Genomic DNA, 144,179 nt, shown 5'->3' with positions numbered 1-144,179 from the left:
TATCTGCAGTGCTAACACTGGATCCTAAGCTATTTGGTCCAGGAAAAGCATCTTCCCCTCTGTAGAGCTGAGGTAAAAAAGCTACAACTTCGAAATGTGACAAAAACTGTCTATGATAAATTATGCATTAGCTTTCTGTGCAAAGTCTTTCAGGTGACAAAGAAGCAAATGGTTTTTGAGCCATGTGTACATATGTTTCTCAGCAGAAGAGGTTCCTATGGAAGTTTCTAGGCACAAAAACACAGAGAAGATCAGATAAAATTCTTTCAAAGAGCAAGAGGAAAAGATGTCATTCCAGTGACAACTAAAAATAAATTAATCAAATACTGGAAAAGTTGCTTCAGCATATATTTAAAGCTGAGTAGAAGTTTCCTGGATTGAGACACAAATGAATATGTGAGGCATTGTGCCTTTTTTTTCTTTTTAGGAGTTTTTAGGCAAGTTGTCACAGGGGTCTCCAAGAATACACTCACAGAGTTACAGCAGAGCCCTTGAAAGCACAGGCACAGGATGACTCCAGAGGTAAAAGTACAAATATGAATGGTCAAGGATGGTCAGTAAAGGATTGCAACCCTGAGAGCTGGGCAGGGCTTGCTTTGGGGCATAACAAAGAAGACACATAAAAGGGAACAAGGAATTGATATTAAATAGGTATAAAAAAATCTCCTATACAGTGAAAACACAAAGGAGGAAAAGAGAAGGAATTAAAAAAAAGAAACCTGTGCAAGACTGGGGTCACAGGAAGAGAAGGGTAAGAGGAGGTGCCCCTGCACTGTGCTATCTCCTCTCTCCAACAGTAACAGCATTGTGCCCAGTCAACACTTATCCAAAGCTGATCCTCATTCCCCCTCTGTGGACAAAGAGCGCTGTCCTACTGAAACTCAGCAACTATCTCCCAAGTCTTGTCTTTTTGTCCATGAGTTAAATATACTAGAATTAGAGAGGTGTGTACACATGCATGTGTGTGTTTTCTGCTCTAGCTTTCCAATGCAAGGTGGTTAAGACCACAGCATCAAGTCAGACTAAAGGTGAACACAACCCAGTTGGGTTTTTAAAATTAATTAAAAACATGGAATAGTAAAAAACAATTAAAAAAAATTAAAACCTCTAAGTACTTGAAGGTTTATAAAATGTTGTGCAAGTTCAGATAATGAATAAATAATTCATTACACAAATACTTCCTAAGGGTGCATTTCCTTGCTCTAGGAATTCCTGAAATGAAGCTTGGCAAATGCAAAGAACCCATGAAAAGGATGGCATTAATTCTAGAAGGTTCTGCATTTAACAAGTTTCTACCTTAACATGAGAGGAGAGTTATTATTCTGTCACTCCTTCTGGAATGATATTAAGATTCAGACGCCGAGCGCGGCAATGGAGTGCGAAGGTTTGCTGTGCACTGAGCGGCTCCTCGCCTGCACCTGTTTACGATCGATTGCCTCATTATCATTTCGCACAGCGGGAGAGAACACAGCTGAACCCACACCCAGAGAAAACTGAAAATTCGCCGGTTTTATTAATGTCCCTTCCATCTGCAGCCCTGCATGCTGCTTCCTGAGCGCTGGGCAGCACCACACGGCCATGACATGGAGCTTTATTGTCCGGTCCTGCACGGCAAAGTATTGCACCAGAGAATTCTCCAAGCTCTGGGGATGGCAACTGAGCATGGCAGAGCACAGAAATAAGACGCCATGCCCATATGATGTGTTGGTGTCTTGGTTTTTTATTCTGTCCCCCTCTACCCCCCAAAAAGGATACTTCTAACCAGGACCAAGGATAGAATAATGGAGAGGAAGAAAGCAGGGGGAAAAAAAAAAACAATGCCTTTTTCACATTTTCATAAACCATGATAAACCACCACCCCTGACTATTTTCATTCCTGCAGCCAGGCAGGCTCTGTGCTGCAGTGCAGAGAACCAGTGTTCAGGTTTCACAGCATGGCTTTCTTTTCCCTGGGCTGATGAGGGCTAGAGCACTAGCCCAGTGCTGCTGGGTTGCTCCCCGGAAATACTCAAGATTGGATTGGAGGGCGCTCTGAGCAACCTGATCTAGTTGAAGACTAATACAGGGGTTTGGACTAAATGACCTTTAAAGGTCCCTTCCACCCCAACTATTCTATGAGTTTATGAGTCAGAGCTGCCAGGAGGGCTCCAGGTACCCCGCAAATTGACTCGGGGAGTAGCTTTTAGGGGTAGCTTCCTATCCTCTTGGAAATACACTTTTTACAACTGGAACATCATAATACCAGAAATTGCTGTAGCAATGCACTTCGTTGGTACTGACATTCCTCCTGACAATATTTGCAACCCTTATCTGTATTTGGTTTTCATGTGCATACTGGTGAAAGCAAAGTGTGTTTACACATAAGGAAAGCTCAGCAAATAGTTAAATATATTCACCCAAAAGAGCCACATGTAAGAATCACACATGCAGAAACTGGTGACTGACACATGGAAATAGCTGACCAACTACAAGACCCAAAATAGCAAATACCCAGCGAAACAGTTGTACCACTGGAATATGTTTGCATAAATTATTCACGGAATAATTCTGAATATTGAATATGTAGAATGTTAAGGCAGTCTGGGAAAGTCTGCACACAGGCGTTTTTCTTTTTTGTATAGATTTTTACCACTTGTCCTGCTGGTCTGCTCAATGCCCTCTCTCCTCACAGTCTTTTAGACAGAGGTGTAACTAAGTGTCAGCATCCCGCAGCAGCCCTTGTAAGTCAGAGTCTGGCCAGCTCTGAACACTAAGAGCATTAAGGTTAATATGAGCAAAATGGCTTTCAGGATTCCTTCATTACAACAACATCCTGTTATTACCAGATCCTACTTTCTTGATACTGAAAATGCTTACGGAAAATGAACACAGAGTTACTTCTTTTATTTGCTACCAGTGGATTACACTTGGTTGCCTGGATCCTGTCCTGACCAGTTCATAGCAGTCTGTCACTTGCTCAAAAACTGCTCATGTCTGTAAGGTGAGATAAAGTACCAATGGTCCTTTAAGAGGCAGTTTGACACCACTATTTATTTCCTGCGATTGATTCAGCACAATGCAGAGGAGCAATTTCAGTTCTTTCCTAGACTGAAGGTACGCGAGAAAAATAAATATTCCTTTCTTAAAATTCACAGAAGGCGAGGTTGAGAATTCTCTTGGTTCATCATGACCAAGGCATTTAATTCTATTCTGACAAGTGCATTAATGTAAGTCAATACATCTTGGGTGGAAGAAGTATGAATCAACCAATGTATTTATTGTTTTATAAATAAATTCAGTAGAAAAAGGTAAAAAAAAGAGCAGGGGAAAAAAAATCCTATACCAGTTTTCCTTTACTGATTCTCCAGCAGCAAGTAAAGAATAAGAAGTGTTTTGCACAGGGTGATAAATTCTCCTACTAATGAAGTTCCCTGTATTACTTGTGCACTGTGAAATGAAAAGGAAACAATACAGGTTTGTGACAGAAAATTAACATCTGACAGGTAGAAGAGGACAACCACAGAAGGAGAAGGCAGCAAACAGCAGAGGTCAAATGAAAGGACTAAAACAGCCAACAACTTCTGAGGTGTTTCAGGGCAGAAACCAGTAAAGCTCTAAGTGGAAAGTGATTAGCTTGTGACCGTGTGCAATCTTTATTTACACCTCTGAACTCTGTCCAGTGTCTCAGGGTACATCTTCATGGCACAATATCAGGCTACACAGGGACCCTGAATGAACTTGCTCAAAGAGCTAAAGCAACTAAAGCTCTTCTGAGAAGTGCATTAAGAACATCACTTTATCCTGGCTAGTCTGTGCCTAGTCCTGAGAGGATGATTGAATATAAATCTCTCAAGCTCTAGAGAAAAATGTAGCCTTCGGGTTCTTGTGCACCATCTGCAAGGTACACTATTTTTCCATCTAGACAAACTTACCATTGCCTTGACTGATGCCAAATGTTTTTTTTGTATGGCTAATTTACAGGCCTAGGGATGGAGATATTATTTCAATTATTATGGGAAAAAAATATAAATCAGAATAAAATCCCTTAAAGAGTCAGTGGATCCATGGAAGACAATGATAAAATTTACCACTGATCTCAATATTTCAAGAAGCTCATCTTTACAGCAAAAGATATCCTTTCAAACAAGATGGAAAGATGGATGTAGAACTATATGGTTCTATCTGCAGTAAGAGTATGACTTCCAAACCTATTAGGTATAACAGCTTCACAATTTTTAGTACATTTATCAAGTATATGAATCATCCCATCTCCATATTTCGGGTACAAATTCAAATACACCTCAGAGAATGTCGAGATAGTTAGCATCTAACCTTAACCAATTTCCATGGAAGAAAAATAGGTGTTATAACTTGAAGAATCTGACATGAAATTATTTCCCTGAGGTCTTACAAGTAACCAACTGCAGAAGAGAAAACTGAATCCAATTTTCCAAGTTCAAGGCTGGCAACCTAATCTCTGGACAGATTCCCTCTCCTGTATGTTAAAGCAGCAGCCTGGAAAAGAAATCATGTGCTGTCCCTCAGTCAAGTCTTTGACCTTGCCATGACAGGTCCATAGGACTTTTTGGGATGAGCTATGGGAAGAGGGTTTTCTATATGGAGTAAATGTTTATTGTAGGATCTTATTGTCCAGAGTCACTTATGCAGGTATTTATTGCTACAACAATTGCAACAAATATCACAAATTCACCTGGGGTTTTAGTTGCTGTTGGGGGGTGGTGGTGGTGGTGTTTATTTTAGTTTGGGGGATTTTTTTGTTTGTTTGTTTTAATCTTTCTCACCATAGAATTTTAGGGATCTCAGTACTAGCACAGCCCTGCCAGTTGTGACTCCACAATGGGAAGCAGAGCAAGTCTTTCACATTGCGAGCACATGTTGGTGTATTACCGGCAGTCTCACATGCTTTACCCTGTTGCTGCTAAGAAAAACTGTTGAGGATCTCAAGGGAGAGGGGCCTGCACAAGAGCAGCAGCCTTCTTGAGCAGACAAGACCTGCAAGCTCAGGGGCAGATTTAACGTAACCTCTCTGGAACGTCTGTTGTCTCAAGAATTTCATGTTTTCCTCTCCTTGGGCCCCAGAAGACTTTCATTCCCCACCTCTAACCCACAACCAAGTCATAAGTAGGAAAAAAAACTTCGAGTGTTGAAATGTTTTCTAGGTCTCCTGCCCCACTTTTGTAGGCTTTACTTGGAAGAGTGATGACACAGAGTCAGGAAGGGCTCTTGTAATCCCTGGGATTTACATGTAAAAATCCAATCCTGGTTAGCTTTACCCTCCTCATCTCTAAAGAAAATATATAAGACTTTAGATTTGTAGGATCTAGGAATAAATTCTTTAAATTATTAAAGCCTGATTATTCAGTGTGTAAAAGAAATCTGTTCCTCAGTGAGTTTATAGGACTACTGAATAAATTCCACAGTCAAACACAATCCTTAATCTTTAATTTCCTGTTCCTCATCACAACAGCAGATTTAAATCTAATTAGTTTCTTTCCAATTGAATTGTTCTCTTATGAAAGATGTAAAATCTGAACGATTGCTTGACAGTGGGTTCAGAAATTTCTTAAACAAGGTCTTGATCCCAAGACTACCAAAATCAATGTTTTCAATGAGTTTTGGATCAGTCACTGTGTAACTTAAATTTTGTCCTAATATCTAAACACGTTCTGTTGTACAGGAAGAGTCTAGAAAACCTCCCATCCCCATATGCAATCATTACCTTAAGATCACCCATTGCTTCTTCAAAAAGATTTGAAAGATATTTTATTTGGAAACAATTTTATCAACATATCTGGTACATAGTATAGTTTCCCTACCTCTGTTTCAATTACTAGTATTATTATTAATAAATCACAATTAGTTGCTATGGAGATAAGCCTGCAAATAAAATATTATGACTGAGTTTCCAAAGCAAATAAACAGTATCAGGAACAGAGTAACCCTAAACTAGCAATGACTTCATTTCAATGCAAGTTGTGTAATCAGAAAAAACCAATAATAAAAAACCAAAACACACCAAAAACCCCCCAAACCAAACTCATTAAATCACTCTGTATCCAGCACTTTCTGACAGCTACTGGGAGACACCATGCTTGCTATAATATTTTACTTAAACTGGAATATTTATTAAATCACAACAACTATCCCAAGGGCTGGGCACTAACATGTTATCACACCAACATGTTTCCTACTGGCAGCTATGGCAGTCAAAAGCAAGCACTAAATGTGTTGCATGCACATATAACTTTGTGTATCAGCTTATCTGAAATAGGGTTGCAGAGTTAGAGGCAAACTTTAAAATGTATGCAAATGTAAGTTTCAGCATGTGAGAAAAGCTTTTAGCCTTGAGCCATGAATGCCACTGTACCAAACCAACAAGAGTATTTTGCTTAGAGTAAATCTGGGGTTTCTTTACAGTGAAGAAGGTCTGCTAGCAGAGAGTGTTTATCATCTAAGCAGTAGATATGTTTTTCGGGCATGGCTACGTGAAACTAAGTATTTCTGAAAGTGGGGTGGCAGATGGAAGGCAAACCCTTGGGAAAAGATTGAAATCAACATTTTGATTAAACTACATTTAAATGGAACCACAGAGAATAAATTAGGTGTAAACATTATACCCAGAAAGGATCCCAGGCAACAAATTTGGTTAAACGTTTTTCACTGCATAGAGAAAGACCTCTTTGAGTTCATTAAAGCATGGGTGGATAAAAGAACATTTTTCTTCTTAGTTCTGTCTCTAAATTCATTGTAATTACCGTTGCCAACATTTGTGCTATGTAAACAAATTCTCATTTACATTTGCTTTCATCTTTACTGCTAAGTGTGATTTCAGAAGAGTTAGAAAGCAACTTGGGTGTATGAAGCCTTAAAACTCTGTGCTGACTGCTATGATGCCATTCCCAGGGCTTACAGAAGGAAAAAGCTGTGCTCTTCTGGAAACCAGAGAGGTCAGGGCCGATGGCAGGCCCTCACAGTGTTTGCACTGTAATGTCCTCCCCAGCCTGGACTAGGAGAGGCTTTCCTTGGTAAGGACTGCCAGCATCCTACAGTCTTAGAGTGAGTTTGTGTCAGTGGCCAGCACAGTCTCTCTCACAAAGCTGACTGCAGGTGGTCACAGTCAAGTCTTGGGTACTAGTGCTTCAAGAGCAATCCCTGTTCTGCTAATTAAATGATGTTCTCAGCTCTTCATGAAAACAGAAAGAGGAGTTTTACAGTAAAAAAATCAACAGCTGAGATACAATAGCGAAAACTGCTAATCAAACCTGAGATTTTGAATTCCAAAGTAATAGAGAAGACCTTTACAGACAAAGCTTGAAGACATCTGAGGAAAGAGAGCCCTTTTCTTTCTCCATAGTCTGACCGATGCATCACTTCAAGCTAAAGATTGTTTTGACATTCCAGTTCATGCACACAATGTATGACTGTCACAGCCCTGATTTTTCAAGTGTTCAATACCCACAGTTTCAGCTAAAACTCAGAGACACCTGGATTTGCCTAGCTCCTCTGAAAAGCCAACCCAGTATTTCTTCTCTTCTCTGAGCAACATTTGAGGCACAAACTAGATTGAACAAATATATATTTACAGCAGTCCTACTTTCAGAAATGCCAAACAAGGCATCAAAGTATATTTTTGTCATCAGCCAGGACAACACACCTTCTCTAAAGCAAACAAAGAGTCCACATCTGACCTTTTACTCCAAAATGGATTTTTTTTTTTTTTAATCATGGAACTTCCTGAGAAAAATGAAACTTGTGGTTTCTCCCCAGCTCCTCTCTCTCCAGCCTTCTTCCTGTTCGAACATGAAACCCAGGAAACTCAGTCATTACCACACTCTCCCTTTGCATCTCATGGTCTTGCCAGGTGGCTCCAGTCGTGTTTTGTGCTACAGAAAAAGAGGCTTAGCTGCTTCTACTGCTGAGCACAGACTGATAGTTTAGCATATTCAGATGCATCAGAGATTTACAACTGCCTTGGTATGGGAGCTCTATTTATGGGCCATTAATCTACCTCTTTTATATGTAGAGTAGACAAAGAGTTTCGTATGACAAAAAAATTTGCCACTGAAAAAGTCAGTTTGAAAGTTTCCCAAATGGGTATTATCTGGGCAGGAGTGGGGGGAAGAGGAAGAGAGGAAGAATCCAACACCTTTACATTTTGGTGTATCCTCAGAAGATTAAATTCCTTCTCCCCCAACGCTGCCATCTAGCTCTTCTTAGCAAGTCGTGCTTTTTACTGAGTTTTTCTTTCATCAGTTCATTTCAAACCATACACCAGACAGGTTCGGTGGATGTTGGATAGCATCTGTTTAGAACCTCCAGCACCATAAGCACGCTCCTATTATCTTTACTAAAATGGTTTCAAAATCTCATTCAAGACAGAGCTTTCTTTGGTACGCTAGCAAGCCATGTTTTACCCAGATTTACCTGGAAACCCCCTGAAGAGTAACTTCTGAGACTTTTACAAGCCTATCTGGAGCACAGGCAACCACATCAGTGAACAAAAAAAACTCTACCGTGCCCTAACACGAGCAAGAAGCAACCATGGTTTGCATCCAGGTAGTTTGAAGATAAGACTTCGAGACTTGAAGCTGAGGAAGAAATTTCTAAATTGAAGTGAAACTCAGCATAAACATTTGTTTTCTACTACAAGGGTGCAAGAGTACCATCTGATGGTATGATCCCATCTGAATTGTCATCTCATTTGAATTTAACTGCCTACATGCTGAACCTCAATTTAGTGTCTGTCTCTCCCCTGATATCTGCAGGCAGACATAAGTATTTCAGAGGATGATTCAATCTACCTCTTTGGGACATCCAGAAAGGATACCTTGAATTTTGGTAGCTAAAGGTGAGTCTAGACTGATAGTGAATCTTCATCAAGTTTACTTTAAATTAATGTAGGACAGTCCAACCCTCAGGTTCCCAGTGGCACTGACAGGCTTAAATCACCCTGAGCAGTTGGTAACATCTTTATCTGTCATCTCTGACACATGTGGCCGTTGTGGTTTAGCTGTGAGTCCATGAGATGGACATGAATAACCAGGTACCAAGCTGTATTAGCAAGAGTCTAGCCAGCAGCTGAAACAAAATTTATCCTCTTCCCTTCTATTTGGCACCCGTGAGACCACATGCAGAGTACCACATCTAGTTTTGGAATCTCTAGTAGAATACAGACATTGACAAACTGGAATGAGACCAGTAGAGGGCCAGTAACACAGGCCTGGCTCACACAAGAATAAGAGTCTGAGGAACTGGTCTTGTTCAGCCATAAGAGGAGGAAAACCCTGAGGAGAGATCTTATAGCTGTTTTCAACAATCTAATGATATTTTTGCAGAGCAGACAGAGAAACTTGAGGTACATACACAGCAAAATTGTGCAACAGGCAACAGACAAGTTGTAACAAGAGAAATTCCAGCTGGATCTTAACAAAAACTTTTCCCCATTAGATGTGGTCAGTTGTTGGCAAAGACACTCAGAGAAGCTGCAAAGTCTATGTCTTTGAGCTCAAAACTCAACTGTATGAAACCATGACAACCTGACCCATCCCACCATGCCATTAGCAGAAGGCAGGGCTGTGTGAAAACAGAAGGTCCCCTCCACAAGTCTCTGTGCAACTCAGGGTTCACTCAGCTTTCACTTAGCCCATTTTAGACCTCCACCAACTTCAGTGCAGACTTTTTACGCATTCTATTTCACTACACCTGGAAAATGAAGTTAAAATTTATGCTTAAAACGGAAAACAAATTTGATATATTTACTAAAAACAAAATATTCAGAAAGGAAGAAACATTTTATTTAAAAATTTCCCAACCAAAACATTTTATTTTTGTTCGTTAGTCAAATTCTAGAGGTGTTGAAATCCCCAGTTTTTCTAATCTCTACTAGCACATGCATGTGTGGGAATAAAGTTATTAATATTTAAGGTTGAGAGGTCTAAGTCATCTTTACTAAAAGAATGTTCCTTTTGACAAAAGCTGACAGTCTGTGATTGTTTCCAATTCCGCATTTCTGACCTATGATATTGGGTGTGCCACTCCTATAGGCTCCATCAAAAGCCACCTCTCCCTAATGTCCTATTGATTCCTTCAAATTGTAGCAGTTAGCAAGATACTTAAGGAGCCCATCGCTGGGAGGGATGGATACCTGGCTTTGTTAGCACTGAATTGACTTTCACCACTTTCTTGTGTTTCTGAAACAAAAAATTGGTTTTCTGCAATCATTTGGAGGGGAACAGAGGAGCAGAGGAGCAGGTGCTCTCACTAGGGTCATAGTTAATAAGTCTTCTGTCTGACCTGTCCTAAATTGTACTTTGTATAGTTGCATGCTTGGAGTCCCCAGATTCTCTGACACATAAAAAATGAAAATTGAAGTGCTTAAAGCTGTGCAACTTTTGTAATTTATAAAGGCTTTCACAGCTCACCAATATAGAAAATGAAAAAAACTCAAAGGTGCAAAAAACAACTGGTCATCCATAATCACAGGGCTGAAACAAGATTAAGAACTTAAAGGCAGATTTCCTCTCTACAGCAGTTCCCAGTAAAGGCAGTCAGGAGAGGGGAGAAAATCTGATAGAATCTATTTGGCATTCAAAAAAGGCATAAAGCAGAATTACTGAACGAGTGAGCAGAGAGACAGTGAAGTGAAAAGGCTGGACAGTGTTCAAGGCAGTAATGGTTGTGAATGCTAATGTCCCTACTGCAATTCCCAACTAAGCCAACTTAATGTGATGACAAACAGCAATAAAACACAACGCTGCATCACACTCCTACCATAATATCATGACATTACACACTACCATTTCAAGATAATTAACTTACTTCATCATAAAATTTTGCCATTGCATCTGGCATTAAAGTATGCCAAGAAGATAAGGAAATTCTGCACCAAAGTGGAACTGGAGATTCACAGACATTTGCCTCTAAGGGTGTGACAAAATTATACTTCTACAGAAGTACATGTTTCCAGGTTTAGCACCAATGAATGCATTGCTTTCTCTATGTTCTTTATTGCAGCACCCCTTTCATTAATTGAAGAAGAATATTTATCTAGTCTGTCTGGTTGTTGTTTAGGTTATTGAATATATCTCATATAGAATCTGAATCCCATCATCACAAAGGGTGAAGGTTTATGTTGCAAAGGTTTTTGTCCCAATTTTCCTTGCTTTGCAGAGAAACAGTACATCCCACTCACTAGTGGGATAAATGCTTCTTTGGTCAGAACGTGGGGCTGTCCTACGGCATCTGAGCAACTCGTAGGGCTTGTTCAAATTCTTCCCACTTAAATAGGACAGCGTGATCAGTTCCTGAAATTTGCAGAGCTTAGATAAGGCTGAAAGCTCTCTGAGTTTCTTAAGAAATATTCTTTCCTAAGCAAGTTTGATTAAAATCTGGCTGTTTCATACAAGATTCTATGAAGAGCTCAGCTAAAGAAATTGCTTTGTATCCCCATGGATAAGATGCTTGTTTCCTAGAACTACATGAATGGGAAAAAGAATATAGGTTCTGAATTGGGATCAAGACTCTGGTAGGGTTGTTTAACTTCTAGTTTGCTTGAATCTATCAGCTTGTTTTTTTTCTTTTATACGTAATTTTCCAGCTCAGATGGATTGATGGTTTTGATATATTTTCTTGGGAATGAAAAAAATACTACCTTGGAAGAAGCTCCTGACATTAATTCTTCTATCACTGTGCCAAACATTTTGAAGATGAACCTCTCAGTGATCAATTCATCACTTGCACGACTGTCAAAAATAGATAATGTATCTCAGGTGACTAACACAGGTTGAAATCTCTGTTGTCCTCTCTTTGCTTTTATGGCTTAGCCATGCCAGAGTGAAAACTAATTGCAGATTTTTCTAAATCTGCTGTGGCTATGCTTTCACACTCTCCTGGTTTTGTCTGAAATAAAGTTAATTTTCTTCATAGTAGTTTGTATGGAGTCATGTTTAGATTTGTTGCTGAAAACAGTGTTGAATATACAGGGATGTTTTAGTTATTTGTCACTCTCCACAACTACCTGAAATGAGATTGTAGTGAGGTGGGGGTCAGTCTCTTCTACCAAGTAACAGGTGAGAGAAAAGGGGAAACGGCCTCAGGTTGCACCAGGAGAAGTTTAGATTCGATATTAGAAAAAATTTCTTCATTGAAGGGGTTGTGGAATATTGGAACAGGCTGCCCAAGGAAGTGGTGAGTCACCATCCCAGGAGACATTTAAAAGATGTGTAGACATGGCACTTAGGGGTATAGTTTAGTGGTGGACTTGGCAGCGTTAGGTTAAGGGTTGGGCTTGATAATCTTAGATGTATTTCCAACCTAAATGATTCTATGATTACTGAGCAGCACTTACAAAGAGCCAAGGCCTTTTCTGCTTCTCACAGTGCCCCACCAGGTGCACAAGAAGCTGGGAGAGAGCACAGCTGGGACAGATAACTCCAACTGACCAAAGGGATATTCTACACCATATGGCATCATGCTCAGCATATAAAGCTGGGGGAAGAAAATGGATGGCAGGAACATTCAGAGTTATGGCTTTTGTCTTCCCAAGTCACCTTTACGCGTGCTGGAGCCCTGCTTTCCTGGGAGTTGTTGAACACCTGCCTGCCTATAGGAAGTGGTGAATGAATTCCTTGTTTTGCTTTGCTTGCATGCATGGCTTTTGCTTTACCTATTAAGCTGTCTTTATCTCAGCCTGTGAATTCTCACTTTTACTCTTCTGATTCGCTCTCCCTTACCACTGTGGTGAGAAGCGAGTGAGTGGATGCATGGGGCTCAGCTGCTGGCTGGAGGTAAATCACAACATAAGCACAGAGTACCTATTCTGCCTGAAAGCTCTGCAATCTTTGCCTTTCTCATCACATAGCTGAAGGAACACAATTAATGCTGCAACACAATATTGTCAACATAGTAAATCTCATTTCAAGACTGTATTGGAGGAGTCATAAGGCAAGGCATCCACTTCAAAACCGAACAGATTTCACCCACTGACACTCATACCTACAAGGACTAAGATGCACAGGCCTGATGCCTTTGACCATCAGGCTCACAGGTTTTCAAGACACCTGGTCATGATTACTTGCTGTGGAGGAGGACAAGGTGTACAGTTAACAAATCCTCACCACCTCTTCAGGGCTCTTCTCAAGTTATTTTTGCATGTATGTACCCTTCAGGAACAGCAACTGTGATTCTCTCTCTTTTCACTCTATCTCACCTCTGCCAGTCATTACTGCCTAGTAACCACAGCGGTAGTGGATCAAGGGTTGGACTTGATCTCGGAGGTCCCTTCCAACCCAGCTGATTCTATGATTTCCACACTGTTTCTTCTTCTCTTTATAGGGCTGTCTTATCTCCAGTCCTGTTACCTTCCCATTATATCTCTAAATGGCTACAAGCTGGCCTTTATTTTGGCTGGCCTTTATTTTCTTCCTTGGAGTGCCCTGAGAAAGAGAATGTAGGTGGGCTGGGATCTTTACAACCTGCTAATCTAGGTGCTATCAGCACACTTCTTGTACAACCTGCATTTGCTTTTCTCTGGATGATTCCATACCCAGACATCCCCATTTGGTCTAGGGTGGCCCTTGGCTCACCAACAGGCCCTGTTGCCTTTTCTTCTAGGTAAGCCCTGATAAAAGGCACCTGTAATCTTGAATCAGACTGGGTGGAAACAGCTAAATTGTGAGAAGCTGTGAGAAACCTCAGTATGGACTTTCATTCCTATGCCTTGGTCCTTGCCTAAACTGCACCTGTGTCATGGAAAGCCTCCTGCCCAGCCCAGAGCCTTGCCTGCCCAGGAATCTCTCACCTCACCCATGGGATGCTTCAGCACCACCATCTGCCCAGACACTCGACTGAGTGTAGTCACTGTGGCCATGAGCCCACTGGCCCTCACCCTTCCCAGGTCATTAATATTTGCTACATGTCTCCACACCCTGGTTGCATTAATTAAAAATAAACTGTTAACAAAATTATTGCAGGTGTTCCAGCACCACTTTTTATTCTCAACTCCGCTCATAACATCCAGCAATCACCATTACTTCTTGTCTGACCTTGCTTTCCACATTCAAAACTCTCAAAGTTAATTTGATTATGAGTTTTTAAATTCACTTTTCATATATAATATTAAATGATTTTTGTTTCAAAGAAATTTAATCTACTCTAGCCTCAAGCACTGGAAAGTGTATCCCAGATCTTTTTCTACACCAAATTACTAAATTATTTCCATTAATGTAACAGATTACACTTAAAAATATTTCCAGTACTAAAATATAACTTTTTTTACTGTTAAAACACATTCCCACTTCTTTAAGAACTGTAGAATTATCTAACTAATATGGCTTAAGGCATTGTAGGAAGGTTGCTCTAAGTAGATAATGCCAACTGAAGTCACTTTTTAACATAATGAATAAAGCTTTACATACTACTTTTCACTGAACATTTTAAACCTCAAAAATTATCTATTGCTATCCTGAATCTCACTAAGTCCCCTATACTCACTTTTCAATCATTAAGGTTCTATAAAACAATGGAAATTTTAGGCAGTTATTCTTTATCACAAAGCTTGAGGAAAACCCCTCAGCGATTAATTTCTTACTACATATTGTTTTCATTGTTGTTGCTGTTCATTTTACAAGGATATCCATCCCATGTTGAATTTAATGCTATAGGTTTGGTCTGAAGAAAGAAAAAAGTTTTGGTTTTATCCTGTGTTGTAGGTAGTTTCTTCATGTGCTGGGACTAGAATTTGATTATTAACACATATAGGGAACGACTCTTTGCCATACAGAAGTCTTTTAAGCTATGGCATTCCTGTCACTTCTAAAATAAAATACATTCAAGATCTCTGATAAGTATTAACTTTGTGGTTGACATACTTCTCCTTGCACTGATTTATCATTACAGTTTGAGACCCTGTAAAATGTGCAGGCCCTTTGAATTCTCTAGATTGGGATCCACAATATGTGACAAAAAAACAAACAAACAAAAAAACCCCAACACAAAAGAGCAAGACATGCTGTTCTTTACCAGTTGTAAACTTCTTTAGTTGTAAACAACTAAAAGTTGAGTGATCAGACATAGCTTATTTCCTCTTCTCTTTTTATATAATTTACTCTTTTCTCAAAATAACATCTAAAAAATCCAAGCTGGTAAGTAAAAATGTAAACTAAGTACTAGAAAAGAGAAAATATACTAATTTAAACCTTGAGTTATACTGACAGTATATAACATAGAACTTGAGTGTGATTCTCATATCAAACTTGCTATTGACTTCTTCTCAGAGATGTCATCTCTAAGTAAATAAAACAGTATTCTGCAGCCACAATTAACCATCTCAGTTTATCACACTATGTACTAGGTGCACAAACCAAAACTCTATCCGCTAAGTTTGATTTCACTGCTATAGTTTCTACTCAAAAAGTGATTAAAAGATGGTAAACCATTGACAGATATACCTCTGAATACTGAGGAACTGATGAAAGAAAACACCTGAAGTAACTCAGAGATGTTTGAATAAAATTAACATACAAGGGTATGGAAAAATGCTTGTTCATCCAACTTAGTTCTATGATGAAACAATATATTCACATCTCTTGTGAAATTCAATCATTGTTGGCTTAGAACAACTATAAAAATAAGCAAAAAAAAAGCTCAAAGGTACTTTATATGCTCCCAAAAAGAGAATATGATGATGAGCACACAGCTATTTTCATTTTAAATATGCACATATAGTCGTATACTAATGGTGTCTAAACAGGATTTGCACAGTACTTTTTCCTTTCTGTGAAATATATCCTCAGATGTCTCTGAAAGCAGTTTTACCTTGTGCTAATTTCTCCTGAACTGTGTTAATTTATATAAAATATTTTTTGTGTGTCCATCAACAATTCTGGGTGTTCAAATATGTCATATTATTGTGTTAAGCTTTTTAGTACTTTTTTCTAAGCAATATTTCTGCTTTATGCATTAGCTCATTCATATTAATTATAGGTTGATTTTCTCCCTGCTTAACTTGAAAAACTTGTATGCTTTCTTCACCTGTTCATTTACTATATTTTTATGAACTTATGCTGCTTTTCTTTTCATTTTAGATACTCCTCAGTGGTTTTATTTAAGGTGATGACTTCAATGGTATTATATACACTGTGAAACTAAGCAAATACAGGCCTGAGCCCTTTGTTCCTAAGTTATTTAGAGTTTGCATATTTCATTACCTGTGAAAAATTTTCCTGAATCTTGAATTGTTTTTGTTATTAAATAAATGACTACTGAATGCTTCTGAAGTGTTGTCTCCTTTCTGTGGACAAATCCCAAAGAACCAGTTCTCAATTATTCATTGGAACATGATTCTTTTAGGAAAAGAGTATGATAAATCTGAGTATGTGTGTTTACTTCCTGTTGTTGCTTTCTGATGGATTTATTCATATAGTTATGTTACATGCAAAACATTCTTTATATTGCATGTCATCCAACTATTATTTATTCTATTTGAGCTTCTCTTGTCATAGGCAGTGATGAAGACCAAGAACAGACACAGGAAATGACTATATTTATATCACAGCACTAAATTTATTTGCTTTTCAATTGATCATCCTTTAGAAAGAAAGGAGTTTAATCAAAGGAGATGTCTTTAAAGTGATTTTGTTGTTGTTTTTACCTTATCTCTGTTAATACATTTTCCCCAAAAAGGCCATCCCAATGCCACAAGATACAAATCTTCTCTTTGTTGCCTCTCATTCCTCTAACTGTGCTAAATAATTAAGAATTATCAAGAGGTTCTGTCTAATCTCTCCCTCTTTCTGCTCCAGGAAAAGATGAGAGAGAAAAAAACCAGAGCATTGAAAAGAAGCAAAATTTCTTTTAAAAATATACTTCAGAACATGCTAAAGGTTAAGTCCACACGTGACTCATCTTCTCTACACACAAGAATTATTGGATAAAATGCTGTAGTTTCTGCTACACACTTGTTCCTCATACCTTACCACCTGCAAAGTTTTCCCTTGATCCTTGTCAGCAGCATCCATAATTTTTATATGTGAGCATCGTGACCTACTTTTCCAGATCTTTAGACACCACCATTGGCTATTTTTAGCACTCTACTGACTCATTTGATGTCTCTGCATGTAGAGGGCTACCTACTGAGGAGATTCACCTCTCCTCAATTTTATTATCTTGTTTCCACCAGCTTGAGACCACAGATGTGGAAAGTGTCCTACAAGTCTGGACTGAGACATAAATTTCTCACATGACCTACTACAAACCACAATGTTGACCCTCTGGAAAGGGGGTCAAGTTGCCAGCAGTAATGGCTAAACCTCTGCATGCTCACAGAGCCGCTTACACACACGTGGAAATAAAATATTTCTTTTCTTTTTTTGTTAGCAACTTCTCCCAATAACTTTTATTTAGAAAAATTTTTTTGAGCAGAAATTAAGACACCAGATTCTTGACTCTACCAAGACAAGTCTGTGCATGACAGGAGGTCCTCTGCTGATTCCCTCCAAAGGCAGATGCTCTGGGCATGATTCATAGCGGAAAACAAGAGCAACAGTGCAGTTACTCCAAAGTACAGATGGATGTTAGCAATGAATGCAGTACAACAAACCTTAGAAATGGCCATTTAGGGGGTAAAGAGCAAGAAATACATTACTCTTCAGAGTCACATAGGAAATGCAAGGCAATTATGCTGTATGACTTACTTAAAACAAACACCACCCAGCACTATGAACTTAAAACCTCAGGGCCAACATGACTTGAAGACTCAACCTAAACTCTCTCACTGGCTGAGAACACCATATGCAGTCAATAACACAACAGGATGTTTGTCTAAGGAGACCTTGGCACTAGATCAGTCACACACCTCACTCCATTATAAGGCTCCTTCATGCTTTGGGCTGTGACACCACTTTGCATATAGATAGCATGAGAAAATAAATTCTCTGATTAGTTTCATGCTGAGCATCCTTGTCTCTCTTCTCAAAGAGGTGACTCTGACACAAGATATAACTCGTGAGAACAAGGTTTCAAAGAAAGGGAGAAACAGGCCAACCACCCTCTCCAGTAGCAGCTCCACCTCTGCAGTACCAGAGTTGTCTCTGGTCACTACCAAAGAAAGCTGCCCTGCCAGAACTAAAGGATGAATATCAATCTATCAGCATGTGGAGGAGGGCTGTTACCCACTTTACAACTTCCTGTATGAAGATATGCTGTCTAGTCCTTATTTTCTCATAAATAAAAAAAAGTCAATTACACCTTCATCAATAGAAGTAATTGCAGAAACCATTGTTTTTCAGTAGAAATCGTAAAGTCCAGGATCATGGTACTCAATATAATAAGTATTTCTACTTTATTACCCATGAGAAGTCCACATTTCCACTGCAGGACTGCTACAGATTTGTGGATACCTATCTTTCAAATGTATAAGTGTTAAAGGTGTCTGTGGCATGCAGTGTGGCAACCCATCCTCCACCATCAAAATGCCTTTTCTCTATCAAATTTAGGTGCCCTTGCAGGATTTCTTATGACTTATTTCCTGTATATTCTGTACCATTGGTCTTGGATTGGGAACTGGGCAGTGTAGGAAACAGCTTAAATGAAAAGAGAGATTTTTCAGGTGTACTGAGAAGATCAACTGAACAATTTAGCTGTTTAAAAAAAAAACATTTTTTGTAGGCTTTTCAAATGTGAGCCTAGAAAACTGAAATTATTCATAAATACAAAGAGTGTTCCCAGGCTTTAAAGAAAGACTGCAAAACATACCTAATAATTATTAGATTGAAGAAATTAATTATGAGAAGTCAGAGATTCTGTAGAAGTCTTTCCCAAGACACTACCCACTCCAGCTGTTTCGCATGCTGATTTTAAATACTATTTATTTCCCAAGAAGGAAAAAGCCTTAATCATGCTTCTCATGCCTACTGCTAGAAGTTTTGAAAGGTATAATACAGAAAAAACCAGAAAAAATTCTCATTCACACAGCAACTAGGATAGTTATTTTTACATTTAGTTCATGGTAGCATCCTCTAAAGTGAAAAAGAATTAAGGCAGAGAGATTTATTAACATGGTTAGGTAGAGCTGCTTTTCTCACAAAAAAGGTTGCCAAAATAAAATATGTCACAGTATCGGTTTGGCTTACATACCTGCTGGCACTTCTGATCTCTGATCAGCAAAGGTAAGTTTGTACATTATTCTGAAATAATTATTTCAAACTCAAAGCATAGATAATATCTGTGAAGCTTTGGAGAGTGGAATAAGCAAGTCAATGCCTTTCCTAGCAATAATAGAAGGGCCATGAGTCACATCTCTTCAGAAAATCCTTGTGCCAGTCTAGTGTTCACCTAAGGATATAAACTGAATTAATATTCTCCATCTACAAGCTCAGGTTTGTGACCTTAGTCAGTTATTGCCAAAATTAGAATAGGACAAAAACATCGCAGATCAACACCATCAGAAACTCTGCAGCATATGCAAAAACCCCATACTTCTAATGACACTGTTTTGAAAGAACAGGACACCAATGACCCTGACAAAGACCAAGAGAGAAATTTCCAAGAAGTCACCATGCTCCAAGTGCGATAATATATTATATTATTAGGCAGAATACATCTTTTACTGGGAGAAAAACAAGTACCTTAAAGAAAAAAATCCAAAGGATTCACGAAATACTGGATAAGTAAAAGATGCCACATGCAGAGGGGTAGTACCAAGTCCTGCAGTGCTGAAGACGGGCAGCAAAACCTCTGGTTTTGCCAGTAAAGGGATTGTGGCTCTACCAGATGGCTGACCCATTCTCAGAAGATGGGAAGTTTTCCTTCAGGCTTCTTCTCCATGAAGTTGGGAAGCAGGATGTGAAATCAAATGAAGTACCTAGTTTGGCTTTAATTACAACCCTGCAAACAGCTGCTTCTTTACTTACCTAATTACTCCTCAACTTTTCTGTTATGTTTGCTAATTATATGAACAAGCATAAGGTGCAGCACCTCAGCCAGAAAGGGAAGATTCACTATTCAAAATTTTTGCAGAAAAAATCCCAGCATTTACCCATATGTGTATGTTACCTTTCAGCAAGTTTTCGTTTGTTATCCACAGGCAACCATTTATGACAGCAAAACAAGACTAAGACTACATTATACCACAGAGTTTGCAGTACTACAAGCAAATCTCTCTGCTTTGAGTTAACCAAGCACCCAGTCAAGGAAACTGAGCTTCTCAAATAATCTAAAATTGCTGTATAACAGAAAAAAAAGTACAGTTAGGGTGAATTCAGATACTGTTGTCAGCAGAAACCTACTAATTGCTAGGAAGTTACTGTGCAGCTCAGTGCTTCCAAGGATTCATCCATGCATCCAGCAAGTCACAACCATTAATAAAGTCTTAGAGCTGTGCTAGGTGTTAGGCTATGTGATAAGAGGCTCATTACCAAGAAGAGCACAGAGGAAACCTCAATCACCTGATAACAGAGAGAAAAGCCCCAGCCCTGGGCCCTCTCAGGGCTGCTTCAAGGGATCCTCATCCGCTGGGGCAGGGTATCACCTACAGGAGCATGAGACTCATTATGGGACAGAGGAAGAGCATTCCAGGATTGCACAAGACTTACAACAGAACAGAGGAACTGTAGGTGGGAGAAGGGAGGATGCAAGACGTTTTGTAGAAAAACCTGCTCTGTATACTAGAAGGATAAGAGGGAAAAAGAAGGCCAGTCACATGTAGAGCAGGGCTGGCATCTTGTCTAGCATCAGATCACCACAGTCTTCATCACAGTTGCACAGGCAACTGCAGCAAGCAAGGGTGCACGTGTCAGTCCGTGACCACTAGCGAATATCAGGCCAGACAGCCACTGAGGAAGATAAGTGGGCTTGGAGCCAAGATGCACACAGATGTGCTTCTGAGGCAAAAACAGTGGGAGCAGGATACCCAGAGCTAATGCTGGAGAGACCATTGGGTGAACTGAATGATGCCTTTGAATGTACGTGCACATCTATGTGTGATAACATATGTGTTTCCATGCATGAGGCAGCTGGAGATTATATGATCCAAGAGCCATTTGCAGAGTAGGAGTGTCTAAGATCATCACCTGGATGGACCCACATTGCATATTTGTATTTCCCACTAACAGACCTTCAACCTGATCAGCCAGAAATGGGAACAGTATGAGTCTGTTGGTGTTGTTTGCCTTTGCATGAGCAATGAATGTTTCTGCCTGTGTTCACCTGTCAGTCTTTCTGTGTGTACACAGGTTTGTGCACACATTTATTGGGAATACATGCTCGCCCCCACAGCTAGTTGGACCTGTGAGCATGGAGCTTTGGCAGCCTCTCTCCTATCAGACAGCTGGATTTAGGAACCCCTAGCAATAGGTTCAGCAATCATATATCTTGCAGTATATCCAAAAAGTTGGAAGGTAAACCAAAGAAGATTTACTCATGTTGACAAAGTAACTGATTGCCTTGGAATTAATTTGTGCAGAACAGCATTTAGCTTGTCCAAGGTTTTGTTCTGCAATGCTACTACAACTTCTACAGGGAAAGAGTAACTGGAAGATGTGAAGCTTCAGCAAAGGGAATGAAATTATCAGCAAATCTTTCCCAAGAGAATAAACAAGTGAGCTTTTAGCAGATCTTTCAGAAATCTCAGGAATTCAGACTCCATCTTGGATTCCTGCAAAAGTAAAATTGAGAGCAATTAATGCCCTTATCAAATCTTCCAAAGAGCTCAGTTATTAGCTGTCATAGAAACTTTTTAATCCAGTCTGAGTTTATGCAAAATATCAAGCAAGAATTTAGAGCTGAACCTGAAATGTGAATCCAGTGGACTTGGAATGCACAGCTGGAAAGCAATGCCAAAGGGAACTTGGACAACTGGTGAATGATTTAACCATCACCAACTACAGCAGTCCTGATAACTGTGAAATATAAACATGTCCATTCCTGCCAGGTCAGCTAATGCATACTAAACAAGTGAATTCTCCCTACAGAGTTATAGAAAAGTAGAAACGTCTCCTACAGATCAGTTACAAAAAAATTTTGTGGTGGGTAATGAAGACTTGGACAAAGAAGAAAAAATTCCAGTAGTGGCTCATGTTATCTGGTTAGTGCTGGTCCTCCCTCTCACACACAAACAGTTTGCTATTGCATAGCCTCAAAGTACTTCCATTTCTGATGTAACACCAGCCTTGTTGATCAGGCATCCAACATTCACATTTAGTATAAGATGAATAGACTTAGGCAGATTTCTACAGCTCTGGTGAGCATGGACCACAGCATCCATATGGTAAGAGCTACACCTGTGCAATTCTAACAGTGAACATAATGGTGTTGTTAGCTCTATTCTGATTTTAAAAAAACTGACCCCCTTTTAATCAATAAATAACAATATTTAAGGTGTAATGAAAAAAAATCCACAAAACCAACAACAGCAATAACAAAAACCCAAACACCCAACATAAACCAACCAACTGAACCACCTAAAACTCCAACCAAAACAACAGTTCTCTGTGTGTCTTTTAAGAAGACACTCAAGATAACAACCCCTTGCAGTATTTTCTTGCCTAAGTACAGTAAACAAAGGTTGAATTATTTGAACTGGAGGTAGAGGAAAACTGACAAGATTTATTGAGTTTTTGTCAAACAGTGAGTGACAATTTTGTATTTTTTTTTTTTTTAAGTGTAACTTCCCACGAAAGATATCTAATCCAAGTCAGCTGAAATTAAGTTCGGGTTGTCATACAAATAAAAAGTAACCATGACAAGGGGGAGTGAGGAACTGTGTTGCAGACAACTTTCCAGAGACAGGATGGGATCTGGAGAGGGCAGGACACTAGAGGTGGCAAATGCTGAGGAGACAGGACAGAAATGTGCAGATGTTGCTTCCTGCACAATACTTTCATGAAAAAGTAAAATATAAAAAAAAAATATAGAAAAAATAGATGTGTGGAAAAAATAGAGAAAGAGTAGAGAGACCTCTCATATTCATGCTCACTCAATAACAGACCCACCAGCACATGATATGAAAAACTGCACAGGGAGAAGAACTTGCTGCCTGGAAATGACAACTCAAGATATTCTTGCCTCTCTGTTAAAGTACAGAAGTCCCTGGCCCCTCCTAGCAGGGGGCTGCACAGCTGCACCCCTTCATACCTGCCACACCATCCACTGATAACTGAGAAAGTGAGAAACAAGCTCTCTAAGACTGCTCTTGGAAAGATGATTCCTGTATAGAGCAGAAAAAAATGTAGCAAGAAGTAAATTACCCAGTGCTTTGCTATGTATTAAATGCATATACAATTTGATTTCTGAATTACAGATTATCAAACGCTGGCCAGTTCTGGTAGGAACTTAAAGTCCAGATACCCTTTGTAAGGAACATAGGCCCTCTTCATGCTTATATATTGACTGAGCAGACCTATAGACAAAATGTGCCTGGTAACAATTTAATATACCCCATCTTTTTCCATCAATCATCAGCAGGTGCACACTGCAGTACACAGCTAACCTAGGAATGAGTACATTTAAAGCAAGTTTCAGAAATTAGTTGTGGAAAATAATTTTTACCATGTTACACAAGACAGTAGATCTCAGCCTCCTGCCTGCCCTTCATTTGGACCTGTCCAAGTTACTCTTACACTACCAAGTTGGACTCTGAAAGCAATTTAACCACAGAAATCGGGGACATTACCACCAGCATCCCAGATATCAACCTGTCTCCTTTGGTAAATTCTACAGATTGTGTTGAACTGGCTGCTACAAATACCCAAGCAAGTTTCAAGTTAAATCAGCTTTCGATGTGCCTAAAAAACCACCCTTTCTCTCTGTACTGGTCCAAGTCGTGAAGCTGCTGACTACCCAGATTATACCCCATGTTGGACGTGGAGACATTGCTACAAGTGCTCAGTGAGGAACCCAGAAGTGCCACCAAGCATTTTCCCCTATGCTTACTAGGAAAAAAATTCCGGTTGATGCCCTTAATAGTTATGTGCAGGAATAGAAAATGGCGATCACGTACACACCTTTCTGGATAGCAGGAGATGTTAAGCAGCACTATTTTTGTCTGTAGACAAGCTCAAGGAGAAAAGCAGATAACTGTGACATTTTTCAGAGGGTCATCCCTGCAGTTACAGAGCAGATCTGCATTTGGAAGGTGTAGGAGAGCTGCTTTCAAGTTGCAGAATCTTTGTTTTGGGAGACTTGCGCACTATACCGACAAATGCCCAACTTCCCTGCCTTTAGCCTCATGTCCAGTGACATTATCAAGAACAAACAGGTGCTGAGAACTCTGCTTTAGGCTTAAGGAAAAAGAGATGATGAACTGGTTATCTGAGGAGTGCTAGAAGCTATTTTATGCTGGGGAGAATGATAAGGCATGTTAATATTGTCCAACATATTAAAAGAGCTGCTTAGTTGAGAATGCATTCCCTCAGGGAAAGAAAAAAATAAGGTCAAAATGGGATTTACTTGACTAGACATTGTGGTGACTGTTGTGGTAATTAAGAAGTCTGAGATAAAAAGTGACTGGAAAATTTATTGACATTAAACCCTTTAATCAAAGAAACAAACACATCATTAACAAGCAATAACTCAGAGTGATGGATAATAACTATAGTTAGAAGGAATGGAGATCTAAATCACAGGACAAAGTGGGAATTTTGCTTGACATAAATATTTTGCATTTTGGATGACTGTGGTTTCACACTATCAGTAAGATCTGGGAAGTGAATTACACCAGATTTTATTTTATGAATGTTTTAGGTAGAAGACAGTCATAAGGCATGTGAGTCACTGAAAGCCTCAAACCAGTGTATTATACCTTTATAAAATCTATTACTTGTGCCATTTTATAGAGTACAAATATTCTTAAGTGTCCCCAAAAGTGATTCAGTCCAAGTGTGGTGGAAATAAATTGGTCTAGGATGAAACTAAACTTATTTTCTCAGTGACTTACCACTGGAATTGGAGTACAAACCTCTTCATCAGCCAGCATAATAATTCACCCAGGCTTCAGCAGTGGGAGCATTTCTGCATCTCTTTGTGTTAACAGAGGCAAGAACATTAGTTCTGTTTCCATGCTGTAGGATAAATGGTTCTGACCACTGCACCACTAAAGCTAAGCCCTCTTTGCATGCATGAGTTAAGGCTGTAGCTTGATCATTACTTTCCTTTTCAGTGGCAATATCAGATTCAGCAGCTCCCAGCACACTTATTCCCCCTGAACACACTGTTCCTCAGCAATTCCAGTGCTTTTCTTCCACCAGTGCCCTGCACTGGACAGAATTCCCAAACAGACAAGGGACAGAACACAGATGGAGCAACAGGGCTGCTTGCACTGGTGGTGCTGGTCAACAAGATCAATACCAGCCAGGCCATGACTGGGGTCTGGTCACATGTTTTAATAGCTCAGCAATGTTTTATTGATACCAGAAAGAGTATAAAGCTAATATGAGAAATTCAATTAACTGTACTTGGAAAAAAAAAAATCACAAACAAAAAGGCAAAAATATTTTTAACTCTTTTAAAAACTGCATCATTTACAAAGGGCTCCTCTGGTTCAAGAAAACAAACCATTTGTCACATATGAGCAAAGTTGGTAGATATCGGATGTAAGAACCAGATATTTGGAGAGATTTTTCCATGCTTTTTCTCTGCTTCAGCAGTTCCAGAGAGCAGGGCAATAGAGGTAAATTCCTATGGAACAAAAACTTAGTGACCTTTAATGTGAATTGCCCTAGGGCTCCTAATCCTTAGAAGAGACACCAAAAGTTGGATTGGAAAATAGCCTTCAGCTGGGAGGTCTGCTGCTTGCCAAGCCTATGATGAACCACAGAGGAAGAGGAAAAACCATGTGCCCTTGAAACATCACAGTTCACATGCAATCACACTTTTGTCACTGTTAGCAGCTAAATTATCTGCACAGTCCTTGAGTTTCTGCGGTGAGCTCATCTTACACCATCTTCTGGGTGTACTTTCTTCCCCCCCACTCTGAGAGTACCCCATCAGCCCTCAGCACACCCCTTTCCCTCACAATACCAACAGGAGCTACCACACACATCATCTCGAGGGTCACCAAGTGCATTGCAGGTTAAGGCTGATGCACACACAAAAAAATTCAACCCCAGTTCCTTGGACAGCTGTGAAATGCACACTCTATGTGGCTTGGACAAACAGCCCCACAAGACATGGGGTCAAATCATGAAGCACTTTTTGCCAGGAAAGCTTCTTTCACCAGATCCCCACAGAACTGATTCATTTTCCACCAAAACAAAACCATGCAAAAAGAGCATTTGTGTTCACCAGTTAAGGCCCGAGACAGAGCCTCACATTTCCAGCAAGTACCACATCCAACAGACTACAGCAATCTCACTCCAGAACTGTCTCTCTCCTGGAGTGCTGAACAAGCCCAAGTTTGCAGAATAATTTGTGGACATATGTCAAGCCAACAAAACCATCTTCCTAAGCATTGTACCTTCAGTCAAGGAAGTTATGCAAACTACACAGGTTTGCTTGGTCCTGCCAAGAACCTCTGGCAATCCCTCCTTTATTTTGCTGTGGCCTTCTATAAAAAAGGTGATTGTTTTGATTTTTTTGTTTGTATTTTTTTGTGTGTTTGAGTTTTTTTAAGTGTAAACAGGAATGTTTGGCATGAAAAACTATTTATTCTCGTGTGTCTTGTGACTGTTGAGATCAAAAACTCCCATTATAGGCTCACAGTAATATTTTCCAGCAAAATAAAACCTAGAATTTGAGTTAAATTACAGAATATTTTTTGAAACTAAAGTTAAACATAGAATTTGGTTTTGAAGTCTGCAATTTTAGAGCTACAAAAGATCAAATAAGCTTTAGTTAAAATGAATTAGAACCCTCAATTTAAAGTCTTTTAGATGGTACAGAGCTAACTTAGTTAATACCCATCACAACTGGATGAAAATTTTCATGTCAACAAAGGAAGCAGCAAATAACAACAAAATACAGCAAAACACACAAGTTATGATAAACAAGAGGACTGGTAGTGCTGTCCATTGACAGCCTACAGCATAGCAAAGGATGAGCCAGGAGCCACCTAGGAGGGAAAACAGGAGACCACAGCCCCACAGAAACTTAAGAGAGGACCAGCACCTCCAGACTGAAGTGAAATGACCCCCCCTGCCCATGGTGTGGTTGGAGGGTCCAGGTGAGACTGGCCAATGGAGTTGTTAGGTCCATTAATGCTCATTAGGCATTTCCACAGGTTGTTCTTGAGGCTGTGAAAGACCCTGATTACACAGCCATGACTTACACTGCCTGCAAAACTCTGTAGAAGTAACTGAGTACAAGACAGCTAAGGGACATGTCTCAAGAGTCTGGACCTATGAACTTCTGTAACCTTCCCAGGTACCTGGGAATCAATAAAATTGATTTGGCAAAACAAGGTCAAAAAGTCTGAACTGAAAGTGGAATAGGCCAACTTTTAAGAAAGCTTGGAATGAAGCAGATCAAAGACCACTTGGTATTTTATGTTTAGAATTTCCTTTCCTTTTATTGTTTGTTTATTTTTTTTTTTTTAGGTTGCAATTTCTCTTTTCTTCACACATACTGTATTTTCAAACACCATTACCAAAAGTTCTCTCAGCTATTTCCCTTACCCTGGCACGACAACAGCTTTTGAAGAATGATAATTCCAAAGGTTACTCCCGGCCTTAGTTATTCTGATTTGAAGCCATTTTTGTACTCAGCTCACAACACCTTAAAGCAACTAGTTTTTAAAGAGTGAATATTTAGAAAAATTAATTATTCTTTGGATTTTTTGAGTTGGAGGCACACAAAAGTATTATCTGCATTGGAATGCACCAGGAAAGAATATTTAACTGGTGTCAATCAAAAACATTATGGAGCTTGTTTCCTTGACTCAGAACCTTCAAATCCCATGGGCCCCAAAATAACTATGCTTTAAAGTTCAGCAAATACAGTTCTGACTAATTTGATGACCCATAAGAGAACCGTGAACTTAGGTCAAATTATTGACCAACGTATTTTTTCCTGAACAGAACATTAATACAATGGCCATATGTCTAACGTGTACATTCAAACAGCAGTAATTTCCCTGAGGGATTTGCAGCACAGAAATGAGTAATTACATTATGCAACATTTTCCAAACACGCTCCACTCGTTCACGATTAACCACACATCTATGTGCATGTGCCTATAATTCTGCTCTCTGAACTGCAGTTCTTTGTGGGAACCGCTGTTCTTGCATCAGTGCTCTTCGCCCACAGCGAGGTGAGAGGAATCTGAGTCATGAGAGGAATTTTGGTCAGGAGCTGTTTTCAGTGCCCTAGTTTTCACCTTGGATTTCCACAGTCTCGGAGTTTACCATCTGGAAGAGGACAATCCCAAATAAGAAGCCAATTAAGATGAAAGCAATGGCTGCAGAGTCTTCCAAAACTGTGGCCCCAAACCCTGTGCTTAACTTAATCCAGAGCACCTTCCCACTGACAATCTTCCCATGCACAGCTGCTACTGCTTCGTCATGACAGCAAATTACTCCTGTTCATCAACACCAGCAAGAAACCCCTTGTGTTTAATCTTTCAGCATGACCTTTAAACAGCCATGGTAAGGCACATAAACTCAACAATCAGTGAGATTTGGATGTCTACAGTCATTATAGAATTGGAAATCTCATTATAGAATTGGAAATCTCTTGGCTTCCTCACAGCACCATTAGGTTCTCAGGTTTGTTAGATATTTTACTATGTTCTTGCATTCTCAGGATTTTCAGTAAGACACACAGAGTTGGATATCTCTAAACCTCAGTTTTGAAAATAGGATTTAGTTGCTTCTGACGCCTAACTTATTCTGGTAGCAAACCACAAAGCTGTTTGTTTCTTTCTTCCAAATAATCCAGAAGAATAAATTGGCAGAATTAGTTCATCTGGCATCTACCTGGTGTTTCCCACAAGACAAATGCATATCTTTTTTGAAAAGCTAATAGACTGCAAAATTGCCAGGGTTAATTAAACACAAGAGTTACTGGGAAAACCTCTGATATTAGGTGCACAATTTACTGTTATGCATAAGTACATGAACCTCAGATAGAAAATGAAAAGTAAAGAAGATTGTAGGTGGGGAACACTGAAAAAACACTGACACTGAAGCTGTTAAATACCTGGCCTAGGTCACTCCAGGGTCTTGAACATGCAGGTAGTGAGTATGTCCATGTCCTCCCAGGGTTTTTGGGAAGGGAACAGTGTGTTTCCCCCACAGGAAATATCAGAAAGTGTGGTGGCATTTTTGGGACACCACCAGGTGTGCTGGCAGAGCAATGCACATGCAGCAAAGATGGAGAACTGAGACATTCTCAAAGCAATGCCTGATCCGAGGATGGATTTCCACCAGGATTTGCAGGGGTGAGGAAGAAGGAGGGCACAGAAGTGCTGTGGCACAGACCTCTGGGTCTGGGACGTCCTCCCAGGATGGACACATGGCTGCAGTTGCAGTGATTCCAAACTGGTGCCTGGAGTTGCCATGATGAGAAGGGCTTAACACTTGTGAAGGGCTTAACACCTGTGATGGAGCCAAAGTGTTCAAGAATCATTGGATTTTCAAGGCTTTACCATGTTAAGTGCAGAGTGATTTGAGAGATGAGACCATAACAGAGCCCTGACTGCTTTTAATAGTCTGGCTTTTCACATATTTTAGGAAGCCCACCTCAGATCCCCACTATCACAAGTCCTGGCTTGCCCTTGGCTGCATACACACACTTGGCAGGAGTTACTCCATTGCACAGACAAACATGGTCCACAGGAACTTCTCAAATCTTTAAAGAGCCCAAGAACAAAACTGAAAGGAAACTATTGATAGTAACCACGGTAGGCAAATAAACAACCCAACTGTGTGAAAAAGCTGCCTTGTCAAGGGAATTAATATTCTGTTCTCATATTTGTATGAAAGCTTTAGGAGGTGAATGTAAACATTGCAATGCATGACTCCTGCAAGCAGGAATCTATCTGCGTTGTTGCTCATAGAAGAACCTCATGATCAGGAAACTGCATTCCCAGGGGATGATATGTACATGTGTTAATGAGGTCTGCAATGGGGAAGGCAAATATTTCAGTTCCTGCCTGGTCTTCCAGCAGCGTTCAAGACTGAATTTTGCCGACCACTGTTATCCCATGTGCTGTATACAAGTCAGAACAGCTGCAGTTCTGGAGATTACTGTGTGGAACAGCAGTTTTGTGAAAATTCATCCAGCAAGTTGTAAGCTATCACTTCAGAGCACCGAAACGAGGGCGCTGGCGGTACTACTCAGTCAACACATATGGCGCTTTGCTGTGATTTCCATTTCAGAGTGTACTGTCACTTATTCTCTGTTTTTCTCACAGCTGCTCACTCTCAGTGTTAGCACTCCCAGAATAGCCTACTGGTGTATAAATAGGGTTCTCCCTCTCCTGCACATGGCAGTGCTCCAGACTGTACCGTTCTACACTTAATTTTAAGGCACTGTTAATGCCGCTAATACTGTGTCTTCCTGTTCCCAAGAGGCCTAGGCACTGCAGGTTCCTGGGGTTGCCCATTCTTGGGCGTTAGACAAATAGCAATCCAAAGAGTTCCATCCCAATTTAATCAGCAGGGAAAGCAATATCAAGGGAAAAAAATCTCAGTAACTAGAAGACCTTACTACCTCAAAGTATCTCATGCATGATTCTCTTGAGGTTCAAAATGAACACTCATTAAAGCAGCTCCACCTATAAAGGAGAAACACTGTCCTCAAAGAAATCCTGGTCTTCGGGCAGCACAGTTCTGCAAAGTCAAGCTTGTGGTATGTCACCACCAGACCCTGACTACGTGACCATTTTGGGCATTGTCACATTTCCCAGCCAAGAGGGATGCTCAGCCCTGAACCTTCATCAAGTCTCACTTAGGTTGCTGCAGCCAGGTCCTGGTGTCTTCTACTCATTTAATAGTTCTAAAGCGTTGCATAGCCTCCCTTGTCACTCAGTTGGGTACCTGACTCCGACCTGTTGAGACACTGCAAAGAGCAGCAATTGCTTTACATCTGATGCTGACAATAGAGAAGTATTTTAGAGTGCAGTTACAGTAGTTAAAAGTAACAATACCCCAAAATCTTAAGATCAAAGATTAGGATAGAACACAGGGTGCAAAACATTATTATTATTATTATTATCATCATCATCATCATCATCATCATCATCCACATTCTGATAGTGAACGTATCACCATCATCATCATTATTATTATTCGCATTCTAATAGTGAACACATAAAAGAGGTACCAAGAAATACCTAGTCTTCCGCTTTTTTTTCCTCTAGTTGATATGTAATTGCTGGTTTTGGTATGCCTTGAAGAAGTTTAAAAATTGTGGTAGCTCTCAAAGTGATTTTCCTTTTTCCATTTGGCAGATTCCCTACCGTGATGAACAAAGATGAAACAAACAAAAAAAAAAAGTGAACAAGTCAATAGATTTTTTCTCTCTCTGCCCTCACACAAGCACTAGCATCAGGGCATTACTGTAACAAAACTATTTACATTCTGTGTTTTTATAGGCTCTTGTATGATGGATCTTGGAGTCTGGGTAGTACTCCTAAATGCCACTGTAATAAAAGGCAAATATAAATTAGAGGAGTTTGAGCTGTTTTTCTCAATGTATTTTTAACCAGCAATTACCTATTAATCAAAGTAATAAATACTCTGTGGTCTAAAACTTCTAGATTTACAAGCAATAAACCCAACAATTTAAAATAGCTACTTGCATTGTCAGCAGAAGTTAAGACTGGACTTTTTTAAAACTAAAACACTCTGAACTAAGACATTTTAATGGTCAAGAAATCCTCTAATTTTACGCAATAAACATGTTGTCCAAAAATAATGGGAGAAATGATGGTCAGGTTTCCAACTACTTGGTTAAATTAATAATAACACAAAAATGCTCCCTCTGTTGGTTGATTTTCAAATGGTATTCCGAATATCACAGTAATATCCATTAAGAGAGTATATACTTTTTGGGAGGAAAAAATCCAAACCCAAACCAAACAAAAACCAAATGAAACAAAAACCCCAACAAAACTCCATAACCCAAACTGAGGCACACAAGAATAATCTTCATTATAAAATCAATTACAATTTAACAGCCATTAAACCAAATTATTTGGATCCAGAAATAAGTAATATACACACATCAGAACTCCTAAAATTTAATTTTGGAAGGTTTGCAGGCTAATTGTCTCTGGACCAGGAGAAGTACTCTCTTGCAATGGAAAGAATACTACTGTTATTCTATTTTCTTGTGGAGTGAAAAGGCACCACTGTGTGTCATTAAGAAAACAGTTCTCTATTAGCATTGACAACAATAACACTAAGGAGGAATTTGGGAGTTTTGTTTATGCACATTAAATTTCCAACAAGTGGTTCTTTAGGAGCTTGATGGTTTTGTGCAATGAGGAGCTTTCCTGAGCCTAACAGTTTCCATCAAGGAAAAAAATTCTGTTTCCATGGAAACATCCGAGATGGACCAAGCATGGATTAATCAAAATACAATGATGCCTTTTTGCAAGGTACTAGGAAAAAAAATTCAGTTTTAAGTGAGCACCGCTGCTCTTTCCTTCCATTCTCACTAGAAAGCATGGGAAATTCTCCCCAAATGTCTATGTGACATACAGGTTAATTAGCACAATAAAAAGTTAGGTTTTCTTACATTTGTAATTAGCATGTCATTGTGAACTAGGAGCCAAGGATATATTAACATGAAAAAAGAGAGAGAATGAAATAAATAATTTAAAATTACATTTACATTCCTCTTTGGTTTTTTTTGTTTTTTCTTTTTTTGCTACTGGTTATATCAAGTGAATCTTCTTGGGTTTGGAAAATTTTAGTAGTTTTTTTCTGTATTCTTAGTACTGCAGGCTCATTTCTTAGTACTGAAAGCTCATTCTGATATTCAAAATCTGAGCTATGAGTTAGGAATTTTTTGTTGTTGTTACTGTGAGAATACATGATACTATATCATTCTCAGCTACCATCCGAGAATTTTCTGACGCCACAATTTAGCTGCGAATTCTGCCATTGCCCAGGAATGAACAAAAGACTAAATAAAAGCCAGCCTGCCTTCATCCATGTTCTCAACAAAGCAAAATGAAACACAGCTCCATTTTTATCAGACCACTTCTACTGAAGTACTTCTTTTGTCAGTTGTTCGCCTTAACAAAATAGGCACCATTTTTTTCATGATTGATGAAGTTATTTTCTAATTATTCTATTATCAGAAGGTGTTCAAAAATACTCTGAAGGTGTTAAGACTGGCACACAATAATTAAAATAGAGACCAGTAAATGCCAAATGACTGTAAGCCCTCCATTTGTACACGATAACATGACATTAATGTTAGAGACACAAAATGCACTTCCACTTCTAATCCTACCTCAGAATGAGGCTCCATTCTGAAAAATTGCCAGCAATTGCATTGGCAGGGTTCCACTTTTGTGTTTTTCAAAGGTTTGGTAGCAAGTACAAGCACAGATTTTGTTCCTCTTTATTTTATTACTTTCCAGTAGGGATCTGAGAATCGAGCTGGGTTTTCCACCTCCAATATCACCATTAGTAATAAAGGCTATGTTGGTGAAATTATGATCACAATAATCTGTGTGTAGTCCCTCTGTTATTAAGAGATTTGCTCAGATGTTACTTGGTGAAGAAGTCCCTGATTGACAAGTGGCACACATGGACACCTTGGTGCACGAGGAGGATGCGCCCTATGGGGTCCCGCAGGTTTAAATGAAGTAGCAAGCAGCAAATGCTTCATTTCTGTAATCCAGGCAGGCAGACATGACTCTGAATACACAACAGCTTGGTTTGTGCAGTCACGCACCACAGCAGCTCATTCTGAGAAACAGGTGACAGTCAATCAGTTATTACCTACATTGGAGAAAAGTCCATAACATGGGAGACATTGGCTGGTCAGGTGAGCCATGTCGTTGCTTTCAGGGCAGTTTAGGGGCATGCACACCCCACTGTGCAGCCGTGGTATGTGCAGAGGGCACACGGGGCACTGTAGGAGACCAGGAGTGGGAGGATTTGCCCAGCACAAGTTCAGGTGAGTCTTTGCAAGGGCACAGCCATGCGGAGTGGCACAGATGCCCACGCCAAGGTGCCAGCTATGGAAGCTAGGGACATATGGAAACACAGCTTCCACTGTGGTGAAAACATGGGCACAGGGAGGCATTAACTCTTACAGGACTACTGAGGGGCTGGCACACTCCTGCTGTTGGAGGCTGCCCTTCAAACCCAGCTGTCACACTGGTCTGGAGGGGCAAGAGCACCACTAGCATGGCAGCACCAGCACAGCTGGCTGGAGAGAGGATCAAGCCACAAGGCAAACACAAACCATGTGGCTGAGCAGCATGGGCTCCACATGGATCTGTGCACACTGAGTGACACAAGTGCTGGGAAGCATAAGGAAAGGTTTTGGAAGGCCAGGTGGAAGCAGGTTTGGGAAGTTTCCTTGTGCCCCCTTTAGACACTGCCTCCAAGAGCTTGCAGCCTCTTGCCCTTAGCTCTGCCTGCTCCATACCATATACCTACACCAGTCCACCTCCCTCAGCAGCTGTTCCCTCTTCCACCAGCCTTTTCCCCACTCTGTAGGGGCACATTGAGCCTTTGGGGCTACAGCTGCACCAGTGAGGTGGAGGGGCTGAGTTCTTCACAGAAGTGACCTTTTTTCTGGCCTTTTTCGACATAAACATGCCTAAAATGGCAAAATCATTAAGCAGGTGCAAGGAAAGCCTGTAGGTCCTTTTCCCCCCAAACCCCCCCACCAGCTCAGCTGATGCAGGATACCAGGACCCCACCTTGCACCAGACAGGCCTGTGTCAGCAGGGGAAAGGTAGCTGAAATCATGGTGTTAGGCTCACCAAATCAGCATTTCCTAGCATGATTTCTTTTCCACCAGGAAATATTGAATTGCCCTGGTGTAAATAAGCCTTCAAAATGAAATCCTCCCTATGGTGGAGTGTGTTCCACCAAAAATTAAAGTGGCTAAAGAAGTACCCTTTTCCTTGGTACCTATGTTACCTCACAGGCTGACACAAGACTTTTTTTTTAATACAGACACAACTTTTCTCGATATTTAATACTTAAACCACAGGCTTCTTTATAACACTACATCGTATATGCCTGAAGCTCAGGGGTGGGGATGAGCCGCCTACCTCACTCGGGTGACAAGGGACATCTAGCGGCATTGCAGCTCCCAGCACCACTGCCACTGCTCAGGATGCAGGGACAGCAGACACAGGCACCTCACCTGTCCCCATGGCATCCCACCCCACCGCAGGAAAAACCTATGGCTGGTACAGGGAGTAACAGCTCTCTGCCTTCTCCAGCCTCTCATCCTACCTTTATGTGCGCTTTCTCTCCGGTGAGTATGCTCAGTTCTGCTCCACCATTAAGTTTCCTTAATAATACAATAATATATTATACATATAAATATATTTTCAGTAAGAGGTTGGGTATCTCAGTGACAAAGGCCTGCCATGGATAGGAAAGCATGTAGCCTGCTCCCTTTATTTGGAGAAACATACAGTGTAGGAGGAATGCCTGTGTGTGCGAAAGTAAAATAAATCAGTGCGTGATTAGAACAAGACTCTTGAAAATTGCAACCACGTGTCCTGGCAAAATTTTCATTTTGCTTAATTAAAAGAAATAACAAATAATGGCATGACATCCGGCTTAATTATTCACATCACTAATAAAAATTCAACACACTGTCATTAGAAACAGAGCAGTACATACTGAAAGAGGGTGGTTTTAGATTAGGTATAAGGAAGAAATTCTTTGACGTGAGGGTGGTGAGGCACTGGAACAGATTGCCCAGGGAAGTTGTAGATGCCCCATTCCTAGAAGTGTTTATGCTGAATGGGGCTCTAAGCAACCTGGTCTCCTGGAAGGTGTCTCTGCGCATGGCAGGGGTGTTGGAATTAGATGATCTTTAAAGTCCTTTCTAACCCAAAACCTGTGATTTATGATACTTAAGAAATCAGTTTCACAGAATGTCAATTTCTTTCACAAGAAATATTTTGTTGCATGGCTTGTAAAACTGACTGAGATTGTCCCCTAATTGCTCCAGTTTCCCACTCCTGACATTTAGCATAACACCTGACTGGCATGGAACCCACTACACAAGCAGAACTGCGCTTGCACACAATTTCTCCGCTGCTGAGTGTTGTGGCCCTCCCGTCCCCAATGGCGCCCAGAGCCAGCTTGGGGCTCCCAGTTGGGGCTACAGTGACAGACTGCCTGAGGGCTACTTTTTTCATAGGGTTTATAAGCTTCTCCTGAAAACAAACTCCCTAAAACCTAAGGTTTCAGGTCCACAGGAGGAGTTTTGATGTTCCTGTCTTTCAAGTTAGCATCAAAATACTGCTCTTTTTTGAGGGGGTTAGTTTTATTTTTTTCTCCTTTCTGCCTCATTTAGATTTCCCTATGAAGACATTGGGGCTGGAGGGGGAACACAACACCACGTGAGTGAAAGAGTAACAGAGGGCTGGAAGCAGCGCTAAACCTGCGGTGGTGGCCAAAGTTCTCCAACTTCAGTTTAAGGGACCTCACATGGTTGTGGTTCACCTGCACCTCAGCCTGGGCTTGTCACATATGTTTAAGAATAGCTGATTTATTAGTTTTCCTCTTGTGTTCTGTTCCAAAAATTATGAAGAACATTTGTGGCTGGGAGCAAGTAAAAAATGGCCCTTTGGGAGGTGCCAGAAACACACAGAAACACTGACTCATTAAACTCACTTTCAGTTTGTTTGGCTGCCTGTCTTTTCCTGTCCCTACCCTTTTTTTTCTCTACAAACTTCCCCTGATCATCTCTCCCAGGTTTATTGCTTTACCCATTCACCGTCTTTCCCCTTTCTCTGCAAAGCTCTCTAAATTTCTTTTTTTAATACTTTTTTCCTTCCCATTTCCTACTCCACATCCATGTGTCCTCTCTACTGCCACCTCCTGCAAACACTGTAACCCTCCCAGAATAAGAACACAGGTCAGAAAGGAAAGGAGACAGGGAACATACAGAGCCTTATAGAGAAAAAAAATAACGTGAGCACTTTTTCACGGGAAACATTTAAAGAAACAGACCTGTCTTTCCCATTTGATATTCTTCTTAGTGAAAAAAACAAACAAACAAACAAAACAAAACAAAAAACAACAATCCAAACAAACTACTTTTTCTATTAAAGCATTTCACTGAAATTCAAACAAAATGACACTTACATGTACACCTGCATATTGTCTTCTTTTCCTTATCCTCACTGTTTTCTTTCCCTTTTTTCCCTGAACAAAACCACTGTGTAGTATCCTGTGCAGAAATACATAAACCACCATCTCATATTCCCCAGAGTTCATTGTAGCTATAACACGTATGTGTATCTCAAATTTGTAGATGGCAAATTGCTACCACAACTCCACGATTAAAATCTTCCAGGGAGCATACAACACCTTTCATGGCCCTTCCACTGCTCAGAGCAGAAACCTTCTCCTTCCTCTGAGCAGCCAGCCCTGGGAGATGAGGAGAAACACAGAGTTTTAAAACATCATTAACAATTAGTTTTGAAATGAATGTGAGAAATGTCACAAGGAAAGGTAACCGGCCCAGGCTCACCTGAGCTCAGTAGAATATTATTTTGGTATGGAAACAAGGACCACCAAACCGAGATATTTCTGCGAAGTATCCAAACCATCAGCAAAGGGATGCTTTGTTTTAGGTAGTGGTGACCCTAAAATTAAGCTTAGAGGACCAGTTCCACCCGCAGGCACAGCCGGTTCCTGGCAGGGGAGGCTCGGCAGCCAGCAGTTGGCACTGTTGTTCCACGGAAGAAGGGACGGGCAGCACCAGCCAGGGATGCAGCAGCAGCAGCAGAGTGCAAGCCCAGGGACTGGTCTTCTGAGCATCACTTGTAAACACAGTCCTGATACACACGCATTGCCTGTACCTGAGCACACCCACTCTTCATACACACTCTGCCCAGTCATGTCATGAGGAAGGAGAAAATATTTCCATCATTGGTACAAATACTTTGCTTGCTTAGACTTTACAAGTGCAAATCTAATCTGTCTGGCAAGACAGGTGGAACACAGAGTGATGTGCTGCAGAGAGCTGGGAAATTCAAATTGATTTGCCACATGTCACAAAGTAGCAAATGACAAAATCCTTCACAAAAGCAACAAGATAATTCCAAACTCACTCCAAGAATATCTAAAGGGAAGCTTTCTTCCAAATAAGAGGGCCCCTCCTCTCCTTCAGTGGTTTGCTATTTGCAGCGCAGCTCAAAGTAATGGTAGTTGGTGTAGATGAGCAAAGCAAGGCCAAAAGAGGGGATATCACAATGGAAAGGCAACCCTTGCAGAACATGTTGTTACAAAGGAAGAGGCATTTGTTGATTTTTCCCATCGCAGACCCCTTCAGTACTTCACAAGCCTTGGAAAAGTCAGAGCACAGCAAAAGGAAAACTCAGATCCTGTTTTTTTTACAACTACCTTACCTGCTCCTCACTCAAAAAAAAAAAAAAAAAAAAATAAGGCAGTTAAAACTACTCACACTTGTGTAGCAGGGGCAGAAAGAATCTCATTGGGAAAAAAGTACTGCCTCCACACGCAGCCCTTCTCCTCTTAGACCTTAGTAGTACAAGTCTTGGCAAAAATGTTAAGTAAATTAAATAGAATTAAATAGAAACAAGTTAAATTTAAAGAAAAGGTAATCAATTGGAAACATCTGGGCAGGAACTTTAAAAAAGAAAACAGAACAAACCCACCACATTTCATTGTGAATCCATGGAAAAGGAAACCAGTACATCAGTACTTCAGTACATAACATGGGGAATTTTATCAATCTCTAAGCATAGGAGCATGAAAACTTGTCTGAAGAAAGGGTAGGTGTCTGAGCTTTGCCTGTGCTCCTGCTCAGCACCAGAGCTATTTCATCATGAAGGGATGCTCTGTAATCAAGGTAATAACTGGTTTCAGCACACAAAAGACAGAATGGTGGAGAAAAGTCTGAGCTGAAAAAATTAGATGGTTAAGGGTGAGAGATTGTTACTCAAGGTCTTTCTGTTGGTCACTGGTTTGAGGAGGGGAAAAAGACCTCATGATATGAGAAGGAGAAAGGACAAAAAAAAAGAAGACTTACTGAGAAATAACAAAGAAACATTCAAAGAAATTAATTTGGGGATTTGGCAAAGTAAACTGGCCAAGGAGTGAGAGCAGAAGTTTCCCAGTGCATTAAAAAAAAATCCAAAAACAAGACACAGCTTTGTCTAAAAACGTGCCACAAGAAAAATATGGCAACAGCAGCAGCAAAATCCTTTACTGCTGTGATTGCAGCAGCAGCAATGCCAGAGCACACTGGGGGGGGATGTATATATTGCATTTGGTTTAACAGCCTGAAAAATAAGTAATTAGTTTCTTTACATTGAGAAAACTTTGCATTTCTCAGACTAGGGAGAAAGAGAAGGCAGTTTAGCACTACATTACCATGTCTACCTGTTGCAATGGTCCTCATAAGGGGGGAGCAGCCTTTTTGGAGCTGCACCTGAGTTCCTCTAGCTGTTATTGGCACAGCCTCAAAGATAATTTTGTCAAAGAGTTGTCCTTCTGCGAGCACGTTCCCTCAGAGCAAGCTTACCACCAAGCACATAATGCCAAGGAAATTTTTCATAAATCCTAAAAGAAAATAGGATGATATTAGTGAACCTCTTTTAATCTGTGTTCAATATTTATTTACTGCATTGCCTTGCATGGATATCTATATTTACATACATTCTCCTTAGTCAGAGCAGTATATAAGCGTATGGATAAAGGGGATACAGTGTTATCTCTTTTAGTTTTACCCCACGCTAAGTCCCCAGTTATTGTCCAAGGGGAGATGAAATACGACTGCAAAAATCAGTGCACTGTATTGAGAAATCAGCAACTGACTTTTGAAGGTCTGTGTCATACAGCAGGGTCCTACTGCATTGTCTAAGTCATGAATGTCTTACATATTCTGTAAAGTCACATTAAAAAATCAAATTACAAAGTTTAAATTATTTTTTATTGTGGTCTGGGGTCTCCACTTGCAGAGGCAGAGGTAATATAAAACCCATCAGGCTATTTCAGGAAGACAGCATCAGTTCTACACCAGTTATGCCCATTCTGCATTCGGAAGCCCCACCACCATCACAGGGTTTGCAGAAGAGAGACTAAGAGCTGAGCTTTGCCTGTATCCAGTAATTCAATTTGCCGGTTTCTCTCACAGGGGAAATTTGACACAAGACACCTTTAATCTCACTGCTGCCTCTGCCCATCACTTTCAAGGAAGCTGCAGCAACAGTGGAAAAACTAGATGCCTCTAGTTAAACAGAAATCTGGATTTTAAAATGTCACCACTAGACGTCCCCTTAGCTCTAGCCAACTAAGCCGAGGTGCTTCTGTAGCCGTGATGGCTTCTTCCAGCCACCCTGTGCAACACCAGCGGCCACGGAAGGAGCAAGGACTCTCTAGGGACTCTACCTACCACCTCGCAGTTTTTCGACCATGTTAGCTGCACCCATGATTTATGTGCTACTGTCACACCCCGTGCTTGCCAAGCAGAAACATACCTTAAGTGTTAGCGGTTGGCTGAGAAGAACGGGTCCATTCAGGCCTGGTTGCAGCCTGTCTTTGACTTTCTGACTGCCTGGGGAAAGCCACTGAGGTGGATCTGCACCAATTCTGATCCCAGCAGGTCTAGAAATTTCCTCTGATACCCTAATGAAAAAGTAGAGGTTCAGCGGGTGTAAGGCAAAGCAGCTGTCAAGGGAGCCAGTCTACACTCTCTGTGAATGGCCCTTACCTTTCAGAAGAGATGATCTTACATTCCCCACATCCTGCCTGTGACATGAGGTTAGATAAAATATGTTTAGGAGGCATGACCTGGCCTGTAGCCCAGCTGTCCGACCACAGTAACCACACTCTTTCCTTATAAACAAGACACTGTTCCTTCTGGGTATCTGCAATTTGCCAGTTCAGCTTTATTCAGGTCACTAGAGTGATTTTTGTTGTTGTTGTTGTTAATGGATTTTCCAAAATCAAAACAACGGCTGTGGAACACTGTTAAAAAACACTGCTTTTCCTGAAGTTTTGGTGAAACATGGAAAAATCATCTGTTGCACAGCCACTTGAAGTGGGTTGTTTAGCTGCTTGAAAAAATTCTCAAGGAAACTTCTCTGAGAGATGTGGTCACCTGCAGAGACTGACACTCACACCTTATGTCATAGCTCAAAAGAATGAGATCATCATCAGGCATTTCAAGCTGGGATAGAAGGACCAGTTGAGAGTTAAGTTCTGCTCTGTCAGAGTGTCAAGAGAATAGAGTAAATGACCCAAGGGAGGATTTTCTTTCTGCTCCTCAATTAAAGCCACAACCACTAACCTTTTCCCTAATAATTTTCACTCCTCATTAATATAAATTCAATAATCTCTCTGCCAACAGGGAGTATTGTGAATAACTCATCAAATAAATTGCTTGGACATAGTTACAAATATTCCCGTAATAATCACCACAAGATCTCCTGCTGTCTTGCTGCGCTCAGGTATTTCACTGTTGACTCTGGTACACACCTGTAATTGTCACTCTAATCAGAATGAGGTTCCAGAATCACTGCTGCTCCTGCTCCTGAGGATGGCAGATTGCAAATGCATACCAAGAAAACACAATCTCTTTGTAACACACCTTCTCATATTCCTTTCACAGTATCCAAGCCTTGCCACTCACTAAATACTATCAGTCAGGACACATGTAGGTGATTTAAATCTGTACTGGAATGGTAAGAGCGGAGTTTTCTGTCTTCCAGTCAAGACCCTGCTCAGCCAGACAGGCCCCTAAGTCACTTTCTGAAATGTGAGTTGGCTTTCTTCTCTGTTCTCTCAGAAATTCAGACATTCTATGTTAAAGCAGGCAGAGCATACATAATGTATACACATTGGAGTTTTTGGGGGGTTAGGGCAAGAAGTAAGTCTTTAAATCACAGGAAGGGAGGTTCAGGTGAGGTGTAAGGACCTGTTTTCCAGCAGTAGGGATGATGAAATAGTGGAGCGGAGCACTTGGGGATGGTGTGGGACCTTGAACACTGGACATCCTTGAGGACAGGTCATGAACGCAACCCCAGGAGACATTTGCCTGAAGTTGATTCTCCTTTTGAACATGTCCCCAGCCCCATCACCTCTCTGGTACCATAGTAACACAGTGGGAACAGTCTTTTCCTCTAATTTAAAATGAGATATACTCCTCTGGGTTCTGTGACAGTAGCAGTCACAGAAGATGCAGAAACTCTTTCTCTTTCAGGCACCAGCTGGGGTTATTTTACAGGGACAACTTTCCAATCAAAAAGGAGGTAGAGCTAAACCATTTCTTTGCCAACTCCACCCTCTGTAAGTATATGCCAATCTTTCTTTGGACTTTGCCCGTGAATTTGAAAGGTAACTAGAAAGCATCAGATAAGAAACTGGACACATCAAAATAGTCAAACAAAACCTGAAGGACTTTGACAATAAACACGCATGGAGCGAAGACACTTTCACACAGATTCCTCACTTCAGCATGCAGGAAGACCTACAGCAGGAATTTCATTTAGAGCAGAAAAATACAACATTGAGATCTTTATAGCAATCTCTAGCTACTCTCTCTGGTCCTTTTTGTCCCCCACACAGATCACAAGCTCACAGAGGTGCCATCTTTTGGGCACCATACAAGCACGGGACAAGTGCGGGAACACCCTGAATGGTAACGTAATACAAACAGAGATAAGGGAAGAGGAACAACAGTGAACAAATGCAATGCACTCTGATTACCAGAAAAATCCTGGCTTGCTTCCTAGAGAAGCTGCGGTGGCAGAAGCTGTGGTGGCACCTGAATCAAAGAGGCCTCCTAGAGCAGAGGACAACATAGTGTTAGCCAAAATACGTTGGGGCTAAATAGATCAAATAAGCACGTCATCACCATGACAAAGCAAAAGATATCCATAGAAGGACAACTAAAAGATTCGGTGTGCTCACGCCACTCTAAAAGGCTTAAACAAACTAAACTTAAAACAGTTCAGTTGGTTTATCTTTTTAGATCATTTATAGAGCAGTATCATACCAGCACAGCGGGGCCCACTCAGGACATGGGGATCAGCCCAGCTCTGTCCCCTCACCAGAATACCTCTCCTGGCAGAAGCTGGGTGGGACGCGTGGTGCTGCTGGTGGAAGCAGGCTCAGGTGACTCAGCCTGTGTCCCTTGGAGGTGGCGCAGATTTGATGGCCAAAGGGACCCTCAGCATGGCAGCAGCCCACAGCCATTTACACCAGGTTCCTTCAACAGACTCAAATGCACTCCTAAATCAGTCTGAAACTACGGCCTCCTCTGCATTCACTCCTAAACTTAATACAGTTTGTGTCAGATTCATCCTTGCTCTCCCTCTCTCAATCACATCCACGCACACAGACACACTAAAAAGATAGGCAATTCACTGTTCAGTGTGATTTCATGAGTTCCACTTTCTAATGACACTCCCCAAAGCTGCTACCTCTTCTTAAGGTTAAAATACAGACTTTCACTCTGGTAATTTCAGAAAGGGTAGAGTTATTGCTTTGCTTGCAGCTAAGCCAACTAACTGAATTTGTGAATCACAGCTACCTTCACAATTGTAGCACTAACACAGGGAAAATGGCACCTCAGTTGGAAAGTCTTTCAGCTCCTGATGTCTGAGAATAAACTGTCTTGGACCTATGAAAGTAAATTATTTTTCTATTTGAACAGAACTCCTTCCTACCACTTTGATACCAGGCTGCTATCACTATTCAAGTATGCAAATCTGACCAAGCCACCAACATAAATGTTAAAAATCTCCCTGGGAATAAAAGTACTGTTTGGACAAACTTTAAGATCCTTCTCCCACCTTCCAAGCAAAGGCTACTCTAGCAGCTGGTAGAATGAGGCTCTCACAGTGAGGTGGGAGCGGAAACACAACAGCTTATCCTTATGCACTGTCTTCAGTGTTTTGCTGAGTTAGGAAAGGACAGGACACCAAATACATTCCATGGCACTCTGCCAAGCTGGGGCCCAAAGGGTAAACAGAAAGTAATACACAGGATGCAAAAGCGTCTTTAAAGAAAAGAAAAAGAAGAAAGGGGCACCAGGTGGTCACTGAAATGATCCAGAACAGCGGAATGCAAATGAACATTTCAAGGTCTGCTCTTAACACCTTATTAAACATATAAAGATCTGTGTTTTAGGAGCAGGGTGTTCTGGGAGAGCCATGTCAGGCTGAGATTTTGCAAATAATCCATCTCCTCCCCAGTCACCGGTGAAGTCACCGCCTCAGCGCCCAAGCGTCCCTCACTTTCCAGCACTACAGTTAAACATAATCACCCCAAACATTTTTTCCCTGATTAAACTGACTTCCAGTGCCATTACAGTAAATTACCACAAGCAGGTTTTGTTCATTTGCTTTTTAACTGCGGACTCATATAACACAGCGTGCAAACCCTAACGAAGGGCATTTGTACGCCAATGAGGGTCGATACCACAGTTTAACAGAGAGCAGCTTTGTAAAGGGAGAACAAGGCTACTGCAGTGTGCTCTAGGGCTTTTACTTCCTATGGCCAGTGCCGGATCTCTGTTCCGTGTTAATGAACAGCTGCTGTTCATTCAGCCATCGAGGTGGTCCGCTGGGACGGGCCGCTGTGGGACAATTCGGAGGGGACACGCCACATGCAAAGTCCCTCCGCCTATCTGAGCACTTGGCATGAACAATGCTGGCCAAACCATCCGTGCGTATCACAAAACTTGGGAAGTCACACAGCATCATTTAGGTCTCATGCTCTTTGGTTCAAAGCCAGAGTGGTGCAGAAAAGGGCTCTGCTGCTCAGAGAAATAAGCTCTCTTAGAGCCAAGAGGTGGCCATTACAAAAGCTGTGTTCCTTCAGCCAGGTATTCCAGAAGAGCTTTTGGGCTGTGATGAGGCCTTCTCGTCTGGTGGGACACTCTCCCATACAAGCTAATGTTCCAGTGATTTTCATTCAATCTCAGGTGACCCTTTTTTTTTTGAGGAGGAGGTGTGAAGATGGTGTATTAATTGCAGTCTGCTCTTAATTGTTTTTCCTAAGCTAAAATAACTCAAAAGTCAATTATTTAAAAACAAAAAAAAAAAACCAAAACCAAACAAACAATAAACAAACAAAACCCCAAACCCACACAGCAACAACAAAAAAACCCACAAAACACACCTTCATGCTGAAATAAGAGTCCAGGCACTTGCAGTAGTTTACTGGAAACCTGCTTAAATACACAGCTTTAATTAAAAGGGTGTAGCTTCTTTTTTTTTTTTACACAAGCCTCGAGAGAGAGCCTTGCCCAGGAAAGGTGATGGGGACGGGGTGAAGGCCAGCCCAAATAAAACCTGGCCATGTGACCATAGAATATTTTTGTGCTATCCTTTCCTTCCCAGCTAGCTGTCCATCCTGTCTGGGAACCTGGCTGCCTCCCTAAGCACATGTGAAGGGTGAGCCATGCTCCCAGCCTATGTGCTGCAGCTTCACTGGTCTCACGACAGCCTCAGTCAACCTTCCCTTATCTTTATTCTCCCTCCCTCGAAAAAGCAAATAAAACCCCCTGAACCTCTTCAAAGCCAGTTGCCAAGCAGAAATGAAGCAGAAATCCCAAACAGAAACATTGCCACTAGATTATTTACAGGAAAATACATACATGGCAATTGCTGTATCCCTTTATATCTATTTTCTCACCTTTTTGTTTTGGCACAAGAAATAGGCAGCATGTGACAGTAAGGTCAGGGTATCTCTGGTTACAGCAGTGCCTAAGAAGCGTTGTTCTAGTAAAACGACACCGTGTACAAGCCACATTATATAAAAAGCAAAGGAGGCACAGGCATGGGATACGAAGCACTCCAGACACAGAGATATCCACACTAGCCTTAAATGATGAGGCTACTGCTACAGGTCCTGCCCAAAAAGCAGAATACAGCCTACTCTAAACTTGGCACTGCTGTGGCAAAACAATTAGGGATAGCTGGAGAGGCAGTCCCACTGCTGCAGCTGCCCAGCTCACACAGCCTAGGTCCCTACGCAGAGCTACTCTTTCCCACTGTGTTGCAGGGGGTTCACGTGCCTGATAGATCTCTAGTTTGGACAGATAATGTGAACAGAACTAGGCAGCACTGCCAACATCAGCCACAGGATAGGTGGAGAGCAAGTAGGATGTCATCACCCAAAAGTTCGTGAGGCAACCACTACCCTTGCTCGGCACAGCATTCCTGCCAGTGCAACATAACAAACAGCTGCTTGATTTTTGCAGATGTCTGTACAAGATTTCCCATCCTCAGAGTGTCCCTTTTCTCCTGTTTTCTGTTTGGTTTGACACCTCAAACTACTGTTTTTCAGCTGGTTTCAAAAAAGCAGCAAAAAATCAGTATAGGTTGGGTAAACATAGTGGACACTCCCCAGAAGGTTCATAAACCTTCCACTAAGCTATCCAGAGCTTCAGTTTTCTACCAAAGTGCCTGAAAACAATTTTTCTGCTTTCCCATTTCATTAGGAGGCTGTTGCACAGCTCTAACACTGATATTGCAGTAAAGACTTTTCGAAGCTACTGATTGGCACGTCTTTTCCATTTATTTTCTAATAAAAAAGAATCATACACACTAAGCTTTCTAAAAAGCAACTGTACTGGCACTTAGCCACAGCGGAAAGCACGGCAAAAGCCCCTGATGCTTTTACTTTACAATAAATTCAGACAGCTTTGTTTACAAACGGGACTGACCTTTCATTTAACTAATTTTTTAAAGAAAATCCAAGAAAATTTATTAGTCCACTGTGTCAAATACATTCTCTGAGCAACAAACAGACCTCTGATCCCTTTTACTTGCGTCCAGACATTTCAAAACTGGTTCAGTAGGTGTTTTCCCATTTCCAGTTAATGGGAGCTTATCATGGTTTATACACTGATCCTGTTCCCTTTAAAATTAACCACATCTCCAAGGTGCAAGATTAAAAAGGAGTGCTCAAAACCATTAGTTTTTTTCACAAAGTCTCCCCTTGGCCCCACAAATCACATTTCCGTAGCATCACCGCAGCAACAAAGTGCAAGACTTTACCAAAATCCCTCCAAAATTCCCAATTTACCTTTTTCCACCTTTTAATTCAAGCTTCTAACTATATTTGTGCAAAAGACCAGAAGATGTTGCATACAGGTATAACCAAATGACAGCTGTCTTCATCAAATCCCTTTTGCAGTCCTGGAAGCATTGGGAAGCACTTTATGGCAACTTATTCCCTGAAGAAGTGCTTGAATGGCTGCAAGTTCCCAGCCCCAGGGAAAACCTGACTGGTGAGAAGCAGGACGAACTTCAGCAACCACAGGGATTACGGTGCTGGAGGAGAACACGAAGGAGAAAGTTTAATTCCTTGTTGTGAGAGATTTCACCAAAGGCTTGAACTTCTATCTCCTGCATCACACTCAGGTGCTCTCCTCTCACAATTAAGTTAATTGCCATTTGTTTTTTCACTTTTCTTCTCACTTTCTACATCTTTAAATGTTGGTCAAGAGGGGAACAGCCCCACCCAGCAAGCTCAAAGAGGCAGGGGCTTCCAGGTCTAACTGAGCTGTGGCTTGAAGCCAGTTGCCCCTTTACCTCCCTGCCCAGCAGGCAGGGTTTCATCTCCTGAAATCTCCCCTCCTCATGTTTCTTCACAACATCATTTATAAAACTCTCCTTTTGCTTTGATGAAGAATGAAAACCAGACGTGCTAATCCTCACTTTTTCATGAGGAAATCTTCCATTACCATTTCCTGCCAACCCCAACTGTTGCCTTATTAACATGCATATATTTCAAGGGTACAGACTGCCTCACTGGTAGTGGAAATTTAGATAGGAATTTTGGAGCAAGGACACAACATGCAACACAATGAAGATCTAGATAGGGAGAAAATTTGGGCTATCAATATTTGTACAAATGTGTTTCTATATTATACATGATTTCTGCAAAACAGGGAGTATTTCAAAAAATTAAATTGTCCTGAAAGAAAAAAAATGGAAAATATAAAAACAGGAGGAGACAAAATGAAGATATTTCTAAAAGAAAGGGACCTTTAAAAGTACAACGACGGGGCAGGCTATAGTGAACTTAAATACCAGCCTGCAATAAACTCCATGTAACAGGATCCCTCAACCTAGTCCAGCTCTTAGGGAGGTTTCAGCTCCACTTTCCAGGCATATCTCTTCGACCTTGTCTCTGTCACATAAACAAACTGAAATGAACATATGTTTTTAAGTTTGTTTCTGAAATAACCAGACTGAAGCAGAAATACTGCACTGCCTACACTACTCTCCCCCCACCTTCCTCAGGGGAGAGAGCAGAGAAAAACCATGCGTGTTAGTCATATCAGATGAAGTGCTACAGCGACGAGGATTTATACAAAACAGAGACAAAAAAAGTCTGTTGGTCCCAGCTGCGGGTGAACAATGAGCTGTGAGACCAGGCAGTGACTGAGTGCCAAGGCTCACTCACCTCCAGCCCCGACGGACTCCCCAAAGTACACATCAGCCCTGCGAGTGTGCGAGAAATCACCAGGCGCGTTGCAGGGACTTGTCTGCCCTCTGCAACGTGCAGAGCTGAGGATGTGCACCAAGAGAACCCTGTAAATGAATTGGGCAGGAGGGGCAAGGTATTGCTGCCCCAGACTCTGCTGCCCTTTCACAACAGAGGTGGACCACACTCAAGGGACTGACTACACGTACAGAGGAGGTGTTTTTGTCCATCAGAGGAGGTTATAGCAGCCCAAGAGGTGCCCTGACAGCCTCATATGTAAAGATCAAGGATCCTGCAGTTCTGATCATAGTAACAACTTCAAAAGGAATTACCTCTAATATCAATAAAGGCTGGGGGATCAAGGGATCGAGACCAGCCCTGACGAGGACTTCAAGGTAGTGGAGGATGAAAGACTGGACATGACTCGACAATGTGGGCTTGTGGCCCAGAAAGCCAACCATGTCCTGGGCTGCATCAAGAGACGAGCATTCTCACACTACTGCAACTACATCATTACCTATGAAAACAAACTGACTGCGTCTACATCCAGCCCTTTCTTTTCTACCCTAGACACTGAGCCCTGCAGATCCTTTTCCTGTCATAGGCCTGCTTGTTCCTTGAAATATAGGCTGCATGCTCTCCATGGATTAGAAAGACATTTTATACCTGTGCCTACAATAAGTGGAACTATATACCTGAAATGGAAGCTTGGTTTTTCAGGAAAGTCAAAAATTCAGACGCATGGAATTTCTAATAATCATTATTATACTCACAAATGGATTTTCTCATTTCTCAGTTTGGAGACTCAAAAGTTTTAAGGAAGTCTTATCCGAAAGACATATCGAATTGGTAGGAGAACCCAAACCTTCCTGTCAAAACTGTCATTTAATGAGCCTACAAGTAAGATATAAAATACTTCTGTAAATGAAGGAAGATAAAAAAACTGAATTTCCACTTTGGAGAATTTTACTTGTTGTCTGCCTATAACAACAGTACTGTGCATAACTAGTGGAATTGCTGTCACAGTGTCAGGTCTGCAGAGAATATATAGCTATTTATTTTTTAAATGACTAAAAATTTCAGGATCTAGCACTTCAAAGGCACTGTGCCAACAATGGAAAAAATTTACTTTGCAAAATTTTAGAAAGCTCAAATTGGCTTTAAAACATTTAATAAAATTTTATGATACAATCCTACCCTACAGCGACCATTAATCCCATATGTCTATGGGAGATACCACGTAACCTATGAAAGCTGGAAGAAAACCTTTTGTTTTGTTTCCAGTCTATAGTGTTTACTGAAGCAATTACAGGAGATTTAACAAATCATCTCAAAAAAAGAAGTTGCTGCAAGCTCCCCTTTCTTGTTATGACAGGCAGCCCCATGACTTATTCTGGGTTCTAGCCCCAGCTCTACCCCAGCTGTTTTTCCAGTCTTATGCAAACAAGGAATAGTTCATTTATTTCTGTTTCCTAATCCCAAATTTTATCACTACCATTTGATTTGCAGAGATGCCACACAATGCCCCGGAGAGAGCAGGTTTAACATCATGCTGCCTCATTGCACAAGATGACACAAGGCATGGAAAAGTGGTAGGGTAGAAGGTCAAGATTTTTATAAAAGATAGCTATTTGGGCATAAGTTTGAATAAGGCTGCCAATGAAGTTCCAGCAGGCAAGGTGGTATGGAAGACAAGCGATAGGCTCATAGAGCTTGGCAGAATGTGATAAGTGGGTTTCACAATACATCAGGAGATTTCTCAATTTGCCAATGTACATGTGAACACCAAAAATTCAGTGGCAATGTGGGAAAAGAAAAGCAGAAGATGAATTTATTTTTTTTTTACCTGGGCTGCAAAGCAGACAAAAGGAATGGCCATTGCAAATTGAGAGTGTACTGAAAGTAAAAAACCATCTTTGTGGTCTGCATGCAGCACCTTGGTACTAAACGTGGAATGAAGTGTTGAACACAGCCGTAAATTCCACCAGCCCTGATAAAACCTCTGTTCATAAAGCACAAGCACTCAGGTGGGCTTCACCTCCTTTGGCAGCACCATTCTGCTCCCACCAGCACTGCCCTACTCCTGGGCTGCTGTGATGGTCCCCTTCTGGCATGACAGCTCCAGGACAAGGACTAACTCATGAAAAGATGAGCTTATCTGTTCTTTTAAATTATTCTGGCACACCTTGAAAAGTGTGCAGGTAGGGTAAAGAGCATCAATGGGATGCTTTAAAGTCTAATCTTCTAAATCCCTGTTCGTTCTGACACAGAGTACTGCCCACTAGCAGGTGGCACCAGCAAAACCCAAAATACCATCTGTTTTTAAAGCATCCACGGGAAATACCTGCAAGCAAAGAAATCAGTAGGCTGTTAGATTTTACCTGTGGGGTTCTCTTTACAAGCTATTAGTTTCCTCCTCGTGACATTGGCTCCTGCCCAAGTGAGATGTACTTCAAAGGAAGAGCTTCCCCAGTAGAGCTGGAAGTGCAGTCACCAACAGGGACAGGCCACTATGGGACCCTCATCTCCAAGCCTATGTTGCTTTCACTCTTTTGAAGAGTAAAAGATAAGAAAAAGAAACTGCAAGTGCTTGTTCCCTGCTATGTTTTCTTGTGGCTATTTGCCATGTGGTGCACTGAGGAAAAATGTTGTGCGATTTTCGTGCAGTCCCGACTGCAAGAAGGTGCTGGTGTAGCCCTGTTGCAATTAGTCAGATATGTCTGCTTGTTGCTGGAGGCAAGGAAAGAAACAACATGCCAGTGAGGCTCCTAAAGAAGGTAACATGGAAAACAGCTGCTTATCCAGTGCAAGGAAGCAAAATGATCATTCATCAGAGCTGAACTAAGAACTCCTGTACAGCCCTGAGATGGACCCAAGGGAGCCGTGTGAAGTTACACATAAGGTAAACACAGGAGTTGGCTGGAATAGGAGTCATGTACTGAGGTGAACCCCTGACCAAGCTCTGCATTAAAAGGAGACAAGGGAAATCTCGCATTTTTGGAAGGCACTAAGATCTGTCCCAAGAGCTTGATTTGAATTAAAGGACTCTCGGTGAGTCCCTCCCCCTGAATCATGAGTTAAAAACCCCAAACCTCAAATTCTCAAAACGCCTTAGTTGCATGATACAGACAGTAACCTCCCATGGTGTCTATCCCTCTTCTGGGCGAGGAAGAAATGCTACACAGAGGGAGCCACCACCACTGCTCTCTCTGGAAGTAAAAGAGGCTGTGAATGTATGATCACCTCTTCTCAGGCTGCCCCTTCTACCACTACTTACTTAGCCCTGGGTGCAACACACAGGGTATTTCCCACCGGCATCAGGGGATGGCATGCTGGAAAACATCAAGACAGGTCTTAGATTTGCAGGATGCCAAAGGAAAGGGCTTTATATTGAACAGGATCAAACAGCAGGACAGACTAACTGAAGTGAGATATGAGGACACTTACTCAGGGCCAAAGGTTAATGCCTCCCCACATGATGAGGGTCGGTATCTGAAGAATCCAGAGGCCACTATGCAGCTACTGACCTTTGCCCCGAGATCTGAGAGGCATTGCTCACCAGCTCCCAGGTCGGGCATGTGCCATAGCAAAGATAGTCTGGAGCAGAAACTGAGATACTATAGCTAGAAGAAAGAGATAACATCAGTAAACAGATCGTGATGGGGGAAAATAAGCTGGCTTCTGGCTTGGTTTGTTGTAAGCCCTGCTAACACCAAATTGGAGCATGAGGACAGCGCCCAAAGGACAGCAGGCTTGTGAGACAGTGCCTATGTAAATGACACCCATAAAGAAATAGGGGATTACCTTTCCAGAGATTACCTTTCCAAAGGATTACTTTTTCAAATTGAGTCTCTCTTTTGCTCTCCCCACAGTTCCTGATCCTCCAAAGGAGCTCCTGGTCCTCCATGGGGCTTTTCAGGCCATAAGTAACACTCCTTGGAAGGTAATGGATCAACTCAGCTCCTGAATCATAGAATCAGTTGGGTTGGAAAAGACCTCTGAGATCATCAAGTCCAACCCTTGATCCACTACCACCGCGGTTATTAGACCATGGCACTAAGTGCCACATCCAGTCACAGAAGAGGACCCCAACAGGAAAAAGGATACATTTTACAGGCTGTACTGCTAGTGCTGGCTGCCCTTCTGCTGTGCCATAGGTAATGTGTGGTGGTGTATAAACAGCCTGGCTACTTTTGACCCTGGTGTTGTGAAGTTTTGCTTCCTCTACTCCCATCAAATGTGGGAGCTCTCCCATGTGGCTGCTGCTTCTGGTACAGCATCCTCCACAAATGCATTCAGCTACTACCATCCAAACAAGAGGGGGATTAAAGTGCTGAGCAGACTCTTACTATTTGCACAGCCACCCGCCATGGCACCCCACAGCACCCAGCACCAGGGCTGTCGCAGTGTTCATTCCAGCTGATGCCACAGCCTGGGGCTCTGCACCTGTTCCAAGGTGTCATGGGAAGAAGAACAGACCAGGATGGCCACTGCCAGGCTGGCCTATGGGGAAGCCCCTGTGCCTTGATGCAGTGCGAGCGCATTTCCACAGCCACTGGAGTGGTGGCACAATAATCTGGAGCAGCTGCAACATTCCTCTTGTATCCCAGGAGTGATCAAAGGCCTGCAATAGCTTCACTTTTTCAGTGTTACTAGAAGAATGGAACAGTGTCAAGGATACATAGGAATTTCCCTTTTATCACAGCTGGAGCCACAGAGCATTTATAGGAAGCAGAAGGGATAAGTGATCCAGTCATCAAGTATTTTCCGAAATCTCTCTACAGACACAGGTAGTAGGCACAATTTTCTCCCTGTCCTCATACTCTCCTTAGGGATCCAGCAGAAGTGTTGTACCAGTTCTGGAAAAGTTGGGCCAGATGAGGTCTTTGGAGGTCAGGTACTGCTTTGTGGGACTTGCAGTGAAGAGTTTCACTAAAAGTATAAATATATTATACTCCAATCACTGCTAAGCTGTAAGTCTTTAAAGTATTAAAGCAAACTTTGGTCTTTCAAAGAAGAACTTACCAAGAACAAGTCCTTAGCAGACATAAAAATAATCAAAATAAAACAAGAACACATTATTTAAGCGTTTCATTGTTTGCCAGGTATCTTACATGCACCATGGGAGCTAGGGAAAAAAGGTCTTTGCACAGAAACTGCTAAGAACACCTATTATATCACACTTCCCACAAAGCCCAGGCTGTTATCATGACAGGGATCACCCTCGTGCAACAAGCATGATCAAAAAGATCATGAATGCTTCCATATGAAAAACTCCTTGGTCACTAAAAGAAGGAATCGTGCAGACAATGCAAGATTAAGGTGAGATGTAACCCTCATCTCACTGGGTGTGCTTAAGAACTATACTGTGACACGTGATGATGTGAATATAGAACAAAAAGATGCTACAACAACTAGTAGAAGTGTTGTCCAGTTCAGCTTACATAATTTGTTACCACACTGGAAAACATAGCAAGAAGAAAAAAAGCAACTTCACTTCATGTATAGCCACCTACTAAACACGACATAGACCTTATTTCTGAGAGCTTAAAAGTGAAACTAGAGCTTTTCCTTGATGCATTGGTTTATCATATTTAATGGCAAAAATGCAAAAGAAATATTAGTCTTAACACATGCTACCAAAATCTCTAAGCTAAATAGTTGAAAATATGCAAGTAGATATTCCACGTGCAGGACAGACACATGCTATTTTATGTGAGTTATTAAAGGACTAGGCTGAAAATATGCAGACTTTAAGACCATGTTTTAAGAAATTTTAACTAAAAACACATGCAGAGTATGCATGCTAGCAGATAATTGCACAGAGTGGAGCACGATGCATACAGAAAATAGAAACTGTAGCAACATGCACTTTTTATCTAATAAATACATGTATTATAGAAGTACTTCCAATTTTCCTTTTTAAAAAAGCAAATTTTTAGGCGCTACAGGTCAGCCACCTCTAGAATCTCTCTAATCTAATCTACAATGTGTAAACACACCCAGATTGAGAAAATTCAGAATACTATTTTTAACACATTCCCTTGTCCAAACCTAAAGTTTGGAAAAAAATAAAAAGACAACCTACAAATGTCCAAGAAAATATGAAACCTAGAAGATGGCAAGGCCAGTCCTTCTCCGTCCATGGCTCCTTCTTCCAAGAACTAGGGAGTCTATATTTAAAGGCCTCGCACATTTTCCCATGTTCCCAGGATACTCAACAATTTGAGATAAAATGAGTAAAAGGGTCACCTCTTTACCTGAAAAGATCGCTGACAAGGTTTGTTCAGGTAAGGAGGCCGTTAAGTACTTTCTTTACCTGGGATTTCTGCAAGTTCTTAAAGTAAGAATCCTCAGACGTCTGACCCACTTTTCCTCCAAAACTTAGATCTAACGTTCTATATTTTCAATTTATATTATTTGTGTCTGGATACAGAGGACAGGGAACAAAACACATGCAAGCATAAGACACTGTTTCTCTTTACTTGCCTGAGAGGACTAATGGAACTATAAAACTCTGCACCATCAATACAGGAATCACAAACCTCCCTTAGTTGCTTTTGAAGGTGTTCTTGTGTGCTTTACGAGCTTTGCTAGAGAAGGCAAACTTGGGTTGATAGGATGGCAATACTCACTACTTGTTAATAAGATCAGGCTGAGACTTCGTTGTTTTTATTTCCTAGAGAAAGAACTGAGATCACATCTGCATTTTATAAAAGCTCCTGAATAGTTACTGATCAACACAACCAGCAGCCAATGCTTTGCCTCTAGAAACTTGCATTGTTTTGCATTTGGAATTGCTAGATACTATGTCCTCATAAAAAGTCTGGCTAAGTCATTTAAGCTCTGAAACTGAGAGCTGCATGCACTCCCCTGAACAGCTAACAGAAATTGTTACTAACAAGAAGTGTATGTGATAAGGCTCTGGGCTGTATTATTTGGCTTCCTTTGTTCTTTAAAGGATACTCATTGTCAGCTCAAAACCTGCTAGTATTTCTAGCTTCTGTGAAATAAAGCTCTTTTGAGTTAGTAACTCAGATGTAAATGAGAAAAAAATGCATTTTCCTATCTGTTTTCTGGGGTTTAATATAAAATCTGCAAATGCATTAGAACAGCAGGGTAGGGAGCCAGAGGTGCTATGGGACTTAAAAAGTCTTATATGTAAAAAGTCTTCACACTATTTGCTGTCAGTTAAGGTGCAGGGGAGGGGGGAGTAAAACCCTCTGCCTCTCTCCAATTTCTCTGACAAACACATTGGCTGAATTTTATAAGGACTAGTCTAGCAGTGAAGCTACAAGTAAGGTGACTTTTGCCTGTTACCCCAAGGCTGTTTGTTATCCGCACCCTGACGGGTGCTGTAGCAGAGAAGGGTGCCTGTCTTGCCTCGTGGGTGACAGACCGCTTCGCCTGCCTGTTCCTAGAAACACAAGTCCTTTTCCTGTTGAAGCTCCCTGTTCTCTGAATTATGGTAGGTCCATCAATCCTTTTTCCACAGTTGCTGTTGAAGGCTATCACGTATCAGACTAGTGTACTCCTGCCAGAGAGGCTCACTTGCTTGTTTGCCCAGGACAGGCACCACCGAGGCAGTCGTTCTTTGCTTAGCTCAGGATCATGCACAGCTTAGGGCACACACATCACTCTGTTCCCAGAGCACGTGAGCAAACTGGATGTGTTCTGATCCCAAAGCAAATGAGCAAACTGTGCCTTAAAAACTCCCCACAAGGTGTTGGATTGAGAGGAATTATGGAAAAGTGGGTTCTGGGGTGGACTGGAAATAAGGAGGTCTCTAAATGCCCTCTGCCACTTCAGACTCTTCTCTACTCACCCCATTTTCACCTCTCTCCATGCTTTTGCTCCTCTATTGGAAACACACGAGGATGAGGGCTGTAGCTCAGACATACAGCTAGAATCAACTTGTCCTCCAACAAACACAGAGTATGTTTAAGCATGATTGGCATGCGGAGAGGAGATAGGAGCTTCTCCTGTAGCAAGAAAACAGCAATCGGTTACAGGGGAACAGTGAGGCATAGGGGTGGTCATTGGATTTCCTTCCTCCACATCACACCTGCAGGTACCCACAGCTTGCAGTAACATACAGACAGGGTCTAGCAGGATGAGTGTGCCCACAGTAGTTTGCCCCAGCTTCCCCTCCTTGAGATGGAACCTAGTCACCTTACAGATAGCTCTTTGCATTGTGTTATTCAGGGAAAGCACAGACTGTCAGGAAAGCCTCAGTCACACTCAGTCCACCTTCCAAGGAGCATTTTACAACATCCTTTGTCCTGCAGGGCATCCTAGTTAGCTAGAAATTTTTGGGCTGGGATCAAGTTGGTTTGCACTTAGTCTTGAGCTTCTTGACACATTACTACCCATGAAAGTGGCAATTTTTCCATCTTCACTGGATACCCTATCTAACCAGTAACACTAAAAGGGTCTCTTGGTAGGGTATTCTTCAAGTTAGGTTCCCAGCCCTAGCAGCCACTAACCCTTTCCCTAAATGCAAACTAGTGTACACCTGTTGATTTCAAGAACCCTGCAAAGATAACTTATCACGATGGATCCATTAACCCCTCTTTGAATTGCATAATCCGCTGAACTATTACCATGCACAGAAAGCCAAGTGGGGTATTAGAAGAGATAAAATAATCTGCCAGGCTAAGCCACATCATTTTGGCTAAGAAATAATGCTCTCTGAGGGCTTAATTTCAGGCTGATCTGGGAAGACATAGAAGACCATACACTTCAAAATCAAATGGGGAGAACTCAGCATAGATACAGGACACAAAGCAGGTGGGTTAGGACAGGGTACATCTTGCAGAGTGGTGTAAAAGCATGGATGACCCTGAGTGTTTTACGAGGATCAGAGAAGAGTAAAAGCCATGTGTTGAATTTCATAAAGGACATTGTCCCTTTCTGGGCTATCAGCATTTGGAAATATATACACTTTTTTCTACAGTGGAGCAGAACCTGGTAGTGAGGAACTTGAGCCCATTCACCATAATCTGGGACTCACACTGAGGTAGAGGAACTACTCAGCAATCTGGAATTTCCTTCATTCTCTCCTTGCCTCTACAGTAGTGGGTTTCAGCCACTGGAAAGGAGGGGTGGAAACTGTCCCGGGTTTTACACCTCTGTGGGAAAAGTTCCAAGACCGAACACCCCAAACCGTGTGAAGTCGGTGCCCTGCTGCCGGTAGCTCCGGGCACGGTGGGCCGGGGGGGGGGTCCCTGGCAATGGGCAGCAGCACCACCCCAAGCTCCTCAGGGTGCAGATCACCCACCGGCTCGCCTTGAGGTTCACGTGGAGCAGCTTTCATCCCGCACTCAGCCCGTGCCTGACCTCGGGGGTCGCGCTGGGGCCGTCCCGGTGCGGGGCGGTGCGCGGGGCCGCGGTGGCCGGGGCGGGGCGGGGCGCGGGGCGGTGCGCGGCGGGGTGCGGTGGAGGGCAGCCGCGGGCACACGTGGCTCAGCCCCCCAAAAAGGCGCTCCCCGGCGGCGGGAGTGGGCAGTCCGTACCTCGGCCCCTGCAGAGCCGCTGCCGGTCCGCTCCGTCCAGCCATCGGTGGGTGCCGGAGCGCAGGGGCCGCGGTTGGCTGTGAAGCGGCGGCTCCCGCCCCCCTGCGGAGTCAGCCCCGGGTCCGGGGCGGCCCTACCTGCAGGCACGATGAACCTTACAGCCGAGAGCCACCGCATCCCGCTGAGCGACGGGAACAGCATCCCGCTTTTGGGGCTGGGCACCTACGCCGACCCCCAGAAAGTAAGTCCGGGGGCGCCGGGACGCCCCGCGCCGCTGGCGGGGGCAAGTGGCGGCCGCCCTCACTGCGGACCCCCCAACCGGGGCTACCTTCCTCCTTTCCTCCCGTCCCGGCTGCTTCTCTTTTTGCTCCTTTCCCCGTGCAAAGTTAAAGCCCCAGCTCTCCCGTGAGCAGAGCGGGCAGTGCGCGGCGCGCAGATGAGGAAAAGATCGGAAGAAATAAAAAAATCCCGCCCAGCCTGCGGTGTTGTGCAGCTGCCCCTGCCGCCCACCGCCCCGCATCGGTCCTGGGGTACCTGGGGTCGGGACGGTGCAGAGCAACTCCTGGGTTGGGAAGGGATGTGATCCCCAGCGAGCGCCGGCTCCCCGGCAAGCCGGCCGGGAGGGTCTCCCGGAGCCGGGAGGGACGGTACCCGCCGGGTCCCCCGGGTAGCTCCCTGCGCCGACCGTAGATAAGATGAGGGATTTCGGACCGTCTTGCAGCTGGCCTCGACACTTTCCAAGGAATGTTCCTGAAACAAAGACCCAAATTCCTGCATTCTGATTCCTGCGGCTCCCACAGCTGACTGCCAGCGGCCAAACCACTTTCAAATATTCAGCATCCTTCGGTTTTGCGTGTCCTGGGCAGGCATCCCGTCTAACCGTAGCTGGTCGGCTGTGTGGAGGCTATGGAAGCACACCTGATGCTTCTTCCCTCTGCGCACCTGGGAGCGCAAACGCAATTCGCTAGCCGCTGCCCTATAAAGCTCTCCTAAACTGACTGATTTTTGTTTGTTTGAAGGGGTGGAAAAGGGACATCGTGGCCAGACCCCGCTTGTGTAATAGTATCAGTTGAGATGCAATATTGTGTGTATGACTCCATATACCACAGGTATTTACAATTACCTTTTTAAAGAAAACTCTTGATTAAAACCATTTGCCAACTGCTAAATGTACTATGGTGTATAAATAACGGTGTTGAAGATTTTCAAAAAACACTGTTGCATGGGTGATGCGAACAGAGTGCAAGAAATCCCCAGGACAACAGCGCTGGTTCACACGGGGAGAATCAGTTGGAATTCACAGCTTCAGAGCCTGGTCATCATCCCCCACATCACTAGGCTTTCTGAAGATATTTTCAGCTAGAGCATTCTTTGAATAATGGTTAGTGAAACAAAATTAAAGGTCTCTAACAGGAGTTTTAATGCAGCAAAGCAGAATGTTGCACAATTCAGAGACAAAATAGCTCCAAGTGAACTTGAAGCGTTTCTTTCCATACTTTTGTGTCGTGCCCCTAACCCTCGAGTTGCAATTTTACGGTAGTTTTAAGTTGAGAAACATGCAGCTGCCAGCAGCACGGCTCCTGCCTTGTTGCACTTCCCACCTGCAGCCGGGACAAGCCGTGGTCCGATGCTGTGGCATTAGCCAAGGCTCAGGCAGGGAGCCCAGAGCGGCAAGTAACCTGCCGGAGCTGAGAGGGGAGGTGGATGGGAATTCCTCTTTTGGAGACAGCTTCTCGGTGCTGCTATAACCCTGCTAAGAATTCATTCTACAGAAATTCAGTTGTCCTAAAATCAACAGAGCAACAGTACTGCTTCTTTTACCCCTATCCTGCAAAATCCTGATGTTTCCTTCATCCTCGATTTGGTTTGAAGTAACCTTTGTGTGGAACTCAACCAACCAAATTGAATAATTTTTAGGTAGGGCTGGTTTTCAGAAGAATTAGCCACAGGTAGTGACTTTTTGCTTTTCACATGTACCTCCTTTGTTTTCTGCTGACAGAAGGTGGGGAGGACAGGATGATGCAGGCAGGGCAGGCATTGCTACGGCAACTCCAATTTAGAGCAATTGAAGCTGCTGTGTAACTGTACCCTCAGTGGGGATGGGTGCACATACCCAACCATCCGTTCTCCCTCCCCCCGCGTTTGTAGGAGTTTGATTTTCTGAGCTGTCTTTCTCTTTCTGCATGATAAACACGTTAGAAAGTTATGGGTGGGAGGAGGAGCTGAGAAGAGGTAGAGAAAGCAGCACTGATAAGGCCCTTGTCACAGCCTCATTTTCACAGAAGACCAGGTGAAACAATGTATGTTTATCTGAAGGTGCAAGGCTGGAGCTTTACACTAGGATTAGGGCTTCTATTTGAGTCCGGGAACTTGTCACAGAGAGCAGTTGGGGAAATGCAGTAGCAGAGTGCTACGGGAGTTGTTGCAGAATTGCGCTGCTGGTCGGTGATGGGACCGGACGTTTAAATAGGTCACGGGCTCAAAATTTGCCCATCTCAAAAAGGCTGTTTTACTGATAAGAGGGTTGGGAAAGGGGGCGGGGAGGAGGCTTCTATCAACACCTTGCCGTGGCAGCGGAGTGCCACTTAGCTAGGACAAGCTGCTTTGCTGAGTACTGATTTATGTCTGGTGCGACTTTCACCGGGATGCCTGGCAAAGTGTCTGTCCAGTTCCTCCCGCCTCAAGAGCTGAAAGGCTTTGTAGCAACTCGGGACCGTTTCAAGGTTTATCTTAACGAGTGCTGCTAAAAACTAGCGCTGACACGTTTCCTTGAAAATGCTCAACTGTAGCCTTTTGTGGCTGAATTGCTTAAGAAGCAGCATCTGAGCCACCCATTCTCCAGCGGTGGGGGCAGGCAGCTGGTGGTAGCAACGGCTCAAGCCGTCCCCAGCACTCTATTTCTGCTCATGAGTCAGATCTCCACAACTTCTAGTCATTTTGTGCTTTGATATAAAATACAGAGCTATTCATTTGTCAGATTATTCATCTTGTTCCTGAAGGCAGGTTTTTGAGGTTTTTGTTGTTTTTCTTTTTTTTTTTTTTTCCCAGAGGTTATTCACCCTGGCACCTCCACATCAGAGCAGCTTGTCCAAAACAAATCTGTTTTCTCAATGTCGTGCTGTAGCCCAGTAGCTCATAATGAGTCCGGAGTGTTCTTCCTGAAGTGTAGGAATGTGCTCACTGGTTAAGCAAACCAGGCAAATCTAGTTAGCCATGGAGCAGGGAAATCTGCAGTCGGTTACAAGAAAACAAAGGCAGGAGGCCAGCTTTCACGTTTCAGGCTTTGTCTGGATAAACTGAACAGCAGTGCCTTCAAAACTGAAATGTGTCAGCAGCTTGCCTTGCTCATCTTAAATAACTTAATTGTTCTCCCAAAGACGACTTTGGGAGATAAGTCATGCTTCTCTGATTGTGAAGCACTGAACAAAAAATAAACCCATTGACTGAAATTTGGTCCCCTGTACGAATTTACTGACTCAGTGTAGTACATCAGTCAACTGAAGCAGAGCTGGACCACTGTGGAAAATCTGTTTGATAATCTGATTCATTTTAATTGAATGCTCTTTCCCTCTAGATGTAACAGAGCTTTTCTTGATTTAATGGAGGTCAGGATGACAATTCAGCTAATTCTTTGAGACTGAAAAGTGCAATGTTGGGGGTTTCTTTTTGCTTTACCACAGCAAGAAAGTACAATGAATCCATTGGCTATCAGCTCATCTGCTAACAAAAGAAAAGAGTCTTCACTGGGTCATGGCATTAGTCATAAATTTGGGGTGTTTATCAAGAAAAGAACCTAATTTTTTTTTGGCAGCTTTAATTGGTGTTCCCTATCCTTATTTTTAAAGCTATATAACTATAAAGCTTAGTTTTCTTTCTGGTGCAGATTTCAGTGCCTTCAAGTTGGATTTGCATTCTCCTTCACACGTGGAAGGAGATGTGTGAGTTGTATTGGATTCTTGACTATATAAACTAGGCTATTTATCCTAGCCAGGATGGACTGAAGTGAAAAACTGGAAATCTGTCACTGACTCCTTCCCCTATTCTCTCTTTCCTTTCCCAAATATCCCTTCTCCTCATGGGTCTGGTTGGGAACCACAGTGGGAACAGTGAATCAGGACTATCAAGGCACTGCAGATGTTTAAAATTAGAGGCCAATTCTACCTCTGTCTGGTTCTCTGGATCCTTCTGGCAAAACCCCACGTGTGGAGGAGTGGCTCTGCCAAGGTTCCAGCAGATGCACTGTGTCCAGCTCTCCCTCCCTGAGGGCCCCCAAGCCGTTGACCCAATTCTCCAGGGTATTAAGTAGATGGGGGAGGAGGGAGAGGGCAGCCCAACAGGGAGGGTGGTAGAGTAGGACAGCCCCCTCGATGAGCCTGTGGCATCGCCCTGCGCTACAGCAGAACCAGATCAGCCCACCCTGGGCTCCCACACCTCCCAGCGTTGATGCTTAGTTCCCAGCTCCGCCCGTCAAGTGGTACCGGTACCCATCTGGAAGCTGATGGCATGTGGGGATGAGCAGGCTTAGACGGTAAAGGTGCTAAAAACACTCCTAAATCCTGGAAATCCTATGCCTCGTTAAAACTGCACTTATGCCTGCTTCACTTTATAACTCATCCCTGTCAACACAGCTAAGATCATCAGTCCGGTGTCTCCACATAAATACTTGCTGTTTCCCTGGAAGGTCAAGGGGCCTTGGCCACAGCTCCTCTCCTACCTTCCTGTTTTGACTGAGGGAGGACAGGGCTTGGAGGGAAGGTTGTAGCAACCACACTGTACACAGGCGCTGCTTCTGAAACATAAGACTGGGCAAAGCACTCAAGAATAGCACTGGGTGAGGGCTTTTGGCAAGTTGCAACTTAGCTAAAAATGAGGTTCTGAGGTAGCCAAATCCATTCATAAATTGGAAGCAGTTTTGTGGAATAGTTTCAGGCAAAACAAATGGCAAAGCATTTCATTTTGGGCACTGGCAGTACAAGCTGAGGAATCAAAGAATTATTAAAGCAGTTGGAGGTAGCAGTTGCCTTTCCCTGAATAGCCCGCTGGTAAGGAAATCCACATGGGTGGTGGGAAACCAGATTCAGTCCTCCACTCAGCCTCTGGGGATTAAATTCATATCACACAGCTCAGGGAAATAACATGATCGTGGGGTATGTGATACCTAGAGAGAGGCAAGAAGAAACACGCACAGGCTGGAGCAGGAGGAGCACCCTCCCCATGGGAAAGCACACTGCCCACCAGCCCCACAGCTCTGGATGCTGAAGAACTTGGTATGGCCTCCAGCCAGGAGGGAGAGAGACCCATTTCCCCAAATCTTTAACTACCACAAAGTAACCCTTGTGAGTGCCCAGACAGTCTGGGTTTTGTTTAAGAAGAAATTGCTGGTTTGAATCAGGGAGAGAGGAAAAGTTCATCCAGGGCTCCTGTATCCAGTCTGAGTGACCAAGTAAAAAAAATCTGTCTTGCATAAGTAAAAACACTGTTTTGGCACCTTGAATTACTTTTTACACCCAAGATAGAAGCTGAACAGAGTAACTTTTCCTTGTACAGGTCTAACAGCTTCTAGTGCTCTCATAGGATCATTTATGCCAAAAAGTTCCTCACACAAGGATGTGCATGCACAAACTATTTCAATCACTCTTAACGGTGCTGGCTGCACCCCTGCTGCAGGCTGCCTGCCTTCAGAGCTGCTGTAGGCTACTGTTAAGTCAAAAGAGATAATAAGTGATTTGTCCCCATGATGGGATCTGGATCTCTCAGCTGCAGCAAGGGAGGCATTACACACAATTTAATTCCCCATTTTCCTCCTGGTCATCGCTGGCTTCTGAAACATGATCGGCTGGAGACAGCAATGATTTCAAGTGACTTGTAAAGAAAGTCACCTGGCCTGACCCAAAGCTACAGAATAGAGCATGTATTGAGAGTACTAGGGAGAAGTGACATCTGAGATCTCTGCAGACAGTGTTGATCTTAAAAGCTTCTACTTCTTGATCTTTTCTCTATAAATTTCTCCTCTAACTCAGACAACTAACTGTCTTCCTCCTGAGGTAAACCTCCCACTTGGCTTCTAGATTTTTTCTTGAAAGAGATGAGAGAGGCAGTGGTAAGAGCAGGGACTGCCCTAATATCCAAGTATTCTTACAGCCTTAGCATATTTCCCATGACAATGCTAGTAAAATAAATATGTAAAGAAAATACATCAATCCATTTAATGTGAATCATTACACATGAATATGTACTTGAACTCAGCAAGTACTGAGTTGGAAGTTAGCTCTCTACTGAAACGATCTCTATGAACCTACATAAAATCATCACAGAAGTAGGCCAGGGAAATATTTTGCCTTTTTCTCCCCTAAAAAAGTATTGAGAACCTGATTTGAAGAGATCTGTGGGAGTCAGCTGGGATATTTGGCTATGGAACCTCATATTTATGCCCTGAATTTAAGAAGAGAATAAAGCTCCCAAAACAAAGTAATTTTTTTTGAAGTTGTTGGGCCATATCCCCTGACCAGCATTTCCAAAGGGCATTGTGCACTTTAGAGTCCCTTTCAGTAACCACCACTGGCTTTCTCAAGCCATTTGGTATTTAAGTTGCAGTATTATCTCATGCAGTACTAGTTCTTGTTGTCTTCAGGGAGGGCTTTGGAGCAGCAGAGCCACAGCTACCCGACACGTAGCAACATGCGGTCTTTCAGGGTTGGGATTTCTGAGATGTTTCAGAGGGTAGCCTTATGTTTCCTTGGTGTCTGAGGATATCCTAAAACCATACTTCCAAATGGAGATTTGTGCACTTGAGTCAAGGGCAGAAGGGAAGGAGATAAATTACAGCATCCCAGGAAGACAACTGTGCCTAATCTGCTATGTGTCCCAGAGGGCTCCTTGCCTGCCTGTTAGTAAACTCAGCCTAGCCTTCACGTTGAACGATATTTGTCCTGAAACCAAATATCTGTAGCCAGATTACTCACGAAGTCGTGACTCAGTTAGTTTCATGCTTGAAGGACTTAAACCATACTCAGGTGATTCTGCTTGCACAGACTGCAGATGGCATGCCTTTCCTTCGGTGGCTGGCATCCTGGTGTTGAGTGATGCCCTCATTGATTAATCTCTCAGTTTTTATTCCTTATTCCTCTACTAAGTCAGTTACTGGCAAGACACAGTTGCCAAGAGCAGATGAAGGCAGGATGCCTGGGTATTTGATCCCCAGGTGGCTTGAGGAGGTGGAGTGGCAGGCATCAGCTTTTAGCAGGCAGCAGAACAATATGGCTCTTGGGCAGGAGCCTGTGTGAGGATTCAAGACACTGTAGTGACTCTGGGCTGTAGTATTGCCTTAATCCATTCCTGCTGTTTGCTACAGAGATGCAAAATATGCCAGGAAATAAGATAAATCCTTCCACACATAAGATAGTGCTTTCACAGATTGGATTTTTTTATAGCAAAGAGATGAGGGTATAGAATAGAAGAATAATCTAAAGAGTCTACAACAAGTTCTGATTTCATAAATGCCTTTCTCTAAAAACTCAGTGTTGCATGACACATTTTAAAGATCCCTTTCATGTATACTTTAATGGCATGTTTACTGCCTCTGAAAAGCAGAGCTCATTTGTCTTGCATTCTCCCTTTCTCCTCTGCCATACAACTTTTCTATTCTGCCACTGGAGCAGTCTTTCTCCATTTCTGTGTCTTCAACACTTTGCCTTTTTGGTGTTTAGCACTGACCTCTCCTCTCCTGTGTGCAACCATCTCTTGATGCCTCAATTCTTGCTACCTCTCTGTAAACTTGTGTTATACAATGGAACGGTTTTGGCTTTCATAAATGCAAGGTTGCATCTTTATCTCATTAAGAAAGGAAAACTAAGACAAAGAAAAAAACCTAAGAAAAATCAGGCAATTAGAAAAGGTAGATGCTTTTGTTCTGAAACATGGTAGACTCTAGAACTTCTAGCTTTTGTGTAAGAACTGTACTTTAACCATTAATTTCAAATTTTAAAGTCGGATTTGGCAAAATGGCTTACCGTTTTCTGTCAGTTTGGAGGAAAGATTCTTGTCCCCAACATTCTTGAGGACACAAGCTTTGTTCTTATTACTTTGATTTGCACAAAACCCATGGCTTTAAGACACTGTTGAATTTACAAAATGCTCATTTACCTCCACATATATTCTCTGCTAAAATCTCTGTGGTTCTTCATTTCTATGAAACCTGAAGCTTAACAGAAAATAAATTCACAGTATTACTAATCTCTACTTTGTGCCAATGGCTTCTGTTTCCAGCTGTGAACATAATTAGTGTCTAATCATGTGTGGCAGACTAAAAGTTGCACTTACTGAAGTGGTCAACATGTAAAATTCCTAATGAGGATGGACCCAGCATTGTAGATGAGTATGAATGAAAGACTAGCTTTCTAGCTACATGGTTCATTAACCTATGGAGGACTTCTGAGCAAAATGGCCACAAAATTGCTAGTCCTGGAAAATGGGGGATTTTTTAGTTTGCTCTGAGGAGTAGATTGTGCTTAGAATGACTTCTTTCCTTCCCCCCCGCCCCTACCACCTGAGAATGCCTTAAATTATAAGCCTTCCAAAAAAATCCTCTTCTTAAAAAGATAGTACCTCCAACCTATGCTGACAGCTGCTGCGTGAAAACACTTTCAGACTACTCCAGGACCAAGAGACATGCACCCTTGCAGAGCAGAAGACTTCTACTAATGAAACCTCTGAGAGCCAGATAATTGCCTGGCCTTGTGTAGTGATACCTGCTTACTCCAAGCAGGTGACCTGGCTCCTACAGCTCACCTGGCACCACATCATTTGGCTTCCAAAGACATGGTACCAAGACATGCAGACTTGAACACTGCAAGAGCGCTCCAGAGGAAAACATTCTCAGAGTAGTGTGACATTTAGGAGATGACAACTTTGTCTGGAGGTCAGTACAGCTCTTGGATGGTGGATATCAGGTGCCAGCATCACCTACCAAGGTACATGTCCAGCTATGACATAAGGTAGTGTTCAATCAGTCCAGATCCAAAATTAATAGAGGGTTAATCCAGGTAAGCTTTTAGGACAGTAGCATTACTCAAACCCAGTCACAAGGATTCTTGCTTGAAAAGTAACCAAACAGAGAACAGATCTTTTCCATTCCATAGCTGTGTACTGCACTGACTATAGCTGTTTCAATACACCCTTCTTCCAAAAACTACAAAGCTAGCTGCTACCAATGCAATGATACTAAGGCCAAATACTGACACCAAAAAAATAGTAATATTTTCTTGTCTTTTCCTCTGCCTTTCTAAACATACTGGGTTTTTTAACCCTGCTGAAGAGCCACAGGGAAAGCCCTCTTATCTAAATAAAAGTTAAGATTGTTTTACAGAGGATGGGACAGGGAAATCACTGGCACTATTGAAGAGGGGAAAAGCTGAACCCCTATGAGTGAGTAATCGGAATTACCGCAACTGAGAGATACGCTTTTTGGCAAGCACATTTAAAGCCCAATTTTCCAGGCAAAGCTCCATTTTTAAAATGTCTCAGACTGACTCCATACGTTAAATATGGCTGTACACTCCCATGTGTCCCTGGTTCCCCACAGTCCTCCAAAGAACAGCATAAGCATGTTCTTGCAGCTCTTGTGGGAAGCTAACATCTGGGTTGTCTCTTTGGTTGACCTAAGAGGCCAGATTTGTCAAAACTTGAAAACATTGCACAGAAAATGCCTCTCTAGGCTTCATCAAAGCTGACTTTTTTTGGTTCAGCTAACTAGGTGGTGGAATTCCCCAAGTTTTACATTTGCCTTTGCAAACACTTCTTCGAACTGGCGCCAGAAACCTCTCCCCTTTAACTCTAGGGAACGAAGCAGAAGAACTACTGGCAACCTTTTCTTCTCTTTTATTGCACAAGCTGGTGCTTTGCCTTCCGCTTGTACCTCACACATCCCTGTGATTGCATTTCTTGTCTGAAGGGTGTTTTGATAACATCCACCCTTCCAGTTAGATTCATGCTTTCCAGGGCCTGCCAGCAGGCTATTGTGTTCTCCAGCTCTTCAGGAAACTTTCTCGGTCCACTCCACTAGCACTGCAAGCATGGGAACCCACGTGCACATCATTTGCCTGGTTTGCTTTAATCCTCTAGCTGCCAGCAGAGAGGAAAGGCAGCTCTTTAGCTTCAGTTTGCATAAACTGAATTTACATCGAGTGAAAAGTTGCAGCGATCCTAAAACTGAGGATTCTGCAATCAAGCGATAAAAATAACTCCAGCAACTTCTGCCAGCTACAATAATAAAGCTTTCCTAAAGACAGCTTCGGCTAAATGCTAGAATAACAATGTCAGAGGAATTCTAGACATGCTAAATCTGCAGTTATGCAATCTAATTTCTGTTGTACGGACAAACCTCACGCTTTAGGCCACTGATAGAGCATCAGGTTAGAGGAGAAAGGTATCCCTTGTTCATACCCATTCACAGTGTGACGCAGGGCCACAAGTGTCACCATTCCCCCCATCTTCTCTAGGAATCCGTATTTGTTGTCCTCCATCTTCCAAGGCAGCACACTGAATGACATAAAGCAAACTTCTGGGCCAGCATAGCAGCTTGTGGCTCTCAGCTCTGTTCTCTGCCTCCATTCCCAGCTTTACCTGCTTTTGCAGAGAACCCTTTGCTGGGTTGTGCTTCCTGGATGGTGGCTGCCAATGCTTCCGGAGGATGAAAGCCAGATTTTCCTGTGTTTGAGAGAGAGGGATGTGCTGGCGGTTGCATTTTCCAAGAAAGAGGTGTACAGTACAGCTTCTCTTTTACAAGGTTAAACAATTCTAAGAATGTACCCTTGTGTGGCTCATATCCTCTGGCTTTGTAAACTCAACCTGTGCTTTCCTGCAGTGCCTTCAGTACACATGCTTTCTATGCTCTGTTCCTAACATCTTCAGCCAATCCTTCTTGCCAGTTTGTCCGGAAAACAGGCAAATGGAAATAAGCAATTGGGCTTCTAGAAACTTGCATAAGAATTTGTGTGTGAGTGCCGAGCTCTGGTGAAGGAGGCTCTGAGCCCAGGAATGTACCTACTTTCTCCTTCCTGTATTTAGCTGACTAAGATTCCTAAACAGCGGCTCCACATCTCAAATTATAGGTTAGGACTCCGCTTGGCCCACAGTTTGGTTCTCTTGTATAATTCTGCTGCAGTTAAGCTCAGAATTTTTCCAGGAGATGGCCCTGTGTCTCCTAACACCTCAAGCTTTTCTTCCTAGGATTGTTATTTCCAGCTGAGGGACTGGATAACATTGCACTAACCAGGTGAGATGCTCAGGAAAGGTAAAGGGCACTTTCCCTAAAGCACTTCCCTAAAGTGGTGCTTCCTCAGCTCTCATGTGCTGCTGACACTGGTGCAACTCCATAAAGCTGTGCATGTGAAACAAGGTGGAGCAGAATCTGGGAGCCTGAGTCAGACTGTTTTCCTTTACTGTGTGGACTAACAAAGAATAAATTACAATAGTGATGTTAAGACATACAAGCAGTGGCGTGGTTTTGCAAGATTAGAGTCTACCACCAATGTGTGCTGTTAGCTTTGTCTTTGGAGATAACCCTCTTAATCAGCTGGAAAGCCAATGGAAATTGCTGACCAGAAAAAGATGCTGTAGAAAAAGCAAAAGAATTGGAGGGCAGCTGAACTGTGACACTTAAATAACAGTAATAATTTGGAAAACCACTAACACTGCTGAGCAAATACTGTTCTACTTGAGAGGGAAGAGAAAAATTCATGGGTATGCCTGCACAAAAATATTCTCCTGTGGCTTGGTCATATACAATCATGAACAAAACTGCAACTGTTCATTTGCTACGGTAGGGAAAATAGTTTTTGACAAAATGGGATGTGATGGAAGGTGTCTGGAATAAACATTAAAAAATAAGAAAGTTTATGGTCTCAGAGGAAAAAGAGAGCAGACCCTTTCAGACAGACAGGACTGATGAAGCACATTGCTTTTTCAGACTCACAGAAAGTGGTAACTGTCCAGTTGGCTACTTCATCTATGGAGAAGGGGCCAAATGGCTGCTTCATTTCTTCCAGTGAAGGTGCATATCTGAGTCTGCTCCCCCATCCCTTCTGTTCCATTTATTTACCATGGAGCCTGAAGGATACTGATATTGGTTTAATCTACCATGTGTGGTGGTAAATCAGCAGGTTTACAAGCTATTGATTGAGAGAGGGAATAATTGTGTGTATTGTTTCCTTAAACTTTATGATCTTTAACATAGATGCTATAGAAGAAATTTATTAGTGATGGGGCAAATTGTTCTAGTCAATCAAGAAGTTTTTCTTTTATCATAAAACGTAATAAATTTAGTACCTTTTTTGGCACAAATCAGTGACTGACTGCAAGAACACTGACGATAAATATCTGACTTACAGTGTACAAGTGGTTATAAAATTCCATTTCTAAAACAAGTCCTTGATCAAAGTGGCATAGTTGTAGGGCACACTGATTAGAAGCTGAAACATTTATTATAGCTAAGGATCAAGCATAGCTCTTATCTACACTTAAATAAAAAGTAATAAAAAGCAAAGATTTGTCTTAAGGCCAAAACCAAAGAGTCCTGAATTACTACTGACAAAGCACAAAGAGTTTACGGCATGGAGACATTTCAGTACCTCATCTGGTATTTCTACTTCTCTATATGTGAGCCCTGCTTATTTGGGAATGGTACAAGAATAAAGGCCTACCTGGAATGAGTAGACAGCATAGGCAACTGCATTTTAGATAGCAGACCCTAGTGAGTATAACCTGCAGCAAGGAGAAGGAAGAGGTCTGGGATTCCAAGTAAGGGTGGCTGCTCCATGGCCAAATAGCCTGGGAGATACTGCTCTACCAGGTGCTGTGGTTGGAGTGGTGCTGGTCCTTATACAACATAGTCATATCATAAACTTCTATCTACACTCAAATAAAAGTTGGGTTTCAGTTGTTAATCTCTGATCTGGTCACTACTAAAGACTTTAATTCCATGAAAGACAGAAGAGATTAAAACACCTCAAGCTGAGCAGCAAGGTAGAGAGAAAAGATCCAGGTTTGTACCTTCTCTGACAGAAGGATGTACGAGCAGTGGTGATCTGAGTCATCCAACTTTAGTATGGTCTGTCAGGAGACAATGGAACAAGATATGACATTTAAGGAAACACTTCTAAAAAACGGCAATACCACAACATGACTAGCCTGTGCAACTCATCAGCACAGTTTACCACAGCCTATTAGTGCAGGACTTGGAAGGATTAAACACATGAAATCCTAAAAATGATAGTTTCTCCATTAGAATGAAAGTTAACATATGGTATAAAGTTTCCAGACTCACAGATGTCTCAGACCTTCAGCTGGGATGGTTCAATAGAGGCAGAATTTTCCAAAAACTGTTCCCTAGGTTGCTTTGCATTTTTATATGGAGCACCTTAGACCAGAATCTGTCAGAACTAATATACCACATCAGATTAAATGAACTGGTGCAATGAAAATATTTATATTTAATGTAAACCCATCTCTAGCCATTGGTAATCAAGGCCTGATCCAAAAAAAAGCCTCTCCAAGCCCCTGAAGAATAAGATTATTCCTTGAGATGGAGGAGTCTTTCACAAGATTGTTTGTACAGATGTAAGTCCCGTGCAAAAATTAAGAAACACGTAGAAGTTCAGCTCTAACTAGAGTCAACTGCTTCAGCCAAAAGCAGTTGCAGTAATTGCAAGCTTTCTCATTTTTCTGTATTCTACTCTTCTCCCAAGTTTGCAATTGTGCTGTTCCCTTATATGTGAGACTCTACCTTTCCCAACCTATTCCTTCTGCTTTTCTTACTGACCAAAGTGGCCCTGGTGCCCAAGAAAAGATGCAACTCAATAATCGTTGTTTCCTTACTTTATGGAGTTTGGTTTACAGTTCAGGAAACAACAGGGAGCTGTGTTCATGCAATCTCTCAAGCATGCAAAAAGAAGAGAAAATTCTGGTACCAGGTTCACGCCCCATTTTCAGGCTCTTCAACAAATGAAAAAAGTAAAAAAAAAAAAAATTCTTAAAATCTGAATTAAGGTTAATGCATCACTTTCCTCTAAATGTTCTGCTTTCATACACTTGAATGGTAAAACAGGCTGAAGCAATCTAAAAGTCACATAGTTTCAAAAATCAGGTTTCAGAGAGGAAACACTGACTGCAATTTGGAAATACATTTCACTTTCAGACAACTAATCATCACTTAAACTTGAGCTCACCAGACTTTTAAGCTGAGTCCTGTTCTGCGCTAATCAGTTCGAGCTTTGCAACTGCGGCTACAGCCTTGTGCGGCTCATTGCTGGGGCAGAGGTCTGAGGTTACTGTCATCAGTAACAGCAGGCTTGTAATACTCATGTCAGAGCTTTCTTCCTGATGCCTTTCTCAAATCTTTCTTTGCAGGTTCAGGCAGGGACAAAGCAGCGAACATGTTGGAGGTTGTCACTACTCCATGCCTCACACTTCTGTAATGCTGCCCAACATGCCCCAAGTGAAAACTAGCCATTGACTCGTCCTGAAAGGCTGTTGGCTGCCATGGTCTTCATTACAACCTACTAACAACTAGGAAAGGGCCCTGTCAGGGCCCGAGCATGCTTTTGGGAGGCTCCCACAACAAAAGCAGCAAAGCACTGAAACAAGTGTTTCGTTGTCTCTCTCAATTAAGCAAACAGCATTGCATCATCACTGCTGTAAATACTGTAGAGTGCCAAATTGTGCCACTTTTGCCTCTGAGCTCTCACTCATGTTCGTCATAAATCAGGGCAAGCGTGAGCGGCTTTTAATTTTAAGTAACCTCTGGGCACTGTGTGCTGGAGCAGAAAATCCCCACAAGCCCAAACAGAAGTTGGTCCGTTTGTGTCCAACAGCAGTCAGTCGTATGGGACACTGAAGAGCAGAGGAAGCAGGCTGGAATATAGTCCTATTATCCTAGACTAGTCTGTCACCAGCCCACAGCTCTAGGACTGAAAGAGAGAAGTTGACCCTCATGCGCCTGCAGGAATCCTTCATAGACCTTTCTCACATGAGCATGGAAGGGAAGACCAATGTCCTTGATCACTGAAGCATCCTATAGCAGCTACGAGTTTCACACCTAATTCATCAGGTGATGGAAGAACAGCTGTTTATTTCATGGCAAACTCCTGGACAGCCAAGCCAGTGGCAGCTGTAAAAGGACAGAGAGAGCCATTGCTGTGGTGAAAAGTGGTCCTTCCTAACAACGCTTATTGCCAGTCCTGCTTCTTGTCTTCCCTTGGCATCAGCAAAACCAACAAATTTGACGTTCTCTTTGTACCTTCTCATTTCCAGATGTCTCTGACATCTGTTTTCTTCATAGGAGAAGCCGTGTGGTTTTGGCCTTGCACTTGCAGGTTGCAGAATTCAACTCTTGGCATTTGTTGCTGACAGGCAACAACAGAGCAGAGCAAGTTGACTCCCCCTATTTCTCTTTTTCTTAAAGTGAATCAGATATCCCTGTCACAGGAGAGCAATGCCCATGAAAAGGGTGGGAGAATAGTCTTGCTGCATGTTGCTGAGAGCCCTTGACCACCTTAGAGCTGCTCTCTCATTATACAAAGTGTAGGAACAATAAGATGTTTTCAGTACAATTCCAGTGTCCAGAACAATAATTTCAGTAACCAGTTTTATGCTTTTTTGCTTGGTTTAGCCTACGTGTAATTTTGCTTGCCACAGTGGCTAATGGAAAATATGACTGTTATGAAAAAACAAGCTTATTCTGAATTTTGGCAATGATGAGTAAATATAAACACAGTACACAGTACAAAAATGTCACTTGGACTTTTTAGGAGGTTTCTTGGGCTCATCTTAAACTGAAGAAATAAAATGTATAAAAATGTGTATTAAGACAACTACTGGTTCTTAACTACACAATAAAGGAACTGTCTAGAACTGGGAATATCAGTAGACAGTCCTGAGCTATCACCCTTAGGATTGTGCTACCACCAATGGTAAGTTGATTTGAGGACAAAGAAGTCAAATCCAAATTTCTGCACTGCTGAGAGGTCTAAGGTATTCAAACAGCCTTTGATCAACAGGTGGTTGACCAGATCTGCTCAACCAGAAAGTCATCTTCCACTTGAGTAAGGAATTTTATCAAATGGCTGTTATAGGAAAGTCCTTGCTCTCTAGATAAGAATTTCTGAAATAATTTTTATATAAAATACATGCAATTCTACTTTCTGAGGATTCTAGTACCCTCTCTTTCACAGCACAGAAAATTTTTTGCTTTGCTTTGCTTTTTCCAGTCCAATTCTACATTCACAACAGTTTTGAGGAAAAGTGCACAGCACTTTTTATTTAGAAATTGAAACACAGGTATCTGGGGAGGTAAGGGGTGGTCAGACTGGATGAATTTCAGCATGAATCTTGTGCATATCGCAGTGACTCTGTAGCATTGAAGGGGAGGTGAGCAGGAGGCTGAAGCTATGTTTATTCTTCTCCCATCAGACCCCCAAGGGTACCTGTCTGGAGGCAGTGAAGATTGCCATTGATGCTGGCTACCGCCACATCGACGGTGCCTTTGTCTACTTCAATGAGCATGAAGTGGGACAAGCCATCCGGGAGAAGATTGCTGAAGGAAAGATCAAGCGAGAAGACATTTTTTACTGTGGCAAGGTGAGAAGCTGTGCTCAGATTATTTACACTAAATCCAGGATTTCCGTGAATGGTCTTTCTTAAGAATGCCGGTGGTCAACATCTGGCATGTTTCCTTCCAGATCCAACATCCTTTACTTTTCTTTCCTAGCATTACCATAATGCCTCAGATCTTTATGAAAACTCTCTTTTCTGTTAGGCACAGGAATCACTGTTGTTCTCTGTTTAAATCTCTGATAGCAATGGGAACATGCAGCATCCATTCTGCTTAGGTACCTGCAAGTTAAGACCATTGCTACACTCGGCCGTGTTGCCTAAACTGTTACTGTACCACACACTGTGCTGTCATGCACATTTTTATAGCCACACACTGAGCCTGGTCTGGACAATGATCCTACCAACGAGTTATTTTCTGTCAGAGTGATTCCCTGTACAGGTTTGCCATGAGGTTGCACAATGAAAGGGGTGGGAGCAAGCATGTGCATGCCAGTGTCTAAGTATGGGAGAACAGCAAGTGCTTACATTGGTATTACTGCCAGAAAATTACTCATCAAGCTACACCCTTAGTTACTGTATCACCTGTCATTAAAAAGTTCTACGATGATGAATCAACTTACTTGGAGAGAAGATGTCATTACACTCCTGCTCTAGAGCAATGAGGCTGGAGTAATGCATGAACTAGTTAATACTTTACAGTCTTAGCTGTAAAAATTGACTCTCTCCTAGAAGAATCAAATCCCTTGTCCAATGAGGTGTCTGACAAAAGCTGTTACAACTTCAATAACTATATCCTAGGTACAAGAAAACTCACTGCACATTGCAGAATAAGGGTTGATGGTTCCCATCCAGTTTTTAAGGGAGCTTATGGCCTCAAATTGCCCTTCCTGCAGTGCTTCTTTGAACATATTAGCCTAATATTTTCCCTTTCTCCTTTCCCAAATAAGACGTAATCCACAAAAGTTACTCAACAGACTTGCAAATAAACACTGTTCCTAGAGTGAAAGATCCCATGAGATAAAACACTGTGAGCAATTTAGTTAAGTTCTATGATCTGGGAAACTAAGCTTTGTATTGGGTAGTTTACAGACCAAGTGGATTTTCAGCAGCTATAGACCAATATCCAACTACCGCAACTTCCAATCTGTAAAATATGTGACTCTTTTCCAAGTTTCGTGCCTGATTCTGCTGGTAGCAACCTTGCCATCCTGAGAAAAACTTCATGTCCTCAAAATTTCTGCCTTTATCAGGGAAGTTTGTCAGTCTCTCGTATGTCAAATATGTTGATTTGGATCAGTGAAAATATTTGGTTTCGTCTGTTTGATAGTTTCACTACTGCAAATTATCAGTAATATTTCAAATCAAACCCACCAAGTCATGCCAAAAGGTTAGAATCAGATGTCCCAACAAATCTGAGTATTTTAACTTTTTCAGCTTCTGCCTCTGCAGTTTATTTTCCCATATCAACCTTTAGAGTCTGTAAAAGCACACCTCCCAGTAAAATTTCCAAACTTACTTTATTATTAAACCTTTCTATATTCAGTTGTCTGATCTAATCACTAGATTATTCTTCTAGTTGATAATCACTACTTAAACATTGAGTTACCTGCAAAACTGCAGATTCTGTAAGCCATGGGGCTGCAACACAGAGTACCATGACAATCCATGCCTGTGGTCCCAGCCTGCCTTGTCTCTGTGAGATAAGACACTCATGGATTTACTTTATTGTTGTGTTCTGTTCGTGCTTGACAAAATTTCAGGTGCTCAGGATGATAGCTCACTGCAGTGATTCTGCAGCCTTTAAATTTAGGGTTCAAAGGCAGAAGTGGAAAATATTCTTCAACCTATTCAACCCATCACAATCCAGGATTTTCACAGGTTTCACTGAACACTTTCACAGGAGCCCTGAACTTCCCAGGAAGAGTGGGAATGGATGTCCCTTGCCTTATGGGTTTATATATCTTTAGTTTTATGTACCTCACAAACTTATGGGTCTTAAAAACTACTGGCAAATATCAAACCACCAGTAGATACATCAGGCATTGATTGGTAAGTGACTGACACGAGCTGTTGCATTCTTGGAAGCAGTCAAGCACAACAGAAGTTGGGGGTTTTTTCTGCCTTATTGACATCACAAGTACTGGAAATTCCCAAGACCCTTCAGCCTCAAGCCCCTCATGCAGACCTTTCCTTAAGCAAAGATGATGCAGATGGAAGGCTGATGTGTCAGCAGGGACTAACAAGAGCAGCCCTGCTGAGTGGCAGTGTTACTGGAACAGTGACCTGGTGTGATCGGGCTGCATCTGCCAGTTGAAATCATCAGCACTTGCACTTGGCTCTCACTTCTGGCTGGCTGATCAGGCAGAGCAGCTCAGCATCCAGAAATTTTAGAGGTTTTATATCAACTGCCAGCATCTCACTTGGCTTATACAGCAAGACCTTTCTGGTCTCCTCTTTCATCCCAGGATATTTCTTTCATTAAACTAGAAGTAACATTTCCAGGAAATGTGGTGTCCTAAAATGCCAAAGCCAACTGGCAGCTTTGACTACTGCTCTAACATCTACACGGGTTCTACTTAGGTAGATAATACAATAACTTGTACAAATCATGAAAACAGTTATGAAACTCCCAAGTTTCCATGGCATCAATGTATTGACATAGTACAAATGTTTGCTGTTTTTAAAGGCTGTTTCTTTAGAACTCTGCAGTTTTTTAAAGGGAAGTATACTCACTAGCAAGTGCTGAGCTCAATAGCACTGAGTTAGAAAGGGCACTTGGAAAAACTGCTTCTAAACTAGCATATACCTCAGGTTATCAAATTTCTAAACCACAGTAACAAAACAAACTGAACATGAAGGGTCTACAATTCCGAACTTAAATACAAGTTAAGTTCATTTTACATGTAAAACGCTTAAAAAACACATAGACCAAAATCTTTCAGGAAATCCAGTGGCACAACTTAAAACTTGAGAACAGGACCTCGGTCCCTTTACTGTAGTACATCTCAGCCTCTTTCCACTGTCTATTGACCGTAAACTCTTCACACCTTGCAGCATACAGCTGGGGAAGGCCTAGTATGACTTCCCAGGTGCCAAACCTTGTTTTGGTTTGTCAGCTTAGAGCGGGGTCAGACGTGCTGCTTTCAGTACAACTTAAGCTCAAGACAATGTGTTCTTGCCTCTGCTGGCAGAACTAGCAGGTGGTTTTCCCAGGGAATAACTATAACTCAGTTGGAAACAAAACAAAACAGAGCCAAGCATCTTAAATACCTTAAAACTTACCCAGGCTATACCCTTTAGGACCTATAATCAACATCTTCTCCCAAAAATGGCAATTCAAGTGTTTTGTGTCTTAGGAACAAATTCATTCTGTACCTTGGCATTCAGTGGCTGTCAGATTTGGAGGCTGAACTCACTAGACAATGACCATACCAGCAAACATCAGGTTGTTCCAGCAAACAAAAGTGACAAAAACTTCAACATGACTCCACATATCAGTTTTGTGTGTTGAAAAAAAAAGAAATTAAAATAGTCCATCTTATTTTGTGCATTCAAATGGCAGTTTAAACCTTCTATTGTGTGTTAATTTTGAGTTTTGGGGGGTTTGACTGCAACAATCAGTTCACAGAGGGCTCTTGATTACTAATTACCATGCTATGGTTTTATTCTTGCAAGAGATTTGCATCAGCAGAGTTCAGTTAGAGGTAGTGCTGAACAGTAACCAACTAAACATAATCCACAACCCAGCAAGGAAGCAGTGGGATTAAAGAGGTTTAGACTGCTTTAACTAGTCACACCTGCGTTGCAAGAACTAAACACAAATACATCTTTTGGTGAGGACTGGGGAGTAAACAAAAACTTCACTAGGTCAGGCAGTCACTCGGGCTCCACGACCACAGGAGAGAACCAAGAGATTCTCTTTGTGCTGGGTGCTTGGCTGTTCAACTGCTAACTCACGTGATCTGAACTTCTGCATAAAACTGACCACAGATTCCTTGTGGGAACTGAGTTTTCTAGTGAAAGCATATGCTTGGAAAACAAAAGGAATCTTCCTAAGTTCATTGAGCAAGAGTTTGTAATATACTCAGCTCAGAAGAACTTGTGTTGTAATAAACAAATGCGTGATGGCTTTACCGAGTCAACACTACATCAGCCCTGGGCAAGAATTCCTGTCTTGACCTCCACACCTGGCTCTGACAGAGGACAGGGTAAGGCCCCTCACCTTTGCCTTGCAGTGGTGTAAACGACAATGTCTTTGCACTGTGCATAACGGGATCTGTCAGGAGGACAAGAGGGATTGAGGAGTGAAGGATTGAGTGTGTGCTGGGGGGCTTCAGCTGGCTCACTGTTCCTGCTGGCACCTAGAAAAGAGCCTGTGCTTGCCTCCCCAGCTGTGGAATACCTGCCACCCACCAGAGCTGGTGCGTCCCACACTGGAGAAGACACTGAAGATCCTGCAGCTGGACTACGTTGACCTCTACATTATTGAGCTGCCGATGGCTTTCAAGGTAAAAAGAAAAATTGCTTGAAAAAAGTGCATGAACTTGGCTCCTGCCAGGGTCTCCATCCCACATATTCCTTGCAACTTCCAGCCTATGTTGACAATAGCACTTTGACCAGGTAATGTTTTGTGTATACTGCATGCATGTATTTCTGTGCACTGCCCACACAAAGAGAGGCTTATAGGTGGTGTGAGAACAGTAAATGACAGCTGTTGCATAGAGTCTTTCTAGTGGAAGGACAGGTCTCCTAACTGGGGTTAGAGCATTTCCTCTGCTGAAGAAATACTGTAGCTGGAACAGTGTATGTGTCCAAATCCTCTCTGAGCCATGAGGAGCGAGTCACTGGAGGAAAGAAGTTATATAAAACAGCAATACACAAGGGGCAAAGTTTGGAGCAGGAAAGGGGGAAAAACTACTAAGTTGGTTTCTTTACTCTGTCCCAGATTAAAGCCACTGGGCAAGCCATGATTATGATCTTAATCTTTGTAACTGCAGTGCTCCTCTCAGACAGCTTCACTAGACCACAGCTGGTCCCAAATATGGGTTGTCCATCTCTCACTCTCAAAAGTTAAAGTCTGATATCCCTTCATACTGCTGGCTATGGGCAACTTATAGGTAAAACCTTTCAAGGTAAGGAGTTCACATCAGAGTTTTATGCCTCTTTCCTTGCAACCAGCTCTTGTAAGTCCACAAACTCTGGTTTCACAGCTCTTTGTAACTTGCTTTACAATTTTCCTCTACAAGCACATGATATAAAGGCAAACAAAATAATACTGAAATGAGAAGTATGGTATTCAAAACATTTAAGTGGTTTTGAACTAATTAAATCCCTTTTCTTAGAGAGAATAAGGTCAGGCAATTAGCTGGCTAATTGTTTCTGAGAGATGTTTAAGCTCTAAACTGGCCTCCTTTTGCAAGGAAGGTAGTTCTCTGATTATTAAAATCATATTTTGCTACAGACTCCAAACTACCAGAAGTATCAGATAGGAAGAAGTTTATCAATGAGGTTATCATCTTAGATCTGCAGTACTTTTTCCCCTGAGGAAGCCATACCCTAGTAAGACCTGTATAGGAGTAACCAGACTCTAATATTAAAATTTTATTTATACAGTCACATGTATGGAATCTTTTTGGGTACATTTTTGAAAATTTCCCACCACTAGCAATTTCCTGTTTCCCTTTGCCTATGTTTGTATTCTCTAGTAGTTCATTCTCCCACATAGTGAAGGTCATTGTCTCACAATATAAAGATATAGACAGCTGGCTTTAAAGTAATGTACATCTGACTCCCTGAGGCTTGTATCAACAGTCTTGAATTGTTAAAGGAGTAGCAGACCTAGAGATTCATTCATGTCCCCCATGAGAGGAGAGAAAAAAAGAAGTCACTTTCTGCCTGAGAAATATACTTTTTTTTTTGTGCCAAATACAGAAAGAAAAAAACCATCCTTTTGCAATGGTGACAGGTTTCCTTCCTTTGCTCCCTCTCTCACAAATACACCCATCCTGGGTGTGATGCTTGCCTTTGGTATGCAGGTGTGATGCTAACAAACTCCTACTCTCCTCTAATCTGCAAACATTGGTGCTTTCCTGTCTCTCCCAAAGCCTTCTAGCAAAAGCAGTCTCTGCTTGCAACCAGTGAAGTACCTGAGACAGAATTTAAAGTCCTGCTCTGAAAACAGTAAGAAACATGCCCCTGCAGAGCCCAGCCACTGGTGCAAGCTGTCATAGGGACTTTCAGGCAGAGTAAGAGCAATCTGGTTTCAGACAGCACCCCTCAGAGAAGGAAAGCCCCACCATGCTAGCATTTTTCAGTGGCTTAAGAATGGCCTGGGGTGACATTGTTCACTGACCTACCAACATTAGCCTGCAGCTCCCTGTATTTTTCCCTCATGTAGATTCCCCATTTAGGACTTTTTGTCCTTACTGCCTTTAGACCCCAACAGTGGTGCTCAAGCCCCTCTAATCAAGCAAGGTAGATGACCAGCAGGAACAGGTCTCCTGCTGGCCACCACGTGCCCTCTGCTTGGGGAGCTCATACCCACTAGCAGATTTTGTAAGAGACTCTGCTCAGATGACTGATTTATTATAAGCAGGTACCTGTGCATTAAATGATCTGCAAATCCCTCCCAGCTGAATTATTCCATGATCTGTCAGAAAAGCAGGTATTTTAGCCTTACATTGAAAAAGTCTCATCTAAGTATCTTGTCATTTTGAAAGAATAACCCAAGAGAGACCGGTGGCCTCACTATTTGACTACATATTGCCTTCTGCTTATAGAACAGGCATTCACAAGTTGTTGAATTTGCTCTCTTGAGAAAGCCTGCTTGTCAAAGACCATTTTATGAAAGCAATGGGATTTGCAGACCTGACTTCCTGCGTCTGTGTTGGTGAGAAAAGTTTTATAATGGGAGCAGGGCTTTTCCTCTCAGTGGTTAAAACTACTGTGTTTTAAACAGGCAAGTAGGTTGTCTGATATCTTTTGGAGTGCCTCCAGACTTTGAACATGACATGATAAGATGTGATCCCTGCATAGTGGCAGTGACTGTACAGTGTTGCCACACATATTCAGTGCTCATGGGGCAGCATCTTAGGAAGCCACCTTACATTCAGTGTAAAGTGTGAGGCTACCTCCAAGAGAACTGCAAGAGAAGACAACAACATTAGTGGAAATGACTGACATGGTGTAGTTCATGAGAACCCAGAGCTAAGAAAGGTGACCAACTTCTGAAAGACCTTTTCAAAGACCCTATAACCACCACCCTGTCACTGTCAAATCACTGTCTTTCTCACAGCACTTTACGCATCTTCAGACAGTTCTTTGATTCAGGAATTCCTTTGAATAAAAAGGTAGCTTGGTAGAGAAAGTACTACCTGGAGACCATTGAGCAGAGGCAACTGTACTTCAGAACCTTGCACAGTTTTATGGCGGTAGGAAAACCTGTTGATCCCCCTAGAAATCCACAATAGTTGACACCACTTATCTCAGTCAAGAGAAGTTCATCTTCAAGCGCCGTTCATCCTGACTTGGTTCATTTGTTAGAACACAAGCGACAGAGAAAAATGAGAGGATGATAAATTAGCTAATGTAATTGTTGCCTATTGACTACTATAAAAAATGTTGAATAAAAATTAATTAATTAGAAGTGGAACAGAGTAAAAAAGTCCCGAATTCAGATTCATCCCCTGAACTTTAAGAAGTACAATTTCCGGATGTTGAACTTGCAGTCCTTGGAGAATGTGCTGGGGTATCATGGGGATGAATGGTTTGTTCCAAAATACCGGGGGGGAGGGGGGGGGCTGGGGGAGGTGTAAAAAGGGCTTCTCCACCTCAGATTATGATGGCAAATTTTACCTTCTAATAGAAAAAGAGGTACCCAACAGCCACCTACTTCCTTCTAGTCAAGATATTCTTTTTTCCAGCAAGACACAGCAACAAAAGCAACAAGTTGTCTTTGTTGAATTCTGGGAAAACCAGCACATTTGGAAGATAGAGCCTTATACCTGTAACTTAGACCTTGGCCCTCTGGAATCTGAGTCTGTTTTCCTTATGCTCACTTTTCCCATTAAATGCCTTGAATTTGAACTTGACTGAATTGGGAGGTACCAGTTACTGATCATATTAGTCACAGCTGCATGTTCCCAAGGAGTTACCATGTCAACATCTTGTACCCAGCCCTTTGAAATGTAGCCGTTTGATGTCAGATCAGATGTCAAACATCAATGAAGAGTTGTTGTTAAAAAAAAAAAGAGTGAAGTTGTGATCAGACAATAGGGAGGGAGGTGTTAATGCATTGCCTACAACAGCAGTGAAATGACCAGCAAATAAGAGAAAGCTGTCCTTATGAGGTAACAGCTCATAACTCATCTCTGAAATCTGTAGGGTATAGAGATCAGAAGAAAGAGTTTCTAGTGCCCAAAGAAAGGGGATAATGCACTTAAGAGGTTAGCTATGCATGTAACCCTTTACTCCTAGTAGCTCTTTGTCCATCCAGCTGTTGGGAACTGGACTGAGCTGACACTCTTTCTCAGTGCCTAGGACACAAGTAGTGATCAGGGGAAGGGCCAGGAAGAAAAGAGGGAAGTAGAAGAGAATACAGGCTGGTACTCTAACCCAGCCCTTTGGAAGGAGACTAGTCCTTTGGATGCCCCAACATAAAGGTCAAAATTTACTGAAAAACAAGGCGATCCGGGAACTGCTGAGTGTATGCTCATGTGACAGTTCAGGAGTGTGTCCAAGGGCAATCCAGCAGTCAAGGATGTGGTAAGCCCAGCATGAATGACCTGTTGAACTCAGGGTGTTTTGGAAAGCCTTTCAATATTTTTTGTTGTTGTTTGCTAGTAGAAAGAGAGTCTGTGGAAAAATCTTTGCACTTAGGGGTGAAAAACTTTTCTTTAAAGCACAAAAGTGTGGTTTTACTTTTCAGCCTGGAGATGCACTCTACCCAAAAGATGAAAATGGAAAATTTATCTACCATGAGACAAACTTATGTGCCACTTGGGAGGTAAGCAAACACAACACCCATCCATATATGCTTTAAAACCCAGATCCTCATTCTCAATTTTATCTGCAGTTTTCATAAACATAGTTGAAGCATTTACCAGAGCAAATGGATCAGGTTCTATTAGCTCCTATGTATGGATTTGACTTCTGTCCCTAAGGATGTTGCTTCTTTCTATCATTTAATTACTTTTATAACAAAACAGAACACTGTTGAAATATCCAACATCCACATTCCTTCTTTCAGAGAGTGCACTCTACATTCGCTTCTTGAGGCTTTTATCATTAGGTTTTTACCAATCCTTCCCCTTTATCAGATCTTTACAGAAAAAGAAAGTTGGAGCCATAAGAAAAGACTGGATCCTCTTAAAAAAAAAAAAAAACCTAAAAAATTTTCACCTTCAAGAAAAAACAGAATTTGCCCTGAAACTCAACAAAAAAAAAAAAAAAAAAAACACAAAAAAAAAAAAAACACCAAAGAACCAACCTCTCTCCTTCTCAAAAAAAACCACCAAAGCCCAAGACCTTGCCATCACTTGCCATTAGAACAAGTTCACTCACTTCTAAATTTACTTATCAGATGGGAACACAAGATTTTTCTGGTTAGAAAACTTGGAGGGAAGTAGCATTTGCCTGAAAGATTGCATCCTAAATTTGTTTGTGATGTGTTCTAGACCTGTAGGCAAATCTTTCCTTAAGCCTGCTGCCACTTGGTCTCAGTATTTTGGGTGAGGCAGAAAGCGCAATTGGCAATCTCCTCACATTTCTCTCTCTCAAGAACGTGAACATTCTTTAGTTCATGGCCAGAGCTCTTCAGCTCTCCTTCTGCACCAGGTCTGATGAAAAAGCATCGCTAATTCAGCCCAGTTCACACTAAGAGGGATAATAGGTGCTACTAAATGGTCCACTTCAGCTTGTACTGTCTAGATCTGGATAGTTGTGAGCCAGCTTAGCTCTACTCAAGGTACAGCAGAAAGAGATGGAGAATGGTGAGACTGAGTGAAATTTCAGCGGGAGAAGGCCTGGAGTGGGACTGAGCTTTCCCTTGCCTGCTGAGCCATCCAGACTGAGTTTCAGGGGGAACAGAGACTTCCAAGTTAGCTGCTTGTCTTCCAAGCTTACTCGTCTTTGACTGATGCAGTTCATCCCTCTCTTTTTCACAGTCTGGTTGCTCAAATGTTGAAAGCAACAGCTCTCACAGCACTGTTATGTTTTTGTCTTTGAGCTGGTGCTTATTGTAATGGTTATGCTATAGCAGGCCACTCTCTTCAGCTAACAAGCGTGGAGAAAAAAAGGTGGTGGTGAGTGCCTGCAAATAGCAACATCAATCCAAATAAAAATGGCTCAACTGAATCCAGATAATTTCACTCTCTCAGTATGGTGCTAGCAGGCAAAAATGGCTCCAGATGACTATATTTGCTGACTTGTCACCAAGTGATATAAAGCATATGAGGCCAACTAGAGGTCATCAAACACACAGTGCCTCTTACCTCCCTGCTTTCAGCTCCTGTGAGACAGAAAGGAATAACAAAACCAGTAGGAGGGGCATCCAGCTGCACAGTGGGGTCTGCTCTGCCTCAAACAGTCACTAAATTGTTTGTGTGCAGAGTTTCTGGGAGCAAATGGGAAGACCATATGAAAGGACCCCCTTTTCCTTTAACAACCCAGCAGATGAAGCTAATGAAGACCAGGGCACCTATTCATATCCAGTATTCATAAGGATTTCTCATCTATTAGGATTTGTCTAAATGCAAAATACCTAGAATGCCTCTCTCCCCTAACCCTTCTTTTTTTTTTTTTACTTTATACTGTACTGATGTTTTCTGTTAAGATTTTGTCATTTGCCTTGCCAGATATTTAGGGGATTTCACCAGATAGACACTTCATATGAAAAAGAGTCTTACAATCTAAAGGAGTAAATTGACTTATCAGGAAAGCAATATGTTTTGTTCACTCTTCCTTCTCCAGCTTTTATGCTAAAGCAGCATAAATTAAGCAAAACTCTTTGAAAGCACATGCCTGGCATTAAAGTATCTATATCTCGGGTTAATCTTTCTACTCTCCAGGCAGATTCTATCCTCATAGGAGGTATAAAATGTTAGGGTTTGGTCTGGAAAGCGGATCAACACAGTAGTGTTGGATGTTGCCACAGAAGTTTGGGCTACCTGGACAGCACCAGCCCTCATGCTAAAAGAGCTGTTACTTCTGCTGCAGCAAAGAGTTTTCTGCAGTCTCAAGAACGACCTATCCTCCATCTCTCTCTAAAATGCATGCTATGAGGAATCAAGTCAACATGTGAGACTCCTCTTGTCTTTGCTTTCTTTGCAGGCTATGGAGGCATGTAAGGATGCAGGCTTGGCAAAGTCTATTGGAGTATCCAATTTCAACCGCAGGCAACTGGAGATGATCATGAACAAGCCAGGACTTAAGTACAAACCTGTCAGCAACCAGGTAAGACGGCAAGCCAAGAGCAATGCCTGCCACAGTGCCACTACCCTTTAGGGAATGCAGAGGCACACACATAGCCTAGGCCGCCATGCACAAAAATGTGATGTATACTTTGCCACAGACACTACCCTCCATACTGTCACACTTCCATTTCTAGCTTGAAAATATCACTCTTCCTATCTAGGCTAAAGATCTATATTTGAATGTGCCGAAGCAATCGCTTTCCTCAGTTTCTGCTCCAGGACTATAAAACTGGTGCCTCCGTGCCAAAGCTCCGTAACAAGGTTGAACACTGAGTCAATGCAGATCTTAAATCTTTGCCATGTACCTTAGTTCAAGTCCAAAAATTCCCACAACAAACCATTCAGAGCTAACCATTCTTCGATGAAGCCGTGTCTACCTCAGCTGACATCAACCCAACACTAAGTATCAGGGATCCTGAGTTACTATAAGCTTCTCAAGTTTAAAAGCTATTAGAATCGACTCCTAAATTTTCTGCACTTGCTCTCTTTTGCCTTTCCTATAAGACATTCTTAAGAATTAGAGAAAAAACTCAATTACAGGAGACCCCATTAAGTGACTGACCTGAGCTGAACAAGCCCATGAAGATGATAGGCACGACTGAATTAAATTACAGCAGTAGGGCTCTGAGAAGGCGATAAGTGGCAGCGACCCATCTGAATGCCCAATACCTTTGGCTCTAGCATTTGGCAGGTCACTGCATTTCCTAGAAATCACTGGGAAGCTCTTCTGACTCATCTGGCACAAACAGATATCCACATTAGCAGTATCAGAGAAGGGGCCAGCAACCAGGACCAAATTCCCACTCTCAGTGCCTGGCCTGGAGGGTTGGAGTTGCCATGGAGCAGGGCCGGGTGGCTGGCCACAGCCTTCATTTCTGTATTTGTCCTGGCGGGAAAGGCAGCCTGTGAGAGGAGGAAATTCCAGCACCCTTCACCGGTATTAACATGCCTAGCGGGTGCAAAATGCAATTGCTGTTTCTGGCGTGCCCTAAGACTGCACTGAGCATTACTGCTGCTTCCTAGGGTCGAGGGAAACTGGGCAAAAGATTAAGCCCAGCTTAGGGCAGCTAGCCAGCAAGCATACATGTGCCAGATAGCTTCAGACTGCTCTGCAAACAGTGGTTGCTCTGTCACCTTGTAGACATCCTTTTCCCAGAATCTGAGATTGCAGCCAGAAAATCCCTGCCTGTAAGGGAACCGTATTTGCAATGTGGGAGGGCCGAGCTCACAACAAAGTCATAATCTCATCTTTTGCGTATGCTCCCCTCACCTTTCTATCTGGGACAGATTGTGCCAACACTTCCCTAAAAACAACGTCAGATTAGACATCCTGAATGCCAGAGGCAGAGAAACCGAGAACTGACCCACATGAGATGGACTGCCTTCTCAGTCTATTTGTTCTAGTGAGCTTCCCTCACCTCCATCACCTCCACTTATTTCCACCTTTTCACAGGGAGGCAATGGAAGTTCCCTGCAGCCAAATTACAGTCACAGATGCTGATCTGCTGTCCGCAAGAAAAAAGAAAAAAATCCATCACCCAGCAATGTACAATTAGAACAGTAACCACAGATTAAGTTTCCCTAACTTACACATATCCTTTCCTGAAAGCATCAGCTGCTCTGTAGCTCTACAAATATTGAGATACCATCTGCTTCTATATCTGGTTCTGTTGATAATTTTTCTTTCTGTGTTACTCCCGTAGGTCGAATGCCACCCCTACTTCACCCAACCCAAACTCTCAGAATTTTGCAGACAACATGACATTGTTATTGTTGGGTACAGCCCACTGGGAACCTCAAGGGATGAATCATGGTAAGTTTCCATGTTACTTTCTAAAAGAAGGACAATATTGAGGAAAAGAATAATATAGTTCTCCGTTGCTGGGTCTCTGTGTAAAATGCCTTTGTCCCCATTTTTCAAAGTAGTTTTGAACTTCAGTGTTTAAATATTACAGTTGTGAATGTAAACTTGCCCCACTCCTGCTGCATGCTGTCATAAAAGAATGCCAGGTGTCTGTATAGGAGGTTGCCTTAGGTCTCCTCTAACAGAAAGCAAGTGTTTGTAACTGGGAACGTGTGAGGCTTAGGTGAGGAAGTAGAAACTAAGTCAACGTTAGGACATCGCATAGGAAGTTGCCTTTGACAGCCCGCCAACCTAAGTGGCAAAGCTTTTCTCTCATCTTTCACACTACTTGTTAAAAGGTGCAGTGTTCTGTTCACAAAGAAGTAGATGCCGCTATGATTTTATATTAAAGATGAGGGATTTTTTGGTTTCTTTTTCTTCCCCAATTTCTTCCAGGGTAAATGTGTCCTCCCCTCCTTTACTGAAGGATCCTGTGCTGAATGCCATTGGCAAAAAGTACAACAAGACTGCTGCACAGGTTGCTTTGCGTTTCAATGTCCAGCGAGGGGTGGTGGTCATCCCAAAAAGTTTCAATCCACAACGCATCAGAGAGAATTTCCAGGTAAATTCATACTCCATTGATACATGGATGAATCCACTTACATCAGCTTCACCCCTATAGAAGGCGATTTTTCCATTTCTTTCTGTAGATGTACACAAGACTTAACCAATATCAAGCTTTGCCACATTTGATGCTTTTTGTCCCCTTCACTTAAAGGTAACATGATATGACAATAACAGAGCAAAGCAGAGAGGAACTTTTGGTGTCTTTTAACTCTCTGGGGTACCTAAAATTCCAACTGGTGTGTCCCAGAGCACCAGTTGCTGCAGTGAGCAGCACAAGGAAGACGAAGTAATTCAGTACCTCAGTAGCCCAAGGTTGCAGGTACTTAGGAATGACTGATTGTTCTGACCAGTCTTCAGGTATGGGACTGCTTTGTTAGGGAAGGGTTGCTGCATACAAGTGTGACAGAAAGATTCACAACCCACCACACCCAAAAAAGATGAAGAATTTGTTCTTGTGTCCCCTGCAGCACTCAGTACCCACACTACTCCCTACTTTCCCTGGCAACATGCTGCTTTCAAAGCTGGTGGCTCAGCATTGCCAGACTACCTTCCCCTTCTTGCAAAAGAGTGTAGGCAAATGTGACTGGGCTTATTCATGTCCTCGAGACTTTACTATAAATGCAACCAGTGCGTGGATTTGTGGGAGAGGTACGGGGAGAAGGACGGATTGTACTTCTGAAATCTGGAACATATGAAGGTTGATTATGACAAGAAATGTGAACTCATTCCTAACATCTCCTTCCATTAGATCTTTGACTTTTCCCTCACTGAGAAAGAGATGAAAGAAATTGAAGCCCTGAACAAAAACGTTCGTTACGTGGAACTGTTAATGTAAGTACAGGAGGAATTCTAGATCCTCACAAAACATTCCTGTTTTTCAGGGGATTTTAAAAAAAAAGCTTCCTTTTAATATTAACTTTTGTATAAACAACTTTATTTTAAAGATAAGGCTTAAGTGTGGGAGGTCTTTAATGCAGCCTGAATATGCTCCTGGACCCATTGCAAAAAGAAGTGTAAAATACTTCCTTACAGCTCAGGTGCCAAAAGCCCACCTAGTAGAAAGTGACTGTATCTGGCTATTCCATCTCTACCCTATTTCCTTAAGCTCTTTCTACTGTATGTGGTCATGACAGTTTCAGGCAGTGATAAGGTGTAGCATCATCCCTGTCTAGCAGTGTGGACATCTAAGCTGAAATTCAAATAGGGGCACTTTCTTGTCTTTCCTCGCTGTGTCTTATCCTCACTTCCAGTGGTCTGCAAGCCATTTTACTGTTCAAGTACAAGGCCTTATGGATTGTAAACTTAGTGTTTCAAGAGGCAACCTGTCCTAAATTATCACAGAGGAGGCTAAGAATCAAGAACACTGCTACATGAAACAACAGGGCTAATTCGGGGAGAGCTCTGCTCCTTCTCACTTCCTTATAAAAGATGATACATCTAGATGACCACAAGTGGTCAGAAACTTTGTTTTGTCCTTTCCTCTGATGCTGTCTTCTACAGCAATCTACCTCCCTTGTTGTCATGGGGAGTTGTACCTTCTTCTAAGGAAAACAGAAAAACACACAGCTCATTCGACTGCTAAACCACTTCAAACCATCTCCTCTGAGAACTAACAAGGCTTGATCTCTTGCTGCTTGTCATCTAAAGCTTACCACCCAATGTAGTTTTGCTTCACCTGAAGGCTGCATTATCCCAGAAGGCTCAGACTGACCCAGCATCCCCTCTTCCAGAGGATGAGGCAGTTTGTTTTTCCTTCAGCTCAAGAGCATCTACAGTTTATGGCCAAACCTGTTTTCCCCTTTTCAGGGCACTCAATACGTAGCCGAATGCTAGAGATTCATTTCCATGCATTTCTCTTGTTACCTTGGATTATCTGTGTCCTGCCAAACTGTAGCATGCTCAAGCACTAAAAATAATGAAAAGCAGGATAACAGCATCAATAGCACTCCAAAACCTTGACCATTGCTCAAAAGATAGGAGGAAATTTTGCAAAGAAACAAATAAACCACTTACTGTGCTGCATAACTGATGGAAAATATGCACTAAGTTAAAAGCATCATAATGAAGTTAATCTTTCACATTTAAGATCAAGTGCTCTGAAGCTTTAGTTTCTTAAAACTTAAAATAGCCTTCCATCAATTAGCAGCAGTTAGTTCCAGAAGGCTCCTTACAAATGGTCTAGGAGTTTCTTATGTGTGTTTTGGTATTCAAAATAATTTGCTTTTACATAGCTAAATTGAGTCGTAATATCATTTAAACTTTTAGTGATTATATACACGAAATGTAATCTTGGTGCAAATGCAAGAGTCTTTTCCAGGAAAGGATGCAAATGCCCACAGAAGAACTTTCTAAGCCAACAATCCAAAAAACTACTAAACTAAATGTTTTGCTTTATTAGACTAAATTTGGTCACAGGAGGCCACCGAGGATAAGGAAAACAGGATGCACATTGGCAGCTGTAGTTTTCACAGGAGTGCCATGTTTGAGGAAAATGCTTCAATACAGTCTGATTTCCTCTATGAAGAAAACCTTATCGGAAAAGTGATGTTGCCATGTAAGGAGCAGCTATATATATGTATATAAGTATGCTTACTGCATGTTCTCACACTGAAGTGTCTGGAATTGACATTGCAACAGATAAGTTACCAGTTTAAGGACATTTCTTATTTCATCCAGCAATACGTATCTGAAAAAGTCAAACCCTGTCACAGAAAGACTTTTGGTTCGTCAACTTTGTGCAAAACCTTTGACTGTTCTGATGCAAATGCCAGCAAGAATGGAAAAATCCAGCTTTTCTCTGGCTTTTCCAATTATCAAATATCATATGGGTCCCATGTGCAAATCTGTTGTTCTGATGGCATGAGTAAGCCCATACAAACAGGATATTGCAATCAGTGGAATGAATTAGCAAGTTAAGTATCTGAGAAGAAAATGGAGATTTTGTAAAAATATGAGTACTTCAGGAAATCTTAATCTGAAATTGCTTCTTCTCCACTTGGAGAAATCTACATGTATTGTGCAGGACAAGTTTTGCATTAATCTATCTGCTTGATTTGTCTTATGCTCCCAATTCTCTGTTACAGTTGTTCTTCCTTACCAGTTATTCCAAGCTGCACTGACTCCTCCAAGTGAATAATTTTCAGTTAAAGGATTCAGACTGTTGAGCATGTGAGATCTGATTAGCCAGCATCCTCCATAGATGGAAAGTAGAGATTATGACACTGGCAACTCAGACATCATCAAATTATACTGGAGTCAAACAAGCCAAAGTGTTGTGGCTTGTTTTTTTTTTGTTTTATTTTTTTTTCAACCAAATCAATCTGTTAATGTGTTAACACTTGAGCTTGGCTGAATATTGGAATGAAATGTTTTGACACAACCAATTCAAAATGTTTGATGCCTTCCAATTAGTTACCTTCAATATTGTGAAATGTATCCTTCCCAGACTGGAGCGATTCACAGCTGGGACAAATGCCAGTATTTGTTGTGCTCTGCTGTAAGGCAAGGCAGCCAGCTGCCATGGTACACCTGAGAATGCTCTTCAGAAATTTTTCATTTTGCTAATGGAAAGTGTTTGACAAGCCAGGGCTTGTGACTTAGCATCACCTTCTCAAACAAATAAAACCCTCAACAGAAAACAACTACCTCTCTCAAGTCTGCCAATAATGGGTAAACGCAGTGTTATTTTTTCACCAGAAGTTGACCTTGGGAATTTTCTTCTTGCCTTTAATAATATCTTGGATTGTGCATCTTCCCTGATCTTGTAGTTTCTGAAGTGAAACCTGAAACATCTCTACCATTGGTCACATGCAGCCATGAACATCCCTTTGTCTCCCGAACTGGGTCACCCCAAAGTCTCTTTGTAAATTCCCTACCACTGATGCTATTAACCTGGCAGAGCATCTATATGTAGACTGAGCTAGAGGACAGCCAGACCTAGTCTGGATGTGGCAGTCACTTGTAGAAAGCACCATCAAGACCCAGACCTGCTCAGGGCATAAGACAAAGTAGTACAGTCTGACGTTTTGACCTCTGCTTCACACTTACACACTAATCCCTTATTTCTAGGGGTCTTTCTAGGCATCTGAACAAAGAAGTCTTCGCCTTCCACAATGCACACATAGTGAAGCCATCCCCCTTTCCTAAAACACTTTATCAGCTTGAGTTAAATAATGACAATACCTGACATCCAAACTCTTGTTGTTTTTTCCCCCATCTCTCCCTAAAGTAGGCCCAAAAAATGGTGCTTCACCATCACCTCCTTAAATGCAGAGGGGTTTGCTTCCAGCTCTGCAGGGATGATTATCCAGAGCAGGCAGCTTCTTAATAAGTAGAAGAGCCTTCCATGAAGGTCACATATATATTGCAAGGAAGAGGTTTGTTAGGCACAAGACAACTGCATCAGTGATGTGATATCCTGCTTCACCCAAAGAACTCACTTGTTCAATCTGACCTGTCTACAGGTGGCGTGACCATCCAGAGTATCCCTTCAGCGATGAATACTGAAAACAAGGTGGGTCTGGACAGTCAGTGCTGTTAGGCTTCGCTGAGAAAGCTTCAACTTTTGGTGCTTTGACTTCATGTGAGACTATTCAAACGAGCATTAAATACATGACATTTACTACTTCTTGTCTTGTCAGTCTCTTATTGCTAGTGAAGGCCAAATCTATTTAATCCACTGAATTCCTGGTTCTGGCTTAGGAGGCTTTAACTCTGAAAACTGAAGCTTCAAAACTGACAGCTGGTAAAACTGACAGCTGGTAATTAGCCTCAAAAACAGGCTAATTAGTTCAAGCCAAATCATTTTCACTGAATAGCATATTCCTCACTCAATTTAAAACAAGACATTCCATTTCAGTTGGTGTGAAGGAGAATCAGAATCACAGAATGGATAATGTTGGAGGAGACCACAGTGGGGTAACCTGATCCAACCCAACATCATTTTCTCGTACAGCTAAAGTAACGGAAAGTCAAGAGTGAGAAACTAATTGAATTTGATATATATGAATATATGCTTATTGATATTAGGCATGTCCACTGCTTCATGCAGTGAAGCCCATTTCACTCTAACCAGAGTATTCTTCAGCTGCATATATGAGTATCATTCCATAGGAGCACCCCAGCTGGCTCCACATGTAAATAAAGCATTATAAAGCATTATAAGCATGTTCAAATTCCCCCCCACACACACTTGTCAGATGAGGGCCTCAGTGAAACACAGGAAAAGCATATGACACTTGTGTTACGCTGTACTTGCTATTCAAGGATGGTATTGCACAGCATCACATATGCAACCTGGAGCTAGCACTAGTGAGATCCTCATGTCAAGATTAAAAACCCCTTAAAATTCTTTCCTGCTCCACAAATTGATATTAACCCAATAAAATTTCTGTTCACTTCAAAGTTCACATGGACTTTTGTATAAAATCCTGACCAAGACAATACTGAATTAAGAAGCTAAATTTTCAAAAAAAGAGAAAATGTTATCTAATAAATGCAATTTTCTACCGTGCTTGGAGACAGCAGAACACTGGTAGGTCCAAGAAAGGGTACAAATCAGACAGAGACAGCCAGGTTGAAACCTGGACATTTCCTTCAATCCGTCCTCAGCTCTCTGAAACAGGGAGGCAGAAGGATGGACACGAGAGTAAGCAAGACTGACTCCTTCAGCATGAATTTGTTTTTTAGACCACTTGTTTGCTCAACAGGTTTTGCAGCCTATAGGTGCATCAGCCCACACCCACATCTCCAGAAGGCTACTTTCCCTCCCTCCTGTGTCCAAGCACCCCAGTTTCCTGCCATAGAAGGGGTACATTTGAGGGATATTGGAGTAGAAACTAAAACATACACACAGAGGGAGAGTACTTCATGTACTAGAATGTGAGTACTGCCATTGGAAAATGTGTCATGCATCAACTTCAGTCTATAGCATCTGTTTTTATTTATTACCATTGCTATTTATTATCCCTGACTGGAACAGGAAAATGCCAGAGTGTACAGTTCATGGAGACACTTCTGTTTGGTCATGGTGCGCTCCTCAGAACCAAGACAAAGAGGGACAGGGATGACCATTTCACAGGAGAAAAAGGAAAGGCTCCCAAATGGGTCTAGTGCAAATGCATCCCTGGATGAGCTCAGTGGGCACCACTAGAGAAGTTTGGCTCCTTCAACAGGGGTGGCCTTCACATAGCATTTGTAAATCCCTGAAACTATGCCAAAAAAAGGAACATTTTGGTTGCTGGAGGTTACCCAAGGACAATTCCCATTTTATTCCATTACCCACTTAGACCAGAAGGGGAAATATAAAAAAAGAGGGGGAGAGATAGCTGAGAAGGAAGAAGACACATTACAAATCTGCTGGTGTAGATCTAATGACAATCCTAAGGTCAGGTGGAGCTCTGCTCCCCGAGGGGCTCAGAACCACTATAAAAAGCTGTGCTTTGCCCCTTTTTGAACAGCTGAGGTCCTGGTCAAAAGTCTGAACAATCCAAGCCTAATTTCAAGTGCCAAAGAGGAGCAGTTACCACCATACCCAATGTGTTATTCCAGTTGCTTCATAAGTACAAGCTTTAAATAGACCTCATAGGGCTCAACTGCTTAACAGTAGCACTGTACAAATTTTTGCACTGTAACTTGACCAGGTGCAAGTCTCCAGTCACAGCCCACGTTCAGGTCAGGTTTGGCAAAGCTCTTGCTGTCTACAACTGCAAATGTCAACTAATGCTAAGCTTAAATGCTCACACCAGCCCCTTCACAGCTCACTGCTCTTTCCAGACAGCCCTCTCCCAGAGGTTAGGCAGCACTTGAGATTCTGACAAATCAGGTGACCTTGTAAGTGTGAGTAAGGAAGATGATATGCTGAAACCTCTCTAACAGGAAATACCATATAATCAAATCTTCAATCCATACTGATTAAACAAGGCAGGACAAATTGTAAGAGTTCTTCCAGTCCAGGTCATACCACCAAATTCCTCCCCCCTCTAATTTTAATAGAATCCTTCTCCTCCTCCTTTGCATTGCCTCATTTGTATCTGATGAAAAACGATTCAGCCTCTTCCCACGGGCAAATGCTCCAATAAGTTATGAGACTGCTTCAGATGTATAGCTTACTTCCCCCCTCCAGCTTTGCCCAGTTTCAGACCATTTCTCCCCGTTGTTCTCCAGCTTGCCCTACAAAGAAAATGTTTAGACAGGGGAAATAAACAGGCCTGCAAACGGGAAATTGGGAAACCCATTCCACCAGCAGCTGCACAGAGAGAGAAACCCCAGACCATGGCCCCATGTAAAATCTGCTTCCATCTAGCGCATTTCAGAGTCCTACTGGACTTGCTGCCTGGTGTGAAACACATCACTTAGAAAGGCTGCATAGAACACTGCTCCAGCTGGAAGGGTCGGGCACGGACAGAGGGCTCCAGCACCTCCTGCTGTGATAGCACTCACACACGACAATAGATCCAAGGACAACTGGGCACTGGGAAAACTTACTCACTTCTATAGTAAGTAACCCATCATTTGTGCCTCTTCCTATAGCTGCAAAATGAAGTGAAATCCAGACCAAAGATGTTTGCTTCAGCTATGCACAAGCGAATTTTCAGCGAAGAGAACAAGAAGTGATGCAGCGTTTTAGATTCTTTTAGCAGCCCAGCAGCTGGTCTGGTCTAGTCAGAAAACCAGGTGACACGCACACATCCACAGCAGCAAAGCAGCTGCCACAGCTGTTTGTTAGAACATGGGCTTACCTGGCATTCCCTGTTGTTACACAAGCTCAGGGCAGAGCACAGTGCTTTGAAGCTGCAGCACCCAGGCCCTTCCTTGGACATGTGCATGCTCATGTTTAGTCGGTGAAGCGACAAGAAAGCATCGCCACAGAGTTATGGTGTGTAGGCTGACATCACTCCCACCCTACACTGCGTGGTTAGCTGAATTTGTTTCCCCACAGGGAGGCAGAGCTTCATCTTCCACAAGGCTACATATCTGGAACCGGACCCTGTCTCGGAAGGGACATGCATTCAATTTTCCCTAATACTATTCAAGTGCCCACAAGAGGACTAAGGAAAATAGTAAGAGGCGAAGTGGGATGGGTACTGTGTACATTTTACAGTCTTACATTAAAGAATGCCCTTTGGATTTATGTCACGTATTTTTGTACCACAAAGCTACCCAAGAGATTTTACAAGAGTGTATAACGTGTCCTGTGGAGGAAAGGGGGAGTAACCATATCAAGCCATCAGCTAGAATCAGGATGCAATCTTGGGTAGACAGAACAGAACATGGGGGGAAGGAAGACAGTGCCTCCTATAGTTTTCCTCCATTGCCTGCCATTCAGGTCTGGATGCCAAATTACTGCGTGTTCTGCTTTCAAAATGAGATCTCTTCTCCTGGTCAAAGTGTAATGATAACAGAGGACAGAAAGTGAGTTTCGCAAACATTCGGAGAGATAGGTGGCCATGAAAGGCAGTGTCTGTGGTTACACACAGCAGGGTCCTCACCCGATGAGGCTTCTTCGCTTCATTCCTTTCTTGAATCCGATCAAGTCTGAAAGCTACTCACCTCTAGACTGGCAGGATATTTAACCATTACTGTATCCTTGCGATGTGCAAAAGTAGCAGAGAGGCTGATACTTTCCTTAATTAAGATCATCTCACAACCAGAACTAGAGTTGTTTCTTCAGTTTAAAGTGTGGATCATTTAAGTGCGGAAGCAAAGCCAGTATTGTAGGGACTCTAAGAGGAAAATAAATACACAAGACATTTCTCAGATCTCTACAGTGAGGACAATCTCAGATCTGTTTCGTAGAAGTAAGTTCAATTTGTAGATTTAAGATGAGATACTCCCTTTCTATTGTGAGTAGTGTCAGTCTCCTTGTTGCCATCTGCCAAACTGAAACACTTTAAAATATACCGGTTTGATATTTGCAAGACAATTTCCTTATTTTCCTCGGGGAGGGGAAAGGAGGGATCTGCTGTTTCAAAACATATTTTGCACAGCTCTCAACAAGACACAATTCACAAGTCTACAGGTAAGCACTGAGGTGGAGAAGAAAGTCTGTAAGAGTGACATGTTAGAATGAGATTGAACATGCTTATTTCACTTGTGACCTAAACTGCAAACACATTTGTCTTTGGGGTGGAGCAATCAGCACACAGTCGGGAACTAGTGCAGTTTTTACATTAATTGATTCTCAGCAATGCCATATTTCAGCTCTTCCCAACATCCTACTACCCCAGAGCAAAACCTCTAGCTTATAAGAAAGGGCTTTGAGAGTGCAAAACCCCAAAAAAAGTTAATTTTCCAATGCCAGTCAGACTCCTCAGGGAACCCTAACCCAACATGCATGAGCAATACTGACAACAGGACAACACATTGCAAATAAAATGCAAAGCAGAACCAAATGGAAAAAGAAGGAGAGAAAGAGCTGCAAAGAAAGAGGATGCATATGTGTATAAACAGTTACACATGCGCACAGAGGGGCACCACTGGATCGAGCTGCTCAGTTTCTGCTCTGTACACTGCAGAGCTACCTGGATAGAGGTCTCAGATCAGTCCAAGGTCATTGAACACAGCAAAGGCAAAATGCTGCACCAGACCAAATGCACACTCAAAGGCTAAATGAGAGCTCATAATGACCTAGAACATGTCTCAGAGCAACCTCACTCATGACAAGGAAAAGTCCCTGCAAGTGCATGGTGCTGAGGACTCTGGGAAGGATCCTGCTAACATTTCAGCACATACAAATCAGGACTGACTCTGCTGACACAAGGTACAGATGAACAAAACACAGGCCACATGCCCTCAGTGCAAGGAAACTCATCCCAAATGTTCTGTTCCGCCAGTTAGCCTGATCAGTGTTGCTCTCCCAAGCCAGGACAGATGCTGGGGAAAGGTTGCCAAGAGAACTTTGTGGTCTCTTATGAAAACTACTTGCTTCTCATGCCACTGTGGCTCAGCTTCCACCTACAGGGTGACACTCAGAGCCACCCATGTGTGAAATAAGGAGGTTTCCCAGCAAGGTGACCCCATCATCCCACATGTTCAGCATTGGTGGACACAGACAGTCCAGAATAGCCCAAACCAGTTGTTTGGCAGCATATTTTACACACTTAATCCCTGCTTTTCCACAGTGGTGGGACTGCAGTCCTGCATGGCTTTTCTACAGGATGATAAGGAGATCACCTTTACATTTCATTGACTATATTGATCTGTACTTGATAAACTTCAAAGAGAAATCTCCAACATTCAAAAGGGTTCTTCTAAATCGTGGATCAGAAATCCACACTCACATTCAACAAGCCAGTGCTACCTCTCTGGTCCTCTGTGAGGTACAGAACTGTACCTCACAGCAGAGTACCCTCCTGCTGTACCCTCCAACAAAGCTGGAATGTAGGAGGTGACATTAGAAATATCCACATGATTTAGGATTTCTACTAATTTTTTTCTATTTGTGGCATTTAGAGCACACCAGCAGTCATGAAGTTTCTTGGCAATCTGCATCTGTCCTGGCTTAAGCGCCTGCATTCCCAGAATTGGTCTCTGGGTGTACAAGATGTTGAGGCCATAAAAGCACTCTCAGAGAGCATGGTTGGAGGGTGAGGGACATTATAGCTCCCTTTCCTTAGCAGTTAGAGCACCACCAAGTGATGCAACAAGTCAAGTTCAAATGTTTATGTGGTTTAAACCTGCGTGTCTCACCTTATCCAGTTACCAAGCAATATAGTCTTCTGGAAGGCACCTGGCTCCATCCACCCCACTGAATCTTTCAACTTTGTATAATAGACCCATTGGGGTGAAAGAGGGAAGTACTTGGTAGCTGAGAAACTTAATGCACGTTCTTCAGAAGGAGGGCACTTGCAGTCCAGACCTCGCTCTGGTCACTGGTGACAGGAAAGCACTCCTACAGAACAGGAATCAAAACCTTCCCTCCTTGTACTATGCAAATTGCTCTCTTTGCTGTTTCTTTTGGACACAACACTAGTTATATTATCAGAGAGGATTCTCCATCTTGGAAAAGATGACGTGAATACCCCTTCCATCACAATATGTGTAAATGTGAGTTTCACTGCATTTCTAGGATTTATTACTCCAGTAAGAGCAAGCCCTACAGCATCCCTTGACCAAACACATACCCCAGAAGGCTTCTCAGAGACACTACAGATACAACTGAATTAAGACATTGATTTGCACCTCCTTCTCACCCAATTGCTCCAGCACTCCATAGGCATTAGTGATTGACCTCATGTGATTACTTTTGCCTCCTCCAAACCTTATTCCTTGATCCTCTTTACAGCTAAATACATCCATTCTGGTTCTCTGCTCTCCAAACTTTCACTTTGCCGCATGCATGAACAACTAATTCAATCAAACTTGACTGCTTAGCACGGGTTTCCACTGTCAGTCCCTGCAAAGATTGCTTGGACACTTGTCTTCATTCTTCTGGATTTCTCCTGTCCATTGAGGAAAGAGGCCCTGATGTGACCCATCTCCAGGGAAAGGTCACTCACCTAAGCTATTTCCCAGCTCCGGTAAAACTCAGCATTTAAATAAAGTACTGGGTGTGAAGTATGTCTTTTCCGTAGCATTTATGGTGCAAATGTGGATAGGCTGTGCTAGACCATGAGAGCTACAAACCAAAACTGATTAGAAGAGAGAAAGCACGAGGAAACCATGTTATATGCCTTTCAGTAATTTTGACCCTGTAAAGGTTTATGAACTTTGTGTGGAATAAAGGCCTAAGGTACTCCACAGAACAGAGCCTCTGGTAGAATCAAGACTGGAAAGGAGTAAAGACTGTGGTGGGGTATCCAAGGAAGCCAGATGATGGATTATGAAGACTAGCTTGTTTAGTGTGGTAGGAAGAGAAGCCAATATTCTCCTGTTGCAAACAGTATAATAAGGGAGATGCATTAGCCTCTACATTTACAGCCTATATCATGGTACAGAAACAAGGAAATAGTCACATATTTTAGGAAATATTCCCCCCCAAAAAAATGAGGAAATCAAAGAGCATAAGATTGGTCATGATGAGAGTTTTTAACTATGCAGGGCTACTTTTGGGAATTCATGGCTACAGTCGTTAAAGAGTCAAACAAGGGTGTTGGGCTTTGAACACAGTGGTCAATATCTCCGTGTTAGATACTGCCTGGCTAGCTGGAAACGGATGTGATGGGGAGAGGAGAACTTTCCCACCTTGCCCTGCATGCTGAGCGTAGGATTATATGACCGAGGACTCTAAAGAGATTTGTCTAGTGCTAGGGTCACATGCTGCTCGGGGCTTAATACTTGAGTGTATTTACGATGGCAGCCTCTCATGGGCTTGCACACACAGACAGACCAGAAATCCTGCCCTCTGCAGAGTCCTGACACATGTTTCCACAAGCAGGTGCTGGGATGAGGCACATCAGGTTCCACAGGCACCCAGAGAACCTATGTGCTAGAGCCACATGTATGACACTTCACCGGCACCAAGGAATCACAGGCTGAGAGTAGCCCAACAGCCCAAACAAAACAGTTGCACCACAGAGAGCCTCCCATGGAATATCACTGCAGTCAAAAATCAATAAAAAAATCAAACAAAATACTAAAGTAATTTGCATTAGCTTAGCACCAGGTTGATATTAGTCACAATTTAACCAGTTAGTCTACAGTAGATTGTTTCAACCCACTTTGCTTTGTAGCTTGATGCTTTCTGTTCACAGAAAGGTTTTTCACAAATAGGCCTGAAGCTACAGCAAGAAACACTTTTCCCCCTACAGCCCTCCAGTCTACCTTCAATTCCTCAGAAGTCACTGCAGCTACCTCACAGGTTCCTGCCTCCCCAGCAGGATCTCAGCAGCCTTAGCTACCAGAGAAGACTTACTACAGTTGACACTTCCATTGTTTCCACACCACTGCAAAGACAAATGTCTTACCTGAGGGAAAGAAAAGGTGCAGTAAAACCAGCAACTTCCATCTCAGTAGCTTGAACTTCAGCAAGAAAAAAAAAAACAGGCCACCCTAGCACTCCCACCTGAGAGACCCAGAGCTGTAATGAGCTTATGCACTGCTAATTTCAGAAGTCACAGGTGTAGATAACCTCAATTACCTCACCCTGAGAGGAGGAAGAGGTAGAAAAAAGAAAGCCTCTGAGCAAGTCTCTGTGCTATATTCCTGGTGTTGGCCAGGGCTTGGGCTGATGTAAACCACTGAACTTGGGAAAGGAACAGTCTGTATATGGCTTTTAACTTATTTTTTCTTTTCCCTACATATGAAATTTATCTCTACTCTTTCTAGGTCATCAGTCTGCAGATCTGCCTTAGTCATCTGCCTAGGGTGATCACAGAAGAATAAATAAACAAATCACTGTCTTTGCAGGCATTGCGGTGAAGTAACTCCCTCCTCCCTTGACTTTCCTGTATTTCCCAAGTTGAGGAAGCCAAAGCCTACAGCAGTGAGCATGTCTTGGTCATCAACATGCCTTGTCTCACCAGGCAGCTTTGTAGGAAAGCAACTTGAGCACAGCTCTGCTTCTCATGCAGGTGGGGGCAGCTCATGCTCATGAGCCTTGTCAGCCCCAACGCCTGGTCAGCAGCCTGGATGTGCCCCCACAGAATCAAGAGAAAGTGGGTGAATTCATGCCTGTAAGTGTTGCACAGTACAGGCACACCTCACACACATCCCCCGCCTCTGGGGCTGGGATGTCTTTGTATTTGCAGGTCCCTTAGATTTTGAAAATTAAAGCAGGCAGGTAAGAAAAGGCAAAAAGAGAAGCTTGAGACAAATAACTTTTAACACTCTATATTTCTCCTACATGTTCTCCTAACACTCTATATTTCTCTCTCCATGGCATAAATCCATGCTCTGCACAGGGCCATTCAGATATGATCTTGTGAGCCATCCCACCCACTGCAGGAAAGCAGTAGGTGGAAGAAGATCAGATACAATCTCAATTTGCAGGGTGAAGGCCTTGGATGCTGCAGTACTAAACACTGAATCACTGACTTTTGGTCCCACAGGATTTGTGAATCAAAGGTTCTGTTGGCTCTGGTGGGCAGCAGGACCTAAGGGATCCTGCAGGGGCACGGGTGTCAGAATAAAGTTCAGAGTCATGTAAGCCTCAGTCCCTTTCCAGAGTGAATTAAACACTAATGTCTCAGTTGTAGGAAGGCTCCCATTTCCAGTGTACCTTGCTTCTCAAGAAGAACATGAAGGTTTTCCCTCTGAAAGTCCAGAGAATAAGTATTTGGTCTTTCAGAAACTCAATGAGAAGAACAAAAGGAATTTCCACCACCTTTTAGCCAACTCCCTTCTCCTGTCAATAAACAGAGCAGAGCATTAAGCAAGAGCATAGAAGACCTTGGTTTACACCCTTTTTTGACCTTAAAATGTTTGCTCTCCTTGACATTTTTGGGCGAAGTGTCCTCCCATAAGGTTTCGGGAGCTCTGCTGAACCTGTGCTTCCACAGCTCTTTTTCAGGTTACATAGTTTAGACAAATCTCGACAGCCTCTGCCAGAGAACTCTTGCAGCCTTCTGAGCAACCAGTTCAGTGCTTCAGTTCATCACAAAAGCTTAAAGATGGCTTGTCTTTAACCGCCTCTTGTTTATAGCAGGAAACCCAAAGAGCACTCCCAGGATCCTACAAGCAATTGTTCTTGCCTATTTGTAACTACTATGATGCACTAAGATGGGACTTTCCACACATCTGGTCTAATTTCCCGAAGACTGCATGCCTGCTGGGATCAGTTGCCCCACCAAGTTGCCCCTTGCTGAAAGGTCCTGACAGAGAGATACACAAAAGATATTTAAGTGCAAAATGACCTCTTTTTTTTTTTCAGCTGTTTCCTTTTTCTATGCCATAAGTGATCATAATTTAAAAATGTATTTTGCTAGTTACTGAGTGTGATGTTCAATATGAACCTTCTGTGAATAAATTAGTTTAGATCGTTTCTCTGAACAAGTTCTGAGATGAGTCAGTTCTCAGGATTTGCCCACAGTGAGTTGTTGTTTTCTGCATTTCTAGTTATTAACGGAATATAATTACTTGGCCTTTTGTAATCTAATAAAATTTTCCTCTTCTGAACAAGGTGTAAAGGTTGATGATATATTGTTACAGCTTCACAGTATTTTTGCCTCCTATGAAAAACTACTCCTCTGGTAATATTTTTGCTTTGGCAATAAATTATAATAAAGTTGTGGGATTTTATTTCTTTATGCGTGTATCTATATTTAAATCTGTCATTGATTATCACTTTATTTATCTACGTTTCTCTTTTGTGAGTTTGTGTTTTCATTTAATATAAGGAAGCATTATATTAGCATGGTGTAGAGAACTAGTGCTTTGATACTTACCCTTTTTTCACTCCCCATTAATTAATACTCAGTATAATTCTAGCAAGTTTAAAAAAAAAAAGCATAACAAAGCCCATGAATCTTTATGTGTAACAAACATGCCTAATAGCCTAAAGTAAGCAGTCATCTGTCTTTTCAAGTGATCAAACAGGACGAAAGACAGCTAGCCATAACACATCCAGTCTTATTTACTTGCTCCTCTTCCTGTTCCCACCAAAATACACAAATGGATCTCAAACTTTACCTCAGTGATTCAGTTTGCTAGTGTCAGAAGAGCAAAACACTGTAATGCCTCTCTCCGGGCTGCAGCTGATGTCTGTGCTCTGCCTGCACCAACCTCCAGCACCATGTGGATGTCTACACCCTCTTGGAGTCCCTTCTGTGCCATTGGCACTCACGGGCCCCCATACATTGGCCTTACATCCATCAGCGAACACACACTCCTGGATCAAGCATCACAGAAAGTTTCCACCTTTATGAGAATTGCTAATTAATGCAAGATTTTGGAGAATCTGTTTGTAGACAGTGGGACAGGTTTGAGCATGGCTAGGACAGATGTGCTCCCAGAAATGGATTAAGTGGCCCCCAGGCTAATTTGAGATGGTTACAGAGATGAGGTGTGAAGGCATGATCCAGCTAAACTCTTCGAAAGCCATAGTTTCAGGAGATGCCCATGGCCCCTGTAGCTTCTGAGGGTTTCCTGTTCCTGTGGATGCAATCTCAGGAGATATTCCAGCTGTTGTTTTTTTTTCTCCAGTTAGAGGCTTAGAGTTTTAACATTCAGGGAATGCTTTTTCAGAGGAAATAGCGGAAAATTGTTTCAGAAGTACTGTAGACAAATCATAGCAGGAGAGGAAAAAAAAGCTAATAATGTTTTGTGAACTATAGAAAAAATGCAGAGAAGAATCTGGACAGGACCATGGAAGAACATCCAATTCCAGATGAAGCAACCATACCATTTTGACAGATATTCTTAAGGAGTTTACTGAATGGGATCCTCACTCCCCAGTAATCTGTAGCAGGGCTGAATTGTCTTTATTGGTACAAAGCATTTTACCTAAGTCTGAACCAAATCTTCTCTTTCTGCGCTTCGCAGTCTCTGCCTCTTGCTCTGCCCGACAGGGACTCAACTGTCCTGGTCAGGGTGCCCTCACTCTCTCCTGTTCTCATCAAATAACACAGGAAGTTGCTGGGTCTTTTACCACAGACCTCCAGGTTTTCTTGATGGCCTGGGGAAGCTTTTTGAGCTGCTTGGAGTGCATGCTCTACCAAGACTTTAAACTGAACATCTACAGCTTACTAGCACAAGGGGATTGGTCTCTATGAGTTGCCTATTCTCCCTCCACCACTGTGTTTTGGCACTGAGCAGCTTGAGTTAGACACCATTTCCATTTCATGTTATCTGAGCACTTGAGAAAGTTATATTCTCAAAGCACAAACTGCTATGTCAGATCAGATCAGGTTATTTGGCAAAAATAATAAGAGAATAAATATGAGAAAACCTGTCCATTGGAGAAATTTTATTCTAAATACCCATCAAGTACTGGACTGAAATGGTGAGGAAGTTATACTGAAAGGTGGGTGATGAATATGAGAGGGGAAAATAATGTTTTGGATTAGCCAAAAAAAAAAAAAAAAGATTAATTCTTTCCAGCAAAAGGGAACAGTTTTCATAGGATGAGTTGTCAGCCTTTTGCAAATTAAAATGAAAGGACATTCCTTAAGGGAAAATTGTTTCAAAATAAAATAAAAATCACTGTACTTAGAAAATCTAAACCATTGTAACTTTCCCCAGTTTGCTTTGTTTGCTTTAGCTTAAGGCAGTCTAGATTTTTAGAACACATGCTCCATCACCTACAGGCTGTCTGTCCTTTCTCTCTCTTTCTTCGTCATTGGTTCCGTCCATCTGTATATGGTTTCCAAGGATCCCTCTGCTTCTTCATGCAGTTGGCACTCTGGACATGGTTTATGGAGGACATCCTAGAGAGAAAGACTGCAGAGACATAGGACAAAATGTAACTGAAGCCTCTTCCTCAGGTCAGGAACATCACAGTGCATCCTACATTTTCTGCCACCATTCTTAGTAAACCTCATACAGACTGAAGGTAAAAAGTTGTATTAGGTCATTTGCCTCGTTCTTCACAAACTGACCATCATGTTATTTAGTGTCTGGGGGAATTTCCCTTTTTTTGATCAAGTCATTGAGTCCTGCAACAAGATCAACATTCATTTAAATGGCACAATTTGTTTGACAGACGCAAGGAGGCTTTGACAGTCCAGGCCATTCTCACTGGCTTTGGTGGTTCCTTATTACTGCAAGATGGATGTGTCTCCCAGTCTTGAATGCATCCACCCCCACAGCATTCATCTGGGTCAAAGCAGTGACCCCACTTTATGACAGACCTTTCCATTAGTTTTTTTAGTTGTTTTTACTTACTAGAAGCACACAGTTGTAGATGAGCAGTGAGTTTTCAGCGCTGATTTGTAGCTGGCATAGCAACAAAACATACACACTCATATGTCCCTGCAGTGGGTGGAGGACACAACACTGACTACTACTACTGGGTTGCTTCATCCCTGCCATTCTAACACCTTGATTTCCACTGCAGCTAGCTTTGTTCTGTGCAAATATTGAAACTTTCCATGTTGGAGAGCTGTTTCCTTGTGGTTATTGTTGTTATTTAACAACATTAATATCCAAGGAACATTATAACATCTATTCCATGAGGAAAACTATGCTTTGTAGCAGAACATCAGGTCTGGCAGAGCAGTAGTTTTCATGGCAAGACCATGTCTTTTGCTAATCCCAGGAAAACCTGCCCAGTGTGGTCAGTTTATAAGTCTTTGCAAAATTACTCCTCACAAATGTGCTGTTGAAATGCCTTTAGACTTCTTGGCAGCTGGGTTCCCCTCTGGTTTCTCTGTGTTGCTCAAGGAATTTGAACAGTCAGTCCTTGAAACTGCAGCTGGTGCCATCTTCACTAAGTTTGCTCCTGGCCCTTCCTCACTAACTTTTTCAAGAAATCCCTTTTGTCCTCTTGACATTTTCTTTAATCTTATTTTTGTGCATATGTAATCGAGTACAGGCAGGCTATCTAACAGCAACAGTCTGAACTGATTTAAAATCATTAGAGGACCTTGGCAGTAGATGCTAGAGGAGTATTAAGTGTTTATACTATGTCTGTTTGCTTATATTGCACCTTTGCCAGAGCCATAATTCAATTTATGCGTACGGATCAACTTTTTAATACATTCCAGGAATAATTATTGTCATCATTTTGTGTTTCAGTATGCGTATTCAAATAAAACATGTTGCAATTGGATTTAAAAGGTTGAATCCTGTTCTGAAAAGTCTCATTTAAAGTTTATGTGTTTCAGAATAAAAGTAATTTTAAAAGTTGTGATGTAGCAGTATCACAAACACATTTTTTCAAAATATGAAGGCATATATTCCTCTGTGTTCCTACAGAACTTGCCTAATGAAGTGTGATTTCATTTAGCAGCTTTCAATGATATATATCTATATATATATATGCATATACAATGAAACATAAAGTCCACAGCTCTCTATGTTCCAAATTATTTTTCATGATCTTACCTAGGGCTATTTGAAATTTTTAATTATTACTTCCAGACTTTCATTTAGAAGCACATTTTGGTGCAGTTGCAAGAAACTGTTGGAGCTGTATGCTAAGATGCATGTATTGACAAACATGTAGGCAGGTAAGAGCACTACACTGCAGTTTCTTACCATTCCTCCAGCTTCAAGAAGTGCAGTCCCACGCTTCTGAATGTCCAAATTCTAAATAAAAATCCCTTAATAAATCAACGCCAAAAATTTCAGTAATAGCTACTTTCTTGATGGTCAAGGAGTGCTGCCAGAATCAAAAAACTCATTGTCTGTGGTAAAATTTGTCAACACTGCTAAGAGCCACAGAAACTTATTATCAGCTGTTTTCCATAGATGCGTTTGCTTTTTTGACTTTTTAATTGTTGGATGAAAACTGACCTTTCAGTTGACCATGAAATAAATGTTCATTTTTACAGACAAACACCTGTCTGAGATTGCAGACACCCCTCAGACCCTGCAAGCCTCGATATGCTGACAGAAAGGAGTCTTCTTTGCACAGCAGTCATCCACCAATTACTGCAAGAGCAGCTACTCTTAAAGATTTTGCTTTGGAGTGGGAAATAGCTTGTGGTTTTGCACAGCAGACATTTTTTGTGGCACACAGTCAGGACCACGTCCTCTTCTAAGAAGCCGGACAATTTTAGTCCTTGGCACTGGGAGGGCAGTGACAGCCCCCGGAGGAAGAGTGGCTGCGGCCACCCCCTGGTGTCCCGCTGCTTCAGTGTGCCTCTAAAAATGAATCCTCACATACTTGTTTTTCAGAGAACAGCAACGGGCTTGTTTCACAACAGCTTTTGCTGTATTTTACTTACGTTTCTTTCTCTCATTCCCTTCAAGGAAGAAAAGACATGAATCAAGCCTTTGTTTAAAGTGGCAGTCTCCATGGCTTAACCCTCTCTGCCTGAGGGACACGCACCATTGCAGCCTTCCGGACACACCACCTGTCAGGGACAGGGCAATCTTTGTCACCCACCTAGTCATGAAAAGTGTGGAATCCCACCACGATATGACAACTTATGACTTTACTGTTTAGCAGTCTCAAAATAATGCTTTACCAAAGCTAAACCTTAAAATCAAGGTGTCTGAGTCCTGCTTGCAGCTGAAAATTATTAAATGCAATACACGTCACTGGTGGTTTGCTTATGCCTTACTGCTTAGAGCACAGTAACGATACTGGCTGCTGCTGAACAACTGCTATTTCTGTCAGCAATAACACTGTCACACAGAACAATAAATATACAAATTTCCAACTTTTTCACTTGGAGTATTTAATCTCTGAGTTTTGTCCAAACTGATACTGCCTAGGTATTTTTTCAGGAAGATAAGACTAAACAAATACTGACATGTATCTAATTGCTTAATTGGTGACTTGAATGTTCTTAAACACCAATAGAAGAATGGAGGACCATACAGGTGTCCTCATCAATTTGAGCACCTCAACCAGTCTCAGCATGTCACCATTAATGCCAGTCTGCCCAAGCTTGTGGCAATGTAGTGCCATCTGAAATTACTATTGGTACAATCTAGAGAGGAAAGAACCCACTAAATTTAACAAATTCACAGTTAACAACATGCACTGATGAACCACAGAAAGAAAGAAACCAGGACGATATCTATGAACATGAACATCAGAAACTTTGCGGTAGATTGTTTTCAACAGATATTTCTTCAGAGATATACTATACAGTTTTTCCATTGGATACTGACTTATTTTTAAAAATTATTGAAATATGTCGTAGAAAATGCATTTAATTTAGAACTATAAAAATAAACTTACTTTTTAAAGTATTGTACTTTTATTCTGTGTTTTCTTTGAACTTTCATTATTTTACTCCAAATGGGATGGAATCTACAATAAAATCATTAAGGTTGGAAAAGATCTCTAAGATCACTGAAACCAACCATTAACTCAGCATTGCCAAATCCACCACTAAACCATGTCCCTAAGTGCCACATCTGCACATCTTGTAAATACCTCCAGGGATGGTCACTCCACCACTTCCCTGGGCAGCCTGTTCCAGTGCTTGACAACCCTTTCAGTGAAGAAATTTTTTCCAATATCCCATTTAAACCTTCCCTGGTGCAAGTTAAGGTCATTTGCTCTTGTCCTGCTGTTTGTTACCTGGAAAAAAAGACCAACCCCCACCTTGATGCAGTGGGTGACACCAGCTAACTCCAAAGAGTGAAACATCTCACCCACACGCACCAGCCTGCTTCTGGCTGAGGTTGGAGATCTTTTTGGCACCCTGGGAAAACCTTGTAAAAGATCTGCTAACCATTGTTATACTTCTGTCAGAGCATAAATTGTATTATTTTTTATTCAAGAGCAAATTCTATGAGTCTGGGGGAAAAACTGAAATTAGGGATGACCCACAAACCTAATCAACAGCCCATCAAAAGAATTCTGTGGGTTCAGGTTTGAAGCTGAGCTGCAGTATCAGGACACACTGCAGAAAATTAGTGTATTCAAACTGCGTAAAATGAACAGTGCAGCTGTTGACAGCCAGTCACAGAAACAATTTGTTTAAAAATAAAACAACTCAAGAAAACATACTAGGAACTTCAGTGACTTAACAGAAGCAGATGCAAAATGTTGTAATGTGGTAATTAGAGTGAACTGCCTGAATGCATAGTGATGTTGTGCAAGACAGATCAATTTAGAAATGTACAGCTTGTGATGAAATATTTGCTTGTTCCAAGCCTTAAGAATACAGAACATTGAGTTTTCTGTTCTGAGGGCGTGGGGATGTTTGGTGGGGCCGAGGTCCTGCTTGTCAGAGGGCGCCCTGTGTTCTGGCAGGCACTACCTTCTGATAACAATTCCTTTCCTCCTGCATGGGAAGAAAGAACGTGGGAAGATTAATTAATTACTCAAAACAAACAGATCTATCACAGTGCCCAATTGCACTATTTGGTGGAGACTATGACAGAAACAATGCTGACACTGGATGGGTGGTACATACTTGATGTCTAAAGACTGCTGGGGAACAGCAGAAAATACTAGCTTTATATGAATGTGTGCCTGTATGCTCCGGACTCTGACTTTGAAAGGAAGCTGTTTACATGGGAGAGCTGAATTTCTAGCTTTTTTTTTCTTTTTCTTTTTCTTTTTTTTTTTTTTTTTTTTTTGCATAAGAGCTCTCTGGCAGTTTGCCTGATTTCAGAGCATGGATATTTTGCAATTATTGTTGTCTGTCTCATTCTTCTTTTCCTGTGAAATGCACTGCAGCAGGACAGGCCCTTGCTGTACTCTCTTCTCCTGCTTCCAGGATGCAAACCCACGGCTGCGGGGAGGCTGGGGAGGGAGGTGGCAGAGGGCTTCTAGAGAAGTAAGAAATGTAGAAAGTGTTTTCTGCCTGCCCTCTTCAGCTGTTTCATTAAAATATTCTCCAAGCCTGAGGAGCTGCTTCCCTGCAGGCAGAGAGAACAGCACTGTGATCCATCAGAAAGCACTTTGGGCATGCTTCCTAGGAGGGGGATCTGGGTAGAGGCTAATGGATGACTGACCCCTGTGGATGGGAGCTTTCCTTTTAAACGTGTAACATTTAAAACATAAGTAACATAAGTTACCCTCTTTGTTTTGTCTTATGCCTCTATCGCAAGATTTATTCTAAGTCCTCGTGTACAGTAAATGTATTTTTGACTAATAAAACTGCAAATAAAAAATGCTCAGTTTTCACTTGCATAAAAGTTTGTATTAATATGTACTAACATTCACACTGTATGTGTGCTTATCTATATATGTCTGTTCAAGAGCACCTATCATTGTATACAAAGTTTAAGAATTAATCCAATGAAATTGATACTTTTAAGGGCCAGGAGACAGAAAAAATAAAACCATGCTGAGTGGAAGAAAGAGAGGGAAGGAGTGAGAGAGGTAAGAAAGTACCTGATTCTAGAGATTATAGAGGAGCTAAAATAAAAGGAATAGCACTGTGCTGACACGCTAAAATTCAAAACATGCCTCTGGAAGATAGACTAGGTGCACTACAGGCTAAGCTTTTTGAAACTGAAAGATAACATTTTGTTTATTTCTAAAGGCCTAGAAAGGCCAGCAGGTACTAAAGTGTTTCTGGCATGGCCAGCAGGTACAAACTACTGAGTTTTCAAAACCCTTCGGAGATACCGGCAATCTGATGGACCACTGTTACAGTTGCTAAGCAGCTAAAACAAATAGCAAGTGAAGTGGCAGGAGCATCACTGTAATGGCACACAGAACTCCTCAGATCAGTAGTATCACTTTTGGGAGCCTTGCCCACACTAAGAAACCCAAAGCAAACATAGCTATTACCTCAATAAATGTATAATGAACTGGGAATCCTCATTAATTCATTCAGTAAGGAGGCACTCACTAATTTGTTTCTCAGAAACATTAGAAAATAAGATCCAGATGAGTGTGACCTGAGACACAGAACTTGTTCTCACGCAACTTTGCAAAACAAGAGCAATTAAGAGGCAAATACATCGTCCTAAAAGGGACTGAGTATTTTAAAACACTAATTTAAAAATCATTGCAAGATCTACTCAGGTAGAGAAATGATGTTGTGTTCTTTCTGTGTTCTGAGCACACACGCACACACCCCGCTACTATTAAGACTCAATTTGTAGCAGGAGGAGAAAATCAGATGGTAATCCCCAGTCTCAATAAATGGGGATCTTTCTATGTGCTGTCATCTGCTCGCCCAGCCCTTGCGTTGTGAACTCAAGGCCCAGTGTAGTGGAAGAAAAACAATTTTATTAACAGGTGGAATTGTTGCTATTTAAGGACAGATGTTTGTCTATGTCATTTATTTAGGTCTGCACGTTGTTAAATGCTTGATAAGAAGAATGGAGAAAAAAATTGAAAATTGAATGAACCATTTCTTCAGCCAGAAGGTATTTTGTCCTGTCAGGGCTGAAGAATTTCACATGCTTATGTACTTACACATGCTACTCTGAAACTAAAGTTCCAGAATTTATTCAAATAAAAATTGTTTTTAATTAATTCATAGTTAATTTAGTAAATTGCCATATTTTTTCAATATGTTCAAATGACATTTGGAAAAAAAACCCAGCATTTTTTAGTGTGTGTTTAAATATCCTTCCCTTTCCTTCTGATAATAACTATGGAGTAGTAAAAGTTGTGTAAAGACAACACATTTGTAACCTGTGCAAGAAAGAAACAGCATACAGAGAATATTCACAGAAGGACAGAAAGGCTTACTGGAACCATTGAGACAAGAAAGAAAACTATGTACATAGCAAAGAAAACTATGTGTGATTAGATTTTATTAGATATTATTATAAGTTAAGCAAGATAATCTAAATGTCAATATTTAGACTCTAGAAAATATATCTCCATAAAATATTATAAGTATTTGAGGTTTATATAGACCGTGCACTCCTTCCTGTGCAATGGTCTGTTGAATCTCAGCCTCTGCTTCATGGAATATTCAAAGATTTCTGAACAATGAACCAACCTGACCAACAGTAGAGACTGAGAGGTGCACTTCAAAGAGCAATATTGCTCTGGCATATTCAATGTTCTGAAGGAGTCTGGTGTATTTGATGGAGATACATTTTCTAGAGTTTAAATATTGACATTTAGATTGTCTTGCTTAACTTATCTGAGGTGCTTGTCTTTACAGACCTTGCACCTTCTGAGAAATAGGCAGTGTTTTGTCCTTGTATTACAGTATACCTATTTGAAAAACAGTCATTTGATGGCAAAGCAAATTTGTATAAAACAGCCACAATGACATATTAATGAATGTGTTTGATGCACCTCAGACCTCAGAGTACAGCTCACATTTAGGTAGCTCTGTCTCCAAGATCCTTTGGAGAGGACCAGATGTAAATAAATGTCAAGGAACAAATAAATGTTCCTGGCTGTTTTGAGAAAACTTTTTTTTTTACTATTCAATTTAGGCTTTAAAAAACTTGATTTCTGTTTTTCTGAAAACCAGGGGTTTGGGTTGTTGAAAATCTAAAATTTGCTGCTGTAAACTTCAATTTTGCAGATCTAGCCTTCATATTCAAAAAACCTTCCACACCAGTGGTATCAATGATAGCGATCTCAACACCTACATTTTAACACCAGCAAATGAGAAGTTGAGTAATTCACACAAGATCTAACATCTAATTGGTACTGTTCATGCAGGTGGCATCCTGGCAAAGGCTTTGACCTACAGCAATTCCACCTGAGTCAGCTTTCTGGGTGAAACCCAACATTTGAGTCAGTTTTCTAACCTGCTAGCAGTTTTGAGAGGGCAGAGGTTTGAGGGGTTTAGTTATATTACAACAGGGGTTGCTCCTTCCTGTTATAATATAAAGTACTCAAAAAAACCCCCTCAATCAGTGGAGCTTAATTTTACCCTGAAAAGTTAACTCTCTCCGAGAGAAAAATATAGACTGGAGCTGAGACTCTGTTTTAAACAACAGAGTATTTGATAATAAACAGTCATTAAATTAGAAAGGGATAACATTAAACTACCTTAACCCTGCTCTGGCTGCCACCTCACTATAAAAGATGACTGGAGAATTGTTGATTGTGTGGTTTTGGGCTTGAGACATGTTTTCAAAAAAAAAAAAAAGAAAAAGAGACAATTTAAAGAGTGTGAAGGGAATTCTGAAATCCACAGGAAGTCCACTAGTTTTATTTCTCTTTCTGCCTTGCTTTTTGGGTCCTTAAGTACAATTTTTACTTTTATTATTATTATTTTACCCAGAACTATTTTAAAGGAAATTTTAATTGTTTTAAAGTATTTTTTGAACTTCCAAACTATACCTGGTGCCAGAAAAGTGACACAATTATATGAGGCCCTAATACTAAACTGGAGCATTTTCTATTAACCTTATCTAGACTTGCAGAAAACTTATCTAGGCCTGCAGGAACAAAAAGCAATGATTTCCCATGAGAGTTATAAATCCCACAAAGTGAAAATAGTTACATTTATCACAGTCATCTCTCTATTATAGGGACACAGTGAGTTTATTTGTGGGCAGAGTAAATAAGTAATCATTTTAAGCTACATGGGGCTTTCCAGGTGGTTAGACAACGTCTTATCTACTTATCAAACACCAAACCCTCTTCCAGTAAATACATTGGAACCAGCTGTGCCATCTGTGGTCAGCAGGTATTCTCCAGTACCAGACAAAGTCCATCTCTTTCACTTCCTCCTGCACCTCAATGAACAGAAGTCACTGTTTAACTTTATCACACAATAATTGAATCAAAATATAACAATACATTTTTAATAGTCCCTTTCAGACTTGACCACATGGAAGGACAGTATCCTCCAATGCTGTGGTACCCCTCACATGAAAGCTTTCTGGAGAGTGAGGAAGATGCACAGCAAAACAGCAAGATATTACATTCAGTTCTCCAGCACTTCATTAGCAAAGAAGTCTTCAAACACTGAAAAGTACAAAATGCTCTATGCAATAGCATTTTTCAAAATTAAAGTATACTCATCTCCCTCCTCACTTTCAGAAAAGCCTGAAATGAGATGACTGGATTTTGAGTTACAAGGTTTAACAACAGAGCAGGAAGGAAGCAAGCATGTGATTTAACTAACAGTGTTTGCTCTGTTACAAGCCTGTCAATGCAGGGTGTTTTTGTTAAACTGGGAATCTGAAATGTGACTTCCATAAAAAACATAGCAGCAGACTCCTCTGTGTGTGTGTGTGCAGTCAGTCACAGGAAGCAGTTAACTAAAAACCCTTGGGGGTATTCTACATCACAGATGAAATATTTGTACCCAGTAATGGCAAGTGTCCATCTCAGACACCCACACATCTGCACCTCCAGTCCTTAGTCAGAAACTAGAGAATCGGTAAAATGGGGTCCTCGGACTGTCACCCACAGAAATGTTTGCTATCCATATAGACAGGAACACTTCAGGATTACAAATACAAGATTTGATTAATGCGCAGTGCAAAGCACCTACATCCCAGCAAACCCCAACACCACCAAGCAAGAGAGGTGGGTTAGAGCAAGAACAGATTTGGATTTGGTATGCTGTTTATTGGAGAGACAGTTAAAAGAACAGCCTTATCACCAACTGGAGTTGTTGTATAGTAAATATCACCCCTTCCAATGTACTTTTACCTTCTGCTTTCAAAAGCCCTGTGCTTAACTGTGATAAATGAGATCCACATCCTCTGTCCAAAATGCTCCTGGTGAGCTCTAGTTTGCTTAAGGAAAACCTTCAGTTTCTGATCAAATCCTCCAACTCCCCTCAGAAAGATAAGACAGTGGAACCAAACCAAATGCAAAGGTTCGATCCAGGGGCTAATTTACTTTGGGAATTTCCTACAGAAAATAATAAATAAGCTGAAAGTTCAGAACAATCTCTCATCCATCCCAGTCAGACCACACATCACTGGGAAACTTCTCAATCATCAAGAGAAGTGCCAGGCAGCAACAGGGTAGTTCCAAATAATCACGGCCAGATTCAGTCTGCAGGGTGGGAAGGGGTTGCCAGTGGCAACCCCTCACAAAGCCCCTTCACCTCACCCCTCACTGCTGCAGCCACTGGCTCTACAGCCCCGATGGGATGCTGTCATGTGCCATTATTCAGCTCACCACAGACTTCCTCACTGTTAGTGTCATGGCATAGTGGAGATCTAACTTCAGAAGCTGCAATATCCCTGCTTCTCTTGAGGTAAGCCCAGGGAAGCTCTGGTCTGGGGTAGGGTGTCACCAGCGGGACAGGTTGACTTGACACAGAAAAACAGGGTGAGAATCTGGGCAGTGATCAGGGAATAAAGCAAACTCCATCTCCAGCATTAGTTAGGGGGTTCCCAGGATGTTTTCTAACATCATCATCCTACATTCCCAGGGTGTCTCACTGACAGAGGCTGCAGAACTCCTCATAGTGTTTCCCAGTAGACAACCAGGATGGGGCCACCAGCACTCAGGTGTTTCTAACATTATGATCCCAAACTCAGCTCTGGGCAAGAGTGGGAGGCAACATCCCCAGAAGAGAGAATGTGACTGAAAGTAGCCATGGTGCCCTGCACCCTTGGCCCCTTTATGGGTCTGCTAAAGTGTTTCGAGACCCACAGGGGCCAGGGCTGCACATGGAGGACAGCTGAGTGTAAGAGCAGGCACCAGGGCAGAACTCAAGGGAGCTGCTTCCAGCTGGTCCGTGACCAATCCTCAGGCAAGTACAGGAAAGCTTGCTGTCTCCTCATTTCTACATTACTTACTCTTCCCTCACCATGAGCAAAACCTGAGCAACAGCTGTCTGCAAAGGCACCACCACTCTGCTCCCCCTTCCCTGATCCAGTTTAACATCCAAACGTGCCAGAGCTGCCCACAGCACGGGAGGGCCAAGCACACAGCAGGCTGCTGCACACCTGTGTGGCAACACCTATGAAAAGTCAACTACAATATCCTGGTGTGAATCCAAAGAAGGTTTCATACTCATACTTCGAGTTTTGGGAGGAAGGTTACATAATCTTACAGTATAAGAAGGTTGCATAAGCTTGAAGTGAGATCCCAGCCCATCCTGCAGTTCAGGAGGGCACAGACAGCTCAAAATAACAACTTTGCTCTTTCTAGAAGAGCAGGAAATTACTGTTGTTTTGATTTGTGGTATGACTGGACTGCAGTATAGCCTGAGGCATCTCCCCACTCTCGCAGAAGGGTTATATGGAGATGGGTCCCACCACTCTGGCTTCAGCACACAGCCAGTGGCCAAGGCAGACTGAGGAAGACCAATGAGTCATTTGCTTCTTTGTTATCCAGGAATATATTTTTTTTTTCCATCTGAATTGGAGCACTTATGATTCTTATTGCAAGATAACCAAATGGGACCAGCAGAGAAATTAGGGAACATGATGTAACAGTCCTTTAGGATATGATCTAAAAGCCTTTTCTTGCCACAAAATTTAAAGCAGCCAAACCACAGGACAAAAACAGCTCAGAGTCTATTGTCTACTTTTCTTACACTGACAAGATACTGATGATTTTCTTTCTGTGGAAAAACAACTCTAGAGAGTCACCCCTCAAACATGCTTTTTATACTCCATTTTCCCCATTTTCTGTATTCATTTCCCCATGTCCTAAAAAACATCTACTTATGTACCATACTTTACATGGAAGCAATTAGTTTTAGAAATTAACCACAATTCACATTTAAATCTATATTGCACTTGTACCCAAATCATCACCATGTTGTTATGCTTATATTATTTATTAAGATTTAACTGCTACCAGCCAGTTTGGGAGGAAAACAACTCTTAGAGGACCCAGCCATTCCTCAAGTTACTGTACTTGTAGTTTCATTCCTGTAAGTGAAACAGCTGCAGTATAGCTGAATGTCAGACATGAGATTCTTACATGCAACACAGAGCTCAAAAAAGTCAAACCTTAAAGTGTTGTTTCCAGGCAAGACATTGTTACCTCCAACATCATCTTCATCAGAATGAATGTGTATCCTCCAAGATATATGCCAGGTAAATCTGGTGTTTCTCAAAGATGACAAAGATGAAAGGATATTTTTTCATTATCTACACAGCTGTTCAAAAGTCTGTTTGAAATACCAGGTCTAGTTGGAGAGCAACAGTATTCGTGGTTTCCCTGAAACAAAATCACCAACAAGAACTTCAGTTACAAACATGCTGTGGTGGTCTATCCACACATGAGTGGATGGTATTGATGAGAATAAGTGGCATCTCTGGCAAAGCAGCTTCCTAGGGACCAGAAAAAGCCATGGGTAAAAAAATGCATAAACCAAAGTAAAAACAATCTGCTATCTGCACGTTGGCAGCCAACTTCTCAAGCACCTTCTTTTCTTTCTTATCCAGGTAGCTCCAAACGTATCCTTGCCAGGTGTTTCTGCTTGAGTTTATTTTAAGCCATCAACAGATGGGGCTGATCTAGCAGCTTTCACCACTGATTTTTGTTTCTTTACTGCTTGTGAAAGGTTTAAAGAGTTAGGATCAGACCCACACAGTAGAAAGCACAGCATTTTCCCTGCATTCTTGAAATCCCCCAAGACTTTTTACGTAGGTCCAGCCCACACCCCTACACCTTTTCCATACACTTTCCCATGAGTCTCACAGAACCTCCAGCCAAAATTCTGCTTACAAACAACAGGTATATGAGATGGATTCATACTGTGGAACAGGAGTTGCTCATTGACTTCCTGCCCTGGGCTTCTCTTTTCCATGTGCTCTTTCTACCTACAGGAAAACATATCAGAGGATTAGCATATGCATATACACCCATGCACAAGCACTTATCTTTATGGGTTGGCTGCCTTCACCCACTTTTCCACCAGATTCAAAATAACATGGTACATGGAAAAAAAAAAAAGTGGTGTGGCCATACGACCCATATCCCCGTGTGTGGTGAAACACATGCATAATGCACACATTGACTCAAGCCTTCCCCTCTCACTTGTCAGGTTAAATCTTCCACCTGAAGTCAGCTGGCTGGTGGTGGTTTCCTGCATGCCATGAGAAGGCAGGTGTGCCAGTGCCCACAGCTACTCTCTGTTCAGCACTGCCTTTGCAAAAATCCCTTAACAGAGAAAAAGAGTGTATTTGGGGAATAAGAAAAACAATCTCTTTCTTCTGTGCTGCTAGATCTGATCTCAGTAGACCATGGCCTGACACTGAGCTAGATGGCTGGAACTGATGACATGTCTGAAGGGGTGGCTTAATCCTTAGCTGGCCTTCAACAAGAGTTTTCTTCTTTCCTGTTCATATCACCAGGATATGAAAGGCCTAGATAATTAATGTGTGACATGCAGTCTTCCCAACTCCTGCTTTTTCCTTACCTGACCTTTACCCTAAGGAAAGTGTCTTAGACCTTCTTCCCTGCAAAACCAGCAGACGCAACAAGGGAACTTGGAGCTGGAGCTAAGAGGAATCCCTGTGTCTTTACAAAACCAAAAAATTCCATTGTGCTTCAGATATATTTAAAAGAAACTTTGCTAACATAACAGGAACTATTTCAGAAATACAAGATTGTCTCGATGGAGAAGAAGAGAATTAAAAGAAGAAAACTGAGTTTCTGATATATAGCAAATAGCTGATAGTGACATCTCACACAGGGATAAAGACAATAGTCCACAGGCCAAAGATTGCTATTTCATGCTCCTCTGCAGCCCTAAACTCTAAGTCTGAATAGAAATAGCACTCTAAATTTTGGTCTCAGACCACAATTTTTCTGATAAGACACTGGCCAGCAAGCAGACCACATTTTCTACAAATTTAGTATATCTGTTCTCAAACAAGAACTGAAGCAGTCACCTGTTTAGATGTATTGAAACATTTTCAGTTCCACTCTCTATCAGAGGGGTAAAATTCATTCAACCACTTATATCTATCTTATCACTTTAAATCAAACCTGTCTACTACTTTCTCATGCTCTATTCAGTCATGGCCAAGTTTGACACAAGAAAATGTGTAAAACCACACGTTATACCTACAAAAAAAAAGAGCCGATCCACCAGAGTTTTGACTGAATGTTTTTTCTGAATTTGTAGAAAATGCTCATGCCAACTGGAACCACACTTTTTTTTTTTTCCAGGAACATTCAGTTTTGGTGCTGGTTTTTCCTTGGAAAATTCAGAGCTGGACTGGTATCTCTGGTTGCTACACTTGAGCTCAAGTGACCCTATCCTGTCTCCAGATGTGAAATGATAGGAGTAGGCACCCAAAACAGGGAGCTTCAGATTCAGTTCAAGTATAGGATTAAATGTAGGTCTCCAGTGTCCTGGGGAAACAGTCCACCCACTCCTCCAGCTGTGGTTAATCAACCTCTCAGATTTCTCAAAAACAAATAAAACTCTGGCCTTCTCCATTTTGAATGAGAACATCGCAGTTGCAAGAAGCCAAACAGTAAAGAAAACATTTCTCCAAATCATGTTGTTCTACCAACAGGGAGGGTATGTATAACTTGAACTTATAATGCCTGGGTTTGCTGGTTTTTTCCTTAAAAATGTCATAGAATCTGACAGTTTTAAAATGGCTTATGTAAAGCCAGGTTTACAAAACAGAATTTGAATGCACCCTTAATATGAACCCCAGGTTTATAAAAGTCATCATCATAACAAAAAAACCTCTTCAGCTGCTGGATTTTCCTAATTAAAACATAAATTTTCTATAAACCCAGGTCTAACTCCACAGGCCCCAACCTTTTTGTCATCTCCCCTCCCATTTTTTGATTTGTTTATTTTTCCATCATAAATCAGAGGATCAGATTGGTCCATTCCCGAGGAATGTGCCTGGGATAAGGGGTTGCATGGAAGAGGGTTTGCCTTTTGCCAAGGGGGAACCACCCACATGCTGCGAGAATGGGAGGGGGGCCCAGCCATTATCTGAATGGCTCCACTGCCACGGGGGGAATGAAGTAAAGTGGACACAAACAACTGGAAAAATTGCCAAAGCGCTGGGCTCTGAGTCCTCCAGAGCCTGAGGATGCTGTAATCCTTTACTGGTTTTTAATTTCCCTCTATTTGCTACTAGCTGGAAAAATGTTAACGCAACACAAACGAATGTGTTACAGCACTTTCAGTCACACCTCCCTGGTCACTCCCAGAGGGCCTAGCCAACACCCACCAGGCAATAGTGGTCTGGGATTTTTCAGAGCTGTCTCTCCCCTGTTCATGTTCCTTTCCTCTCTCTCACTCTTGTTCCAGTGGGCTCTAAACTCCTACTCTGAGAGCTTGTCCATAATGGAAAGGAGCTATTGTAATCTATTGAGCAAATTTCTTTTGCCCAGAGCGCACTGCAGTCCTAAACAAGCCAAAGCAAAGCTGTGCAAAGACACTGGGAGTTCAGAACAGGTGCCCAGTTGGAAAAGAGAAGGTGAAATTGTTTTTCTATATCAAGTGCACACTTAACTTTCTGGCACTCTGACTCATCTTTATAGACAAGCCCTGGTGTTACTGTAGTGAGTCATCAAAGCAACTTTATTTATAATCACGCTGCCTGATGTTTCAAAAACACACAAGACCTAAACCTTATTATAGCAGTACTAAATGAGATGATGGTCATGCTTTGATTTGAAATTCCAGAGTGTGACAGTGTTTTAAAGGAGAAACAGTCCTGTGAATAGTGAGCACTGAAGCTTAATGTCCAGATCAGATCATCATCTGTCATTTAGGTCAAAACAAAAGCACAGTGGATAAACCAACATTTCTGTGCACAGGCCATTTAAATATACAGTGCTATGGTGTAAATGGACAAAACTGTGTCCCCAACAAAGCTCTTCTAAACAACCATCCTTGTCTCTCTTGTTGCTGTACATTTTGGAGTGATGCATTTGCAAGCTAACAAAACTAGTTCTTGGACTCAGGCATGTATTTGACATTATTTGATGCAAGCTGTTACAGACTACAATTTTTCCCAAAGTAGTGAGCAGGTGTGAACAGATATTTACCTCATATCCTATTTCAGGCAGTGCTGAATGGCCCCAGTCCGAAGGAAACATTGTACGTGAACAGCATCTGATTGACTGTTTGAAACAAGTTTGACCAAGATTAACAAACTCGAGGGATTTCCTCGAGAGAGTCTCCTGGTCATATTTCAGGGACTACCTCAGAAAACCTTCTGTCTTCATATTCTGTATAAAGTGTTCTCTCTTACTAATGCAAGCTACAAGTAGAGAATGTCCATGTATGTAACAGTGATGCTTTACAGCAAGATGCATCATACTAGGTTTTCAACCAAGCCTTTTAGCTTTTCCTTCCTTGCTTGGCTTCATGCTTATAAACATACCTAATAATATCATATCCTAGACCTGCCTAAAGTAAGTACCAACAGCTCTACAGGCATGATCCCTGCATTACATCTCCTTACCACCAGCAGGCCGTATCGACCTCTTCTGATCAACTCATTTTCTTCTCTTTTATTTCTCTTGACTGTTATAAGACTCTACCCATCCCTGCTCCAGCAACACTGCACAAATTTCCCTGAACTGATGTCTCTGCTCTTCCAGTCCCACTCTTCCTCCTGCTCCAGAATATAGCATCCAAAAACCAGGATGTCAGCCTTATTCCCTGATTTTCCCAGCTCACTAGCAGGCTGTGTGGTAAACCAAAATTATGTTTTCTCCAGGCTCTATGACTATACATCCCTCAGTTGGACCTGCTATTTCACCTTGTCACCAGTATCAGCCTTAACAGAAGAAAATAAAACACAGCCGTAGAAATTCCATTACAGTGGAGTTTTTCCATCTCCATTAGACTTCTTTGAACACCCCCAGCCATGTAACTTTTCTTCAGCAGAAAGTGGAAAGCTGCCCTGGCAGTCTCCAGGCCACGAGGATCTCTCCTCAGTGCACTCCCCTTCCAGCACGCCTGTCATAGTGACAGCCTGCTAACACTGTCAAACCCACTGCCCAGCCTACCTGCACCAAGTCTACATCAGCAGATAAATGAGTCATTCTGAAGCAGGAGAGGACTCAATAAACAGACATTATTTCCACAGTTAGGAAAATAATTAGCATGACATCCCATATCTTTCCTTGTCCTGCTTCCTTACTGCCACTCATTGCAGTATTAGAAATTCTGCAGATTTTTATCAGTCTGAGGATTCAGATGTCTCTGGACCATTTTTTGAAAGAGAATACAAATAAATGCACTATGAATGAGAAAAGAGGTTTTTGCTCTCTGGGAATGCTGCCCAAGAGAGCAGATGTCATTGTGCAACACAGTGCTCGTGCTGCTCCTACATCCAGCCCCTCCTCTGCTCCCCACTGTTTCTGCTTCGGGTCTTTTGCCATCAGTAAGGAGGGATCTGTGCAGTCTTTTCATGCTGTAGTGATTGACTGAGGAGCTGATTATCTCAGCTTCATATTTTCTTCCCTTCACATAGAATCTGTCTCCAAAGTCATTGAGTCTTTGAGAGTTGCTGACCTGGCTTCCAACCAGCACTAGCTCCTCTTGTGGTGTTGAAAGAAGAGACCTTCTCCCCTCAGAACCTGTGATGACAGCAGAGGGAAAACACACAGGCACTTGAAGTGCTGCCTGTGAAAGTTTTGTGGAGGTTTGTGGACATTCTTTTAACTGTGCCTCACTCCAGGTGGTGATACCCAGCAAACATTTTGATCCGTTTATAGTGGTGTGATCTCTATCATAAAAACAGGCCTCTCTGAAACATGTAGTCCTTCTCCAGGGATCTAGACTCTGCCTTGCACTACATCTTTTCTGTTTTCCGCTGCTGTGACATAGTGCCTCGTACTTCAACCCCCATCCCAGGCGCTCTTTTCTGCTTGCTGGAGATGCTCAGGATAATTCCTGCCTCTCCCCACAACCTGGCAGCTGGCTCTGCCCACCCGCCAGCAGCTCAGCAGAGGATGATGCTTCAGAGGCTGGGGAAGCCCAGTGTGCTGCCTGCAGAGGCCTCAGGAGCCTGGCAGCCTCTCTGGTGAGCGCCAGAATCACCAGCTCCCATGCAGTGACGTGCCCAGATTATGTTGGATGACTCAGGCTCAGCTTTATTGCTGGGGAAGACATAAGGATAAGAGCTCCACGCACTCACTTACCAGAGCACAGTAATGGAGCAGAGCTATGAGAAGATAAAACTCAGAAGGAACTGCTGAGGCAGTGCTTGGACACTGCCTGAGCACTGATTCCCTGGTCAGCTTACAGCTCACTTGCCCTGCAGAGACCTTGAACAAACTTCTCTCTTTTTTCAGCTGCTGAAGAAAGCCACCAGAGAAGCCACACTCTTTTTCCAGCCCCAGACATAAGAAGGGGACATCCTACCAACCTCTTGCTCCTTTGAACTAGTTTTGGAAGATCCTATGTAGCGATGCACACTAACTGCTCTAGGCATGACATGAACACTTTTTAATCTTTTAATCAAGGCTGCCTTCCACATCCTACAGCCTCCTTCAAATATGATATATCATGAGCAACCATCACTGTAAACATTATTCTTTTTAAGCTCTGTACAGGATGTATATATACCATAGAAACTCAAATTCAGTCCACAGCTGGCTTAAGCTATTATGCCCCTGACCTTTTTGCTTCCCTGTTCCTCTCTCCCAAGGCAGTAGTCACACCAGTTTGTGGGGGTTTTTTTGGTTTGTTTTTTTTGTGGGGTTGGTTGTTTGGGTTTTTTTGCTTGGAAAAAGCTTAGCTGCATGACACAGTCACAGCCAAGGGAAAGCAGAGATGTCAGTATGTCATGCTCACTGTGTGCCAGTGTAAATTGAATACATATAAAAAGTCAAATTACAATGTACACAACAACCACCTACTCTGTGTGTGCACAAGAGGGGCATCATATCTATGATGACTTAACCACTATCATTCCCTTCAACGTACTTTTATCTTTATTTCAGCCCTTGATTTCCTAGTTATAAATACATAAAGAAGGTTCCCATATTTACAACCTTAGCTCAGCATGCCGTAATATCAAGGAGACACAGACATTACTTTAAAAAGTCTCTATTTAGACCACAGCCACCAGTTTTGATTAGTTTGCAAAAACTACTTACATTTTGTTTTATGTTTCACTTCCTTCCCCTTCTTCCTGTGCTGACAGGCTGCTTGTACTCCATGAAATATTCCCTCATTGCTTTCACATTCAAGTAGAAAGGGATTTTCAATTGCATTTTGCAAAAGAAGCTGCATGACAGTTAGTTCCCCTGTAAGTATGTCAAGAGGTAAGCACACAGATTTTTTTACCTTTGATATCTCTCTCGTGTTTCTGTGAACCAACTTGAAATTCAGAAGTGCACAGATGAATCTGAAACCACAGCTCCACACCTGCAGAAGTTATAGGGGCAGCACCTTGTTCTGGACAAGGGAGAGAAATATTTGTTAGCGGTTGGCTTTGAGCCACAGTGGTGTCACAGACAGGTTGGATTTAGCATCTATACAAGTTATGGGGAAAAGCCAGTGATTTAAACCAGTCAGGTCATGGACTCATCTCCAAGACATCAGGGTCTCTCTGATGTCTTTCATGGAATCATGAAATCACAGAACGGTTTGGGTTGGAAGGGACTTTAAAGACCATCTAATTTCAACAACCTGCCATGGGCAGGGACACCTTCAACTAGACCAGATTGCTGAAAGCTCTGTTCAATATGGCCTTGAACACTTACAGGCATGAGGCATCCACAATTTCTCTGGGTAACTTGTTCCAGAGTCTCATCACTAAAGAATTTCTTCCTAATATCTAATTTAAATGTATCCCCTTTCAGTTCAAAGCCATCACCCCTTGTCCTATCACTACATCCCCTTTGCCAGTCTCTGCATCACAGCAGATTGGAGGAGCTCTCTTGTGTCTACCTCTTCTCTCTGTGTCCCCCACCAAGGACTGCTGGTGGCTGCAGTGCAGTCTGAGCACTTGTGAGTGTCACCTCCCTTCACCATCCTTGCACTGTGCCACCCTCCTTGCTCCCAAAAGCCCTTCACTCTCCTCTGACTGTCCTCAAAGGGTGGAATAGAAGCTCCTCCTCAGAAGAAGCTGTGATTTCAGGCTCTGGAATTATTTCCAAGTCAGCTTATAGATGGAGATGTCTCCCAGGGGCTTTGGTGGGAAAAGCAGGTGGTTTTCTGGAATTTGTTTTTCAGCAGAAGTTTGCAGAAAGTGAGCCCTTCTCACATACACAGAACTTTCAAATTAAAATTATTTTTCAACAAATTCCCAAGCCATCTGTAAAGGCAGCCTCTTTTCAGAGCTGAGTCCCCTGGTAGCATTGAGGAAAATCAGCACAAAATGACAAAAATGTGTGAGGTGATGAAGAAAACACTGGGAGAATATCTGCATCCCTTTATTAAACAAAGCTAGCAAGTGGTAAGTTCAAAGCAAGGCAAAGGAGAGTCTCAATCAAAAAAAATCCCATTTAGCTGCAAGAATATTTGCCACAAGATATTGTGGAAGCTAAAATTTTATATAAATTTAAAAAGCAATGGAATAATTACTGAAAGAAGAATGTATCTGGGATTATTACACATATAGATACAAACTCTGATGCAGGAGATTCCCAAGCCAAAAAATGCTGGAGGCAGGGAGAGCATTTTGGGAAAGTATTGCTACAGGTCTGCCTTGAGCTTATGATGTTTTTGGGCGCCTCTGTCACCCAGTGATGAGTATGGGCTCTCATGTAGCTCTTGTCCTGGTATGCTACAGTCTTTCCTACACTTCGGGATAAGAAGAGCAGGAAGAGAGTGACTGGTATGGGGTGCTGGCATGAGAAGGGAGATGCTCACCTGCTTCCCATATTGAATCATCCACATGTGCCCATCCAGCCGATACCGGCAGCTTTCCATCCTGTTAGTGATGGACAGATAGTGCAGAATGATAAGCACGGGCAATGAATGAGGCAGATGCGTTTCTGGTAGTCCCAAAAGCATTTACACTTCCCAAAAGCTACCCTTCGGCGTGCTCTGCCTCTTACGTCCTCCTCCAGCTCTGCCTGCGGTGCGTCCCGCCCTGCACTAATCCGCACGTGGTACTCAGCAGTGACTTTTTGGGGCGGGGGCATTGACTGGGCTGTGGTGCAGACGCCCGTGAGGAACAGGACCCGCAGATCCTGCGGCTGCTGACGGTCAGCGCTGGGCGTGTGCGGTGCCCCCCCGCTCCCGCTCAGCCCCATACGCACGGCGACCCCCGCATCTCTCCCACCATCACGCCGTGCCCCAAGCCCGAGGGGTCCAGAGCAGGACTGGCTCTTCCCGGGCTCCCGCAGGCTCCCGAGGCCAGGCTGGCACTGCCACCTAGGGACAGGGACTGGGCTGCCTGGCAGCGCGTCCGGGACACCTTCTCCGTCGGCACCGGCAGCAAACGTGGGGAAGTTCGGGTCACCTTCTCTTTGGGGCACCCGTAGTTTGTTTCTCCCTTCTATCCCTTCTATTTCCATTTTCAGGATCTGTCGCAATGATTCTGAACACACGTCTTGAAACTGGAGACTGCTTTTCTGGTCAGCCTGAATCGTCTTCTCTGCCTGTATAGAGGTTAAAGGAGCAGCACAGTCGTTTGGAGACTAGAAAAAGATGAATTATTCATCAGAAAAAAAAAAGTTTTGGCTTAAAGGGCCTGCAGAAAAGCATTTTATCTTCTAGCCAGGGGTAATGGCCTATGACTTGGAGCTTCCCAGTGCACACCAGCCAAACTCCACCTCTTACCAGAAGCTGTTTGCTAGACACTGCTGCCTCCTCATCAGAGCATGCAAGGTTGAGGGCCAGCAGGGTGGTGTATTCCCAGAGTCCCATCCATCTCTGCAGTCTGTGGTGCCTGCTGCCTTCTCCTCAGCCCTTTCGCACAGGATTGGAGAACATCACCACAGCTCTCAAAATGGTCCTCATCAGCCTGTGGGACAGCTTTCTGACTCTGTGCTCTGCTGTAAGTTGTTAGGATTTCCAAAAGAAAAGAGCACTCTTCTCACAGATGCACACACACAGCATAAAAAAAAAAAAATAAATTAAAGCAATTTTGAAAGGCTCTGATTTGGTAAAAAAAATAAACAACAGTCAGACCTCAACCTCTTATGGTCCCGAGTGACACAAGTAAAATTATGAGAGGCTGCTGAATACATCAAAATGTACATGCACCTTGGTGAGACACTGAGGCAAGGCAAGGAGCAAAACAAATGGCATCCCAATGGGGAGGCCAGCACATGGAAAGGGAGGAAGAAGAAAAAGATTATCAGCTTCTGGCAGGTTGCTTAACAGTAATCTTGACAGGGAAACCCAAACTCTGCAGGAATTCCTGGACTGTTGTCATCATTTCACAGCCCAGAAAGTTGTCCAGTTTCCAAATCCTCAGGGAAGAAAAAAAGTCCTAAAAGGTTTGGATTTTCTTTTTGCCTGTGCTCAGACCCAGGCATGGAATTTTCTGCCCTCTGAGTATGCCAGCCCATGTACTCTGAGCAGACGCCTGACCCTGTTTAGATAACAATAGTATTATTTGGCTGTTATCTATGTTTCACCTGCAGAAGTCAATACTTCTGAATTTGCCTGGGTTCCCCAACAAAACCTCTGTAGATCCCCCGGCTACCAATCCATGGCCCTTGTACTACTCACTGCAAGGAGCTGCTTCCCTTGGAGAACAACAACTTCCACAATGATCTTGAATTCACAGGTGTTAGAGGGTTATGTTAATTTTTATGTCAGTTGATAACGTTTAGATAGACAGGAGTCCTGCAAATTGTCTTCCCAGCTATGTAATGAAGCTTTTGCATTACTTATGAGTCTTATTAATCATGTTTCAGCTCAGGAAACTGCCTAGGTGCCATATGTTAACTGGAGCAAGCAGAACTAAAAGTTGAGGGGAAGGGGGAAAGAAAAACAATCCAAAAGTCAATCTGGGAAAGAAAAGAAAATCCGGTGAGCGGGACACATCATGGAGTTACTCAGACTGTACAGAAATAGCAGCAGCTGGAGGAGGCCCTGATGGGAGAAATGTATTTTTGGTAGTACTGTCAAAAAGTTTAGGTTTAGTTAGCAGCCTACAGTTTCATGCAGTGAAACGAATCACATCTCTGACTAAAGAAATGAAGAGAGGGAATTCTGTTAGTAAAGAATTTGATTTGCTCAGTGAAAAAGAAAAAAAACCAAAACAACAAATAAGCCAAACCAACAAATAAAAAACACCATAAAGCAAAACAAAAAGGGAGTTGGTTTTTTTTTAAAGACATTATAATAGATATGAGGACATTTAGTCAAATAAGTTATGTGAAGGCAGAGGTTGTGTAATTGCTAAAATGAGGTCAGATTATATGAGGATAAAAGAGGAAAAAGAATATGGAAAAAGACTTTTTGAAGAACCTGCTTGAGCTGAGAGGCAAAATAAAGGTCAGCTGGCCTTCAGGACAGAATAATGGATCACAGCTTGAGATGAATCTGCAGAGCATAGTAAAAATCCCCATAAACTTACAAGAATTTTCAAAAGAAAAACCAACTGGAAGGTGCAAGGGGCTATCTGCAAAATGCAGGCAGAAAAAGCCTGCAAGAAGCAGGAGTGAAAGCAAAGTGTTAAAGCGGAGACCAGCGGGACTTCCAATATCTCCTTTGGACTTAGTAAAGAGAAAACCATGTCGACTTAAGGAGACCAAAGCTGAAGATACAGACAAAGAAAAATTACTCAGAGAACACACATTGAAATAAAGCTTCTCTTTGGGGGTGGGTAAAGACAGAGCTTCCTCCAGTGGTGGGGATATCGTGTGTAGATACTTCTCAAGCATTTATAAGTTGAACACTGGCACACCAATTAATAGGCCCTCTGACATTGCTGCAAACCATCTGGAAGGAAAATCTAAGCTTATTAAGAACAGATGGATAAGAACCAGGTCAGCCTTCCCTATTGCTCCCATTTGTAAGCGAGATGTAAAAGTAAGTCTGTAAAGACAGTTTGAGTTGCTCTGGGAAATAGCACCTAGCACTCAACATGCCAGACAACAGGCTTCATCAAAAGAAACAGGACTGCAAGAGAACAGGAACAAATCGAAAAAGTTGTTCCCTGAGACATAAGAGTCTGATTCCTACAGATCTGTCTCCTGCAGGCCTCTAAAGCCCTTTCCCAAACCCTCAGCCCCCATCATTATCACAGCTACACAGTGATTCGGGATAATTATTCCCTCGAACTAGAAACAGCCTTGTTAAATAATGCAATTGTTGAGCATGTCATGCCAAGAACAATATGTGTGTTTTCTTCACCTGGTACCCATACAGTGGTTGTACGAGGTTATGGGGCTCAGGTTGATTTTTAAAAGTTTAAGTGTTTTGGAAAATAACATCTCATTCAGCATGTTCAATCAAGCGTTGGGTTTCTGCAGTTTAGCCGTCCTGTAATAAATTCTCTCAAAATTGTTAAAAAGGTTTCTTACAAATGCTGGAAAGTCAAACTAGGCACCAGTAAATTAAAAGAAAGCCTGAAAACTTGCTGAGGTGTTACTTAGTAGAAAGCCTAGAACACTTGCATGAATATGTAATCAACTGTGTTAAAGCTAGGGATGCTGTGAAGCTCCAAGAGCACCACAAGAAAATCAATCAGAAATACATTATGATGAAAAGATCACTTGAACTAACAGCTTTGCAGGCAGAGACAAAGACAGTACACATCTGAGTACACAGAAGAAATGCATTATTTATACAGTTACAAAAAGCAATTGATCCTTCTGAATTGTTGCTGGTTCCTGAAAAGCAATTACTAATGAAATTTCTGGAAAAGCTGCCGGTGCCTGCAGCTGTCTCTCCTAGAGATCACAAAGAGAGTCTGCTGTTGCAGGACAAGCCCACCCCAACACCTGCCCGTCCGGTGCCGGTCTGGCTGACTGGGGAAGCAGCAAACCTCACAGAAATGAGTTCGGCTACTCACGGAATTCCTCAGGCCAGACTTTTTTCCATCACTGTCTTGGTGACTCTGAAACTGTCAGTGCCATGTATCTGAGTTAACCCGTTCTCAACAAAGGGAAGAGAGATCTCCAATTTTTTTCAGGGAAAAAATAATGAATGAGAAGTCCACAGATCCACACTTAGTGCCTGGCAACTATTCCATATGTTGATGATGGTTTGCAAGCATTTCTCATCTAAAAGGTGGGTGAAGAATGCTTTCTGCTCAGTACTTCAAAGGCACCCAGGCACTCCAGAGGTAGCAGGAGGTTCAGGTTGGGAAGGAGTTTTAGCAAATTTACAATACTGAACAAAACTCCCATGAAGAAGTATTCACAGATTAAGTTGCTTTTCACTTTTACTAGCAGTTTCTGCTCTCAGTGCCTCACTAAGTAAAATATTCCCAAGTCTTTCAGCTTTAGATTCACAAATCTGCTGGGCTAGAGGTTCAATTTCATCTTATGCCAGTCAAAATTCATGCTGCAACCCGCCCCACTTCCTTACTGGTGTCGACACAAGCAGAACTGGAAACTGCTCATGCCAAACACTGTATTTTGGGTTTGTGTTCTGTGGTGGTTTTGACTAGGTCAGTTTTCAAGCAGGTGAATACCCTGCATCTGCTCCTTCCCATCCACTCTCCCTGTCACTGGAGGCAGGACTGCTGCTTTGGGAGACATAAAGGGAGTGTTGCAGAGAGTGACTCTGAAAGAGCATGGGCTCCTCAAGGACAGCTTCCATGTCAGATCCAGTACTGCAGCACCTGCAGAGCCCATAGCAGTCCCACACCAGCACACTTACAGCTGCTCACACCAGGCCCTGTCTGACCCTCTCAATATAACACCCAGCACCTAATTCTGGAAGCAGCTGGAGGCTGTAAGAAACTCTCACTGCAGTCAGAAATAGTTTTGACTTACTGGAAAATCTCATTGTCTTCCAAACTGTGCATGTTTGCACGTGTTCTCTGTTCTCTGCCTGGTTTCTTCTTTCTCAGATCAAACCCCCCCCCCCTTTTTCAGTGGCTGGCCTGCTTCTCAGCAGGCTCTCCCTTACTTTCTCCGGCCCCCAACGAGTTTGGCAATCATACTCTGAAGCCCATCTTGCTGGAAACAACTTTTTCCCACATGATGGATGGTTTCTTCTGTCATGGAGGAGAAGAATGGGAGAAGATGGTTTGTACAAAGGCATCAATCCACAGAGCATTTTTTCTAATAACTCTCATAATTCTTTAATAACAAAACTCTTCCCAAACCCTCCATCTCTGTGCCCTTGTCCTGCTCAAAGGCTGCACATGCAACCACCCATAAGCTGATGAAGCCCTGGAGAAAAACTATGCAATGTTGCAAGGACCAAAGAAAGGTGACAGCTGAAAATGATCATTATTCAGTCTCTTCTCATCCTTGCAACTCGGAGGCAACAAGGGGTGAAGGCTGCCCATGCACAGCACCACAGAGTGCCACAGCCAGGCAGCAAGTCTGTAAAACAAAGAAGATCTCTATGTAATCCCAGCTAGCTATAAAGTTATCATGTTAAAACAGACTTTCTGTTATTGTTTGTACAAATAATGTTCAGGTTCATGTTCAGGCAAGGCACAGGATGCAGATCTAGGACAACTGACAAATCCACGGCAAACAGCTCTACAAAATCACGGCAGTTTTCCAATGCAGTAGTATTGATAGTACAGGAGAGCAATTAACTGTTCACCACTTTCCTTATTGAGAAAGGTGTGTGGCAGCTGGTACGTACTTTTTTTTTTTTTTTAATAAAAAGTATCTTATATTCAGGAAAAAGTCCATTTAAGTGACTTTCATTTTTACTTCCTGACTGCATGGAAAGTTCTCTGCTCACCTGTGTCTGACAAGATTAGATCATTAATTTGCAAAAGAACAACCTTTAGGCTCCTAAAAAAGCAGTGGGTCATGGAAGTGCATGAATTAGGGCAGCCCAGGGACTCATTGCACTCAGCTGTCTTTCTGACGTTTTCTAAGGGCACTGGTTGTGCCTGAAAATAACAGGCTTTAGGAAAACTGATGAGACCTTACACACATCCCTCCTCTTGGTTCCTTCCACATATGGCATGCCCAGCTGAACCACTTGTGACTCTTTTGATGAATTATGACAGCTTATACATCAAGACTGTTTTAAAATAAACCACAAATTTTTGTTTCCATGCTATTGGTCATCCTAAATGTTATCCCACCATCCACCAAGTTTCAAGTACTATGACCACAATCCAAGCTTCCCCCACATCATCCCAGTTGGAGCACACACCACTGGGAAACTTCTCAATCACTGGGAGGAGTGCCAGGCAGCAGCGGGGCAACACAAAATAGCCATCACCAGCTTCAGCCTGCAGGGTAGAAAGGAGGTGGCCATGCCAGTGGCCACCCTCACACAGACCCTTTGTCTCACTGCTCACTGCTGCAGGCAGTGGCTCTGCAGCCCTGGTGGGACACTGCTGTGTGCCATTATTCAGCTCACCACAGACTTCCTCACTGTTGGTGTCATGGCATGGTGGGGAGTTAACTTCAGCAGTTAACTTCAGCAGCTGCAATATGCCTGCTTTTCTTGACCTAAACCCAGTGGGGACAGAGGAAGGACAGGATGCCACAGAGGCGGTCGAACTTGACATAGCAGAACAAGGTGAGAAGAGATGTCAGCAATGAGACCAGGAAACAAAGCAAAGTTCTTTGCCAGCATTAATTGCAAAGCCTCCAGAATGCAGGAGCTTCCTACCATTTGCTGAGAAGACAGGCCATGATTCCTCTCTTGTGCACCACGACGTAGGTACTTTCACTTTTCCTTCTTCCACATTCCTTGCCCAGTCTCCCTTCGGCACATCAGTACCATCATAGGCAGGAATCAACCCTAAGTGATCGTATCAGTTAATTGTACACTCAGTGGTGCTGGTTTCAGCAGCAGTAGGTGTCACTGCATCAGGGTATGCAAGCCAATCTCATCCCTATTCCAGGCTAGAGTGAATGCTGAAGTTTAGCGCTTTACGCTGGAAAAAGAATAGCCCCTACCAAGAAAACTATCCCCTCAAACCATCAAGGGAATGATATTTGTTAACCACATTATGAAGTATTCCAAAGCTACTACTAAAGTTGAACAAAGATTAAAAAAAGTATTAATAAAGAGTAATTTATTCAGTGTGAATTCAAAGGACATTCCACCATTCATTACAGGACGACACACTGGGTCTCAACGCTGTACTCCAAGATATAGGCAGGGTAAATTTGTTGCTTCTCAAAGATGACAAAGATGGAAGGGTCTATCGGGTCATCCACACAGCTGTCATAAAGTCTGTTTGAATTGTTGGCTCGGGCTGGAGGGCGACAGTATTCAGAGTTTCCCTGAACAAAGTCTCCAACGAGAACTTGAGCTACAAACATGGTGTAGCGACCACTGCGAGCAGAACAGTACTGGTGAGAATAGCTGGCATCTCGGGCAAAGTAGCTTCCTAGGGACCAGAAAAAGGCACAGGTAAGACAATACAGCAGCTGAGGAACAAGCACCTGCAGTCAGCACTTTGGCAGCCAGTGATTCAACAACTCCAGGTAGCCCTACACACATTCTTGCCGAGATGGCAACACACGTTGGCTTATTTTAAAGCATCAACAAACTCTAGTCATATTTTGCCATCAACCTCCCAGTCCCACCTGCCCAAGAGCTTTGCAGAACTGCAGGTACCTGAAGCAAAGAGAGGTGCTTTTAGTCCCTCCTGGAATGGGATTGCTGTGGATGCTGTCTGCAGCAATGCAGATGGAGGCAGGGGAGAGTGCCCTAATGGCAGGAGTGCAGGGTTCAGGGACAGTCAGTCACCTCACACCCACATACCAGCCTGGCCAGGGTCTGCAGCTCATGCTGCTACAGCCCCTACACCCACACTTTTGCACTTGTACCTTTTCCATACATTGTCCCATGGGTCCCACAGAGCCTCCAGTCAAAGTTCTGCTCACAGATGGCAGCCACGTGGGATGGATTTGTCCCATGGAACAGGAGCCGCTCATCCACCCTTTTTGATTTACTGACCTTCTTCATCTTCTCTTTTTGCCTAGAGACCAAAAAAAAAAAAAGAAAAAAAAGAATGACTTGTTATCCTGGTTCACATGAGGACAACTTCCCAACTCAGCTCCTCCTACTTTTGGGTCATGGAGAAACAGTGACACAAACCACTCTCAGTGGGGTTACTGCCTGCTTTGCACTTCTGTTGGTACCCTGCTGCACAGCTGGCTCGTGCCAGCAAAACAAAAAGTTCTCAGCATCACTATGGACTGTGTCACCCACAACTTCATACCACATGAGAGAGTAAAGAGACAAACATCTCTTGACTGGAAATTGGTCAGTTCTCATGTTATATAAATCCTGAATGCATAAATATGATTATAAAACTGAGCTGTATGAACCCACAGTGAAGATTGTATAATCTCTGCCCCACCTTTATCACAAAAAAAGTCCCTCCCTTTTTTTTTTTAAACTCCTGCATGGAAGAAACTAAAACCAAAGGAATAAACTTGAGCTCAGTTATGATGAAGGAAAAGAATTTATTTTTTTAATAACACTAGCAAGAATCACACACAACCCTGTTAGGTTATGTGATAAAAGGCTCATTTCTACACACACAAAAGAGCACAGAGGCAACCCCAATCACAGAGAGGAGCCCCAGTCTCCTTGAAGGGCTGCCCCAGGGGAGCCTCAGCCCCAGGGGAGCCTCAATCCCAGAGATCAGGGAGACACTTGGCACCATGAACAATGGAACAGGCCCAGATCAGCTCACAGACATAAAGAGGGTACTGCCCATGAGAGTATGGGACTTGTTATGGGACAGAGGGGAAGTGCATTTGGGGATTGCACAGGACTTACAATGCGATGTTTAACAAGAGGAACTGTAGGTGGGAGAAGGGTGAGATCAGGATGGCCTGAGAAAGATAAACAGGAAAATAGATGGATAAGGGGGTAAAAAGGGTTGGTTGTGTAAAAACAGGCCACTTCCTGGTTAGTAGGCTGGTCTGGCCACATCCAGTGCCTGATCAGTACAGTCTGCCCTATCTTCTCATTAAACTCCAATTTCTAACTCTTACATTGGTGATGGAGTCTCCAGCCTGGGGGCATGCATGTGTGTGCAGGTCTGGGTGTGGCAACTGGAGTAGGACCTAGGGTCACAGGAGCCATATATCCACAGCCCCAGCAACTGCAGCAAACGAGGGTACGTGTGCCAGTGTGTGACCACCAGCCAGTGTAAGGTTGGACAGCCAGTAAGGAGGGGAGCTGGCCCAGGAGTCAGGTTTTGGAGCAGTCATAAGTCTAGGCCAGATGCTGGAGAGACCAGAAGGTCTGAGCTTGCTTATGAGTGGGACTGGGAGGTCCAGGCCAATCGCTGAAGACACTGTGAAATCTACCAAGACCCATTTGCATGTGTATGTGTCTATGCAAAACATAACTGGAGATGAGAGGACCCAGGGGCCAGCAGATGAGTAGGCTAAGACCAGCTCCTAGAGGGATCCATCAATGTATATGTATTCCATTAACAGACTTTTATACTGACGTTCATTTTGACACTCATTTCTGTTCAGCCAGAGGAAGGGATAGCAATTCGTAAACAGCATTGGTGCTGTTTATGACTGCAGGAGTGCTGTGCTGCCTGTGTTGATTTCTCTGTGTGTATTCAAATATTTTCTGTGTATGCACATGCCCCTACTGGGAGCATGTGCTGAACCTCACTACCAACCAGACCCGGGAACACAGGTACATGGCAGCCTCACCTCTGCTGAGCCACTGGATTTAGCAACTCCTAAGGTGGGCTATGGAGGACAATAGATTAGGAAATGTTGGTCTTCTGATACCACAAGGAAAATGAAAAAAAATAGATACAAACCACTGAAAAAGTTCCCAAAGTGTTGGGTTCTGGATCCTCTGAAGTTGGTTGATGCAATAATCTTTCATCGTCTTTTCAAACAGCCTTTTGATTTTTCCATATTCGTGGGAATCAAAGCTGAGCTGTATCAACTGAAAATTTTAAAAACGCCAAAAATAGGGTATTACTGACAGTAACAACTCCCAGTCCTCCCAAAGGACTCATCAACCTCCTCACATCTACATAAAAATCACAAGCTCCTTCTGTTTTTCCTGTTAACCATCCTCTCCCCATGAGGAAGCCCAGACACTGAGGGAAATCAATGCAATCCCATATGAGCTTCCTTTGGTGGACACACCTCTGCATCCAGATTATTTTGAGTTCAGAGTAACCTGAAGTTGAAATGCACAGCAGTATTCAGGCTGGAGAAGAGTGGAAAGTCTTGCCTTAATCTGACACCCTAGCTCCTTCCCTACAGGGCTAAGCTGTTGTTTTACCACAGCAAATAACATTTTGCCTCAAATCAACAGGGGAAATATTACAATACCCCCTTAAGATGCAATTCCTCCAGTTTATCAGACGACGAGGTGCCTTGGGACAGTGCAAAGGACACGTCAGACCAGTAATGGCCAAAAGAGCCTTTCTTATCCTGCGTGGTATCATAGGGGTTTCTCAGAGAGCTTCCCAGGAAACACCCATCTATTCTGACTGTGAAACTGTCAGTCTTGTTTCACATCATAGTTGCTTATTTTTATAAGACATGTTTAAAAGCTGGGAACATCTCAACTGCCTTGACTCATGTTCTCAGGAAAATCAGTATAGGACACAATTCATCCTACCCACTGGAGAGCTGGAAAGACCTACCTTGAACCCAATGTCAGGTAGTGCAGACTGGTCCCATTGTGGAGGATAGACAGAAGATAGAGTCATGTTTTGGCTGCAGAAGAGAAAGAGGAGCAATTTAGTCAATACTTCTGACCAAAACCCCCTTCTGAAGAATCCAACCACGGGCTCTACAGCAGCATTCAGGTATCCCTGGATTTTTATTTTTGTTTTACTTTTCTCAGAACTATTATCCCTTTCCCCGGTTTAGATTTCCACACACATCCTAGCAGCACTGATGCATCCCTTGGCAGGTCAAGATACTGGTAGAAGAGCTTCAAATGAGAAGTAACAGGTTCCTAGCTCGCTGGTTTATCCAACTGCTCCAGGCAGCCCTCCACGTGTGCTATCTGAACATCTCAAGGAAACCAGAGCATGAGCCCTCTCCTTCCATGTGGCCATTCTTCTCTGATTCACTGGCCAGATGGGTGGCCAGTGGTACCCGTCCCCAGGACCAAGCCAGCCAGGAGCCCATGGATGCACAGCTGTTCCCTGCAGGCACTACTGCACCAGTCAGTGCTCAACAACTTCCAGCACTATGCCTTCCTGGCACCCAGGTTTTTAACCCAGGTAATAGGAGCATCATCATCCATTCAGGATCTATAGTTCATTTTGGTTCACGGTTTTTTTTAATTAACCCCCCCTTTGGTTGAACCAGCCCTTAAATTGAACGCTCAGTTTCACACGTACTTTCTATCGGTGAGTTTCTGAAGCAAAGGCAGCTCTTTTTAAAATAAATCAGTAGCACAACTGACATTTACAGCAGATGTGCTCCAATTCTGTTAAGCTGAACTTCCTTCACAAAAAGCCATGAGATAGGACGCCTCAAGTAAGTGCCTCTAGTTCATTTAATTTAGGGGGATTTGCCTGAATTTGTGTTTCAATATATCCTCAGCTCTCCAGGGAATGGTATCCATATGTTCCACAGCTCTTGGGATTGGCAGTCTCTTGCTCCTAATCTCTGCACAGTTTATTTATTAGCTTTGAGGCATAAATCAAGGAGTAAAAATTCCTGGCACTGTTGGGTCAGCCTTACATAGCCTTGCCTCTCACAGAGAACAAATCCACTCTAGTGGTCTCTCACAGCTGCCAGACACTGCCACCAAACATCTCCCCAGAGTGCTTCACAGAAGTGTTGCATAATTTACAAATACTGTAGATACAAAATTTACCATTAAACGAGTCATCTAAAAATGAATTTAAGAAATCTAAAATTGCATTTTAGACAGGTAGGAGGAACTTTTTAGCAGAAAGGTGTTGTCCTATAGAGACATTGTTAAATAATGCATATATATTACCTTCTGTCTTGTCCACCTTCAGGTAACAGATGTTTTGGCAGTCGAATAACATTTCTTTGTGTTTTAAAGAGCAAATTTGTTTGGACCATGTCTTCAAAGAAAAACACAATAACTCAAAAATTCATTGTCCAGGAACACACTCTTATATGTTAAGTAAAAATAAAAGAGGGGGTAGCCCTGAATATTGCATTGTGGTGCTCTCTCTATCCCACCCGCCCCAGTCCAGACTTCATTACCGTTCCCACTTGCACTGCTCCTACTTGGAGATCAGCGAGCACAGGTTGTGAAACTCAAAGGCAACCAATCACCAACTGCACCTGCATATGTATTTGCACCCAGGCTGCCAGACAGAGAAAATTAGGTCTGATGGTAGGCCTGCAGCAGGGAAGAGTTTTCAATACAATGGGGGCCATAAACCTGGCTTTCCTGGCAGCACAAGGTTGTTATGTGGTGCTAAGAGGAAAGTCTGCCCTCTCTTCTTGGTCCTGTAACAATATCACAGAGCACACGCTGTGTGACATGGCTAATTACCCATTGTTTCCTCCTTTAAACACCACTTTTGATTCATGCCAGGAAACAGATTTAAAGTTTGGAAAGCTAACAGGAGTTTTAAGATGGGTAAATAAATTAGAAACAGAAAAGCATTTCTCATTTTCCCGTTTCTCCCTCTATGCAACCAGCCCTAAGTTTTCGTTAGCTGCACTCTGTGCTTTCTCTCCCCGTAATTAGCTTGCAAGATATCCACTATGGTCTCACTTCTCCACCACTTGACTTTTAAATCTTTTGTTTTGGTTTTTTTTCTGGTTTCTCGTTCCTTCTCTTTAGTTGTATAAACCCAAATAAACAATCCAGGTGCCATGAAGCATTTACTCTCGACCCTTCTTCTGAATATACAATATTGTCAGAGATGCTTTTTTGACTACAGATGCCCAAGTGTAGAAGCTTGAGCAAGGCATCTCAGAACTGCAGAGAAATGTACATACTGCTTAAGTTCTGTAGCATTGGAGAAAATTTGCAGGAGGAAAAAGACCTGTTCAAAGAGATGCAGACATAGGGTGAAAGCTCTGCATGGAAGATACCTTCGAGCCAGCTGCACTGTGTAACAGACTTAAAACAAGGATATACTTCACCTGCAAAGTTTATCTTATAGTGCTGAGAACCAGCCGAGAAAAAAATAACAGCGTTCTTGTCAGCTAGATATTCATTTTCCAGAAATGCAGATGTTACACTGGCAGAGCAGTGATCTGGATGCTGTAGAAAGAAAAATGAAATTATACCTGTTAGAAACCACCCTTTGGTTTAGGAGTCACTGTGGGGAAGTACCAGTGTTTCCCCAGGCCCCTATTATGTGATGCTGCTCTGAAGTACCTCTCTAAGGTTTAAAGCATTTTGTTCTGCAGTGACAGAGGGGTACCCCACAGAGAACAGTTGCTTGTAACAACAGCAACAAGGCAGCCTTCAGCCTGTGTGGTCAGCTTCAGCCAAAAGATGTCTGTCAACTCTGGAAAATGCACACGCTTTCAAAGCCAGTTCTTTAAAAGCTTTTGCAGAGTTCCAGTCCTGCTTTGAGGGACAATTAATAAGACAATTCCACCCGAGCATCGGAGCAGCACTGCAAGGGCACCCAGCGGTGCGTGTAGAACACACCAGCTGCAGAACAACGTGCCCTAAATAACTGTCCAAAGATGGTTTAACAAAAGCTTTTGGCATCAACAGCAGATGGATCTCACCTCTTTCCCATACTCAATCCACTGCTCAGAATCATCAAGCCAATACCAGGAGTACTCCATTTCAGGAAGAGACAGATGAATCCAGAGACAACACAGGTGCAGAAGAGCTGATCAGTACTTGGCTGCTTGCTCTGCCCTACATTGAAAGAGAAATCCAGATTCAAGTAGGATCTTCCAAAGCTGTCAAAATATGCAATATCCCTGGTCTGATCAGAAATCTAATCATTTCTAAAAAAGGAGACCCCCTTCAGCTGGGAAGTGCAGGTTTGCCCCAGAACCAAGCTACTGCTGTTTATACATTTATGTGGCTGTCTCAGTTTAAAGAGACTGGAGTGTTTTGCTAAGGAGGACAAGTTATGAGGTAGACCAAACTCCTCTCTCTCAGCAATTGTAAATCCAAATTTAAGAGGCTCCAACTGAGGAAGCACGGAAAAAGGAAGAAATAACAACCCTTTATTAAAGGATATGTATATTGGCGAAAACAGTAACAGAACACAAAAACAACTAAGCAATAGCCCTGTACCCAAAAGTCCCCTTCAAAAAGCAAACAGGCTGATACTTCTCTGTCCCCTAGCGCGGTTCTGATCATGGTTGGCAGGAGCGCTGCTGGATCACTGGAGGAGCAGAGCCTGCAGTGCTCTGTGGCGGTCAGGAGGGGGCGCTGTTGGGCTCTGGCGGTCACCGCGGGGGTCCCGGATGGCAGGAGAAGCCGCAATGGAGATTTCCCAGCTCCAAGGAGGGGAAGGGGACAAGGGGAAAGAAGGGCGGTTTCTTTCCCACGAAACTCACTTTGTCTGCGGCTGGCTGCGGTCGGGACTCCTCCGTTTCCCCGACGAGCACAAACTCTCCGATGAATTCTGAGCAGATTCGGGCTGGAGGCAGGGGCAGCGCGCAGGCAAGCTGAGGAGAGCAGCCAGATGACCAGGTCGAGAGCAAAACGGCCTCAAAGTTTTTCCAACATACACACACACCTTGCCTCCCTTAAGGCAAAAAGTGAAATGCTCCCTGTTTGTAAGGAGAGGAGAAAATACTCCATCCCCCTCCCTGAAGATTTGGAAGGGCCATTAGCCTAGAATGTAGTTCTGCCAGCCAGCTCCTTTGTGTAGTTAATCACCCAAGGCAGAGAGCTGTCCTCCCCATTCAATATCCTTCCCCCACATGCAGCAAGGCAAAGGAAAATTCCCGTTTGGATTTCTTAGAAAAAGTAAACCCGTGACAGTGGCATGGTAAGCACCACAGAAATAACCCTGACCTCTCTGTCTTGGACCTGTATCACTGTTTTTCTCTACAATATATCTTTCTAAAATACACATTGTAAGGAAATACACTTGACACAATAAACTCAGCTTGTTGCATGAAGGCCAGTGATGCCACCTGGCTAATAGGCTTCTGAGCAGTGTGTGATCAGCTGCAGAAGTCAGAGTGCTTTCAGAAGGCACTGATAGCATCATCCCTCCTTCAATGTTCAGGAAAACAAAGCTGCTGCTCACAGGTACTGTACCATGTCCTGCTGATGCTCAGGTCCTGGCAGTGGTTGGCTGAAGGGATGGCCTCTGTGAGCAAAGCCCCTGGGGTGCCCCACACCAGACACAGCCAGCTCAATAGACCCACTGCGGGACACAGCTGAGCTCATCAGCCAAGCTGGTGGCGCCTCTGAGAAAGCTGCTGAGCAGTGAGGAGTAAGGAAAAATGTGAGAGAAAAAACCCTGTAGACTCCCAGGTCAGTGAAGAAGGAGGGGAAGACATGGTCCAGGTGCTGGAGAAGAGATTCCATTGCAGCCCTTAGAGAAGGCCATGGTGAGGCAGGCTGCCTCCCCGCAACCTGTGGAGGACCATGGTGGTACAGATATCCACATTGCAGCCCATGGAGAACCCCATGCTGCAGCATGTGGGCAGGCCCTCAAGGAAGCTGCAGTCCATGGAGAGGAACCCTTGCTAGAGCAGGCTTATCCTGAAGGACTGCAGCCCATGGGAAATGAATCGTTCTGGAGCATGGGAAATTTTTGAGCATGATGGAGGTACAGAGGGCAACTCTCACTGAGTTACCGAGGACAACATCCATTTCCCTTCCCTGCTGTATTGTGGGGGGGAGGGTGGGGAGGTGGGGGTAGGGGCAGGGGGAGGTAGAAAAGTCATGAACAAAGGAGTGAAGTTGAATCTGAGAAGACGGGGAGTGATCTTCTTGTCTTTATCTCAATTCATGAACTTTTCCATCTTATTTTCTCTCTCCTTTTGAGGATGAAGAGTGAGAGCTAGCCGGGTGTCCGACAGCCAGACAAGGTCAAATTCCTTGGAGCGGGGGATGTCATTACTTACCAGCAAAGTCTCTGCTCTGCACTCTACCCTAGAGACACAGCACCTACAAAGAGAAGAAGCTGAAAGAGGTAGCCACGAATAATTCCGATTCAGAGGATTTTACTTTGCTTGCTGCTGTGCTTCAGCCTCCATTCAGTGTCCCAGTTTTGAACCTAGACAACACTTACTTCACCACTTCACTGTCCCTGCAACATTAACTATTGTGGATCACATACCCATAGCTGAGAGCTGCCCCCCTGCCAGCTGTGGAGCTTGCAAGGGTCTGTGGCAAGGGTCTGCTCTGAGCTCCCTGAAGAATTTGAACTCAATACGGAAACAGAAACTGGAAATGATCATGTATCCGGCTCTGACGTCCTTCATACTTCGGCAGGGATCATGGGAATTTGGAGCAGGCTAGTGAGAGGAAATGGTTATAGGAGGAGCTCCCTCACAGAGCTATTTACAGTGCAAAGGTCCACACAACAAAGGCTTGGCAGTCCCTGGACTGCCAGAAGAAAGAGCAAGGAAAGACTCAAGTCTCCTTTGCAGATGTCGCTTGTTCCAGTGCTGCCTTCAGACCACAGTCGCTCTTTCTGCTCAGTAACAGCAGCCAGGTCTGTTCCTAGAAAATGCTCCAAACTCATCTTCTCAACCATTGCAGGAGATCAGTCCCACTGCAGGAGATTCAAGAGATCCAGCAGGAGGTTTCTTTGGATGTGGCCGTCCCTTTTCTCCCCTCTGCACAGCACAATGCTGCTGCTGCTAGCACTGGCTGAAGAATTTGAAGTTTGTGGATTTGAAATGTGGGATTTGAGGGGAATGGGGGAAATGGAGAGGAAAGTAGACAAGTGGGGTGTAATGATACTTCCAAGCAGCTTTTCTCCACTGCTGCCTCCCCCCCTCTTTACTCTATCCCCACTCCATAGGCAGATGCTAAACCCTGCTGGCTCCCCTGCCAAGATCCAGGGCTCCCAGTCCGCCCTAATCACATGAGCCTTCAAAAATGTCCAGTTATGCCTTGCTTTCACTTTCCACTTTCTGCTCCTTACAGGGATTTTCCACTCACCAACTAACCCCAACTAAAAATAAACAAAGGTGAAACACTTAAAAAGCAAACAAATACTTTGCTGGAAGGACAGGTAGTGTCCTTCACCTTTTGCTGAAAATTTCTCTATTGGATCTTGTGCATCTGTAAATTTTTTTTATATCTCTACAGGAATAACTTGATACAGAGGGAATTTCAAACATAAAAAG

General features: G+C 42.5%; 2 protein-coding genes and 2 long non-coding RNA genes across 9 annotated transcripts in view; 1 reads left to right on the top strand and 3 right to left on the bottom strand.

Annotated features, from left to right (window-relative positions):
- Positions 1-30,067: 30,067 nt before the first annotated feature.
- LOC113953351 lies at positions 30,068-59,029 on the bottom strand. 4 transcript variants are annotated; one of them, XR_003529852.1, is made up of 8 exons: positions 58,613-59,029; positions 56,389-56,545; positions 52,383-52,526; positions 52,011-52,186; positions 50,945-51,112; positions 40,598-40,745; positions 33,394-39,680; positions 30,068-31,570 (listed from the first exon to the last, which is right to left on the bottom strand). It is a non-coding gene; the product is annotated as an uncharacterized LOC113953351 (long non-coding RNA). The 4 variants fall into 4 exon arrangements; XR_003529853.1 differs by having other exon boundaries at positions 30,068-33,854; positions 35,364-39,680; XR_003529854.1 differs by having other exon boundaries at positions 30,068-38,651; positions 39,492-39,680.
- On the top strand, positions 58,069-93,251 carry AKR1D1 (aldo-keto reductase family 1 member D1). Its single transcript, XM_027656385.1, has 9 exons — positions 58,069-58,319; positions 74,543-74,710; positions 79,078-79,194; positions 83,613-83,690; positions 86,015-86,137; positions 87,861-87,970; positions 88,457-88,622; positions 89,376-89,458; positions 93,091-93,251. Exons 1-9 carry the CDS (start codon positions 58,227-58,229, stop codon positions 93,131-93,133), a joined length of 981 nt encoding a protein of 326 aa, XP_027512186.1. The 5' UTR covers positions 58,069-58,226; the 3' UTR covers positions 93,134-93,251.
- An 11,436-nt stretch (positions 93,252-104,687) lies between these two features.
- On the bottom strand, positions 104,688-110,654 carry LOC113959150. Its single transcript, XR_003531714.1, has 3 exons — positions 109,359-110,654; positions 108,394-108,522; positions 104,688-105,943 (listed from the first exon to the last, which is right to left on the bottom strand). It is a non-coding gene; the product is annotated as an uncharacterized LOC113959150 (long non-coding RNA).
- A 23,330-nt stretch (positions 110,655-133,984) lies between these two features.
- The window catches only part of LOC113956326 (poly [ADP-ribose] polymerase 12-like), a 13,626-nt gene continuing 3,431 nt past the window's right edge, over positions 133,985-144,179 (bottom strand). Inside the window, exons 3-11 of one of the 3 annotated variants that reach the window (XM_027662748.1) lie at positions 142,947-142,989; positions 141,420-141,610; positions 140,631-140,766; positions 140,031-140,151; positions 138,901-138,991; positions 137,585-137,657; positions 136,742-136,872; positions 134,769-134,920; positions 133,985-134,326 (exon numbers count right to left, since the gene is read on the bottom strand). In XM_027662748.1, coding sequence (XP_027518549.1) covers positions 134,046-134,326; positions 134,769-134,920; positions 136,742-136,872; positions 137,585-137,657; positions 138,901-138,991; positions 140,031-140,151; positions 140,631-140,690 — 909 coding nt within the window. In that variant the 5' untranslated portion in view covers positions 140,691-140,766; positions 141,420-141,610; positions 142,947-142,989 and the 3' untranslated portion in view covers positions 133,985-134,045. The other 2 variants (XM_027662766.1, XM_027662757.1) reach the window with 2 other exon arrangements.

Source organism: Corapipo altera, unplaced genomic scaffold (assembly GCF_003945725.1).
Source record: "Corapipo altera isolate COAL_440 unplaced genomic scaffold, ASM394572v1 1, whole genome shotgun sequence".
Classification (NCBI taxonomy): Eukaryota; Metazoa; Chordata; class Aves; order Passeriformes; family Pipridae; genus Corapipo; species Corapipo altera.
Note: the sequence above shows the minus strand (reverse complement) of the source record. Positions and strands in the feature narration are given on the sequence as shown.

What these genes read in the sequence shown, in the direction of transcription:
- AKR1D1 (XM_027656385.1), top strand. Translation starts at nt 58,227, where the DNA reads ATGAACCTTACAGCCGAGAGCCACCGCATCCCGCTGAGCGACGGGAAC. An exon ending in ACATTTTTTACTGTGGCAAG is followed by an intron (nt 74,711 to 79,077) that starts GTGAGAAGCTGT and finishes TTGCCTCCCCAG; the next exon opens with CTGTGGAATACCTGCCACCC. An exon ending in CGTTACGTGGAACTGTTAAT is followed by an intron (nt 89,459 to 93,090) that starts GTAAGTACAGGA and finishes ACCTGTCTACAG; the next exon opens with GTGGCGTGACCATCCAGAGT.